The 114,714-nt window shown below is 40.1% G+C and overlaps 2 protein-coding genes and 1 long non-coding RNA gene across 6 annotated transcripts; 1 reads left to right on the top strand and 2 right to left on the bottom strand.

Moving 5' to 3' along the window:
• Positions 1-3,282: 3,282 nt before the first annotated feature.
• Positions 3,283-6,088, bottom strand: GPHB5 (glycoprotein hormone subunit beta 5). Its single transcript, XM_037393257.1, has 2 exons — positions 5,885-6,088; positions 3,283-3,471 (listed from the first exon to the last, which is right to left on the bottom strand). The coding sequence occupies exons 1-2, from the start codon at positions 6,086-6,088 to the stop codon at positions 3,283-3,285; spliced, it is 393 nt and encodes a 130-aa protein (XP_037249154.1).
• A 19,642-nt stretch (positions 6,089-25,730) lies between these two features.
• PPP2R5E (protein phosphatase 2 regulatory subunit B'epsilon) lies at positions 25,731-103,179 on the bottom strand. 4 transcript variants are annotated; one of them, XM_037394246.1, is made up of 14 exons: positions 102,540-103,179; positions 99,541-99,704; positions 58,829-59,025; positions 46,808-46,909; positions 44,629-44,721; positions 40,066-40,196; positions 39,919-39,978; positions 39,177-39,285; positions 38,151-38,204; positions 38,003-38,053; positions 36,836-36,955; positions 35,586-35,713; positions 32,922-33,008; positions 25,731-30,275 (listed from the first exon to the last, which is right to left on the bottom strand). In XM_037394246.1, the coding sequence occupies exons 2-14, from the start codon at positions 99,695-99,697 to the stop codon at positions 30,176-30,178; spliced, it is 1,389 nt and encodes a 462-aa protein (XP_037250143.1). In that variant the 5' UTR covers positions 99,698-99,704; positions 102,540-103,179; the 3' UTR covers positions 25,731-30,175. The 4 variants fall into 4 exon arrangements, with proteins under 4 accessions (XP_037250143.1, XP_037250142.1, XP_037250141.1 ...); XM_037394245.1 differs by having other exon boundaries at positions 32,907-33,008; positions 102,540-102,640; XM_037394244.1 differs by having other exon boundaries at positions 28,842-30,275; positions 32,907-33,008; positions 99,541-99,701.
• Positions 103,180-103,284: 105 nt separating this feature from the next.
• LOC119150992 lies at positions 103,285-104,884 on the top strand. Its single transcript, XR_005105266.1, has 2 exons — positions 103,285-104,326; positions 104,596-104,884. It is a non-coding gene; the product is annotated as an uncharacterized LOC119150992 (long non-coding RNA).
• The last annotated feature ends 9,830 nt before the right edge of the window (positions 104,885-114,714 follow it).

Genomic DNA, 114,714 nt, shown 5'->3' with positions numbered 1-114,714 from the left:
GTTGCATAGTGATGCTTTTTCCGTATCTGCACCTTCTCCTTCTTGAGCAGGCAGGTGCAGCCATCTCCCTTCTCCCCCAGAGTGTTTCACTGCAGCAGGTATTTCAAGCTGAGACTGCACACCTGGGAATGGTTCAGCACAGAGGCTTCGCGAAGGAGCTTCTCCCTCACTCCCTGATTTGCAAGTACAATTCTCCCAGGGAAGTCAAGTTCCCCTCATACATGTAGAGCAAAATGTCCTTGCCTTGCTTTAAGGCAATGAAAGCCATGCCAGGTTAAACGTGCAGTGGCTAATGACACTTTTAAGAGGTCCACATTGCACTCTCTGAGGATTTTTGTCTGGTGCTGGTGGTCAGTGTTCAGGTGAAGGGGACAATCAATGTGCTACAAAAACAAAAAACAAACAAACAAAACAACAACACACATGAAAAAAAAACCACAGTAGGGGTTTTCATGGGAGACATAATATCCGAGATGTGACAGCCTCTGTAACAAAATCCTTGCAAACTTACACACGAAGGACAGAAGGTTGTTTAACTGCTTTAGACAGGTGAGATGGTGAGGTTTAAATCTGTAGCTTTTAAGAACATTACAATACTCCCAAGGAGATGAAGGTGGCCTGGGAAGGAGCTTCTTATGCTCTGAAATGTGTGGGATATGTCAACTGCCTGCAAATTCTAAGCAGGATATGCCATCCCAGCTGCAGCATAAAGGATGTGAAAGCTGAAAGACCTGGTCACAGGTATTAAAACTGGTGGGAATTTAACAGAATGAAGACCTAGTAGTGTAATAACTTCTGGGAAAGAGCCCCAGCTTTGCAATTACCAATGGCAGGAATGAAGTTGGCTCCTTGAAAGTCACTGTTGTGTGCCGACTCGTGGGAACCCTGCAGAGCTGGATGAAGAGGGATGTGCACCAGTCAGATGGTGGGCTCTGGCACTGGCTCTACTTTTGTCACCCACACCAGGATCTCCATTCACTCTTGCTCTCCTTAAAAGACCATCTAGAATTTTTCACTTGGTTTCAGTCAATACATCCTTCCCCCTCTTCCTCTCCCCCCCTCCCCCCCGCTTCCCCCCCATCTGGCTGTTACTGCATCAGTCAAAACCCTCTTTCACACCCTGAGGTGTTTTCTTCCGAACACTTGCTGAGGTTTCTGCCGTGTCGGGGTACAGCCCGTATTTCCTGGGGCTGCAAAGGAAGGAAGTTTGCCGCTGTCTAACCCTGCTTCTAATCCTGAGACGATAGCACAGCCAGGCTCCGTGAGAGAAATCCAGCAAAGGAAACGACTTCACATCAGGATCAAGGAGATGTTTTGCAGGTGTTCACAGCTCTGGCAAAGAGCTTGTAGGAGCTTATACATATTCTACTTGAGAAATCTCTATGCATAAATAAAGAGTGACACATTGCTTTCCATTGCTTTCATACTACAATTTTGAGATTTATTAAGGACACAAGATAATTTGCACATTTCCCATAGTGGTTGTGATGCCAATTAGAACAGTAACAAGATCAGAAGGATTGTGAGATGCAACCTGAAACAAAACACAAGGACTTTTTAAAGGGCAGTTAAACACTCCATCAGCAGAAAACTGCTCCCGCTGCTGTTTGACACGGCAGTCTCTATTCAGAATTACAGAAGGCAGAGTGATAAAATTGCCTCCTTCCCACTCAACTACAGTGCAGCTTTTACAATTCCACAGACAAAAAAAAAAAATTATAGCAGCTAATAAATTACAGGTTAAATTAAATCTCCCTCAGTGAGGACAGGACACTTGGGGAAGTTTCTAGCATGCCTCCCTGGAAGCGAAGGCAACTGCATCCAGAAGACAAGACACTTAACTGTGGAAGGGCAGGTGCAGATATTACTCTCAGCAGCAATTCTCTCCTAATGGCTATCTGAGAAGGTGTCTTTGCTTTGTAAGCTCCTGTGAGCCTCTCCCACCTGCCAAATCTTCCTACTTTCACCTACTTTGCCATTTTATTCAGGGGAGAAATGAGGGATGAACATAGATCTGTCCTCCTGCAGGTGGGAACAGAGGACAAAGGCACTTATGTGGCTGTGGTCATGGGGGGCTATTGCAGCAGCTCCCAGGTGTCCCCTAGTTTCTAAATGGTGGGTCTGAGGAGGAGTGAACCATCCTTTGGCATCTCTGCTCTCTTTCCTGTCTTGGGGCTTGTCTCACCCACACTGGTCACGTTAGTGACCACTCCAGATCTTTCCTGCGAGTAAGCCTAGCTGCCCCCCAGCCCTCTGTGCATCCTTGGAGAAGCAGGTCTCCATGGTGCTCAGCAGCACAGGGAAGTGTGGGAACATGCTTCGTAGCCTCCTCTTTCCCACCACCTCAGCCAGGGACTCGCTGAAACCAAACCACAATCATAGTCTTTTGGCTTGGTCCCTCTAACTCTGGGAATTGTCAGGAGAGACTCCTTGGGCTCTGCAGAGTCTTGCTGATTCTACATGAAGTCAGTTCCCCTCCCATCCCTGGACAAAAGCAGGTTCTACAGATTTATGTGTTTCTCTTTTTCGAGGAACTGTCTCTGGTGAGGCAAGATTTTTTACAACAGAATAGCTCCAATTAAGCAAATCACCAAAATATGTGCTTAACTGTAGAAGTCCACTGATATTAAGCAAAACACTTAATCGTGATCTTAAGTAAAATACTTTGCTGAGTCAGGGCTGAGTATGCATTCACCCTTATTTCAAGGCAGCAATTTGGATACCCATTTCCATTTCATTGGCCTTAAGGCCTTCTCTTTGACTGTTATTCCTGACAGACCTTAGGGTAAGAAGTAGTAAGGAGGGGGGTGGGGGGGGTGGGCGGGCGTGACGAGGTGGCAGGAACATTGATAATTGCATTTATATTACCGGGAAGGAGCTGAGCCCCAACATGAGTAAAGAGGCTGTTACAGAGGCAGTAATTAGCTTTTGTAGCCTGTTTCCACCCAGCGGTGACTGTTTAGTCCTTGTGCACTTTGTGCATGAAGAAAGGTCACACAGTGTGAAAAATTTGTAAGGAAGGGAAATTGCATCTTTTTTTTTTTTACCCACAGGATTTGCTATTGTAAGGCTGTGTACTACATTTCTACAGCAATAACGCTTTGAACAATATGAGGAGAGGGGATTAAAGCCTCCTCTGTCCAGAAAAGTCGATGATTAGGAGCATTACTGGATGAGATCAAATTCTGGACTAAGTTACACCCCCAGTACCGCTGGAGGTAGCAGGGGTATGAAGCCAGGGAAGAATGTGGCCCCTCCTCACCTGGCCTGGGGAAGGGGAGCTCAGGCAGTCTCACATTCAGTCGTGGCGGTGGAGCAGATGTCGCAGTCGCAGCGGATGGCCACGGGGTAGGTGTAGAAGGGATCCACATCAGGAGCACACCTGGGCAGCTTCACCGTCATCATCTTGGTCTCGTTGTAGGTGCAGACACGGTGGTAAGACTCGATGTAAGGCGGTTCCAGCACCGGTTTCTGACAGGGAGAAATAATGGCCTCAGGCAAGAAGCAAGACAAAGATCTGGAGTCCCAGCCTCATCAAGGGGATTTAGTGTAAATAGGGGAGCCACTGGATCAGGTGGAAGGGGCCACAGAAATAAGTTTTAGGTTGCATCCTTCACCACTTGCCTTTTGGAGCCCTGCCCTGGAGGGGAGCGGGTGTATGGGTGTGTTTCTGTTTGTTTAGAGCATAAAGCTCCAATTAAAGCTGCTTGAAGGAAGAAAAAAGCCTATCCAAAATGCAGGTTTTCAGCAGAATATTAGTGTTTCAACCAAATGCATGTTTGCCAAACGCAGCTGCTTTCTTCCAAAAGGACTGATTTTCCATCAAAGAAAATGCATTCTGCTGGAAACCCTCCCATGTGCACAAGCTGCCTAAGGGCAGAGGTGCATCCAGGTGCCAGACAGCCGATTTGTTTCTCAGCCGGACCAGTCTTCTCCATCAGGCTGCATGTCCCACAAAGCCCAACAGACGTACACCACGGGGGGTGCACTCAGCACCGCAGCCAGCAGAGAAGTCTGCAGTTCTCGTGGCAAAAAGAGCTTGGCCAGAGACCCCAGCCATCAGAAGATGATGAGAGCCTGAAGGCCCTGAAACCCACACTCACACGTGGTGTTACAGCAGCATTGCTTTTGCTGAAAAGTGAGGTTTTCTTTGACAGAGGCACCCATTTTCCAAAGACTCTGAGAAGGGTCAGCACAAACAGGAATGGGAGTCCACTGTCATCCTCTCCCTTGCACAGATGGGAAACGGCATAAGGTAACACAAACAGGAGACTTTCTTCCTTTCTTTCTTTCCCTCTGTGCTGTGTCAAGAACCTGCTCTGGGAAACAAGAATGCTGCATGTGTAGTGAGTTGACCTTGACTGGACACCAGGTACCCACCAAGCCACTCTATCACTCCCCTCCTCAGCAGAACACAGGGGGAGAAAATAAGATGGAAAAAAAATATTGTGGGTCAAGATAAAGGCAGTTTAATGAGGCAATAGGAAAAGTCATGTGCACGGAAGCAAAGGAAGACAGAAGATGTTGTTCCCTACTTCCCAGCAGCAGGCGATGCTTGGCCACTTCCTGGGAAGCAGGGCTTTGGTACATGTAGTGGTTGCTCCAGAAGATAAACATCATACATAACGAATGCCCCCCTGTCCTCCTCCTCTCTCTTAGCACTTAGATCTGAGCAGATGCCATATGGTATGGAACGATGTCTCTGGTCACTTGGGGTCAGCTGTCCTGGCTGTGTCCACTCCCAAGCCCTTGCCCACCCCCAGCCTGCCAGTGAGGCGCAGGGAAGGCTGGAGGGCCAGCCTTGGTGCTGTGCCAGCACCGCTCAGCAGCGGGCAAAACACCCGTGTGTTACCACCACCTTTCCAGCTGCCAGTGTGAGCACAGCACCAGGAGGGCTGCTACGGGGCTCAGCCAGACCCAATACACATGGAAAAAACCAGATGCACAATGTTTCAGCAAGAAGATATACAGACAGCCTCCCCCTTTACCACAGCCCCCCCCCACCCCCCAAGTACATCATGGTGCTTTCTAGAAGCTCTTGAGCCTACAGCCAGATGCATTCAGCTTGACTGCTTCCCAGCGGTATTGCAGTACGCTAAGAGAGTCTGCCAGGTCTGCGCTGCCAGAGGAGCTTGGGAATAGGGGGATCCAGGTGACAAGGGGTCCCTTGAAGGAACTTTATCCCACCGGGGAAATCTGGCCACCAGTAGCCTTTCCCCTCGTGCCACCGAGCAGTGAAAGAGGGCAGTCAGAGCTGGCACACAGAGCCTGGCCCCTACTCTGGTCACTTACACAGAGTCCTGGTCTTCATGTGGACAAAACTCTCGAGCTGCCCAAGGTTTCCCTGAAGGAACTAAGCTGGGACCGGCCCTTCGAGCCTTCCAGTGACAGAATGGTGAAGGCACTCAGAAACTTGTTCTCTGAGGTGTGTGTAGATGTACTTACCCTCTTTCTTTCTCCCCCTGTATGTCCCCAGAACATAACTACTTTATATTTATACAGGCCTATGACTTAAAACAGGACCCAATTAGAAACATACATTATCTTCAGGATTTGCTTTTTGGAACAAAATATATTACCTATCAATCGGGAGCTCCGTCTTAATCTCAAAGGAATTTTTTCCAGTAAAGTAATAAAGGCCTCCTCTCCTTAACTGCAAGAAGCTTTCAAATTGCATCATAAGAACATTACATAAGCACTTCATTAGTATCATCACCTGATGCGCGTCCCCCTTTGAGGCAGTGGAAGGGGCAGGGAACACCTGACAGCAGACACTGCTGGCAGTGGGGGTGGGGGGGTTCTTTTCAGGGCTTTTCTTGGTGGGGGCAGCACCCCCAGGGCCGTCGGTGCCAGCCAGCCGCCCCTAGCCCTGGCACAGCCTCACCTCCCAGGTCTCGCAGCGTCCCCAGCACGCGTCCGTCGTCACTCGCAGCCCCCTGCAGCCAGGTTTCTTGGCCAGGAAGGTGAACTCACGCACAGCGCAGCCGATGAAGGTCCGCAGGTCAATGGCGGGGGTCTCGGCCGCACCACCAGAGCTGGCCAGCAGCAGGAGAAGCAGGGTGCCCAGGATCACCCAGTGGAGCTTCATGCTAAGGCAGAAGAGAGAGAAGCAGCGGGCTGGGAGAGCCAGCATGGTCCAGGAGGCAAGAAGAGCAAGTGCACCAGCTCAGCTCGACCTGGGACAGCCCCTCTTCCCCTCAGACATGCTGTTCCCCATCCTCATTCAGGCTGAGAGATGAGTAGATCTACGAATGAGCAGTGGCCTACTCCCAGAAGTGGAAAGTCTTAGTGAAAACATCTGTAAGAGAAAGCAGCAGCATGCAGGCCTTCCCTGCAGAGCCGTGGGGTTTGCCTGGAAGAGATAAAACCACCAGCCGGTGCCTCAGACCCAGTGAAATCTCCATACTGTGAGTTTACTTTGCAGCACACGTCTTCCATACCATCCCATGCCTTCAGCTTGCACCAAGCCAGCAGCCATGCAGGCCTGTGGTGTTCTCCCAGTGCACACACACATTGTTAGCTGAAGTCCCTGGTGGTGCTGGCTCTGGCAGGGCTCTGACTGTCTGTCATGTACATCTGTGGGAGGTTCCCTGCTTTGCTGCACGGGGGGAAGGCAGCACAGATGCAGCTCCATGCATTCAGCAGGGTTAGGTCTGCACATAACACCAGCATTTTGACCTGGGCACTTAATTCTGGATTTATCCCACTTACCTTTTAGCCTAAGTTAGGTGCCAAGCATCCCTGAATTTGTGCTATAATCTCAGCACCTCCAAAAGTGTTACTGGAGTTGTCATTTCCAATATCCTGGGCTGGTCCACTGGCAGGGCTGCAGCCAGAGAGACTAGTTATCCCTCCTGCACACACTGCCCCACCAGCCAGCTCAGAGCCAACCAAGGCTGCTAAGGTGGTGAAGAGAGCTGGTTAGACAAGGGGGACATGGCCAAGGACCAGCAGAGGCTTGAACTCCTCACACCTTCTGAGCAGCCCAGCATCAGCCAGGTCCCTCTGAACTTGCTGCCTCTCTGTCTCAGCAAAGAGAGCAACCAGCCTCCCTGGAAAACTTTCTCTTGCCAAAAAAAAAATGAGAGCTTGAAAGTAGCTCTAAGCCACAAGATACTACTTATACTTCACATACTTGCATTGCATTTTAAAATGTCCACCTAGAAACCCCAGACTTCACATTTAATTTTGAGAAAGTCAGCTACTGCGTGGGGCACACAGACCCGTGTGCATTGGCCTGTGCTCGCAGCTGGATAGATTTCAGTTAAATGAGCTTGGCCTGCCTTTTGCTTGACTGATGTTCGAGTCTCTAGGCTCCTGTTAAAGCAAATACTTTAACTTTGCTAAATCAGAGTTTTAGATCAGCACATGAAGCTTGCTTCATATACGTCACCATGCCCATACTACAGTCTTACATGTGATTTAACAAGTGTACATTTATATATAAGGTATATATGTTTATTTATAGCATGCAGCAGGGTAAAAATGTGTTAAAATTCCTTATTTTTAAAAGCAGACTTTTGAGAACAAAATTGAGAACAAAAAAGACAAACTTCAGAATAAATTGAACTCTTATTGTTCGCCAATTTAGCAAAACCTACTGGTTTATTCATGAGCCAGAGCCATGACATGGAACAAACACAGAAGCACACTCACCTAACTTCTTGGAGTCAGATCTCCTTTTGGAGTTTTAAATTGCAGGTGGTGTTTCAGGACGTCAGAGTGAGCAGCAGGAGATCTGCACAGGAATCTTTCTCAGCTTTGTGCTCAGTAGATCTCCCTAGCAGCTGCTACTGGGTTGCTTAATTGCTCAATTTATAGAAAGGCTCTTGTCAATCAAGGCAAGACAGAGGCAGATCCTTACTTGAACTACCCAAGGCATCAAAGTCATTGACTGTAAAGCAAGCTTCTCCTTTCCAACAGCGATTAGCTTAAAGGGTATTGCTTCATAACATCAGCACTGAAACAAAGAGAGTATCTCGGTGAGTGAAATAATGAGCATGCACTGGGGCAAAATGGATCTTCTCTTCCATAGCAGAATTGCAACACCTTTGTGAAGAGACTGGAGGCTGGCTTTGAAATCATTGTTACCCCTTAATTAACAAGCCCTGAATAAACACCCTGAAGGGAGACTTTTCAAATATTTGCATGAACAAACACCCAAATTTTTGTCAGCTGCATAAGACCTTTTTTTTACCAGATTACTCTCTATAAGCAAGGGCAAGGGATGGGGGGAAAGAGTGGAGAGTTTTCAAGAAGAGCAAATGTTCTCTTGACAAGTCAGGCAGCTGTCACACAGGTAAGCACCACTGCACAAAGGCAATTTGGAAATCATGTCCCTTGCCTTTGCCATGCAACACAATTTTCAGCTACCCATAGGACAGAGAGAATCCAAGGAACCTTGGCACTATGAAAAACAAGCTGGTCAGCAAGATTGTAAAAGACGAGCACGTGAGAGAAGCGCCACCATAAGCTTACACAATGACCTCAGGAAAGTCACCTCCCTTCGCTTCCACCAGCTCGTGGCTGGTCAGCAGCTTCCCAGCGCTGACTGCTCCAATACCCGGGCACATCCTGAAAACGCAGGGCAAGTGTCAGTCATCACAAACCCCTCGGGGTGATGCTGTAGAAGGTGCCACAGCAATACAACCCAGCCCTGCAAACAGGAAAACTTTGCATTTAAATGCAAAGAGGAAACTTTGATTTAAATAATCCTACAATGCTTTAGACAAAAACAAAACAAGAAAAAAACAACAACAAACAAAACACAACAACATCTGTCGATGTCCACAAAATGCATCTCATCAAATATGAAACAGTGATTACTGTGAGTTGTTAATTTACATTACAATTACCAAATATATACTTCTGGTGGGTTGTATTCAGGCCTTCTGTAGTATGAGCTATGGAAACCAGCAAAGAGATTTTAAGGAAATGTGATATTAAAGCATTCAGGACGCAATGAGGTGTATGACATAGGTGCTCTCCCTTTTCCAGGGTGAATAACCCACGACTCAAGGTCCTTGTTTCGTTTCCAAGGTCAGTAGCCTACGTTTGGTGCAGCAGCAGCAGCAGGGCTCATATCCACACTAACACCTCCCGGGAGCACACGGAGCACTGGGCTGCACTCCGCTCTGGCGTGGAGCAGCCACTGCTTGGCTGTTGTTCTCGCTGCTGCGCTGCCCGGCTATTTCCCTGGTCAGTCTGTTGCACTGGTTACGCGCACCAGCTGGCACGTAGCGGGCTGGTTATTCACCCTCAAGATTTGCCTTTTCTGTGTAAATTAGGGAACGGTGATTGGAAGAAGTGAAAGAAGGAGCCGGCTGTCCACAGTCAAGCAAACCTCACATAACGGCACAGGACATTTTGCATAACCAAGAGCCACTGCCCCCCCTGTAGAGATCACATCGCATCAGACCTTTACCTAAGCTTACAGGGTAAGCTGGTCTGTACACGAACACAGCTGAATCCAACTCTAATCGTAACTTTTCTCCTCCTTTCGCCTTTTCCCTCCCCACAGTCATTCCTCTTAACCACATATGTCTAATGCAGCAGTACAGGAGGTCCCTACCAGGGCTCGGGCTTCAGCTGCCATCCAAAGGCTCTGCCCTGGAGCCCGCAGCGTGCGCCTTCTGCAGCGAGACCAGGAGGCACCCAAGCGCAGAAATCCTCCAGCCACGAGGTGTGACCCCAGGCCTTCACAAACACCTCCTGAAGCACAGACAAGCAGCAGCCGTTAAGTGCTATCGCCATCGTGACATGGGAAACAGCCACTTCAGAAAATGAATGTACTTAGCAGAAAACTAAACCGAAAAAAACCAACCAAATAACCAAACCCACAGATTTTATATTTTTCAAGATGAAGGGAAGAACAAAGCAGAAAGGAACAAAATTTTTACTAAAATTTGAAAACTGTTCTGAAGTTGGGAGGGACGGGATGTTAAAGATCTTTCCCAGTATTCTTGCTCATTATTATTCACAGTCTTGTTAGCAGCAAAGACTCCAGCTCCCAGTAAAGACTTGTCAGGCGTGGTGCTGGAGGAGGAATACTTAACGGAGGTATTGTAATGTCTCCATAGACGCGATCACCAGACACATCCTTGACACTTTTCTCCCATTGAATCCAATAGGGAAAAGCAGGAGATTCAAAGCCAAAACAGATTACAGGGAGGTCAAGAGGAGCAGCCAAAATCTTGCTACTGATCTAAAAATATCAGCAACTTTCCACAAAAAAAAACCTAAAACATTTTTGCTAATTTCACTGACCAAAAATGAAGCTAGAAAAGATACCTTTAAAGGCTTTTAAAAAAATGTATAGTTTAAAAGTTCCTGACTTGCAAAGGAGGCAAGTAAAAGTGAAAATATTCGTCATAAGTTCCCTTCATTTGATTTTGGAAATGTGCCAGCAAAAATCAGCCCAAGATGAAAGACAGGTACAGGAGATACATGCCAGATGGCAGATCAACCAGCTTTGACAGATCCCTCTCCTATGGATTAGAAAACCAGGTGCTGGACTTTCAGCTTGTGTAATTCAGTTTGGATTCACTGACTGCAGCCAACCAAGGTTCTGTTCTCTTGTCTCCATTTGTGCTGAATAACCTCAGGAAGTAAAATGAAAGACAAATGGTAGACTCTCTCTTACTTTCTTTTTTGAAAAACCTATCTATTCTTGGGACAGATACCTATTTCTGAAGGATTTGCATCATGTCTCATGAATAACATGAATGTTGGTTTTTCCCAGGCAGTTTTGTTGGTCCTATCTCCTCTCCCATGCATGGGAAACAGAGCAATACCAGGTGCTGTTGACTTCAACACCACATAAAACTCCCAAATTAAAATTAACCAAACAGCTTAACTAACATGAACACCCAAATCCTCAGCCATGCAGGGAATTTTTAATTCCTTCCTTGTCCTTCAGTGATGAGCTTCTCAACTTCATACTTGCCCTTATGTATTTTTCCTAGTATTAACCATCTATAAGGACTACTTATATTTTGACAGGTCTCAAGATACTCCTGGGACCATGAGCAACCTGTCTGTACCCTGATTAATTTACAACTCAGAAAGAGAGAGAAACAAATAGTAGGGGGGAAAGGTGAGAGCTCATACATAAGCGAAGCAGTACTGACAGTGATCATGTTAGCATTTTGTTAGCATTTGGAGCAGGTTAACAAAAATTATCTGCACTATTTTAAAATTTAAAAAAAACACAACCAACCCACTGTGTTTTTCAATGAAAAATTATTGCTTTTAATATTAGGTGCCACACATCTGGTTTCATACTGAAAATATAGATTTAAAAAAAAATTTTTTCCAACCTAGCATTACTGGGTTTGCCCCAGATTTCTAGGTCTTTCTAGCAGAAGTAAAAGTTCCCACAAAGTGTTGTGGGGGAATGAATAAAATGTGAAAAACAATTTCATGTCAGCTCAGTTCACCCACTTCTTGTGGACATCAACAACATCGCTGAGTCTGGAGAAAGAACTGAAAAGCAATTTGTGGAGGTCTTACAAATGCTTTTCTTGAGATGCCCCTGCAAGTAAAAAATCGGCAGAGAGCATGGAGGGGGAGAGGACCCTGGATAGCTGAGGTAACGTGACTGTGCAAACACGGGTTGGAAGAGGAAGGCTCTAGAAGTAGGCAAGGAGGTAGGGTAAGGAATGGGGGGTTAATGCACTAGAAGTTTGAATTGAATAGGTCATGAGAAAGGAGCTGAGACGTGCTACCAAATGAGACAGACCAAGGGCAATAACAAAGCTGAGCAGCTGCGCATAGGCAGGTACTGCAGTGAGCCATGCAGGCAGCTGGCAGGCCAGGAGGAAACCGGTACCCACTCAGGCAAGCAAAGGCAGTGACTGGACAGGAGATACTTAATGCACTGCACACAAGACAAGCTGGGAAGGGTGGTTGTAAGTTCAAAAGAGAGAAGGAGAAATGGATGAGGTGGTATGGGTTTGTTGGCCAAGTTCACAGCAGTAGGCACCCAAGAGAGGCACCAAGTAGGATTCAGGTTAGAACACAGCGAGTTATAAAGCCATCAGGGAGGAGATGAAGCTACGTATGCTGGATGTAATTTGAACTCATAGCACCAGAATCACTTTTCTCTATAAAAGCTAACGTCAGACTTTGTCTCAATAGGCTGTTTACTCTTTGCTGGCAGTTTTGAAAGGAAGACAACCTTTGTGTCCCAAAAACAGCCTTACAAACAAGTACATTAAGATTCTTTAATCCATTCCCACAGCTGCTGTGTATTTGTCTTGGAGCATGACTTTCTGTCATTTGCTATATTTCTAAAATTTGTGAAGAACTGGTTTGCAAAGGGACAGACAAAGCAGGTTTAACCTTGAGAGGGTATGGCTGATCTGTAAATTAAAATCAAAGGAAGCGAGTAAAGCTCATAGAAACACTCTGACAGAAACACTGCCAACTCTAAGCACAGAAAGCACAATGCAGCGCTCAGGAAACGTATTCTCACACAGGGATTAGATACACGTGGACTCTCCCTACAAACAATGGGACGCCAGTCCTGGCAGAAAGTCTCAGGCACGCAAAGCCACTCCTCCCACCTTAAAAGACTTTCTGCTTATTTCTCTTCCTGAGCTTAACACAAGCTGGCACGGGCTGAATGAGCATTAGGGTGAGAAGAATGAAGTCAGGGAAGAGGTTTCAAGGCTGCTGCAGAAGTAAATCACGCCATGCTTGGTACTTAGGGGAACGACCCGTCTTACAGAAGAGATAATTACTCCTTGCTGTTTCTGGGGGGTACCTGTGTTACGAATGGCAGAATGGCCCAGTGCACAGACCTGCAAAACCTAGCACAGGAGATGTGAATTGCTGTGAAATAGCACTGCACTGACCGCAGCGACACCACAGCTGCTCCCGCACAGACACCTCCTCATTGGCATTGCTGTCACAAGGAAACTGTCAAACACTATTCATATCCTCCTCTGCCATCCAGATCTGGAAAATTAAGTCTAGGGATGAGGCTTAACAGTAAGAAAAAAGGGTAATCCACGATTTCCTCAAGGCATATCTAGCCTGGTGAGATAACGCTATACTGCTGAAAAAGCCCTGTAGCTGTGAAGAATTCAACCTAGAAGAGAAATAGTGAACATCCTGCAGCCAGAAGAAGAGCTAGAGCTTCTAAAACCTGATAGGATCTCTAACATACAGGTATTGCACCCAAAACAAGGTAATTCCAATAAAGATAAATCCATAGCAGAACTGAAGGTTCAGTTCAGACTCTTAATGATAACCTGATTTTATACAATATGGACAATCAGTCTGCGTTATAGTTCAGATACATTTACTAAAATTCCTGCTTTACATGTTTATATATGTGGTACGTCAGAAAAATTAATTTCTTACACCTTAAAATCTGAGCAAAATGTTCTGGAAGAAAAACTCAAAAGGAAAAATGTAAAGGCAAATAGGAAATTAAGAATCTCCATGGTCAAGAAAAGGACAGCTTTCAACAAAATACATCCTGGCCCAACAGGGCAAGGATAGCCACAGTTTAAAATAAAAAAAGTGATACAGCAGCTATCTGTCCCAGTTTAGGTGTGTAAATACTGATTCAGGGGTCGCACTCTACAGTGTCAGTAAATCACGTGTTGCAAAGGTGAAGAACTGCTTAAGAAACGTTTCTCAAAAACTGACTGCTGGGAAAAATTTACCTGCAACAGGGACATTCCTGGGGAGCTCCCTGAAGATTTAGGAGATTTAGGAGTTGGTATACATACAGTGATATCCAGAAAAAAAAAGAAAAACACATATCTAGAATGAATGAAGAGAGCAAAGGCACAACCCCAAGCTGAGGCTGTGGGCCTCTTTAGTGACGATCCTTAGGAAAGCAAGGAGACTCCTTTTTTAAGGCTACCATGTCTTTGCTCTGGAAAGGTGTATCTGTCAAACATAGCTCCTAGTAATAAAGAATAAAATACCGCTAATTAGGGGAAAAGTGGATTGCTTTCCTTGGTTTGACAATACCAAATACATTTTATGATCAGAATGTGGGAAAAAATATTTGGGGAAAGTGTGTCACAAAAAAAGGGGGTGGGAGGTGGGGGACCTCCGAGGGGGGCCAAAACTAGGGTCTAAAAACAACAGCCACCACATAAATTTACATTTGACTATAGTTGACTAGCATGCCCTGAAATAATATTAAAATGGGTCTAATTAACACAAAACTCATCCTCAATACAGAGATGTGCAAACTTTTCAAGGGAACACAGACTTTTGCTTGGCATGAAGTTCTTGAGTAACTCTCTGGCTCCTGCCAAGTTTTGAGCCCTTCTGACATCTACAAGGCAAGGCAATACGTGGTTGGGTGTGAAAATACACGGCACTCTCTAAATGACAGCTTCCCAGATTAGCATCCCTCTCTAACACTTCACTCTTGTCTCAGGAGAAACTCAAGCAGGAACACTGCCTGAGCAACACCTGCGGGACCAGTGCTGAGGGCAGATACCCAAACGGGCAGAGCAACCCTTGATAGAAACAATTACCAATATGTTGTTACAATGCAGTGGGAGGAAAAACGTTAACTGATCTTACATCATTTTAAACAAAAAAGGGGTTATTCTGTGATCACTGAGATGCAACCTGAGTGCTCCTGTGGTTGCCTGTCTCCAAACTGATGTATGGGTTCCCTGATGTCTCGTAGGGGTTGCAGCAGTACAGCAGCTTTTGCTCAGGAGGGTGGTAACAGGGATGTGTATCCACAATACTCATAACACCTGAAAAAAACCAAGCACTATCACTCTGTCCAATTTGCTATAAACAGTCAAGGGGGTTGACAGAAATAAGAAGAATTAAGGTGAATAGACTGGTAGACTGATATGCAATATACTTTTTTTAGACAACCCGGACAGAAATGCTGTAAGAGACAGAACATTAGACATTTACTCTGAGATGATAGCACTGTGTTTCACTTTACAAATTTTTAAGTATCTGGAATGCAAGCTTCAAACACCACAGCACTTGACTCTTGCACTTTGGTTTTGCCTTTATCAAACCTGTACAAAATATCTGACTGTGGATATTGCACACTACTGGTAACGTGCTTCTGTTTTCACAGCTGCTTGTGAAAGCGTGTGTACCCTTACACCATCCTCAGCTGTGGCCACAACTTCTTGCCTGTTAAACTGTTCATTTATGGTGATGCTGCTGATCACATTCAGCCCAGTGTAACTCAAGAACTCAAATCCGGTGGAGTTGGCTAAACACTGATGTGGGTGAGAACCAGGCTCTCTAATTGTACAGCAGGTAATTGCCTGGAGATGTGCTCTGAGTTCATTGCAACATGAAAAAGATTCTCCAATAAATATAGATGCTATGTAAACTATATGTGACTGACAATAACCAATTTAACTCAAATCACTTCTGCATTCCATAGCTTTCCTTTAATGGTCTTTTGAAAGGACACTTTAGGCTTTTATGACAGACTAGTGGGCAATGACACAGCTCCATTAATCCTCTCCTCTAGGCTCAGAATTTGAAGATGAAGCTCCCTAATCAAAGCTACATAAGTTCAAAGATACATTATCTTAATTCATTAATTTCTCTATTGCTCATGTCCAGTGCACTGGAAAAAAGACACCTCATTTTGACATGCATCACCACCAGTGCTAATGCTCTGTTTCCAACATTGCTTTGGTGATGAGTGAAGTTTACAAATTAGACAAAGCTAGAAATGAAGTCTCCTGAAACAAAGCTACTGTCTCTTCCTTTGAATCCTGTTAGAATAAACTCATTGAACTATTGAACTAACCAAAATCCAGCCAGGAAAACTAATATGACGAGAGTCCCAAACCCCAGAGAGGCACTTGGCCAAACCAAACTTCAGCACAGCATAGACCCAGACAGTAACAGGCAAGAAGTGTCAGCAGCAGACAGGACCGAATCTTTCAGCCTGAACTCTTTTTACCCTCTGGGGAAATGTGGATCTCAGTCAACACTTTGAGTCCTCAGACTATTTCCAGTTGAAGTTCATCACCCTGGTCCCAGTGATTTTAACAAGCTCTTCATGGGTGCAGTCATCCCATGTCACAGGACCAGCAGGGCTCAGGGAGACGCAAGGTCATAAAGAAAAACAGGTTCCAGCAGGCCACTGAGAAACAAACCCTACAACTGTACAGAGACAGCTTAGGTGACCACAGGGTTGCCAGTTTGCTGTTGTCTATCTTGAGTCACCAACTTGTCAGCAACTGAAGAATTACTCAGGGAGGAAGATGAGAAGAGTGAGAGATGACAAAGCTCCATCTTTCCCCTATGAGCATCGCTGCCATGGCCACGTCACTCTGTAATTGTCTCATTGCAGTCGTGCCCGTGTCCTTTCTGCAGGGGTCTCCGTTTTGACTCCACTGTAACACAGCTGGAGAGTGCTAAGCCTGTTCTTTGTGAAAGAAGAGCATCGAGGCCATGCTGAGGGTGCGTATAGCACCCCTTATTTACAACTATCATTAAACAATCCTGAATATCCTCTACCAGTCATCCTCCATCTCTAAACCACCCTTACAAACGAAGCAAACAGCAGGCACACTATGGCATAGCAAATCATTTGTGCTGTCACACACTTCATGACCTGTGAAATGCCCACTCCAGCACAGGAGGGAAAAACGCCCCGACCACAGAAATTACATCAAGACCTGCAGGGCTTTCTGAAACACAGCTCTGCCTCCAGGGGAACAGCCTTCTGCCTTTGGGAAGACATCACTCTTTATAATTTATAACTTACCAATTCTGATATCACAGTAGCAACGATTTCATACTTGAGCTGAAAGTCCAGGTCAGTCTGTAGTCTTCTGCATAAGGATTAATCAATATAGATTAATTGAAAGAACACCACAAATTCAATTTCATGGTGCTATTACTACACACCTCTGCTTTACCTCAAGCATGCTTTACCTTCAGCAGTCTCTTTAAGCTATGTCTACTTTGATTAGATTAGACAGATAAATCCTGATAAAAACAAAATGGTTTGGTCATTTGAAGACACTTTCAAATCAGACATTAATTTATAAAGTTCTGACAGTCTAACAAGACAAGTTTCATACTTCACAGGGCTTCATATGATATTTGATTCTGACAATGTCTGCTATATCCTCTTATCCTCAAAGGTCAAATATGTAAATCATGGCTCAGTATAATAATTTCTTGCTTTGCCTGCCGCTGGCATGTGGCAAACAGATGCTGAAACCCAGCTGTTTAAATCCTCCATCAGTCATTTAAGTTAAAACCCAGCAGTGAAACAACTAAAAGGTATGTTTTCAGAGCAGTGTGCCAAACTGTACCCCAGGGATTTCCACTCAACTTGAAATACTAAAAGACTCTGACCCCTTCGATATGTAAAGAATACAACATACAGATGTTGCTTTATAAGGAAAACACATTACAAATTACTCACAGATTAAGCTGGAAAGATAATACAATGTTGAGTTTGACCCTAAACATAAGGCTAGAAAATTAAAGTTAGTTTGCCTTTTTCATTAGTGTCAGTGATGACTCTATGAAGGGATCAGATGTCCTGCAGGCTCCAGCTGTGTGGAACTGAATTTCTGAACCTATGGCCCTTTAGCATCACCCAAGCGCAAGGCACCTATAGGTTAAATTTACAAGAGTTAGCAATGGCCAAACCTCCACTGACACTTTGGGAAAACTGTGCTGGTCCATACCCCTTTTAGAAAAACCCTTCCCAGGGTGCAGGAAAGGCACAGGTACTAGTGCAAACCCAAGGGCCACAGTCCAACAGTTACCAGCTTTCCTGCTTCGGGTGATACCCTGCACAGCATGGAGAACCCTGGTGGAACTACCAACGTGTCTCTAATGAGACTGGTGACAATGACAGCTTCTGTACATCACAGTTTCATAGCCTTTTTCGACGGAGAAATCACCTCATTTTTTTGAAATCCTGGGAGCCACAGTGTTGACAAATTGTTTAAAATTGGCTAACCTGTTCTTTTCCCCCATTTCAGTTGTTTGACTGCACGTACAGGGCTGTGTCCATGCAAAGGTTCCCCAAACCTCCTCCTAATACGCGGGTAACAGGCAACGACTCTGGGCTGAGGAACAAAGATTTGGTTTGCTCAGTCTCCTTGCCTGACCCAAGGGCAACTCTGGAATGAGAAGGATTCTCCATGTCAGCGGAATGAAGGAACTTCAAACCATGGTCCAAGGGACCCTGCTTTGGGGTTTGGTCTTGTTGTCATTGGCAAGGAGATTTTATCACTGAAGCCGTTGGGCACTGAATCTCCATACATGCCCTAAGGAAGGCTCATGGCATTTCATCCAGAGATGGTTTTAGTCTGAATCTCTCCTTTGCCAAACCTGCTGGACCATGGTTTGAAGTTCCTTCATTCCCGTGACATGGAAGTATGAAATGACTGGAGGCACTACATACAGCTCCCCGCTCCTTCTGTTACCCTATCTTCAGCATTGAAGAGAAGGACCCCAACTTCCCTAAACCCCACACAGAGACCAGCTTAAAAGAGCTGCATGCAAGGACAATTAACTTCTCAGGGCGCCCTTCCCTCCAGATTCCCATCACATGGCATGACACTTCATTCGGGCCACGGCTAATGCAGGGATACAGCCAGATGCCCTAACCGCACATCAGCGAAATGCTCATCCGTACCCAAGGAAGTGCCAGACGGTGAGACAAAACTCTGGTGTCCAACCAGCAGATCACCACAGGCAGCCAGAGCGAGAGATCCAGACTCAGCCTTTGACTGACGTGGCTACGACAACCCTATCCCGGTACACCGAGACAACAGGAGTAAAGCATTTTCCTGGACACAGACAGGTTTGACATGCTCAAAAATTACTTGTTTCCCTAATACCTTAAACATCTGATCATCCCTGAAGGCAGATAAATGTTGGAACAGGTTTTTGCCTGGTCTTTGTTTTCACCTCATTGTAGCACTTCCAATTACAAAGCTTCATTCCAAACAGACATTTTTCTCCCCAGTGTCCCTTCTCCTCTGCAGGGGTGGGTCAGGGCAGCGCACTTGGTGCAAGCCGCCTTCTTCCATTGCCTACAAAACGTCAGTCTGCTGCCATTACAGGACGCCAAAACAGACAGATTCTCAGCATCATGCTGATGTTCACTCCAGTCGGGACAAAATACCTCTCCTGTATGCATTTGGTATTCTCCAGACCAAGAAAGTGAAGTTACACTGCTGAATTTCCAGTTTTTTCTCACATCAGAGACTAGATAAGCAGTTTTTTTCTCAAGACAGCATTTTTAGGTAAGTAATAATAAGGGAGATTCTCAGAGGAGAAAAGACAGAATTAGTAACACTGCCATAAAATGGCAACTGCACCAGGAAAGGGTAGTTCCCTGCTCTTGAAAGTAAAAAAAAAAAAATCTTTTCAATTTCCCCAGTAGCAGAATATAATCTTTTAACAATGCCGCCCTGTTCATAACCAAATCCTTTTGTGCACAGACATTGTGTCTAGACAGCCTTAGAAAAATGGTCTCTACTTCACATGAAGGGGTTGGGTTCTATTGTATGTGCTTAAGTGTTTAACTGTATGCTCACGTACCGTTCACAAATAACGCAGCATAAATTCATTCCACTTTTCTCTGGAGCTGATGGGTGCTTCGCTGTAAGACAGGCAGGAAGCAAACCAGGATCACATATTCTCTCTGAAGCTTATAACCCTAAAAGCTTTCTAGAGGTCACCCAGCTAATACACACACAATAGCAGATGATATTAATAGGATAAATTTACTGCAGGAAGAGGAAATGAGTCCACATCGCTCCTGTTAGTACCGACCAGTTTCCCATATAGACACAGCAGATTTGTCCAATCTCCTCACAGATCTTTATTTTGCTTTTGGTGACAGCAGCAGGACTTCCATCACTGACTCTGGCAGGAAAAGTCCTGCAGTTTACAGAAGAGCTGTACTTAATCTGTCTCACCATGTTTCTTTTCTTAGAAGAGGGAAGATCTCCATCATTCAAGCAAGTAGGTATGAGTGCACCCAAGGTAAAAATAATAAAATATTCTTTTTTAAAAAACAACCTTAACCATGGATAGAAACACATGGAGTTTATTTCTGAGATTAAAACATAATCCCCTTCTGCAGAGGGACAAACTCTGTTCTAGACTAACACACACACGGTTTCTACATATCCTCCCCTCTAAGCATCTGACTGATTTTGCTTATTGACTTGCTATGTTCAGGTCTTTCACATCCTCATGTTAGCAGAGGAGAGAATGTCTTTCTTCTAGAAGAGCCAGGTGAGAGGCACGACTTGCCCCACCAGGGGATCCCACAGGAGGACAGGCAATGAGGGTATAAGCCTGGAGGGCAGGAGGAGAAGGCTCAAAAAAACCAGCTGGAGTCTACATGAGCTCCAGGTCAGAGGCATGCAGTTTGGGGTGGCAGTGGATTTGGCAACAAGAAGTGTTGCCTCTTGAGGGACAGGGAAGAGTTTAAGAGAGGTTGAGAGATGGTGTCTGGTAAGAGGAAGAAAAGGAAAACTGAATGACAGGGCACGTGCCAGGCTGGGGCAAGGAGGGACTGGGAGGTGTCCAGCCACCGAGGCGCTCAGGGAGGTGTGTTGCAGGAATGGAAAATCTAAGGACTGGGGAGCCCAGAGGGAGTGGGTGAAGGTTACCCCACGGCCCTCTCTCCCCAGGACTTGGCGCAGGGACAGACCATACCTGTACAGAGCATCCTCCCTGCATCGTTCACAGCCCCATCCACTGCCACGGGGATGCCAGAAACCCTTCTCCTCCTCTCACCTGCTCACTCCTCTTTTTGCAGGCAAAAAAATAACCACTCCACCTCTGCAAAGAGATGTTTCCAGACAGTAAGATGCTACTTGGAAAAATGTATTAGCATGAACAAACTGATCAGGATAATGGGTAGGAATGACAGAATTCAAACACATGGAAAACAATTCAAGGTTACAGTAAAGGAAAATACATTTCAAAGCTGTGTTTTAGGGACTTCGACTGCTGCCAAGTCAGGCAGCACAGGTGGAGACAAGCCAGTAAGGAAGTAAGGTCACACAATTTTAACTGCTAGTATTTCCACAGCAAGCTTGAAATCACTGCCTCTAAGCCTTACCTGCATTTTGCATATCCTGGCTACTGAAAAAGATTGTTGTAAGGTAAATGCTCCCCTTCCATCTGATTTTTCTGTTTCTGTTCTGTTCAATAAAGCACTGAGATATAATACTTATCCCAGTTCTGCCTTGCAACTATCCTACCATAATGAATGAGGGTTGTCAGTCAGTCATCCCACGAAATCAACCTTATGCAGAAGCAACAGCTTAAAAGCATTGGAAATTTAGTTTTTATTTATTACTGCAGGATCTGGATTTCATGCTCACTCTCCCTGCTGCAATAACAATGCAACCAAAACAGGACATTCGACGTCAGTGACTAATTGAAACCTGATCAAAAAAAAAGAAAAAAAAAAAAAGCCAGAAAACACAAAAACCCCAGCATGACAGGTTCTGTTTTCCTAGACAATGAATCCAAGCATTTACATTTAATTATTAGCTTTCAAATCCCAATAATAGGTTGGATACTGTTTCATTAAGTTATATATTGCATACATTTCATTGCCAACGATTTGAAACTGGTTTGCTAATTTAGAATAGGAAAAAAGCAAGCAGTTTAATGATGGTGGATTTAACAGGGATATAAATTATTCTTGATTAAAAGGGGAGAAAAAAAAGGGGGAGGGCGTTGTCTTAACAGTCTAACTAATTTAGTTAATCTCTTCCTCATCACTGAATTCATAAACTAAAGGGTAGACTCTGTATAAACCTGATACCTGCTGCAAGATAGTGGGTTCCTGCATCTGAATGGTAGGGTTCCTTCTTGGTTTGGTCAGGTCTGAAGCACTTGGTACAAACCAGGGGGTGGCTGTTGGAGTAGCGCTTCTTATAATCCAGGCAAGGAGCCTAATATCCCTTTATGGTAAAGTTTACTAAGAAAATAAATTCTGTGTTCTCACGCCACGTGCACCTGACTGCTGGCAGTTCTCTCCTCTGCAGCTTCTGTCCCAGTTAAGTTCACCCACGTGTCAGAGCAGCCGGTGCCTCAGGCTTGGCTCCTGCAAGCCAGACCCAGGGAGCCGGGTAGGAGAGACAGGGAAGCCAAGAGTCGGTATCTGCACCGCTCCTGAACTCCTTGATCTTTGTTACTAAAGGGAATTTGGGCTGGACAGAAAGTTACGCACACAGACTCACTGCAACAAAAACAGATGAAAATTCAGAGAAAAAAGAAATTGAAGAAGTTGAAAGTTGCTGGGCTAAAATGCCACGGGATAAGCAGCCACCTCTGTTCTCCTAAATTCTGACAAAAACCTACAATCCTTGCATATGCTTGGCCTGTCTAGACTGTAATTAGCAGAAGAATCAAAAAGGCTTATGCAGCCTCTGAGGATCTCATTTTTCTAGATATTGGTCAGAGATACCCCTAAATTAAGGCATTACATCTCTAGGAGCCTTGAGGCACAACTGGACATTGATTTCCATGCATGGAGGAAGGCTCGAGGGAGGAGGAACGAAGGTTGCGCTGGAAGGGGGACTCACACAGACTGGAAGCACAGCTCTTGAAAGCAGCTCCTTTTTTCTTTCATTTGGCTTCTGTGTTGCATATATTCAAATTGACCAGCAGCAGAATTAGCTCTGCAGCAGGAAAAAACAGAAATAGGTCCAGTGGGAAAAGAAAAAGGGAAGGAAAAAAATTATTCCCTGGGTGATCTTACATTAGCATGTCATATCAAAGTCCTTATCTCCTATATCTTTAGCTGTTCTGTTACATTTACAGCAGAAGCATTTATAAATATTGGAGTAATTCTCTAAATTTCAAAATTTTCAAAGCACTTTACCAACAAACTCTGAATAATCAAATAGATAGCAATGGGATCTGAAGCAGGGCGGGGATTTCTTAATGAATCAGACTGGAAATTTTAGGGTGATTCAATAGATTGGAGGTCATTATAGAAATAGAATTGCAACTGAAAAAAAGCATTGAGACAGTTTCCGCTAAAGCAGAGTTATGTTGCGATGTCTGGAGAACAAGGCTCCATGGAACCTCTCCAAAAAAGTCCCAGTTCTTTAGTTAACGGCATGGAAAGGCATTTGCTTAGATAAGGCTAAAATACCCACTGGCCCATTGTCACCGATCCTGTCCCCCTTTATGGCGATTTTGAAGAGAATGACAAATTTTGCTCAGATTCAGCCCATTGCAAGCCTTGAGGCTGGCCTCACCCAGCTCCGGCAGAAGGGAGCGCGTACAGCGGGAAACCTTCCCTTTTATCCTTGAGAGGAATCTTTGTCCGGCCAGAATCCACGTTTGAAATCTAGTGCATAATCACTACCCGTGACAATTACTGTCTGATGAGCGTCATCAACAGCAAATAGCAATAATATCTCTTTGTGCCTGTGAAACAGTCTGTGGGCTAATAAACTAATTACCGCTGTCTGAATGCCACGTTTCCTTGCTCCAGAAACCAGGAGTGCGTTTTGCCAAGTTTCAGTTTACTCCGAGATCTGTCAGCTGCGCACTCCAGCCTGCTGCCTCCAGGACAGCTGAAGTGGAAGGCTGCATAATGCAGATGCCGTCTAGGTTTGAGGCAGCTACTTACACAGCCATTTTCCACTTACACACACTATTACGTAGCCGAAGGGATAGTAGGAAAGCATGGCAGTCATCGCATTGTCTTAGGGACGACAGATCAGCGTGAACTGTAGCGCTACTCGGCGCACTTTGCGGAATTAATATTACAAGATGCTCAAAATCGAGCTGCTGTTTGACACCGCTGAACCATGTCCACTTCACCAGAAGGTGAAGGTTCAAAACGGACCTGAGCCTGCTTCAGTCAAACCCTGCTTCCAGGTAACCTCTGCCTTGTGCTGCTGGAGGTCTGCGCAGCCTTTCACAAATGCGGGGTCTGGCTTTCCTTGCTGTCGGGGGAATCGCCCTTCCTCCGGCTCTCTGTTTGCCCCGCGCCGCTAGCCAGGGGCTCTGTCAATATTGCTTCTTGGGTTGCTGCTTTCTCGGTCGAAGTGCAGAGGCTTTGTACACAAGCAAAAACTTACCCCAGGTGGTGACAAAGAATTTTGAAAACAAGATGCAGAACCTATACAGAATATCCCTTTCTTAGTGCCTTTTTGGAAGACTTTCCCAGATTCAAGGATAATGCCGGTTCCCAGACGTTTTCCAGTGCGTATCAAAGGCATGAGCCACTGCCCAGCAATACAAAACATGTACTTCTTTAAACGTATCGCAAGCTTTCCATCCTTCCTGAGTGATCCCTAACCTGTCACACCTTCAGTGTCCTCGGGGGTGGGGGGGTGAAGCACTGAATAGACAAAATGAAGAGGAGGGCAGGGAACAAAACCAGAAAAACAGTAAAAGATAAAAGTTTCAGTATGACAGTTTTTATGTGCTGGAGACCCCCAGGAAAAGCTGCAGTCACCACTCAGCAGGGGGTTAGTGTGCTTTCTTTCAAGGTATTTACTAACAAATTCAGGATATTCACTTTGGTTTTAGCACTTAATCTTTAAAACCACAGATAGTTGTGAACTTACAATGCAAGACTTTGTCTCAATTTCTAAGACCCAAGCTACTGCTTCACCATACAGGGAAGCAATAATTGAACACAGACTTGGGAACAGCCTTTACCTGCACATGAAACTGCTTTTGTAGGCCACCGACTTGTGACACAGGGTCCAAACCTAATGTAAGATAAACTAGGCACTCTGCTGTTATAGGAGAAAACAAAATATTCCTGAGAAGTGAAGACAAAACCAAAAAATTAGCAAAGCAATTATCAATACCAAAAGTAGGAAACCAAGTTTTCAATGCCAATCCTTTAAAGCTTGTTTTCTAACTTGCAAGTACTGAAAACAAATCCTTCCCTGAAGGCCAACTTACTTACTGCATGTTCTCATCTTTTTTTAAAAAAAATTGTTTTAGAAAATACTTGCCTAAAGAGACACAAAGTTGTAAAGTGATGTGAATATTGTATAACAAGTATTTAAAGAGATCTGTGATAATGAGCTCTTCTAACAAAGGCACATGAGATCCAACTGTTGGAAGATTAATTTGGAAAAAAATCAAAAACGGAAGGAATTCTTAAGAATTAGGTTCCTGGAATAATTCATGTAGGAAACTGTATTTTAAAACCAGTAGCAGATTAAGTCAACCCAACCTTACTGCAGCATCCATATCTACTGCGCTTCTACTAAACCCGCTGAGCAGCACTGCCCCTTACCAGGCTCTATCCGTGGTCTCTCCAGGTCTCCCCCACGTACTTAACAGCCTCGAGCCTTTCTCTTCGCTTCCAAACTGCAGGGCAGGGCAGCACAAGGACCGAAACAGCAGAATGATGCTGTAAAAGAGCAAGTTCCTTCACCAGCTGCAAAGTTTAAGGCTCAAAGGGTTTATGAAGAACCCCGTGTGGCTCTAATGCCTCTTTTCTGTATCCACCGCTCTTTGCCTCCCTCACAGGCTGGGCTGTGTGCAGTACAAGGATGCTCATCAGCATAGAGGACCTTTAAAAAAAATAAATTTAAATGAAAACTGAGCATTTCTACAGTAATTCTGGCAGCAACTTGTATTACCACCTCATTGTTTGGGTTTGTTTTTCCTCAGATACCTGCTCTTATATTCAATACATGCGAGGGGGTAACTTATCGCTGAAGTTCACCGCAGTTTAGATGGGGGGAGGTGGAATAAAAAGCCAAGCACCTGGAAAACACTTCATTGCTTCTTTATTTAGATGCGCCCGCAGTACAGAGCCTCTTGAGCATGTGCAAAAGAGGAAGATTACACATTTATAGCTGGGAGCACCATTGAGTTCGAGTTTCTTTGATACCATTTTTAAGAAAGTAAACTATTTCCAAAGAATGACATCTGAATCCAAGAGCTTAAGACCTGCTTGTACTTTATCCAGAGGTGGAAGGTATTCTTCTTTTATTATTACTTCGGTGTAGAGTAGAAGACATTTTCACAGTCTGGTTGGACCAGTCTATATATTTTCATATGCACCTTTTAATATATATAAAAAATGTTTCATCTTCCCCCCTACCCACAGATAGTTAAATGCATCTAAATTTAAAAACAGTAATGGACCAGAGCATTCCTATGGGGAAAAATGAACTTTTGCTGCCCTCTCCTGCTTAAACAATGAAATGCTAAAATATTAAGATCTATGAACCTAATGCTAGCCTTGAAACAAAAAGCATGACAGGTCATTCGCTATACTACAATCAAAAATAGGACAACAACAAGAAATGTATCAGTACTATTTATATTTGAAAACTCCTCATTGTTACATGAGGTTATGAATACAACATATTTACAGTAAGTGATCCAAATAACAAAAATTTGTATTCAGAGAGGTCATGATAAAATGCGTATGCTTCTGTGGATGCGAAGCAACACTTGGATAAAAGTTTTCAATCAAAATTAATTCCATTTTGTTTCAAGATACGGCTTCATAGACTTCAAAACAGAATACTGGGCTATACAAAATCTGCTGCACATACCAACTAGAAAAACTAATTTGTGGCTCACTCCAGAGCTGCTAAGGGAAGCAGGTGAGCCAAAAATGAAAAAAGCCACATGTAAACAAAAACATTCCTCAACCTTGAGCATTGTCACCTTCGTCTTGTTTTAGGGCAACTGCTTTGGGATGGTATTGTTACACAATTAAGAGAAAAGGCCATCTTTGTTTTCCAAGACAGAAATAAAAGCAGATTATTTCAGTTTTACTTGGGAAGAGAAGAATCTAGTCTTTCCCCTTCCTCACAAAACAATAAAGAGGTTTTTTAAGCTCCTAATGCATTTTCCTTTCCATAAGGAGCATGAGAGCCTGAGGCTGTACTTACGCACATTTAAGTACAGCTGCTGCATTTCTTACTCAAGCAATTCTTGGCTCTAACACCCTTGATTTTTCCATATATAGGAGGAGATAAAAAAATAAATCAAATCCTTTTATTTATGCTAACAAAACCAAGATTAAATTTACTGTAACCCCGCTAGCGAACACTCCAATGGCATTAGAATACTTTTATTTAAAGCATTCCAACCTTTGGAAGAGAGACAAAAAACACTCAAAAAGCAATGAAAGGAAAACAATAAGGGAGACTTGCAAGATGAAGAAAGCAATGTGTGCCCAATTTAAAGTATATGAGAGGAACTTCTACAGTCGTTCTATCCCCACAACCTGATGCAATGCCCTAGTATTGAAAATGCAGCTCTTTCCTTTTACCAGAGAGCAACCCTTTCTCCTGAAACCAATATGGCACAGGATACGAGCGACCACCCAACAACTGCTGTACGAGCACTTAACAAAAACATTTACACAAATAAGGTAGTTTCTGGAACTCAAAAAGCAAATGAAAGCATAATTAAATAGACGCACTGATCACACTTGGGCCCATATGCTGCCGCCGCCTTTGCCTACAACTCCAGTGGGTACCAGTGGGAGCTCTGCAGAGCGCCAGGGCATCGCATTTGGATCGCGGCAAACAGTGGATCCCGGGGGTACGGTCGTATCACTGTGGCAAGTGCTTCTTCATGTACATTGCACCGTGCAACCTAGTGTCGTATCAGCCTTTTAGAGTCAAGTGACTAATATCACATCGTCTCGTTCACTTAAAAAGAAACATTCCTTCTCGGAAGTGATAAATCATCTATAAACTTTAGATACTCCCCACTATCCCCACATCAGAGGTAACATCAGAGGTTAACAAAATATTGCAACCCATCAGGTTCTCATCAGTTTTGTATGATCAACACCAGAATATCATGTCAAAACCAAAAATAGTTATGAACAAACAACACTCACCTAAACTCTAAGTACAGGACAAGGTGCTTTTTCTAATTTCATATTGTTGTGTTTTACTCCACCAGGTGGAAAATATTAATCTTTTCTTCCTGCATTGCATTCTATCTCAGTTTTTCACAATTGAACATAGTCTTTGAGCATGAATTTAAGTCCACCCTCTCGTAAAGCAAGATCATTTCACACAGAAATCACACTAGCAAGTATTTTTTGGTAACAGAAATGAAAGACTGTCAAAATCAATGGGCTAAGGGATATGATTTGTTATAAATTTATTTAATCTTCAGTATTTCAGCTTGCACCTTTGCTTCAGCACTTTAAAATAAAATGTTTCAACTATGACAGTAACTGCCTAATTTACATTGCGTCCCAGTCAATGTTCTTAAAAGAAGCTCATATTAATCCCACTAAACCATGTTGTGTTTGGTGTTGCATAAGACTAGTTCCACGTTTGTTTTTTTCAGAATTAACAGTGCCAAGTTTTTACAAAATCGTTGTTCACAACATTTGTGTGCGCAGACCCAGGAATACAAACTGTGACCTGATAATCCTGAAACAGTCAGTAGTCTAGGAGGGAATTCTTTTTTACCTCTTTTCCACACCTGAAAACAAGAAAACTTCAAGTCCTACTGTATATTTAAATGGTAGGAATAAAAATATACAAGCTTGTATTTATACTGTATTTCTATCAATGGCAACAGGTCATAAATTCATGTTTGCAACTATCACAAAGACTCATGAACACCAATTCAGTTTTATACTGTAAATACTGCTGGATTGATGGTTTAGGATTATCAATTCACTGTTGTCATACGTCTATAACAGTTCAAAAGCATCCTGGAGAAAAATCCTGAAACACATACCTTTCGGTATATAATAATGCAACTGCATTAGCTAAATATATACTGTACATAAGTCTTATCAGCATTTTACCTACCAAAGATGTAAGATTCCACTTTCAAATACAAAGCAGATAGCCAATAATGTATACTTATAATACAGCCCTCTTTCGTTGTTTTTGTGTTTGTTTTTTTTTCTTTTGTTTTAAACAATTTGGTCACAATGCACCTTTGATATAAAAGCATTTTAAACTTTATTATTAATACTCAGAACATTAGGATTTCCAGAATTTTTTTCAGTAGCATTTGTAGAACCTCTTTTGGTAACAAATACAGTAGTTAGGAATGAGCATCCAGATGAGAATGCAGAAGTATATTATCCAGAATCCTTTCCAGCTAAGACCATAGGGCTGGTACTGTGATGAGTAATAGTACTAGAACCACAAAAACACTACAGTATGTTTCTTAGAGGCTACATCCTCTTTTGCTGGAACACTTTATAAATACATATTAAAAAGTAAGGCAACAACTCCAAACAGTCCAAACTGCTATCTCAACTCGATTTCCAATTAGATCCATAACCACTGGAGATCAGTTTCATCCTTGCACTGTTTAGCACTTGTCTATTCTTTCGAAATGGTCGAATAAAAACATACTGTAATAATTTAGCAATTAGTATTTCTAAAACAAGTTCCGTATGTGTGTCCAATGCCGCATCACTAATACTGGTTAGGTACTGAAGTCCAGGGTGTTACCACTGCCCATTTTTAAAGGATTGTGGACACAAATTTGGATTTGCAATAAATAGGTGCATGAATCCAAAGCTCCCTTTACTACTATGTTTATCACCTACTTGTTTTTTTTTAACTCCTAATGTTCAAATTAAGGAAGCACCAGAGACAGCCTGGTACTAAAAAAAAAATGCTCACACCAGTAAACAAAACTTTTATTCAGGACCTGTGTTTTTCAGGGCCCTGATCTGAATGGACATTCAACTTATGAAGATGTGCAAAAGGAAGAAAAGTCAAATTACAGTAAAGTTATCCAGAGAAGGAGGATGTTACACAAACTCATAAGGAAATGACAGTCTTTTTTCTCTTTTACTATAAATACACTTAACAGTTTAGCAGAAAGACAAGCTAAATTTTAAGATTGTTCACATTTGAAAGTTGTATTATACTCTCTGCTAACGATAAATAAGGAACAGGTCCTCACAATGGAATTCCACATCGCAATTTTCATCAACAGATCTTTGAAGACTGGTTTTAAAGAAGGGTCAAAACAATGACTATGTTTGCAAAGTTCTGAGAAGTCCATCTGCTGTCCAAACTTTGGATTAAAGTCCTTATTTTTTTTCCTTTACTTAGAGACAGGTATATACAGTGCTGTTGTAATAATGAAACAAATGTGAAATCTACTGTAAAGTTGCACAATACAGAAAACTGTTGCTCCATCTTCTACTACATAAATGTGTGACTCCACAGGTTAATAATGCTGTTTTGTTTTTGTGTTAAGTTGGAATTATTCCATCACGTCTAAGACCTCTCTTTAATTCCAAATCCTCCAGTTTTTTCCACAGTTCTTCACGCTCTTTCTCTTTCTTCTTCTCACTGATAGATGAAATAAGACAAAAAGTTAGCAGGACAGAAGACTATAGAATATTTATGTTAAAAAATATAAAGTTGACATTAATTAGCAGCACTAATTTTGTTGAACACAACTTCAATTTTCCTAATTTTTCTTTCTTTCTTTTTTTTTCATTTTTGATACCTACCATCAGTATCACTAAACGAAACAGTACGGAAACAATATAAACCAAACTGAACAAAGTGACAGTGTTCATAGACACTCATTTGTAATGCAGAGGAAAAAAATGGCAGTGGACATCTACTATGGAACAAATATATCATGATTATAAAAAATTACATTTCAGGACCAACTTACATTTAATTATTTTCAGATTTATTTATTTAAGGAAGGTATTTTTTTAATCATACATATAACAGGCACTTTCTAGAACAACCATTCCCTTATTCTTTTAGAACCACTGTTCTGACTTACATTGGCTGGTCACTTTCATACAGCTTAGGTACCAGCCAAGGGGAAGTTCAAGCTACAAGACGTGCCTTTTGTTCAGTGACTTACTCATTTTCCTTAGCAAATTCCTACAAGATCTACATAGCATCTCCTTTAATAACAGACTTTAATGGCTGATTTGATAAAATTGAACAGCTAACCTAACATTTACTTTATCTGCGTTATTTGCTTTCTGAACTTCCTGTCTCTGTCATAGCTTGCTTTGAATAAACTTCCTTGACCACTGCAAGGTACAAAATGGTTTCAATTCCTATTACCTTACCTTTTAGTTTCAGATGAAATGGAAATCTAACAGTTATAGAAATACAGATTCTCTGCCAGTCACAGAAAAGAATTCTTGAAAAATATTTCAGCAGCTTAGAAACATCCCTACACATCTTGATTCAGTCCAAATGCCAACATCCGGTTCATTTATTTGAAACTTTGATTTCCCAAGAGTATTTTAAATGTATAAAAATACAAAAAGCTTTCAGATAAATCCCTGACAAACAGTAAAGAAGAAGGAGGAAAAAAGGGCCCACCGTCACTAGATTCTAAAGTATTTAAAATTAAATACAAGAACGTGAAATAGCCTGACATTTTCAGGCTACTTACCGTATTTGTCTTCTAATCATTAAGAAATATATGCCTGCTTACCTAAAAGACTATTAGAGGATGATCACCTCAGCCAACTTACCTATTTGACCTATCAGTCATTAACATTTAACATATTTCTCCTCAAGCTTTAAGTGGTCTCAAAGCTGCCCTTTTGAAATATGATTTCATTAAGATGCCAAAGATTTTCTGTAATCGTTAAGGTAAAAATCCCAGTTTATACATTAAGGTATTTACATGTTTTAAAACATGTAAATAAAAATGGTGAAATGGTTAGCACCAGCCTTGATGTGAGATACAACATCAGTAGATTCAAGAAAAATTCTTTGTGCATTTCGGTCAATAAACCCTACCCCTTATCCAGACACGGGACATACCACTACGGTGCCTGGTCCTGTTAAGAGCAGAGTTCCTCGCCTTAAGAGGCAAAGCGCAGTCACAAATTGGTTCAAGTCACTGAGCTCCTCAGCAAATGGCTGGGTTAGATGACCATCCCTAAGATTCTCTGCCTTTTCTGCTAGAAAACCACACAGTGTTGCCTCAACTGCACTAGCAGATTAAGCCTTATTTATCAACACCTGTTCAGAACTGATCTGGCAAGGTGCATCCAAGCCTCTAAAAGTAAAATACTGTATTAATGAACTAACTTATTAAATGTAGATTATTTATTGTGTGTATTAAACTTTGTTTCTTACAACAGCGAAGCTGAACACAAGGACAGTGTGACTCTGGCCACACAATTTAAAAAACGTGGCCTCCAGGAGACTTCACAGGCCATAGAACCTAACAAAGTCTGAGCACATACAGTGCCCTTTGCTCTGCCTGAGGGAACCCTGAGTCACAGAAAAGGTATGACTTAAATGAAATTGCAAACTGTTCCTCAGACTTCCTCAAGTTTCCTCACTGTTTTCACCTAACACTTTGGATAAGCTGTAACTTTTGAGAAAAGATGCTGCACTATAATTGGGAAATGAAAATTAAGGAAAATACAAGAAAAGACAAAAAGCATTTTACTAGGGTGGAACTAATGTTCGTATGAGCGGTGTATCTAATGGAGCCGGCATGCTAGAAGACAGACACAGCAAGACCTCTGAATAAGATATGAAAGAGTTGAGAGATGTCTCTTTGCTTTGAGGTTACATCTAGCCTACGAACAGTAGTTTGGAAAATCAAATCTTAGGGTTTTCCCTCATGTCTCTTTCCAAACCTCAGTGTAACTTTTTTGAAGCCTTTAAGTAAAGTGTTAATCTTTAAAACCTTGGTTTTCTTTTACTATTGAAGATCTCGATACATTTAAGTCTTTTGGAATGCAGAGTCAAAAGAAATTCCATGAGGAATACAGATTCCCAGCAATGCAATGGATACTGTATTTCATAAGGGGTAAAAGAACAACCTGTGCATGATATTATCTTATATCTTGCAAAGGAAAGCTAAAGAGCATGCAAGGGGAAAAATGAGGCATTGCATCTATGCAACCGCATCTGAGTGTAAGGGAAAAACTAAACAGCAGGCCTTATGCACAGCTGACAAAAAAAGCTTTAAAAAGTTACCGCTGACGATCTGACTTGTAAGTGGCTGTCAGCTCGTCAAACATGGTGCTGTTCATTTCCATAAATGCCTTCAACACATTGTAGACTAAAGCCACAATAGCCCTGTGAAACATTAAAAAAAGAAAAAAGAAAGGAGTTTATTAGTTTCAGGTAAAACAAACATGAAATAAACGTGTCTTCTCTTACCAGCATTTCTGCAACCGATTCTGCTCTTGCAAGTATGATAATGTAAATTCTTTGATTTCAGTGAAACTACTTTTGATTAACATATTTAAAGGTGAGAATCAGCCTTCATGTCTCTACTGACTACTTAAATGGAGCAAACCAAAACTCCAGGGTAAAAGGTAACAACAGAAAGCTATTACATATAACTATAGACGACTCTTCCCTCATGCTGTGGAGCAATTCTGAATGCAACTCCAGGGATTCAAATCATCTATGCTGGCAGGAAGAATAGAATTTAAACACAAAATAGGAGTGATTCATATTTCCTTATAATTTTTCTATGAAGCTGAATATTCAGTGCATCTATGCAAAATACAAAGCTGTATGTCAAGAGTGATTTCCTTGTACTCATATATATTTCATATTCATTTTTACTTTGGTACAGTAAAAAAATTCTTAAAAACCCGTAAATCCTTCAGATGAGTGGTGCAGTATCTGTGTAAAACGGTGTGTGTGTGTACATACATATTAAAGAATGAAAACTTATGCATTTTATATATATAAATTTATATATTTATATACATACACATAATATAATATATATATAATGCCTATATATATATAATGCCTGCCTACTCTGCTTATCGCTGTTCCTGACCTTTCCCGAGAGCCAGTACACACCACTGTTTATTTGAATTTAAGTTGCTTAATTGCATAAAACAGGACAGGCGTGATCTGTTCATTACAGGAAGAAATTATGTAGAATAATAATACTAATAATAATAATAATTTCAAAAAGGCTTCAAATGCATTCTGTCCCACAAAGGTTCAAAAAAGGTAGCATCAGCTTACTCTTTTACACTATCTGACTGGACAACTAACGTAAAATATACTAGAATTTCCAAAGTAAGATGGGCCTGCCAATAGCCTGATTATCTAAGGGTCAAAATTCCTTCCTGGCAGAGTTGAAGATAAAGAAACTACAAAGCAACTGAAAAGGGAGAAGGCAAAGAAATCAATCTAAACAACTTCCAAAGAATTTGGAACAGATTATCAATCGAGAGATCCCAGTTCTTGATCCACTATGATGGTCATCATGCTCACACACGGGGCTGCTAAGAAACAGCTCTTTAGCCGCAAGGCAGTGAATCAGCATTTCAGGTGTCAGAAACCTTTGGAGCTAACGTATGTATCAGACAAACCATGTGCCATTTCCCACACACCTCTGTCTGTCATTCACCTCTTCCAACAAACTTCCTTCTTTGTTGCCTACATTTAAAAATGTGCTTATAAATTTGGGCAGGAACATGGGCAGGTTGGAGAACGGTAATGCGGTACCCTGGCGAGGGGGCTTTCTACAAGGGCCTGTAAGGATAGGACAAGGGGGAATGGCTTTAAACTGGAAGAGGGCAGATTTAGATTAGATATTAGGAAGAAATTCACTACGAGGGTGGTAAGACACTGGAACAGGTTGCCCAGAGAATTTGTGGATGCCCCATCCCTGAAAGTGTTCAAAGCCAGGCTGGATCTGATCTAGGGGCAGGGGTGCTGGAAATAGATAATCTTCAAGGTCTGTTCCAACCCAACCCATTCATTCTGTGATTCTACTACGCCACGGAAAGTGTCTTTTTGTCACCCGCATTGGTTACAGCTTTCCAATCGCATTAGCTTCGTCATGTAAGCATACAAACTTGAGGGTTTAGTAGGTACAGAACAAAAAGACTAACGTCTAAAAAGACAAAATATTTTACGAATACTTTACAGTAAGGTCTTAAAGCAACTGGGACCTGAATGTAATGCAGCTCATTAAAAATACTGGGTTTACTAAACGGTAATCATCTTGACTTAGAAAACCTTTTCAACTAAACTATAGATTACATGGCATCTAACTGCAATAATATTTTTCATTAAAACACTTTCTACTAGATCATTCAGTTTAAAAATAAAAATGTCAAATTAACAAGATATCAATATGAAGCAACTGGTCAATTACTGTGCATAATAGAGAACAGCTGTATTTAAATAAATTTAGAAAAAGCAACCTAGTGTAAGAATATGATATCTATGATTCATAAACATTTAGAAAAATGCCAGTACCAGAAGCATCGGTCTCATCCATGATACAGCCACAAAGCTTTATTAATGCCAAGCAATATTCTTCTAGACAATTTACAATCTGGCTTAAGACATTAACCAGTTTATAAAAACCATGTAGGCAAAACACTTGATGAGCAACACTTTTTCTTCAATAACAATGTAACATCTAATTTCCCTTTTTTCCAACTTGTGAGAAGGTCTATTTTTACCCCATAAGGTAGTGATTTTTGTAAACATACCAGATAATTAAAAACATTTTGAGACAAGCTCAAATACAGACTAATTTACATTGGCATTAACAGAGTTGCACCTGCTCATACCAGCTTTGGGTCTGGATCTCTTCCATTCAGCTGACATTCCCTAAGTTTATCAGTGGTATGTCAAATGGTAAGATAAAGTGTAATGGCAAAAACTTACGGATTCCAGTGTTCTTTAGAAATCCTATAAAGACTGGAAAACATGATGGGAAGTATAACATTTGAATTCTCTTCTATCAAACTCATGATGTATTCGTTATTCCAATAATACAGTGCTCTTTCGGCCACCTTTGAGTCAAAAGAATAAAATATTAACAGGAATTCAGATACCTATAATTCTGTAATTTTCTGAAGGAAAAACAAATCACAGAAATTTCACAAAGATCAATTAACAGGTATCATTTACTTTAGAATTAAAACTCTAATCAGTAGTATAAGAAGCATTAATGGAATTAAGTTTTTATTCCATAATTCAGATCCCACAGCATCCACTCTCTCTTTCCCTGAGCAATATGTTGTTACTCAGTGATGACCAGGTGCAGACACTGCATTAACGCTGCAGCTGTGGAGAAGAAGAGAGAGCAGCCAGACTTCTCATCACCCCCTTCCCTCACTGCTGTGACTGCAATCGGAAGGAAAAGAGCTGTGCTGGGATACCAGAGGAAGGAGACAGGGAAAGGCCCAGTAGCTGGGTTGAATAAGTGAGGAGAGATCTTAAGTGTGGGGAAGGTATCAGTGATAATAATCACCTTGGGGAGGAGCTGGGGGAGGGGTGGGGGGTGGTCAGAAGGGAAAACACTGATCTAAATTATGCTGAAAACAAATGTAGTCCAAGGAAGAGCGAAAAACAGTCACATCTGCCTTTGTGCTAAGATGCATCACCTAGCTTAACATAAAAGACGCTACAGGCCACGAATCCTATCTCCTCTTGACATACGATTCAATTTAAATCCTGTTTGTTCCCCTTCTTCCCATACACAATGTGAAGAAAACAGGCTATGGGTTCTATCACCTCTAATACAGAGGGAAGTAAGCAGGAAAACAAGAATGCTGCACAATACTGCCCTAAAAAAAAGGGAACAAATACATCATACGTGGTCTATCGGTCCAAAGGCCATATGATGAGTACCTGTAACCTACAGTCAGAAGGGCTCAAGTCTGTTTGGATACAGTTTAAGGCCTTACGTGGCTCAGAACAGTAAGTGCTGTGCTGTCACCCCTGGCACATCTAACAAGTTATTCATGGACCTCAAAACTAAAACTTCCACTGCAACATACCCTCTTCCATAGAAATCCAGAAGACAAGTAATTTAAACCACATAACATAAAATACTATTTACATCTGGGGCAGCATTATGTCTGAAATTGAGATTACACATTCCTATACAAGCAATAACCTTTACCACTGACCTGAAAATGAGGGCTAGAGACACACTTGGCAATTTGTTTAAACAAGGGTTCCTGGATTTTGACAAATTGTGATGGTTCAATTACATCCAAGATTTCCTCCAGCTCTCCTAGGAACATGACCTAAAGACAAGGAAGGAAGCATTAAATATAAAACCTCTGAATAATCTTAATCAGCACAATGCTGCTAACCCTCCAATACCACTTCAGGGAAAAAATGGAAGCCTTATTAGCTCAGCAAGACCACCTCTCAAAAAATGCTATCAGTTCTACCTTTAGCAGCTTCCGGATTCAGTCTCTCAAAAGAAGGAAGATGAGCATGTGCAAGTGCTGTATTTAAAGTACTCCTTTACAACAAAACTCAGAATTGCACCAGTATATCCATGCTGAAAACCTAGCCTCATACAAAGAATTGTCTGGAAGAAATGCTTTACTGTGAGGGTGGGTGGTGGGGCACTGGCACAGGCTGCCCAGAGCAGCTGTGGATGCCCCATCCCTGGGACTGTTCAGGGCCAGGTTGGACAGGGCTTGGAGCAACCTGGGCTGGTGGAAGGGGTCCCTGCCCATGGCAGGGGGGTGGAACTAGGAGACTTTTAAGGTCCCTTCCAACCCAAACTATTCTGTGATTCTATGCATTTGGCCAAGGCTTAATACTTTATTAACTACGGAGAGTCTCTTAATTTTACTTCATTTTTGGAAGCAATATTCAAAATACTGGGTTTGCTGTGCCACAAAATCTCATTAGGGAAACTCAGATTTGCATCAAGTTTGAAATTAAAATGCAAAGGTCTAACTGCATCTTTTACATGTTTAGCAGGTAAATGCCAGACAATAAAATATCTTTCATCCTCCCTGGAAAAATACTGGCCTTACGTATAAACTATTCCAAATCTAACAGTTTTCCCATTTATCCTCAACTATCCTCCTTTCTGAAACAAAAAAATTCTCTGCAGATTTTGTGAATAGAAACCACAGTTATCAAGCTTTTCTCTTCATAGTCAAAAACATCCAAAGAAACAGAACTGAAGTATGGAGAATCACTTAGAAGAATTAATACCAAGATCCACCACAGCATGTGCTATGTACCTGGGAATAGCTAAAGATTCCCTGCCTATTTTATCATAGAACGAAATAACTCTTATGTTTTGTTAACAGTAGCGTATCACTCACCTCTTTCTGACTGCAGGTTTTTGGCCAGAATTTCATTAAACCTCTAATAACCTAAATTAGAAGGCAAAAAAATTTAGATTTTTTACTTTTCTCTCAAAAGGGCAAGCCATTTATGATACACAAAAAAAAGTATTAAAGAAATATTTACTGGTTCTGTGAGTGAGGGGTCTTTCTCCAGAAACTGTACTATGCAATACGCCAGCTGTGAAGCAGTAAAGATTTAAGAAAATAAAGTTAGAATGTTTCTATGAAGAAATCACAAAGAAACATTATTTTTTTTTAAAGAGAGACTCAAGGTAAGATGCTATACAGCTTTCTCAAATGGCATCCAATTTTAAACTGAGATGCATAGTTTGCACTGTGCAAATCCACTCAAAGTTCAGTTAAAAAACCCAACAGAACACATTCTTAAAAAAATTAGGGTACAAAGTAGCATATACAACAAAAATCAGAGCAACTTGCAATTCTAGATTGAGTCATACAACCAATGTTTTGAAGCTTCTGTTACTCTCTGAAACTGCGTCTTTTTACACATTTTACAGATCAACAAAATAATGAAAACTCTTGCAAGATGAGCTGACACAGCTAAAACCTGGAATAACATATTCAGAAAGCACAGTTTTATCAGCATAAAAAAGCCTGCACTATCTGAAAATCAGAGAAAAAGGCAACAGGTATCACTTATCAGAGGAAAAATTATGTCATGAAAGCTGAATGTATAGAAAGATGTATGAGAGCGTAAATGCAGTATTAAGGAATCTGCAAGGGAGAATGTTAAGGATTATGCAAAAATGTGGGCATTAGTATTTGGAAAGTTGCCAGGGTGAAGAAGAGCCTTGACAGCACAAGACTAAGGAAACCCAAACATCCTCCTGGGAGAGGGAATGGGAAAGGCAGACTTGTGAGAATGAAAAAATAGCAGAGAGGAAAACCAAAAGAGAGAATTTAACTACTGAACAAAAACCCCAAAATATTACAGATGTATGTCACACTTCTAATTATCTAATCAGAACAGAAGCAAGACATATATCATAGAAATCATATTTTAAAAAATCTATTGCATGTTTTCTACATTTTGAAAATTTCCCCCCACCTTTTATGTGCTACACAATTAAATTTCTAAAGGAACCTTATATCATTCTAACTCAGCAGAAAATATTTTCACAATTTCTACCTGTGCATGGAAGAGGGATAAACTCCTGACAGTATGTAAAGGGATCAGCACCTTCACCAGAAACTGTTTATGCTCTGCCTTAAGAGGTAAAGCAAAACCATTGATAATACTAGAAATTAGAAGAGAAATATTTGTTAGTGTTATCATCACAGAAAACATTCTTGAGGTCTGAACAAGCACTTTCTACATTAAAATAATTTGACAGTCAGTACCTGTTTACAAAGAGCAGGCTCGTACCATTTGTAAACAGGTGCTGACTTTTCTCCTGCTTTATATTAGCAGTGTAGTATATATCTAGGTAGTAATTCAGCTCTGACTTAGGAATAATCATAAGAACAGCTGCACAAACCTGTTGCCAGATAAGACTGTCTATGTGGTCTGTACATTCATGTAAGCAAGGTGTTCTTGAGTAATTAACTTACCAGAATTTAACTTACTCAAAATATTCACACTGTTAGTGTGCTAACAAACATAAAATTCTGCAGCATGTAAAGATGAAGTGCACAAAATCTAACACACACACACACACACAAAATCAGTCCAAAACTTTTGGCTGTAATTTGCATCCAGTTATATACTCTTGGCAAAGATGTGACAGACTTGCATGTGAACTTAAAATGAGCATGTGTACACATCTGCTTTCAGAATCAGGGCTTATAGTAATACTTTTTCCGAATCCAACACTATTCTGACATGTCCAGAAAGGAAGTTTGAGATAGGTAATAAATAAAGACTCATTTACCTTCCTAAAATTTCCAACAGTTCAGCTACGCCATTGAAGTGTTCAGTTTCATAAACAAATCTAAAAAAATAAGAGAAGTTAAATATAAGTAATAGATCAGTTTCCTAAAATGTTCATAAGCAAAAAGTACCTTCTTCCACAACTTACCGTAGAAAAATATTATTAATCTGTTTTCGGATAAATGCTCTAAGACCCAGAAACTTGCCATAAATTCTGTGCAAGACTGTTTTTAGGTAGTCTCGTTCTCGAGGGTCCTCACTGTCAAACAGCTCCAACAGCTGTGTTTAAAGGAAAAACAGAACTGAAATAGTAGATATTTAACAGGTATAACACACAGACTTCCATATAAAAGTTAAAATTCACGAAAGCACATGCATGTAAGAACATATCTGCGTTACCCAAGGTGTAGAAATACAGTATTAAAAAAATCTGCTGTAACCCCAGCACATCATCACGAAAATCAGTTTATTAATTTCCACTTCTGACATAACAAAACTTTGGAAATCTTCAAACAACTAATAAAAATCCTTCTCCCCAAAATGAAATCAATAAACTCCTAGATGCTGTCATATCTACAAAATAAGTTTGCCTCTTACCATCCAGCATTCCTTCACTCTGCAGAACGAAAATATCATCATTTGCTCTAATATTTTGTTCCAACAACATTGTGTGAAGGTCACATCTTTCACTTGTAATTTATATTAATGAGCTCTTAAGCCTTCCTAGGGATTGCATGGCCTTCACGCTGTGGAAAGACTCAATGGTGAAGTCTACGCACTGGCTTTGCTGTTACAGGATCTCCACCAACCACCACAAATGAAAGTATCAGGGGGAATTAATCCTCCAGGTCGAACAAAATGGTAACTTCAATATCCAGTTCAGAAAAAACAAACAAACAAACAACCACAAAACAAAGCAAAAACCCCAACAAAACAACAGGAGAAACCTCACCTTTACTAAGTAACTGTTTAAGATTTTAAAACAGCAAAATGATTACGTGGTATTCAGTCAAAAGAGAACACCAGCTGGTGCCTTGTACAAAATCCATCCTGAAACACTTGACACCTGAAGTTGCCTCTAAGAATTAAGGCATGAAATGAGCACCAGAAGTATCACCTGCAGACCTGTGTTCTATTCCCCTTGAATCCTCTACACAAAAATAAGAGCTTCCCCTGACCCCTCCTTCTTCATCTTTTTTGACACCACAACACTGCCTGTTCTGGCAGACATTTGGAGTAAGAAGGTTAACTTCATTTAAAAACCAAGCATACCAAACAAACAAGAAAACCCAAACCCCAAAATCTCCACCCCCTCAAATACACAGAAAATGGGGAAGTTCAACATAGTAATCATAAGTGACCAGTATCTCTCTTGTATGAAAAAGAAATTAACTGTAAACCAGTACCAGTCTTGCAAAAGAAACGAAGACAGTTTGCCAAACAGGTCTTACAAACGTCTAAGATACTGTCAGAAAATTATTGCATGAATGGTAGAAAACAAAATTATCTCGGATTCACAAATAGATAAATTAAAAATACCTATTATAAGTAGCTACGTCAGTGTATGTATACCACCTGATCCCTGCTACACAACTTTGAGGAGGCGAAAAAGAAAAAGACAGAAAAATATGATTAAAGTTGTTAAACTGTCTGGGATTTTGCTTTCTAACATGCAGGTTTAGGACTGATGCACACATTCTTCATTATTTTGGATGTTTCTGTGGCTTGTAATGAGCTCCCACTATCTTTTCCTTGCAGTAAGAATCTGGTGGGAATTTCATGAGGCACCGATGAGGTTTGTCAGCTGCCCTCCAGAGGTTATAAACACATTGCTTTGTTCAATTAGGTCTACAGTTAAATAAATAAATAGTCACCTCATCCTTCCCCAAATAGCAAATTTCACCCAAAGACAGCAAACAGCTGGAAACACTTATGTTTTTAATTTTCTTACTGGATTGCTTTTAGGAGCAAAGTATTTATATTTCCAGTTCTCTTATACAGATCCTCTGTGGAAACGTTGCTGAACTAAGACTCAGTCTCCCATTTAAGAGACCGAGAGAATTATTTTGATATGTCCAATTTGTTGTCAGGTTTCAACAATGAAGTCTTATTTTTATGGATAAGCTGCAAGAGTTCCACAATTTATGTGACTATTCTGACACTAAACTCACATAGAAAAGGGAAATAAATTTTCCAAAATAGCAGCCTCCATAACATAGACACTTGTGGATGTATTTGAATGGTATGTCTCTTAGCAACCACTGCCTACCATTTCAGGCTGCACAAGCAGGCTTTAGAAATGAACAGTTACACTGTTAAGTACAGAAATTTTATCAAAACATACAGCTTAAAGCCAGAAACACATCTGTATCAAAAAAAAAAAAAAAAAAAAAGGCAAAAAGCAAGCAAACAAGAAAAAGCTTGAAAAATGTCCATTAAAATAACTGTAACATTTTTTCATATAGGCATCCTTACTGCCAAGCAACACTTCATTAGTTCCTCAATCTTTTTATAAAAATTAATTTAGACAGAAAGATGATTTCAAAGACTGTCACGCCTGTGTTATCAGTGTCGTGAAACACCAAACATCCTTAATGCTAAGTCACAAATCAGTTCCCCATGTAAGCAATCTGTAGTTGCAGATTCTTACAAGTTACTCTAGCCACACAACAAACACAGTAAGCAGCAGAACACCTCAGTTCCTATAGGCTAAAGAACTTTTTATAGAAAAACGTGAATTTAAAATTGACCCACTGTGTATAGCAAAATATATTAAAATGCATCACCTAACCATGTGGCCAGAACTTACGAATTCTTAGAATTCTTTTGAACCCTAATTGTTGTATCATACATTTTCAGATACGTAAGTTTTAAAAACTCTGATTTTCCTCCTTCAGCAGATACCGTTCTTTTATTTAGTAGACTTAATAAAGACTAACAGGATTTTAAAAAAAAAAATAAATAAACCTTGGTTTAGACCCATTCTCCTGGGCCAAACTGTAAAGGTTTGAATGCCTTGGAAGGGCATGGGTGGGATGCCACCAGTCATGACCAAGTTCAGTTCAGCTGCACGTAACAGGAGCATCTAGGAATTATTTTCTCTCAATTTTGAAGTAGAACAAAAGCATTCCTTTAATGCAATCTGCTATATCTGAAGAAAATAAAACCAGTCCGGAAAAACCTGTCAAGAGCAATTACCCCCCCATGCATATTCTTACATTTCTACCAGGTGCTGGACAATCAGATTGGCGCACCTACTTGTTCAAATCAGTATTTAGACGAACAAAAAGGAAACTGCACCATACAGGTTTGGCCCAGATGAAAACGCTCTTGTATTTAGAAGGTGGGAGAAGTAAAGACATAAATATATCCTATTGCTTTTGTAGGGTGAAGAAAGTCCTGTGATATTAAGAAAGAAACTGAAGTCCCTTCTTTGAATCCTTTAATTTAAGGACAGAAATTGCTCTCTTCACTACATTTTTCAGGTATTCTTCATACAAATAATACACATGGGCAGCAAAAGCGCTGCTTCTATGGCCTGAGCACTACAGGGGAAAATAAAAGCTCTATGACAAAGGGGTGAGAAACATCTTCAGAAACGCTGAGTTTCTTCTGCCACTTTTTGGCTTTCATTGAAGTCTCAGCCCGCAAGGAAATTCCCTTTTCTAACTAAGTAGGATTCTTTCTAAATTTCCCCGATTTCAAAAGCAAGCTATGGACAGCATTAAACAGGAAGCTCTTTCTGATGCTGTGGCTAGACAAAAATTCACGGTGGAAACAGAAAACACAAGATAGGTCTATTCCCAAAAGCTGAAGACAAAAGTTGTAGCTGTGGAGTTTCCTGGCTTATCCCAGAAAACATTTTCCTTCAGCCATCTCTGTTCTGGTGTCTGTCAAGGCCTGGATGAAACTTCCTCAGTAAAGAAGACCAGCTACTGGAGTTTCAAGTGAAATAACAAAGCACACCAGAAGCCTAGCTTGTACACAAGGAGGAGGAAGATTACATAGGTGTCAAATACCTGGCCACCAGCTGACCAACTGACAGCGGCCATCTATTCCATTTACCCATAAAGATGGCCAGGAAAATGAAAGCTACACATTCTTTGCCAATGTCGTTTATTTTTGATGCTACTTCTTCTTCCCTGCTTTTAACAGAGGCTGAACTTTACATGGCCTTTTGATGTACTTCCTCCCTGACCACTGCTAGCATCACTGCTTTCAGTACTGTACTGGGAACAGGTTTGTCAATGAACTTCTGCCCCTGTTGCCAGCTCTCCAGCAGAGTCAGAAGGGAGAAATATTCTCCTATTCCAACAGAAATATTTTAACGATGTTAAGACACATTAAAACTGGTGCTTAAGTAGCCTATCTAGATAGCAGCATTTTTAAACTACTCAATAGTAAACCTTTCATTTTTCCACAGTTACTGTTTCGGCTCCCTCTCATAACCAGTAAGTCAAATGTTTTGATTCAGGTATCAAAACAGGAGACAAACCAACTATTTTATACATATCTATAGCAACAGAGACTGACATACAAACGCACAGACACATTTCCCCTACCTCCACAGACTGAAAACTTTCATTGTATATGCTTATTTGCAACACAAAAAGGCTAAACAAAGTTACACTTTCAAATTCTAAACAAAACCTTTTTAAAGACACTTTTTTCAAAAGCAAAATGAAACCTTAAAGAAAATGGATCAGCTTACCTGCAATACAAATTTCTGATCTATGTACTTTTTGGCAATGCTGGGCTGAAATTCTTGGCTTTCCAAAAATCGTATGAAAAACTCATATACAAGCTGCAAAAGAATAAGAAATATCCATGGCTTAGTTTATGACTTAATTACTCTTTATATTTTTAAGTATTTCCTTAAATTCTTTCGCTAGAAAATAATATACTTATTTTCCTACAGAGCAAAAGGTTAAAAAAATGAAGAATATTTTCTCCTTTATCAAATTGCTATCTTAGTCAGAATTAATTACATGACCTTTTAAAGTTAGCTTTGCTTATTTAACTCCAATGAAAGACATTTCATCACCAAGAACAAGCACTGCCACCTTGTAATGCTTGTTATCATCTTGTAAAGCTTCCTAGAGTAATTGGAAAGCACATTTAAACTGCCCTCTGAACTGCTGAAGTCACATCAAATACAGACATTACTATTCTGAAAGGGTTGGTGAAGAAATACTTAAATTAAATTAGGAAGTGCTTAGAGTAGCGTTGTACTACAACATGAAACACAGAACAAGAATACAAACTGGAATTTATTCAGAAGTTCCTGACTTACTATGAAGACTAGCTCAGAGCTAGAGAAAACCTGCTTACTTTCAAGAAATTCCATCTCTGCCTGAAATACTCAGCAGGACAGCAACAGACTTTTCATTTAGCAGAGAAAAAGAAGAGAATAAAAACCAGGCAAAAAGGAAGCAAAGTGAAACAGGGACTGTTGTGGCCTCGTAAGACAGCAACTCTGATCAGATGAGCAATTCTCTTTGCTGAACCTTTTCAAGAACAGCAGCCATTGAAAACTGTTTCCTTTCTGACTTCAGTGAGCATGATTATTGATACCGAAAAGGAGAAAGGAAGCTAAACTACATTTTAAAATAATTTTAAACCTTTCCATGCAAACGCCAACATGCTCCAATACTGCTACTGCTGCTTTAAGTCAGTGCTCTCTGACTTCTAAGAAGCAGCAACAGGAAATCAAAAAGAGCGAGAGAAGTTTAGAAATATGACATGGAAAAAGTGACAGCTTACATAACTAACTTATCAGGAAATCAATTCCATCACCTTCTGACAAATACTTTGGTGCATTTCTTCCTGACAATGGTAAATTATCCACTGCCTAAGAAATTCCATCATTTCCATGTAAGTAATAACTTCTAAAACTACAGCACTAGCGTCAACGAACATAGGATAACTGACATGTATGCCTGTGCTGTTTCCAGGCAGGCAGAGCTGTTCAGAGCTGGCTTGAAGCTTTTAAGATTCTTATTTTTTGTGAAATTTAAATATAAATGAGGGATGAAACCTACATTTCAACAGATTCTGAATTTGAGAGCACAAAAGAGTGAAGCAAACTGCTCACATGCAAGGATTGTGCACGCAACTGTCCACTAAAATCTTCATTTCAAGCTGAGGTCAGTCGTGCTCCTCTGCTTACAGAAAATCCGAGACCCACAAACTGTTACTCAGGCAAACTTCTAAATTTACTAGTGCTGTAAGCCATTGCCCTGACTAACACAGACAGGACCTGCATCTGTATTTTCTATAAGGGAATTTATTGCATTAGTATCAACAATGCTTCCTCCAAAATTAGTCGATGTTCTTTGTTCCAAACACCTTGTGTTGACACTTGAGGTACAGAGGAACGGATGATAGCACAGCAGTGAGCATGCATCCCTCTACAAACACCTGAAAGCAAACCCTGACCCAGGAAGCGGAAGGAAGACTTGGGGATGTACCCTGTCATTCATTTTTCTGATCAGCTGCCAACACCTGTGTACTTTTCTATGCAAATTAACTACCCACGGTAAAGCAAAAGCGCTAGCCGTTATCATCCCCGCAATGCTCTTGTTGAAGTTGCTGAAGAACACTTCTGCATCAGAGCAATTTGAAAGCAAAATAATTTTTAAATCAATGAAGGAAAACAAGAATATGAGGGACACCATCAATGCGACTTTGAAAGAAAGCTTCAACATTTTGCAAATTCCACGAAGTATGCTCCTGTGTTTGTAGGTCTATTATAGTCATGAACACTATTAGTAAGCGTCAGTGTCTCACAGGCTAGTTCTGATTCACAGGTTTTTAAAAAAAGCTGAGAAAATTATTAGATAAAGTATGCAATGATAAGCATTTTTTTTCTGAAATAAATTATCAAAAACCTGTAAATGTGGCCATGATGCCTCCAAGGTGGGCTCATCTTCTTCAGGATCAAATTCATTGCTGTCACTAGGTGGGAGAGTTCTGAAGATATTGCAAGATACCTGAAAAGCGAAAGAAAGAATGATGAGATCTATTTTTCAGATAGTTGCTAGTTTTCAGGGCTCTCTATGTCTATCCCTACCCTACCATCCATCGCATAAGCAGTATTTCTTTTGCCTGCTGTCTGACAAAGTCCTTCAGCAACAGTACAGGTCTAAGGAACCTGTCACTTTACAGACCAGCCACCAGCCTCAGCTTTCCCTTCTCCAGGTTTTGTTTTTGTTTTTTTCTTCTTTCCACTGATATCTCAGCATTAGCCAGTCTGCCACTACTTCTGTCCACCATGTTCCAGAGAAGCCCACCAACATCTAATTCCCAGTCCTACTAGGCATCAATGGGCTGAGAGCCACGACTGTTCAGGAGTTACGGGAAACACCATCAACATGCATTTAGAAGTGTTTTCATAAAACACTTGGTTATTTTCCTTTGCACATAAAAACATTAATGATATCTGCTTAAGGTCTCATCTGTCAGCACTTGTGAAGAATTTGCCAGTGCTATTCACACATTTATATGCCTGGTCACCTCATGCCAAGTACAGAACCTGGTACTAAATGAAAGCAACAAATAGCATTTGCACAACACTTAGCCTACATTTTATTTCATGGTTGGTTTACTTTGCTTAATCTTATTTAGAGGTACTTTGGTGACACTGCTTGGTTTTGTGAAGTTCATGCTGTCAGCAAAGACTGAATTGGAATGCTTTCCTGGGTTAATTACAGTGCTGAATGGAACACACAGCTTATTATGCAGCAAATCTGACAAACTACAAACATGTTGTAGGGCCTTTCCTGCACTTTGAAGGTGATGTTGTGCCTTCTTTCCACTCTGCTACTGCGTTTGATCCATCCTTAAGCCAGTTAATCAAACAGCTGGGGAAAGCAGCATGTTATCTCCTAATCCCGTCTATACAGGATCTCCTCATTGCAGTTCAGACAAACTAAGCTATTAATAAACAAAACTAGCATGTTCTTCAACATCCTTATTTATTTTTCCAGCCTTTTACTCCTGTAAATGATGTAAAGCTAGTTTGTAAGGCCTGTTTTCACTATGTTGGCAACTTAGTAAGAAAGGGCACTTTAAAGCCAAGAGTTTAAATAAAATCCAAACTGATAAAACAGGTGGGAAAAGGCAAAGTGAAGGTTTAGAATTTGCAAGACAAACAGAACAGATTCAGGTACTCCATAAACAGAAAGATGAAACAGAAGACTGTAGGAAAGCACGTGGCACTCCCAGTGAGGAATATTCACTGATCATGAGGGAAAGACCAAATAAGAATAAGTATGGTTAAACAAGCAAATATAGGAAAAAAAGAGGTCACACAGGTTTCTGCTCGGACTTTTTCCTTCTTGCCACAAGAGGGTGTATTTCACTGCAGTTACAGTACAACACTTCACAGAAGCCACCTCTGTACTTGCAAAACTCACGTTCTCAGGTCGCACGACTTTCAGCCTTAACAGATGCAGCACTTATTACAGCCTGTGCTGATAAGATCCTGAACCCTGCTTGCCCTGTATGCATACCTGCCAAGTGATTACCAGCAGTTATTAGAATATATTTTTTCTCCCTCCTCCATCCTCTTCCCCTGACTCATTCATTTCTCTCAAGAGCCCCTCCGTGGAAGACTTTTCTAGTCTCATGAGAAAAACTCAAATAGCTACTCCAGGAATACACACGTTATAGTTTGTCTTTCCCCAACGATTCTTGAGCTCCTCCGTCTTCTATCCCTGATACGAAAAAGCAGGGACAGGAGGAAAGTGATGAGAATCAGCAGGACAGAGTTGTTTCTATGTTAAGAGCACAGGGCAAATGAGGGTAGACAGCCCAAAGGATTCCCACATAAAAAGGTGGAAATGTACCTGTTGGTGCCTTGGAGCTGAACATCTGGGATTCTGCAATCCCTACTGAAGCATGTTTGGTTAATGCTTCACATTTAAAAATCCAAGTTTTCTCATGATTTGGACCAAAACAGGGAACTAGCAAAACCAAAGGCACTTAGCAGCTATTTTTTTTTTCTGCTTTAAACTTAATTTGAAACCACAAAGAACTTTTGCTGCAAATTTAGCCATACATAAATTAATGAAATTTGTACCAACAGATTGGAGAAAATGTAAGTATTCATTAGCTGTTGTGTTTAGAAAATTAAACAAATATTCAATTATGGTACAAACAAAACCTGCAAGGAAAAGTACATACTTTCCGAGTGAAAAGTTAAACCAAGACAAATTCCTGTAAGGTTTAAATGCAGTCAAACCAAGCCTCGAGCAGTTAGTGGCAAAGCCTTAACAGCATGACAGAAGTATGAAGGGTTCAGCAACAATTAGTTAAGCGCCAGCACTGACACCTGAGTCTTGAGCTTGTAATAAAACCAGTATGATTTCTGGTGAGTGCCTATTAAGAAAAGGCCAGTCTCAAGGCAACTCAGAAGCAAGTTTTTTGCAAAAGAAAATTGACACGCAGGAGTAAAATGCAATGTAAGTTACAATATGGTCCTAGTATACAGTTTGCTCTCTTTAATTTTCTTTTTTACATTAGGAGTAAAGATAAGCTATATGGAGCCAAAACAGATACTCTCCTGAAAAGCACAAGCAAAACAGGTTATCTTTAAGTGTTTTCCCCAGGTTATCATAATTTTAAAAGATGTGTGCCATTACAGTTACATTAATCACCACAACACAGCATGATAGCTCATTTACATGCAGTGTCAATTTATAGCATGCTTATCTAAATCAGTAGCCTCTGGGTGGCTAATGTTTATAAGCCTCTAAGGGAGAACCGAAGGCAACAAGTTCTTCCATGCATGAACTGCCCAGCTGTACATCAGAGACTTCGACAGCCACCACACAAAGGCAGGAATTGGCTACAAATCTGGAAGGAATAATTTCTCTTGGATAGGCATAAGGTAGCTACTTAATATTTATCCCTGGGCTCCAGCAGCATGCCAAAATTCCTTCAGCTGGATAGCTGCATCATTTCTCTTCTGACCTCTGTTGGATCATCAAGCCAAAGGCCAGCCCTGCCAGCCTGTGCATACAGCCCCTGATGATTCTTCTCCCACAGCCACCACAAACGACTGCTGGTCAATACGGATTTCCATCTCCCACTGATTAGGAACGCCTTCAAACCCAGATGATATTTTTGCAAAGCAAATTTGAACTCTAATATTCTAGAAAGTTGTGTCTTGACAGATCTCTCCTATTATGTCCTCAGAGACATCTGCATGCTGTCCTCCGTGACTGTCCCTTCCAGAAGCACACGCCAAACCAAGCGTAGAAAAGGACATCACTGCTCCCCCTCTGTGCAGAATCTGAACATTCAAGCAACCAGAAGTCAGTTTAACAAAACCAGTAAAATCTACCCATTGGCACCGAATCTAAAATTTCCAAGATCAAGTTGGGAATGCCAAAATGATAGATTTTTAAATTGGAGATGCCCAGAAACCTCTAAGCTCCATGTCAGTGTGTCAGTCAGGCACAACTTCGACCAGAAGCAAGCAAAAACTTTTCCAGGCAATTACAAGTCAATGTCAATTTGTTAAAAACAAACAAGAAGATCGGGAAGGCTGCTCTGATACCCCCGCAAAGAATGAGCTGCAAGTTCTGAACAGAGCTGATGACCAGTACCTGGCAATGCAGAACCCAAAACCATGAATATGCTGTTAAAAGTAACAAGCTTCAAGAAAACCTTGATTTTATCATCACATTTATATCTGAAGTAATTTTTAGAGAAGAAAGTACTAAAACCTTAAGTCTGAAGTCAGCAATAAATGTTCTGAGAAGCCCTCCCTTTGTCCCTCACTGGACTGCTATAAAAATGACAACGCAGTAACAGAAACACTTCACAAATTCAATTTCAGCTCAGTGCTCCTACTCTGTGCTGTTTGAAACAAGAGATTGTTATCAGTAATAGTTTTCCTGAATGGAGCCTGAAGTGAAAACAAACATGCACACAGGGAAGCTTAACACATTAGCTATACAAAACCAGGGGAAGTGAATACCCAATTAGCCCACAGGGAATACCTGTTGTATTACCAGTAGCTGGAACCACCCAAATAAACCCCAGGTACATATGGAATTGAAACCAAGTATCTCTGCACACACCGTGTTTAAACTACTGTGCATATTAACAACATCCAGTAACAATAAAATGTAATTAAGCCATAACGTGAAGCCATGCCAACTGGGAGACAATGGCCCTTAATGGACTCTAATCTTGTCCTTCTGAAATACATCTGCATACGTTTATCTTTTTGATATTGTTTATGCATTTATATATTTTAGAGCCTGATGTACTACTGCGGTCACTCAGCTATATTCTCTCTCTATAAACCATTGAATCATTCTCAGAAGTTTGACTGAAGTACATCTTGCAAAAAGTAGTATCTAATTTTATGTAAAAATCATAAATGATTCCACCAGCATTCTTTTCCTGAAGTTTTACTACTATTAAACTACACCACACTGCTGCTGATTTCAAAGTTGAATCTGCCTGATTCCCTGTTGATTCTCGATAAACCACCAGATCTCTTTACTTCTGTATATATGTTTGCATATGCAGTATGTATGTATTTATATATAGACATGACACTTCCCCAACTTCTGTGCTGGGAAATGGCAAGAAAGAGCTTTTGAACCCAGGCAGTTGTTGGTTTCTTTCTTTGTTTTTAATCCTGTGATTATTTTTGCTTCCTTCCCTTGAGCTCCCACCTGTACACAGCAGGTGCACTGGGGTACGTATAAAAAGTCAGACCATCTCCCTCTTGTTTCCTGCATGTTCCTGTTTTATTTTTTCAACATTCACTTCTTTGAACGGTGCATTGTACCAGAAACTCATATTAAGATACTCACAACAGTAATCCACAATGCTTAGGTCCTTTTCTGCACCACTGCTTGCCTGAATACAGCCTTTCAGAGCTTAATATTAGATGCCTTCTTTTTGCCCAGCAGCATTAATTTTGACTTGGCTACATTCAAATGGACTCTGTTGCACTGCGAACACAGTCAACAATCCAGATCACACGGTGGGGGGAAAAAACGTTCCTCTCATCTTTTCTTGACCTTTAAGTCTAAAAATTCAATCTGCAAGAATTTAGCTCTGGATCAGGGCTCCTAAACTTGTTAGCTTACAATTTCCCACTTCAGCAGCAGTAGCAGCTTCCATCCATACAGATGAGCAAGCAGCAACACCAAGATCCTTTGGCTATGCTCATAGGAGCAAGTCTGTAGAACAGAAGAGCTGGTGCTCTGGTGCAATGACCACACCATGTACGTTTGGAGGGAAGAGTTTCTTTCTAGTGATCTCTTGCATTGAAGCCCATTAGCAAGTTGGAAAGCTTAGGTACACTCCTGGAGTAGACATTTATCCAAAAGGAAGAAAATTTACAAACCCCGAGACTCCTCCATCACAAGCATCGAAGTGGAGTGAGGAAAAAATGGGAGATCCACTTCAAGAGCACATTCACCATCTCAGAAGTGCTAGCACAGCCCCATCCCCAGGCAGCCCCGGGTAGACTTCTCGCTGCTGGAAACTGGAGCTCTGAAATTCCACTCTAGGTCACCTAGACCTCAAGCATAACCGTGCACCCTACTACTAATGACCCTACTCACTGCTACCTCCATATGTAACTATGATTTGAGATGATCCAATGGAACAGTTATTAATTTAATGTGTGCCCGGTTGATACTATACAATACAATCTAAAAGCATCATAGCAGTAAGTCAAGTATCTTGGACAAATTCAAAGCACAGTACCAGCAGAAAAAACCCCTCGTCTGTAGAGCAGGCATCAGATCAAGTGAAAGCCTGCCAATACATAAACTTGAACTCTAGACAGCATTACAAAACTCATACTGTCTCAGACTCCAAAGTGAAGAACACAACAAAAATTCAAAACCCAAGAAAACTATCCCCCAGAAGATTCACATTGTGCTTAACTACAGATACAATGCCTGAAAAGTATTAAGGATGACACAGCCAAAATGAGGGGTTGGGGTGCACATTCCTTTGAGATAAAGTAAATAAAGAAAGAAATAAAGAAATAAAATAGCTGCAGTTCGAAACAAGTACTTCTTGGAACAAAACTATTCTTCCAGTTTATTTCTTTGCTCTAGACCTAGTCACTGTACCATTATGCAGATAAGAGTCTGACGAATGAGAGGCCTATGTAACCAACAGGAGGAATAATGGATACGGGTAAATGTAATTACATACTGTCGGGAAAAATTATTAGGAGCAACTACTGCAAGAGGAGCTGCCTCCAACTGATATTTTGAGAGGAGTACAGAACATCAGAGCCTCTTCTTTTAATAAGCATTGTGGGTTTTGTGCAAACTAGGTGTATAAAGAACATGAATAATAAAAAGCATCTAACAGCAATTTGGAAATAATGCGTAAAAGAAACTGAAGTCAGATTCTTTTCTTGCTTCTACAGAATTGATAACCCTCACAGTAAAGAAACAAGAACAGAATTTAAAATCTGATGTGATTTTTACCTTTTTTTTTTTTAACTCTGATAGCATGCTTGCTCCATCATGGCTACATCTACATGGCAATTTTTAATCAAAGTCCATTTTGGGGGCATCAGAGGACATTGCATCTTCCTTTCAGCACTTGGGATGGTTTCAAACAATCTGTTCAACTTCTACTGATTCAAGTTGAGTTTAAGATTAATTCCCAATATTTTACAGAAATCCTGAAGTTATCGAAGAGGCATTATTTATCAATTCTTATAAGAGTATATTATTTATTTCCCTTAAACTCAGAATGACATTCAGTATTATATTTTTAAATATAATGCAAGAACCAACAGGAACATATGCACAGGGTTTTAGTTACATCAAAAAGGTAAGACTGAATGTAAGTAGACTTGCATTAAAATCTCTATCCAAGAACATTTAAACAGAGAAAACCCTAAACAAGATGAACATTTAGCGAGCAGGGTGTCATACTTAGTCATATGTTATAGCTAAAGCTATAGAAAATAAAGAAACTCATAATGCCTATGAAGTCTAACAGCTAGAACACTTCCTAAAAATAGGTTCCTTAACATACTAAAAAAATCATGGCTTAACAAGATATTCTTTATGTTTAAGGTCTGTCACAAACTCCTGATCAGACTCTGCCCTCACATCTGTTGAGACAAACCTCCAGTAAAAGGAATGTAATCCCTCTAGATTTATATCAGTAGAGAAATTAATTAAAAAAAAAACCCCAACTTTAAAATGCAATTCTTGGTATTTATTTGGTTATTAATTTAACCAAGTTTCTTTCATTGTGTTGCTCAACATAGCTTCTGAGCTGCAAGACATCTAATATGGTTTCACTTTGGCTATAGAGATTACAGTCTTATTTTACTTGATACATCACTACAGAAAAGACAAAGTTGGTAACATGAAGCACAAGGCATTTCTGCACTTAAGAGGAGAACAAACACTATTCCATTCTAAAAGGTGTATCTCAAAAAAGTTTCATTAGCAATCTCTTAGGGGCTGGCAACCATTCACACATGCTGCATAGACATCACAGTAAAGTTTAGGGGGTGGGTTTACAATTCTTGAAGCAGCAAGCAGGAGAGCTGAAGTGTTGCTCACCAACAGAGAGATTCATTCAGATTTCTCAGTTTAACAGCTTGTCAATTTTTCCCCATCCAATTTTTTTAAATGAAAGAAATCAGTTTCCTCAATCTGTGTCTTAATACCCAGAAACTACATACACCCTTTAGGATACCACAGATAATAACAAACATTCATTTCATTCAACTACCATCGTTTAAGCTACCAACAAAATCAGCATCATTAGTTTAAGCCTCCACATTTTGCTCAGACAGGAACAAATTTTAGATTAAGTGTCCAATTATTGGCTCATAAAGTCGTATTACTGGCATTTCCTTCTTAGCAGAGTGTGGACTAATTGGCAAGGGCCTTTTTTCCTAAGACCAGCCTAATTTTAAAAAATGTCATATGCCCTTCTGAACAACACATCAAACTGCAGGGGAAGCACGCTGAGCAATACCTTCCTGAATAAATCTGTCCAGCTTATGGCCATTAACACAAATCCCAACCGTTCTTCCCATCAACCGATATTGATGACAGTGACAATGCCACTGCAACTTGCTTTGGTGGCCATTAGTAAATTTAATTATTTTTTTCTTTTTAAATAACCAGTAACATGCCAACCGCTTCTGCATATACCAAGCTAAAGACGGTGGCTTAAAAAAGTGGACATGCACACAGGCTGACGAAGAGCCAAGTGATCCCACATTTAGCTATATACATAAACATTACATCATAAATTCAAGAGAGCAAGATGGAAATACGTGATACTACAAATTGGGGATGAAGGTTTTAATGGCATGAATTTAGGATTACTGGAAGTAAAAATCTCCAGGAGCTGTTATGCTGGCTATCACAAACGACTGTTTTTGAAACCCTTAAGTCATAACACCTCCACATTCTAGAAGTAATTAAAAATCTCAGAGTTTCTGAAGAATTTTACAGGCAACCTTTTCTATCTTAGTATCTGTAAAGCCAATGAACAGAGAATGCTAATATAAACGTATGTTCTAAAACTTTAAAACAATAAAAGGCTCTTCCACAGATACTACTTTTTTGGACGTTTTAGAAACTTTGATTTAAGGCAAGAAAAGACTTTGGCCATTAATTCTTCTTTGTAAATATTAGTAATTTTTTAAGTATCAGCTTCATACTGGTGCGCCTTTTTTTCTGCTCCGAAATGATGCCAAAACTCACAAAACACTTCTTTCTTTTTCCTCTATTTACAATACTTCCCTTCACCTCCAAATAGCCCAAAGGGCTAAACAGGAAATATTAATTCCTGGATTCATAAACATTAAATATAACAGGGAGGAGGCCTTTCAAAGGGACAAAGAACACATGTGCTCCATTTTGATCAGCTTTAAGATACTGGTCTTTCAATCAAAACACTCCCGTGACAATTGTGGCAGGCACGTCAACAGGGACATTGATTTGTTCAGGACATAGATCTGTCTTCTTCACTATCATGACAGGTGTGAGATTGCCAATGTGACAGTTCCTTTGTGAACACAGTTGGAGACCTAGATGAAGACCCTCAAAAGCAGATAAAGGCGGCAGTTGCACTCATGAAGTCAACTGTGTGCAGTTATGTCTGTCTCAGTATACGATTACAAGCACAATTCTGCTGGAAACAAACACATGCACTTTTTGCAAAGGGCAAGTTACACCAATCAGTGCTTCAGCACAAAGTGACTAATGCTGTCTCTTTACCAGGCAGTATGTGCTGAAAACTTTGTTTTATATAATATTGGAAGTCCTGCCTTTCCCTCTAGGACCCGTATAACTGTACCAAAGTGATGGGAGAAGTCTTACTTTTATAGGCAAAGAACTGGAGGGAAAATGGTATTTGCACCAGATAGCCTATCTGTAAAATACAAAATACACGCAACCCACAAAAGCCTTGATGATGTGCTTTAGTAGAAACGCTGCATTAGCATTCGTTGGGATGATCGACAGAAATCACTCATGCATTTGCCATAGATTCATTCACATAAATTCAATACCAGAGTACAGCATCCTGCTCACATGGAATAAAACCACCAAAGTGTTTTTCCAAAAGCACATGCACCAAGAACGCTGCTGGCTGGGACAAGCACAGTTGGGGCGCTCCAGCTGCCCAACAGCTTACTCTTTCATATAGCCACAAGTGTCTGTTGCAGGCTAGAGTTTCTTACAGAATTTAAATATTACAACTGTCCAGGAAATTCTTTAGGAAAAAAACATGTCCACCTCCCTAATCACTTAGGCACCTTTTTATTTGTAAAAAATCCAAGTCTGGGCAGTCAAGGGCCACTGGGTAGCCGTAAACAGGACTTGAGAATATTCTCAGTCCTCCCCTGCTTAAATACCCTGGGGCACTGAAGAGAAAACATAGCTTGAGGTCAGCACTGGAGCCCAAATGCAAGACATGATGAAGAAGGGCATGCATGATGCAATGAAAGGATCAGGGGAACACTGGAGGAAAGAAGATAGAACAGCTTTCCATATCCAAAAATGAGCTAAGCTGAAACTGGAATTCCTGAAGCTCCATTAGCAAGCATCTGTGAAGTCCACTGGAAAAATTTACACTGTATCTTTACTTCCAGTGACTCCTCCATATCAGTGTTACAGACCATATTTAAAAACATTATTTAAAGCCATGCCTTTCAAGCTATGTAGGCAACGCATCATTTCCTTAAGATAAAAACTGTTTTGTGAATCAATGTGACTGCAGGGGCAGTAGGACATGCTAGCAAACAGGTTTTGCATCTCTTCTACAGTGCAAGTTCAGCCTGAGTCATAGTTATCATTTATGATTCAAACTGAACTTCATGAGCAGTTACACATGAAATTCTGGTTTCTTGGGGCCCAACCTAAGACAACACTAACTTGCAGAGTCTTTATTTTACAAATGTTGCTGCAGTAAACAACTATAATCGAAGTCAAAGCGAGAACACAACCTCAATAACAGAAACGCATTAAAAAAAAAACCAAATACCAAATTCTCCCAGGAGGTAAGTTTGGAAGCATCTCCTACACACAGGAGAAGTACCTAATTTTATTGAAGTTACCTGCGCATCAGTGTCCTGTCTATACAAAGGGTATGATATAATTTGTTCATCAAAAGGGGTACAAGTAAGATTAAACTAACATTTGCAAACCATTTAAATACTACAGTGCGGCACCAGCAGAAGAACTGAGCAAACAACCAGTAATTCTGTCTTCAGACTGGTATTTGAATGGCAACCACATGCTGAACAAATAACATAACAGACTGAAAAACACACAGTTCATTCAGTAGATTGGTCCAGTAGAAAAGAGAGAAGGGGAGGGTAAGGAAGAAGGGGAAGAATCTGATCACATAATTATCGGCTTTTTAACAATGCAAACACACAAAGAAGCCATATTAACATTTTTCTATACACCCTTAATTCTGTTTTTCCACTATTAACTGCTTGATGATTCTGTCACAATTTACAGCTATTTTTAAGTATTACAGACAAGCAACACAGCATGCATCTGTGTGCCAGCAAAGAAATGAGGAGCACATATAATGTAATGTAAAATCTATTCATGTTTTCCTTCTTACAGCACATAGCCAGTGGATTCCATGCTCACACAGTACCATTAGAAAACCAACATCACCAAATCTATATTTAACTAATTGCCTTCTCATCCAGGTAACAGGTTAAAGGGTCCTGTATGGTAGTACAGAATAAACATTTTAAAGCAGTGATTGATTTTGCCAATCACAATGATCATTCTTCACCACATAGCTAGCATCTGGTACTGTTTCCATTTTTATATTGAAAACACTATTTGACAATTTGTATATACAAGGTATGGCTTTGTTGTTGAGTAATCTTGCTCACTCTAACAGCAGCTGCTATGAATCCACATAATAAACCCAGGACGTTTTCACACTGATCCTATACAACATTTTTAGCATTTATTATTTAAAAATCATTACCTGTGCATACCTTAGGCTATCTCCACCTAAAGTATACACTCAAGAGCTTGGATGAATTTCAAAGAAAGGTAAGGAACTTGCAAAAATTATTCCATTATTTATACGGGGCGTGGGGGTGAGGGAGGGGAAATGTGAGGGACACTGATTTTATGGCTGCTGGCTTTCTACATCAGGAAACAATCCAGGTTTCCTTTCATAAACTTGTTACACTGTAATAACCATCATCTACCTGACTTTAATTAAGAATATAAAAGAATTAATATTTTTGTCTTTGGAGAATTATCCTCTAGTGATGTCTAGTACAAAATATAAACCAAAGGCCTTATTTAATCCACCTACTCCAGGGTTCAATTTCGCCCACAACACACATCTGGAATTGCAAGTGGATTTAAAGAGACCACGAGAAAGAAGAAACTCACCATTCTAACTACTTCAGGGTAAGTCTGCTCTGTCAAACAGCCTCTGCTTATTGTAATGTAGTCCACCAGTTCATTAAGAGTGGAGCGCTTGTATTCTTTCATTTTAAGGTCTGAAAGCGTGTCCATGAAGTCAAAAATGACACAGCACTGTTGAAGTTTCTTTAGGAACAGTTCAGGCTGCTCTGAAGATGGAACGTCTATGAAACAAGAAAGGAAATCTTGGTGAGTCTGGCATCTTATTATACAAAACAGGATTTCTTTTTGAACATAAATTTCAAAGGAAAGCAGCATTCATAGAATTTTGTAAAACAGAGCTCAGATTAACAAACGAACCATTTATAGGAACTGTATTACTATTGTATGTTTGAGACCTTGAACAACATAGTGCGAAAGTGATTTAATCACCTGCTATTAAGAAAATTAAGTTCACCAGAAAAGTCCAGGCTGAAGTGGAGAAGGCGAACACAACATTCAAGACTTAATTCTACGATATACCACTACATACACTGGCGGCTGACATTCACCATCGTTAACTTACACTCCAAAGAAGGATGAAAGAACTGTCAAACACATCAAGCTTGAGTAATTTGTATTTCTAAAAACACTGCGTCATTTATAACCCTATATGAATGTACATGAATATGTATATGAGTACACAGTAAGACTATAATTCTGCAAACAAGTTTTCAGATTCAATCATTACCCCCATGTGGACCCTTTCCAAAGCAAAATCAATTTTACTGAAACACAGTGAGGATTTTTTGCTGTACTATGAACACATAACATGCGTTAATAGGAACATTTTCACACAAAATAATAGTATGTGCTTGACCAACACAGTGAGCAGAATGTACTACTTACTGCTTTTGCACTGTTTTCTTAATTCTCAGCAGATAAAAGACAATAAAACACTAAAATTAACGTCAACTTCTTAGTGGTTTGTTGGTTTACCAAGTGCGTCAAAAGAGTACACAGAAAGCTTAGTTCATCTGATGTTCACATACACAAGAGGCTAACAAGAGCAGAAAGCTGCAGAAATGTAATATGCATTTTTACTCTGAAAGTACCCTGTCAGACTAGCGGGTACTTCAGTTCCTTTGATCTACCTTCTGGTTTTTCTTTCTTTAAAGGCACAAATGGTCCGTCAGCACTGGAATCCAGCAGACGACCTTCCAAACCACAATACAACACATAAATACATTTCAACTAGAAAATGTTAATACTAAAGGATTGATGTTTATTTCTTAAAACTTGGACATACTAGTAAAAAAACAACCTTAGACGGAACTTTCTGTTGTTGAGCTAAGGAATACTTGGTAAACCCTGGAAGCTGTCAGAAATTGTATAGTAGTTTTAAGGACAAAGTACCATGAATTTGTTTAAATTAAAACCATGTACACAACAGTTACTAGGTTCAAGTTCAAAAGACCTATGAAATAGTACAAGGTCATAGCACACAACCGCATATTTAAAAAGTACTGATAGAAATGCAAGGACCCCAAGGCACTTCACATCAATTCAGTGCATTGCTTCAACACTGAAAAGAATAAATACGGATTGCAGATGCTACATGCTTTCTGACCTGGCATGATAAAGCACAACAGTTTATTCAACCTTTTTTTCTGCTCACATCACTGCAGTAGTGGCAGGATTCAATAGGTTAGCAAACTGCATCATGCAAAGTACAACCAAGATCTTGGTAAAAGTCTAATTGATGATACTAGGCAGCACACACCGATCTCATATTTATTAGGCTTGGGTAAGCTCTACAACAGCGGTGTCCAAAGGAAATTAAGCAGGGGGAAGCAGTTAGTTATGATACCATGTTTCTTATCACTGGAATCGTTCACCCCACGTTCCCAAAGGCTACACTTATCTGTGGTACTGAAGATGCAACAAACATGGTCCTGCAGAACCCTATCAAGAAGAGCTACACAGGAGAAGAATCTCCCCCAAACACCTCTGGAAAACCAAAGGTCCCCAAACCAGGTCACCCTAAAGCCATTCCACTGGCCTCGAACACGTTTCAAATGCCTCACAGCAGGCACTGCTGAAACCTATGATAAGCCAAGGGGTCAAAGAAACTCATTAGCCTGCACCCATTACAAAAAAGACCACTTTTATTAGCAACCCTTCTAAGGTTACAGCCTTACAGGAGATAAAGAGCCTGGGGAAGCAAAGTACTTGTGGATGCTTTCTTGACTACCTGCTTTCAAATAATACAAAAAAGGAGAACGGACTTCAGAGTTTACTGTTATTAGCAAGCAGGCAACAATTAATCAATTAACAATTTATTCCAAAAGACAGATTTAAATACAAGCTGGGTGTGCGGGGGGGTGGGGGTGGGGGGGTGACAAAAGTGCAACCAGTTACTTTTCAAGAGTATTATTTTTAACTCTAACTTCCATTCTTTCTTATGCCATCACTCACCACAGAACATGAAAATATGTAAATGGTATCAATAAAATCTGCAACGTTATATGAACATAATGGGGTTTGGGTTGCATTGTTCTACATGGCTCACACACGTTTACTTTGACAAACAAGGGCATCATAGTCAAAGAAAAATACAGGCTGCACACAGATGGGAATCCATTCAGATACAATTCAGCACAAGTTATAACCAGACTCACATGACTCCAGATCACACTTCATGTTAAGGTAGGGTCAGTATTAAATAAAAATTAACAAACAACTAAAGCATTAAAATAACTGACAGAAGTTTGGTTTTCTCCAGTTAAGTATCTGGAGGTGTGGGAACAAAACAAAAAAATGTAATTAAGTTTTTCTCAAGAAAAAACACTCTAAAACACTACAAAAAATTCATGCCAGCCTTACTATGTCAATAAGCCACACAAACTACAGGGGCAAACTAAAAACAAACAAACAAACCAACCAACAAAACCCACCACCACCCAATCAAAAAAACCCACAAACAAACAGCAAAATCCCCCAAAGCCCCACAAAATAAAACTCCACAAACCAACTGTTCTGGTCATATCTGGTTTTCTTTATTAAGGAAGTTGCCACTCATACTACAAAATAAAATTGTAAGAAGTTTCACTTAATATTTCTCACCGTCCTTGGGAATTCCAGGTGACTTGGAATCAGGGAAACACTTAATGCCTAAGTTTTTTCTACTTGGTAATGTGGGAAAAGTATGTAAGAGTAAATTTTAGGGGATCTTAATAAGTATAGCACAAGAAAAGGGCAGCAGAGATCAGTAAAATCAGTATTTCATGTTCCCAACCTTGCCACAGAGGCCATGCCATTAGCTAGTCTGGGTCGTGGTTTTTTTGATTGGTTTTGGTTTGGGGTTTGGTTTTTTTTGGAGTTTTCCTTTATCCTCTAATGCCTCTTTCACAGCTGTACAAACCTTACTGAAAGGTCACTAAGAATGGACTTCCCCAGCCATCTTCATGCCACTATTCAAGAGCAAGGAGCACACTAGTACTTGGGGTATGGACGTATTGAGCTCCACAGCAGAGCTGAACTCCTTAATGCAATGACTTGAAATGAAACACACTGTTCCTTACAGATGTTCGCAGTTAGTTGATGAAAAACAGCAAATCATTTTCTTCTCAGCAGACGGATACTCAGAGCTTTCAATGAATTCTGCAACAGTTTACTCTTGTTCTGACGCACAGCCAAACATTCAGGCTGCAAAACTTAATAACCTGCGATATTACCATCGTGTCTACTTTCAGTTGGAAGAACTGATAATTGAGCAACTGCTCTAATACATCTGTGTAAAAACCTATAGTACTTCAATATTAATCTATAACAAAATCAAAATGACACTACTAGGTGGTGTGTGTGATTTATGACCAATGCACAGGAGAGCATACATTTATTAAAATAAAAATTTAAAGAAAGATAAACTTCTGTCTGGATGACTGTGAGAATTCTCATTTTCAGAAGGTCTCTGCTACAAGCTAACCTTCAGGCTTGTCAGTTTTCTCTTTAGCCATTTAAAACTGTACAAAGCTTCTGAAATACACCTGGTATTCAAAAATGCAAAAAAGAAATTGGTTTAGTGAAAGCAAGTACTAATATATCTGAACAATGATAATGAAGATAGAATCTGAGCCTTTAACAAAATCAAGTGTTTTATAAAGTTATCAGAAAAACTGACAAAAAATACTGTAATTTATTTTAGACATGGACCAACAAATGTTACTACAAGGACTGACATACCAATTCTAAAATGGCCAAAGTAATTCAGTTTCTCTCTTAACAGCCTTATTCAAAAATAATCTTAATCCAACCAGCCCATCCTTTCTCACCAGTCCTGTCTGCAGCCTCTGCCTTTTGCGTCCTTTTATCAAACAGACATAAAAATCTGACAGCAAACTTTTACTGCAAGTCTCTAACATATATAAAAATATTCATGTTTACACTGCATTCATATTTTAATTAATTTACAAGTATATGATTTTGGATTATAGAAAACTGAAACTATGCATCAGAGCTGCAAAATAGCATCCAGAAAACTGAGCTAGGGTTCTCCCCCAAGTGCTTAGTGAAAAGCCAAGAAGGGGGAGATGCTGAGCACCTGGCTCAGTTCCTGATCCACTTCAGCCTGTAGTTTTGCAATGAAGGGTATGATGCCGGGAAGTGAAGAAGTGAAAATGGGGGAGGGACTGAACTCCTTAAACCAGCATGGCAGCTGTAAGGAAAAGTCAGCGGATTGCAGACACAAGACAGCATAGGGCCTAGAATTACAATAAAACAAGACAAATGACACAGATTACACATAAAATATTAAGCAAAACCAAGATATGCTCACACATGCAACCCTGCACCCACATGTGTACTACCAGAACATTTATTAATAGCTAAAATCAAAATGGCCTTGGAATAACTATTGCTTCCAGTGTATATAGATTACTGTTATTAATTAGCTTGAAGATTACTTTTGCATAAAGAACTAGCATCATCTTCTTGTATGACAGTAAAAGCAAAGAACACATTAAACATAAAAAACAAAAAACATACTAAAAATGAAGTATGTCCAGAATGGGGGATAGACAGATTAATAGTAAGTTTTTTACTACCACAAATTTTTAGAACTTCCTTACAATTTCCCAAAATCTGAGAATGTATTCACTCACCTCCAACCACTGAGATTGTTTCCCATATTCTTTCCCAATCAACTGAATGGCAAAACAAATCCCCTTTTTCTTCAGTTTCTATATCTTCCAGTTATTTAATAAACCTAGGACTATTATTTTCATAGTTAAGTATCATGGTTTGACCCCAGCCAGCAACTAAGCACCAGAGAGCCACTCACTCACTGCCCCCACCCCCAGGAGGATGGGGAAGAGAACTGGGAAAAATCTAAAACTCACAGGCTGAGATAAGAACAATTTAACAACTGAAATAAAATTAAATATAATAACAACAATGAAAAAGAGAGAGAGGGAGAGAGGAATAAAATACAAAAGGGGGGAAAAAACCACCAGACACGTGGTCACAATACAACTGCTCGCCACTCAGCCAGTCCCTGAGCAGTGACCCCAAGGTCACAGCCAACTCCTCCAGTTTGAATACTTAAATACTCAGCGTGATGGTCCATGGTATGGAATATCCCTTTGGTTGGTTCGGGTCAGCTGTCCTGGCTCTGCTCCCTCCCAGCTTCTCGTGCCCCTGCTCACTGGCAGAGCATGGGAAACTGAAAAGTCCTAGACTTAAGGTAAGCATGACTTAGCAACAACTAAAACATCAGTGTGTGATCAACATTATTCTCATACTAAACCCAAACCACAGCACTGTACCAGCTACTGAAAAATAAATTAACTCTATCCCAGCCAAACCCAGGACATTAAGTAAAACGACTTTGTGACATAATAGCTCTAAAAAACCCAAACAAACCACTTCTGCTTTGCTGCCACTCACCAAGCCACCAAGTTAAGCATAACCAACTACTGAACCAAGGACCTACCTGCAGAAAGTAGGCAGCAGTGCATAAACATCTTTATGTCTACATCTTTCCCCCCCGTAAGTCACTATGAAGATTCTGTTTTGTAAGAAGCTAACATTCAAGTTTTTAGTCAAATAAAACTTGCAAATTTGATTTTGAAAGCCTTCTGGTCTTCTTTGAGAAGTTCACTTCAGCAGAAGGTCCAGTAACACCCAGCCCAAAGCTTTCAGCAACACAAGGTCCTATCATACATATACCCCAGCACATAACGAGCCACATTTCTATAAGCCACTTTTCACAGCAGATAATTGTTCTTAACATGCCAAAAAGTACAACTGTTTGCCCTCTCTTTCTTACACACACTTCTGGAGAAAAGTAATCACTATCCTGATTGCATTAATTCAATTTTCCTGACTGGCTGTCAATATTTTGAATGCTTTGTTAAGTCAGTGATCGTTCATTTATAATAGGTGCTTTTTTCAAAGCTGCTTTCCCAACCCATTCTCTATACTTAATAATTACAGAGGCAGGGCAGCAGTTAGGCACCAAACATATAAAGTCTAACCAGTACCAACATTATCCACACAGCAATAAACACAGTGGGACAAACTCAAACCGACTTTTATGAGCGAACATGCACAAAAAGCAAAGCACAACATTAACATACTGTTTCCAGCACATTCAAAAATGCATGATTAGAAGTGCAACACCGGACACACTCCACCACTTTTCCTGGTAATCAGGGGCTTTTCAGATAATCAGTCACAAAATTGAAACTATTCCCCTGACCATAAATTTCTCCCTGATCAAACTGAACGAGTTCTCACCAAGTGGAAGTCTCCTGGGTAGCTTCACAGGGGTCATGGATACTGCAAATCCCTCTGCTGCTTGCTGATACTCCCCGATCACTTCACAGAGGTCTTCAACAAACACCATTTACTGGGATGAGTAGTTTGAAAGCAGTGTAGATCTACCACTTGATTTGAGTGCTTTGAGGCATATGGAGTAGCATTACAAGCAACAGGGGATACTGCTTAATAGATATACTCTTAAGACACAACAAAATTGTATAGTGTGGACAGACTTTTAAATGTATTAATCAAAATTCTGCCTTTACACATGTATGTAAAAATCTTACGAGCTTCAGTCCCTTAATAGAGAACCCATAGAGGAAGGGTTGCCCTTTCCTTCATCGCAAGACCAAGAATTAAAACCAAATTGACAATAAAAAGAACTTCAATAAAGCATATTTTTAAGAAACAGACTTCTGAAGTTCATGAAACTTCAATAAACTTTTTTGCCTACTGCCACAGCAGACATGGCGCAGGCAACAGTGCAAGCCCCCTCACTTTCACCCATACGGCTCAACCCAGAGCCACGGCAGTCAAGGTTTCAGTGAGAAGATTCCTTTAGGCTACGCTTTGGCAATCTGTGACCAACACTTGTTCACCCCACCACTGCCCAGTGGTGTCTGCGCTGTGAACATCTTTCAACTTGGGAGCAGACCATGACCACAAGCTTGGTTGTCAAAGCTGCTGATGAGCCACCGCAAAATACTATTACATCCACACCTGTTGCAAAAGGACTGTATTAGTGCAAATCAGCACCAATGATGTGTCACTCTCAACCGAGCAAAGAGCTTCTAGAGTGCCCTAGGTTTTACAAGTCTGGGTACTCTCACTCATCGCTAACCTAACATGATGAATCCATTATGAAACAGAGTTATATCAAACATCTCAGATAATAATAAGCAGCCAAAGAAATACATAATGGATAGTGAAAATACATGAGCAACTAATGGAAGACAAGACCACCAGGGTATTTGGGTATACCAATGGCTGTTCCAGGTCTCTCAAAAATAGAGGCTTGCAAGATACTTGGTTGTTGTCATGGTTTAACCCCAGCCGGCAACCAAGCCCCACGCAGCCGCTTGCTCACTCCCCCTCACCCAGAGGGGCGGGAAGGAGGATCAGAAAGGGATGTAAAACTCCAGCGTTGAGATAAGAACAATTTAATATGTAAAGCAAAAGCTGCACAGGCAAGCAAAGCAAAGCAAGGAATTCATTCACCACTTCCCTCGGGCAGGCAGGTGTTTGGCAACCCCCAGGAGCGCAGGGCTCCATCACACGTAACGGTTACTCGGGAAGACAAACGCCATAATGCCAGATATCCGCCCCTTCCTTCTTCTTCCCCCAGTTTATATACTCAGCATGACTCCATATGGTATGGAATACCTCTCTGACTAGCTTGGGTCACCTGTCCTGGCTGTGTCCCCTCCAATTCCCTGCCCCCCCCCAGCCCTCTGGCTGGCAGCACCGAGGAAACTGAAAAGTCCTTGATTTAGCATAAACACCACCCAGCAACAACTAACAACATCAGTATGCTACCAACATTGTTCTCACATCAGAGCCAAAACACAGCACTGTACTAACTGCTAAGAAGAAAATTAACTCTATCCCAGCTGCAACCAGGACAGCTGTATACAGTGTCCCTCACGATAGCACTAATAATCACCACTTAATAGTAACCATGTCTTTTCATAATCAGGTAGCAATGCCTTCTGCCTTAGGTAAGTCGACAACACTTTTCAACCCCTCATTCTTCAATGAACAGGAAGAATTTAGACTAAAGGAGTAACCCAAGACAGTCAGCTTACCCATTCTGCCTACAAATACATTCAAGCCAAAAGTTACCCTTATCAAAGATGATAGCAGACAAAGTATGGAAAAGGATTCGAATGACACAAATTTTAGAGAAAAACTGATGGGAGAAAAGCAAGTGGACGAACATACCAGAAGATTTCAGAAGACATGGAAGAACAGCAAAGCAGCTGTGAATATTATAACAAGGGGACAGAGTAGGAAGCCAAAGGTGGCAGAGCTACAACATAAAAAAGTATTAAAAGACCAAGAGAGGAAAGCGAATGAGGTAGACCATGAGCAAGAGACTTGGAAAAGACAGAGAGGAAAAAATTATTTGGTGAATAGGTAACACAATAAAAGTAGCAGAATACTTGGAAAAAATAGGGGCTCAAAGCTCCAAACATCAAAAAAGGGGCTAGATTTGATTAAGCACCTACATATCTGGAGGTTCCTGACACTCTGTGACACCTTTATTTATGGTGAGTTTGCCCAGACATCAAATTAACACTTTTTTTCACTCCCAAGCTGATCACAGGTTTTGTATGTTGCTTTCTCCCCCTCCCCCCAAAATTTTTATTGATATTTCAGGAACAATGTTTAGCAGTATTTTTTTTAATGGAAGCAAAAAGGCTCGCAAAAATACACATAAATACGTGGCATAAAATCCCTAAATAAGACAAAAATACTTTGCTGAAACACTAAGAATTATTGTGGCAAATTTTCCTGGACTGACTCAAGTTTCTTTTCTACTGGCTCAGAAGTTCATGCTAGTTGTTTTAAAGTAGGTTATTACTGGATTGCACTTTCAAAGTACAAGCTAACCTTCACTCAGAAAAGCGAAAGTCGCCAGCTTGCTGAACAGTCACCAAAGAGCTGCTGTCCATGTTGGTCCTGCTACCTGAGAATACTGACCCGAGGTAGTGAAGGAATTATCAGGATACCTTTGCCACACACCTTCTGCCTAACCTTCTACCATTAGATATGAAAGACATAATTCTAACCTTTCGAAGTCTTCTACAAGAGGAAGAGGAAAAAAAAAAAGAAAAAAGACAGATTTTAAATGTTCTTAAAAACAAATCATCATCTTCTACTTTCTACATTTGTATAAACATAAGCATACATCCACTTACAGGACTTGTGGTTGCTTTGGGGGTTTTAATGTTTGTTTGTTGGTTGGTGTTTTCTTTTGCTTTATTTTTAGGCAGCGATCCATTAATTTAGCTAGGTGTGTAAAAAAACAACCCAATACTACGCTGAGAGAGAATACCAAACCCCAGGACAATCAGCTCATGCTTTGGTGCTCCCAGAGCTGTATTAGAACACCCTTAGTCTAAGAAACAAAATATACACAAACTTAAAAATCTCTGAATTTTAACATCATGCTCCATGACAAACACAAGACTGACTCTACATGAAAAGTGTTTGTAGAGTTTTTGAGACTCCAGGATTAGTAACTATTATTACTTACTCCTTTTCTCAATTCTAGCTGGTAATGCCTCCAGTGCTGAACCTTCCACTGGTTCCTTTCAGCTCTTACCAGAAGGAGCTGTACACCAGATTAGTCAGGTTTTCCTGTAGGCATTTGAATAGTAAAAGCTACAGGTAGAGCAAATGCAAATCCATAACAAGCCTAACTTACCTACTTACTCAGCTCCTCTACCCTGAAACACATCAAAGAACAGAGACAGAAAACACCATGTAAACAAAGCCATCTCCTTTTCCAAGTGATTTCTCAAATTACAGACATAGAGCTAAGCTACACAGGAGTAACGTAGTGCTCCACTGGGTCACCCTACTGCTGTCTTCCTTTAAAATCACGTCTTTCAAGCTGTTTTCCAGTATATTTTTAACTGCCCAGCTAGTCTCCAGACCCTGCCATCCTCCATCCATTCCTGAATTCCTAATAGAGCACTGGAATTCCAAACATCAATAGACACTCAGCTCATTATTTCAACTTCGTCATGCTCTGCTCATATCACTTTTATCTTGTACTTTGTTTCTGTTAATTTTAGAGAGAATGATGGATTACACTGTAGCTACAACTTTATCTTGTTACATCGTGTGCAATTTTTTGTGTGTGTTGTAAATTAATGGCAAATCAGAAAATGGCAAGACTAGCAATTTATAATGAGCATCTCATTGTTTCCAGGTTCCTTGGATGTCAAAAAAAAAAAATCTAAAAACCTGAAAAAATGTTTCAAGTTCCAGGCTACTAAGTAACACCTTTGCAAAAAAACCACCATGGCCTGCTGACCTAAGCCAGAAGAATCCTTAAGAGGATTATTGTCTTCCTTTTGATAAGATTCTTATCAGATCACAATTTTTTTCTGCATGACATGAGAAGCTTTTGCTCTATAATGATCATTAAATATAACAACACAAATATGTCACAGCAATCTTACAGTTACCTTCCATTCTAACCACAGTCACAATGCAATTCAGGATTTCCATTGGAATTTATTGATTTGGTGCATTAAGTACATAATGAAATCATGATAAAATTATATATCTGTAGATGCTTCCTGTAAGAGTGCAGAAATTATACCTTGTTTAGTAAGTGCTCTGAAACTGCCATCTGTCTAAATAAAAATATGCAGTATTAATTTTGCTCGAACTACAGAGTTGCTCTATGAAATTTACTCAGAAACACTTAAGACACCCACAAAAAAAAAAAAAAAAAGAACCAAGAGCATGGGAAACCCAAAACATAACTCCCATTCAAATGGGCTCAGAACAAGTGCCACGATTGCTACTCTGCTTGATACTGACCCATTAATTTATCCCAGAAGTCACAGGAGTACTTTATTCTCCAGTGAAAGAAGTAATTAAGTGAGAGCTATTCTATGTAACAAAACCCATTAAGAGCTCAGGCTTATATTTAAAAATATTTATATTTATTAACTTAAATAATATACATACATATAAAATACAGGTTTCTATAACTCTGTTTATACACTAAGAAAAGTTTAATTGAACCCTGAAAGCATAACTTCCATTCCCTTCTCATTTGGTAGGATAAATTTAGTCAAGAACATATTCTACTCTATGCTAATTCACCACAATAGTCTCCCACATTTTCCAGTAAGGCACTACGCAATCCAACTGTCCATCATGTGTTTGCTTTCTCATTCTCTCCGCAGAGGGAGCCATGTATGTAATGGAGTAAGAATTTTACGGAACCACACACGTGTAAGATGTTATGTTTGTGTAAGAAAGAGACAAATTTTAATAAACATACCCAACAGTTATGATAAAAGGCGCAGAAACAAGCTGATGGTGCATTCTAAAGTCCCCACACACACAGGTGCCCCCACCCCCCGCCCGAAAGCTCAATTTCTTACACACGTTTTCTCTTTACTGCAGAAGACCCAGTATGACAGATGAACAAAATTACTGGATTTTGGCCTTCATTATTCATTTAGTCTTCTAAATACTAGTTTCAGCCCTCAGATCAGAATCAACACCTCAAGCCGGATTCACTGTTATGCCAAAAACAAGCTGGGGTTGCAGAGGATGATGCATCTGCAGCAGCATATCCCTCAGGAACACCAGCCACAGCATCCACTACTCATCTGCATTTCCTGAGCAGAAGAACATAACCCCTACTACACTCCACCCATGAAAAAACCCAGGCAAACCTGAAGGTACAACCCTGATCTACACACTGAGATAACATCTCCTTGCCAACTTAGAAACTAGAAAGCATTATTCAAAAGACGCTACGTGAGGACTTTCCATCCACAAGCAATCCACGTGGTTTCTTTGTCAAGAAACGAGGTTACCACATCATTCCCTCCTTTAAGATATGTTCCTTGCATAAGGCCTTCTACTGCTTATGCTCAACCAGCTGCCCTGAGATATGGTCATCTGTAAGGCTCAGACTGTGTTATTCAATACCTTATGACAGTACCTCAAATTAGTCAAGCTTTAAGGGAACACCCTTTCTCATATTGCCAAGCCCAGTAGACCTGTCTAAATGACAGAAAATAAATAGTCTATTTTATTTTTATTTTGCAATTACTGTAGAGTTCTCCCTCATTCCCACAGAAATACATCCCCATTCTAGACCATTTAATCTTAATTTTCAGATTATTCAGGATCTGGAACAATTCATAAGTAAAAGGGAAAAACATGACATTTATATAATACTCCCCTGTAACCTGTCAAGTTAGTCTGTGTTATGCTGGATATTTGATTATATTTGCATTATCATTACATACGTCCATGTAAAAATACCAGCTATTCCTTTAAAAATAGGATCTCCTCCATCACAGAACAGCACAGCTCAGTTTTAAACCAAATTTCATTTACTAGTAATTATCATTCACCTTTAGAGTACACCACTCTGTTGTAACTAAAGCAGGTGTTTTTTCTAAAATATGGAAACCTGACTGATATAGAGTATTAGGCTACTTTTCTACCTTTTAAACAATGAGGTTTTTTAATGCTTGAATCCTAAATGGGGTAAACATTTTATCTCCCCAACACAAGGTTCAAGAAATAAAAGCCTAATTTCTGAATATTTGTAATTGTCTAAAGAACTACCCTGACTGTAGCCTTGCTTTACCATAATGTGCATGGACATTTAATTTTTTTTTACGTTTCTTTGACTGACCTCTTCCAAAAACACTAAATTAAAAAAAAAATGCAGTTTTATTTTGGCAGAATATATTTACCTACATGCATGCATATCAATCATAGGGGGTTTTGTCCCTCAGAAATGCCATCTGCTACTGGACAGGCAAACCTTGGTTCAAGCTCAGATCACTGAGCCTTGGCACCTGAAGTGAATTTCTCTAGAGATTACTTAGCCCCCCTCCAACATGACTATCAATGTACAACAGCATATTACCTATAAAAACAAATATTTGACCCATTACAAATGAGTTTTGCATTAAGTTCTTAAGGTTCATAAACTAGTTTGAGAAAACTGAAAACTAGACAGACACGGTTATGTCACAAAACTAACGTAACTAAAGATCGCTCTGCTGTGCATGAAGTCAGTTTTCAAAACTTTCTTAGTTTAGACTGTTACAAGTATTAGCCAGGCATAACAGTTCAGGCATTAAATACAATTAAAACATTTCCTCTGTGGTTACCAAATAATACTCTTCATGATCAACTGCTACCCTCTCTACCTCTTCCAAACTACTCATTAGTTAAGGTGCTTCTCTATTGAAGATGATAAACTGAAATTAGATTACCAACAATATTTATCCTCAGCTGTACTGTGGTTGCAAACTTAATCTTCAGTTGGCATCCTGGCCAAATTGAAGCCAATGGGAATGTTACATTGGTTCATTAAAATTGCAATTACACCTTTGCTCTAATCGGCAGAAGAAAGCTTATTGCTTACTAATCAAAAAAAGGAAAGCAAGCTCACCAGTTATATATTCCATGAAAAATTAATGGAGAAAAACTCAGCAGGAGAAGTGCATATTTTGCAGGTTTATACACACGTGGGTAAGCCTGAAAGCTCCTCATCGTAAGTGAGGTAATCCAAATACACTACTGGAGAATGAGCATAACTTTTAAAAGGCATTTTTTTAGAGTCTTTGCAGGTACAGATCACTGATCAAGAAAGCATGTATAGCACAGCAAACGTGCTTTGTATCTGACCATATGAATACACAGATCATACTTTCTAAAAAGCATGGGCAAGCTAGAAAATGTAGCAGGCTTACTAGTACACTTACACATCCTTTGTGTATTTAAAAAGAGGACTTGAGGCACATTCTTCCTGCCGCCTTTACTTTTTTCCATGAAATATCAAACTCACTAATACGTTATTAAATGACAAGCAGAGCATGCCATTTACAATAAAAATTAGTATTTTAAGTAATTACCTCCACTAGACTGAAGTTTATCAAGAGAAGGCAGACAGCATTCTACATTCTCTTTACTTCACATTCAGGCTGTATCAGCAGGCACGTATACAGATGGCCCTTTCCCAATCCAATAGCTAATATGCAGTAAAAGTAGGTCAGCAAAAAACAAAAGAGTTTTAAACTATACTAATCCAGTGGCTTCAGTATCCTAGAAATGACAGAAAAGGACCATCAAAACTCTTGTGGTCATAGGACTAAGTTATAACTGTAAAGACTAGAAAGCAAAATACAACCCCATGCCATCAAGTTCTCCAGGGTACTTGGTCTCAGAGACACAGGCAGTAATCAACTAATCACCTTCAAGCAAACAAGCTGAAGCAGCACTTCTGTGTGCCTTACTCCTTCCTCTGAGAGGCATTAAAGTATCAATCCTTAACCTAAGACCTAACAATCTAGCAAGCTTTACACCCACTCCCCCTGATTCCTGTCGTTTTCAGAGGATGTTACAGCTTGTTTCACTTCAGTATCAATGCTAGCATTATCTGTCTTGTCAGAAGGCAGCCAAGAACTCAGCTCAGGCATTCCTTCAGCAGCAGGGGCCCTTCAATTTGAGCATCCAATTTGCTTCTTGCCATTTCTCAGGGCTGCTCCTACCTTTGCCTGCTCATGGAGTTTTGTACAATCATGTCTGTAATACTCCTCTTCAGAAGCTTGCCTCTTTGTCTTGCTTTTCTCAGTCTGCAGCCAAAGACCTCCAAAACAGCCCCCAGCTTCTCCAAATGCCATCTATTTTTACCTAGGCGATGCCATCTCATTCCGGATGCTGCTAATTGGCCCCTTAGTCACAACTGGAAAAGTAACCCAGTTGAGTAACTCTTTCTGAGCTGCTGCATTGAGGAATCTGTATGTCTCATACTTGCATTAATTCAGATGAGGAAGCTTCCAGTAAATTTGTTCCCATGCAAGATGAAGACCAGAGTTTAATACAGATTAACCACATTTTAGCCTCTAAAAGTCTATAGCAACTTCACTCATGCACTTTTTTTGAAGTAATAACCTTCCCACACAAGAGTTTTCTGCATTTAAAGTTCTAAATCTTGTAAGGAAGCACCACATAAAATAGGAGATAACTGTAGCACCAGAGATCAACTGTACTTTACCTAGTCATCAGCTTGTTGGGCTGGTTTTTTTCCCCCCACATATTACCTAAACCAATCTGTAAACTCGCCAGGATCTACTCAGAAGAAATGACAGAAAACCCATGTAAAGTTACATTTTTAAAGAGTGAAAGAAGCAATGATAATACACACTCACAAGCAACCCATTCTAAAACAGGTGTTTTTCCACACAGACCTTCTTATGTACATGATGTAAAACAGCTGGCTTCACAGCTACAAAATTATGTTTCAAGCAACTCAGCGAGCCCCGCTTGCTTCTTAATCACTTTGCTAATGAAAAGTTAAGTTGACGCATCTGGGAATTTCCTCCCAACTATTCAGCTTCTGCATAGTTATCAACTAAATTGGTACAAACAGGAAAAACCAATCATGAGACAAGACAGACCAGTTAGGCAGCTTTTACTAGGAAAACACTGGGAAAAGTAAATAACTGAATTATTTAAATTCATCCTAAATTACTTCACGGTCGTTGTAATACTTTACTATTCCACTAGAAAGGCAAATTTAAATGCTGAGTATTTAAAAGCCATTACTTCAGAAACATAGAACTTAAATGAGAAGAATTACCATTTTATTAAGAGAACTTGACTCATCCTTTACTAATGAAGACTGCAATCATTTAATATTAATACAATGAAACCCTTCTAGAAAATCTGAGGTTTCCACAGACAAACACAGCAAGCATTTTTGACAACATGAATGCGACTATCAGATGTCCTGAACATCATCTGTAAAAACTAAAAGCAGAGCTTTTCAACAGATTAGTAATCCTGGATTCAGTTAAATGCTGGCAGGATTAATACTGTTTCCTAGGACGAAAGAGAGATCCTGTTCCACCCGATAAAGACAGCACAGGCTGCCAAAAGTAAAGGGAAGGGCCTTCAGCTGTGGATCATTAAGAAACAGCCATTTTAAAAAATGGCATGTTTTGGAGAACATAGCATCCGGTAAAACGGTGGAGTACTTTTTCCATGTGGACCCAAGAGAACTTGAAATGATTTATTCTGCAAATGAGAAACTGAATGCTTCTATGATGGTTTGTTTTGCTGAGAAAGGAACTTCTTTTCACTTGAAATGAAGGCAAAACAAATCTGCTTTAAATGTGATTCTGCTAAAAAGAATAAACATGTACAAAATCCTTGCCCTGCAAATCACCACCAACATCAGCCCTGCACATCCCTACTTCTTACTCTCACATTAGTTTTGTTTGAGTTGGTTGGGGTTATTTTTGTTTTTAAAGAAACAGTTCCATATAGCTGCGTACAACTTTGAGCCTGACTGAGGACTCAAGCAATACAGCAAGAACTCAAGTTCATTGTGTCACTGAAAAGGATTGCACATCTATTTGGGTTCAAATGTATGGTGCCACAAAACCAATGAAGAATCCTTGCTTCCCGTGACAGGTCAGTGAGGGACGTGCAGTGCCCGGAGGCAGCGAGGAGTGAGCAGAGGGAGCAAGCCCCCGTAGCACAAGCAGAGCCCACCACAGGAGCACCACGCAACCTGGGCCCTAGAATCCAGCTCAAGAGCATCCCTCCTCTTTCTCTAACTCCCAAACCTCATGCTTGTTGGTCCAAAATGTTGGAAAAATTTAGAGCAGTTTCTAGCTGTGGAAAAAACTGCGATGGGACAGGACATGGTTATTCCCAGTTACAGACTCAAGATTCTCCATAGGATGTTCTGTTCAGGCATAGCCAAAGCAGTTTTTGCACAGACCAAGGCCTGAGGGTTGTTGACCATTTTACAGGAGGCTCATCTCCTCCCATCTCCGAGGCAGATGTGGCAGGTCAGGCGAGTCAGCGTGAGTTACAATAATCTGCATCAAGCCTAGAGACACAAGGGATCTCTGGTGGTACTCAGCTCCCATCACCCCAAATGCCCTGGGCTGGGCTCAGCCACAGAAGAGGACAGCACTGACTTCCCATGGCATACGTCCACCCAGCACGCTTCCTTCTCGGCTTGGACTCGCAGGTCCCTACTGCCCATGGGGCTTTTCTGCCATGTCAGTGTCATCTCTTGCACTCAACCAGGCCTACCAGAGATGGATAAGCTCTCCTGCATTGTCTGTCCTCACTCAGAAAAGGTGCAAATAGCAGCCCGGTTTGTCCTCTCTCATGCACGCAGCCTTACCTGGGCACGCAGGTTTCCTTGGCCTAATGCAAGGTTTCCATCAGGATACAGGAAGGTAGGGGAAATTAAAAAAAAGGCTGCTTGTGCAATGAAGAGAAAAATGGCAGGTTCTTCTGCTTTGGGCGCTACTCTTCCCACTATGAGATAATCCTTCCTTCAGGCATTGGCACCACCTCAGGGTACTAATGGTGCAAGTATTTACCCCCTCCCTTCAATAGCTCAGATCACCTGAAGAAAAAACAAATTCAACCAGCGTGTAGATAGATGCAAGTTTATGCATCAGTATTTTTTATTAAAATAATTGTAAGGCAAAGAAAATTATATTATTGTATTATAACCTACTTCACCTGTTGAGGAATAAAATTTTATTATCATTTCTACAAATCCTCACAATCCCTAACTAAGATCATATTAAGTAATGCTTGAATTTTCCTCTTCTTTTTCCAATGTTACAAGCGCTCAGTTAAAAAAGTTGAGGGGAAAATGGTTTAGATATTAGAGCAAGCTCAGATACTGCAAACACTTTGCCCGCAGTTAACACTTCCCTCTCTCTCACTTGCAGAATAACTCAGCCCAAGCAGACCTCTCCATCCCTCCCTACTGGGCCTGGTTCCAGTATCAAGAAGCTAATTCCCCTCCACTGCACTGCACCTGATTGCAGCCCAGCTCCTCTTACACAACAGGTCTGGCCAGTTCCTCTCTGCTTCCTGACTCTGTGACTGAGCAACAACTTCCCTTGGTCTTCCCCCTTCCCTGATCATCCAGTCTCTTCTTGTCACAACTTAGCAAGTTGCCATTATCTCTTTACTTTTGGGTAGGTCTAAGGTAACAATCATAGGTCATTTTAAGTTTCTGGGCTTCCCCCACCTTAAAAACAAAAAGTAAGCTTTTTTTTTTTTCTTAATAGAAGTAATGAACTCATCGAAATCTGTAGGAAGAAAAATTTTAGAACTACATGAAAATGTTTAGGGGGAAAAGAAAAGAAAAAAAAAAACACCAAAAAAATGATGGCCAGATGAAATGTCTGAATTATAATAACTGAAACTCCTAATGTTTTCTGAGTGTCCAAGGGGTAGAATACACAGGCAAACAAGAGGTGTACAAAATTCCCACTGGACTGGTATTTTGAAATTAAGCTTCTTTTTTATTACACCTAATAAGCAACGCTGCTGTCCTTCCTTAAATCAAACAGAAACACAGTATTTTTTTCCTATAGAAATATTTAAAACATAAGACTGGTACAAAAGCTTCCAGATTTACGACTTCCACTTAAAAACTTGGAAAATTCAAATTCTAACTTGTTTTTTAAAGCAAATTTTACCTTTATTCTTCAAAACTTGTGTTAACTTTGGCAAAAATGTGCAAAAAGTAAAATATACTGCAATCTCTCTTTCAAATTAAAATACAAACTCAGTCTCTCTTGACATCCTTGCAGAGGTCACCCCTGCCTTGCTAATGTTACCATGTAACACACTAGCCAGTTAACACAGACATTAACACACATCTCCCTTTACATGCCTACCTCTCAAACAATGAGCCTGATTCAGCAACCCTTAATCAGGCAAAGTGCTAATATAATCAAATTAGACTTGTTTCTGAATAACATAAAACGCGGTGTTAATTCGGAAATGCTGGGAAAAACGGTTACACCGTGGAGACTGAACCTACACTTCCTCAGATTTTAGGGCTCTCAAGGTTAGAAGTATTCTGAAGATAGGATCAGGTTATAAGTTGATCTAATTTCCACTCTCATGTCTCATAAAGCTCTGTAAATATAAGACACATAAAAGTATCATGTAAAAAAGTAAGGGTCACCCGTCCTCCAAGTCCACTGCTTTGCTACAGTATGCATAGATAGAATATTTTTAAATTAAACCTGACAATGAAAGTTTACAGCTACTAAATAAAGCCATCTCAGGTTATAAACCAAACCAAAAAGCATCCTAACCTTAGAACTTAAAACATAAACAATTACAAAAAGCAAACAACAAAATCAACAACAAAACCCCACCAAAAAAAAACCCAACACCTTATCCTTTATGCATGAAAATTTCACAATGAGCAGTCACTCAAAATAGTATCTCAGGAAATCCATCTTTTAAGTATATAAGAAACTATAACAAAAATATTTTTTAAAATTTTTTTCAGTCCTCTCCAACTTGAAGAACCTTACCTTCATTACATCCACAAGATGAATATTGTTCTTTCCATCAATGTAGCACTCAAAAGAACATCCCTCCTTTTAACCCCAGTGCTTACTGAAGGTACGTTTAGAAGTCCAACACTAGCTTATAGCCTAATTCACTTGTCTAACAAGTGAATTATATTCATAACTGGATGGTGATTAACACTAAACAACTCAACCTCACAACACAACAGCACAGCAAATCATTCTTTTCAAACTGCCAATCGTTGAGGTCAAAACATTCATGCTTTTAAGTCAAATTACAATCAACTTCCTCCCCACCCATTCTATTATTTGTTATTCATGCATTGACAAGAGCATGGGAACCACTTCACAAAAAATCATAGGTGTCTTAGAAGAATCTACACTACCTAAAGATTAAATACCATTTAAAAACCAAGAGAGAGAAAGGACTCCTTAAGTCTTAAAAACAAACAAACAAAAAAAAAACACCCAACAAACAAAAAAACCCAACCAAACCCCCAATCAGACTTATTTTCCCCTTTCATTTTAGATACTTCCTTTTATCCTCCCATCATTTCATTCATTACAGTGCCCCCTCAACTACAACCACCGTAGTATCAAGCCAAGCAATTCCCTTCTATTCCAAAGGTTTTTTAGAAGTTACCCAGACGAAGATAGCAACGCTTTGAATCACAAGCAGTTCCCAAGGTTCAGTGCCAGCCTCCAAGAAAATGTTAGGTTTAGATTTTAAAAAGTGTAGTTGTTAACAAAAAAATTAAGGACTACAACAACAAGCTTCCTATTTTATTTGCATTCAGAGCCATGCTATAGCCCCTCTCTCTATCTTTCTAGTCTATGTTGATGTTCAGGAAACTGCTTATAAAACAACTATTTTCTAACAAAATGCTAGCAACCTCCTTTGAAATACTACTTTTGACAGCAGCAGCATACGAAAGGCAACAAACTTGTAAGAGGTGAAGTTTTTCAAGGCGGAAACTACAAGTAATACTGCTGACACGTTTCTGAACCTGCGAGCTCTTGGTTCTGCCTACCCACCCAGGATCTTCAGAGCAGCTGTGACGTAGGAGCGACAGCCATCGTCCGGCTCGGAAGGCAGCTCCCCAGCTGTTTACTGTCTCTAACTTCACTCCAGTTTTCGTGGGTAAACACACGCTGACCAGTCCTTTCATTATCTGCATAATCCCAGCCTCTTTGATTACTGGACTGTAATACCAGTGCCCGAGTGAGCTTTCATTCCTGAATTACGGCCACACAGAACATGACCGGGAGAGTGCCAAACAAGATGATTAAGCAGCAAAATATGACCAGGCATGAATTACATTATTAATATTCCTATCTATCATTAGCTGCAGAAACAAGGGGGTTGTGCAGCCAATAGCAACTATGCATAAAGAAAGCTCCTCCACTCTGACACACTTTCAAAATAAGAGCAACTATTTAGAGTAATTTTATTCTTCAGTTGCTTTGACACCGAACTGTATTTCAACAGTTTACAAATTACTTCCTTCTTCAAACTCAACCTAGAAACAACATTGGAGGGAACTCCTCTTTTAAAAAGGCAGGTTCAAATTACAACCCTTTATTTTCAGAAAAAGGGAGCATAAACATTTTTCAACAAGCGATGCTGAAAAGCTTTCATTTCAGCAATTCACTGCCTGTATTTAAGTATATATCAAAACTCCACAAATTTTGGATTCATCTGCATATTGTGTTTCATTTCCTCAAATTAATTTAAAAAAAAAAATAATCAAAAACTGAGTTTTAAGGAGTCTGTATGAAACAGCCATGATAACATCCTTCTTTTTCTTTTAAAAAATCACATCATCGGCATCTCTGAGATTTCACTCATTTCTGTAAGGGCAGCCCTTCCCTTCTACCTTCAGTGATCTACCTGACTCTTTTTTAAGACATTTGTTTGGAAATGGGAAGGTGAATGCCTAAGAAGGGCAAAAGTTAGCATAAGGACATGTAACACATCACACACAATAAATTACTGCATTTTACACCACAAATTTAGTGGAATAAACATACTGAAAGTCTACACAGATTAACTTTTTGTGCTGTAGAAGATCACTTCACAGTATTGGGAGAAATTGTTCACTATTCCCTGAGGTTTTGACCCAAAGAAGGGAACAGCAAGCAAACACAAGACATTTGCCACTGAACTGTTTTCAGTTGACAACAAAGATCACAAATGCACATGGTATCACAAACGCACACGGTATCAGCGTTCTCCCCAGCAGTAATGCAAGAGGGGATAAAGGGTATGCAAAGGGTTGCACTCAGGACAGGCAGAAGGCAGTGAAAAAATAGAAACGCTTAAGCAGTTTAAAATTATGTTATATCTACAGCCTTACTTTAATGTGGTGAGGCTTGCTAAAATGTGCTAATGAGAAGAAACAGATCTAAAGAAGCAACAAAATGAACTACAGATCTGAGTAAAAAAATAATTAGAAAAAACCCAGCACACTACTCTTCAGAAGAAAAAATTATTTTTCATAATGAAATAATGAATTATTATAATGAATTAAAAAAACAGAATAATTACTTTAAAAAACAAAAATCTGGCTAGGAAGGAAGGGATTTCATGCTCAAAATGAATGAATGAAGCAACACTGCTCCACTCTGGATCCTACCTGAATTTCACTAAGCTGCATTATTACCTTTAATCAAGACTTTTAAAAAATGTTTGTGACAGTCTATGATTTTTTTAAAAGAAAAGCAAAAATAATTCTATCAGATTTGCTTCTATTAACATAAATTAAAGCAATCCTTTAGTTACGTGGCTGTAATAAAAGCAGTGAATCTTAAAGAATTTGTATAACATTGTATTCCATTTTATCTCGTTTTTCTCAATCCAAACAAAAATAACATTTTTAAAGACAGTCACTTTTATGCTGTATTACTCACAAGGTATTAATTTAAAAGAACACTGAGAAATAAAAAGATTCAGATTAAAAACAACCATTAATTTTCTATTCCCAATTTGAGACATCCTGATTTTTCTGAATGTTTACTTAGTGCTGTGTAGTATTCAGGACTAGTTCCCACCAAGTTCACTTGCATTTCAAGTCGTCATCCATTCTGTACATCACAACCCAGTGTTTCAGGCTGAGCAGCAAAAGAGCAAGCAGCTCTGAGCAACTAGCACAGCATCGCCCAAGATATACAGAGCAGAGGAAACAACAAAGTCTTAATTCCTCCAAGGAAATATCCAACTAGTCTAATTTCTGAAAGCCGCGCTTTTTACCCAAATCCCTTACCACTTTTCCTACAAACTTTCAAAGCTTTTAAAATGGGTAAAGCGGGGGGGTCTTACAGCTGCTAATTTAGGAAACTGCAAGATGGAAAGGGCTCACAGAGCAGATAGTCCCTAAGATTTCCTAAGGAAGCACCCCCCCATTAATTAAGTCCAGTAACTCGCATTCAACTAAAATGTAACTTTTAGATGGAAACACGTAAACAGACACTCTAATATCACTTTAACCAGCTCCTGCCAGCAGATATTTTTCCTCATTATTAAAAACACATGCCTAATTTATGGCTTTAGCTGACAGCATTAGCTCTTCTTGTCTTAGACCAGTATTTTCTCACCATAAGACACTATGACCATATCTGCTCTCAAGCTTTTTGATAAACTATTCAAACAGATACTTTTTTAATTGTATGGCATAAGGCATTTTCTTTGGGTCTTTGATCATTTAATGGATCTACATCTCTCTCATTCTCCTATAGCTTCTTCAAGTATGCCAAGTCCCAGATCACATGATGCATCCTAGTATTGATCTTAGCAGTGCTACAAACAGAAGTGACACTGATGCCTCTGTCACACCTAAGAGGAAACAAATCATCCTCATTTGCTCTCTGAGGATGACACATGTACACTCCGGTTAATAACAGATGCTAAAACACCTGATCATTCTTAATTATGATAAGCCTATCTAGCTGTTACACACAAAATAATATTCCACTGTCTCAGAACTCTGCCAAATTTGGGCTGGTGTTCACGCACAAAGCAAAAGTCTAAGCCACGGCACAAAACCCACCCCTGATGAACAGCAAGTGACCACTGGAAAAATTCTAAAGCAACCATTTCACATGGGCAAAAGTGTACTGCTGAAATAAGCTTCTAGAAATTCTACCAAAAAAAATTGAAAATTTATGAAACTGTGCGTACAGAACTTTCAGCCACATTACTGTAGTAACAAAATAGTAAGCAAACGACAAGAACACATTTATGAAAATTGAAAACCCCTTTCTATCAGAAGCAGAACTAGTAATCAAGACAGATACACACAAGACTCAAAGCTCTTACTGTTTCTTTGCCTTGCTTTAAAAACAGAACCGTATTCTTTCTTTCAAATAATTTTGCAGAAATCTCAGATTTTAGTTAAACTTGCCTACAATGAAATGATCATTTCTGGAATAATTACACCATGGAAAGCCACATTTTCCATTTAGACTCAGTTGAGAGATTCTTGTTCATTTGATTATTACTTTGTGAATCACTCAATGTGAAGCATAGGTGGGACACGCTGAAAAGATACTTTTTTTCTACAGTTTCTGCAGCACCTGCTAAAAATTTGAGGCACACAAAATTAAACCTATTCCATACAAAACATTAATCATCTCTTTTGACTTTTTTCCAGGTAGTTACAAATGTGTTCTACTGGAAATGCTTATATCCACATGTGGGCAAATCTCAGCTTCTGAAACATAAATATCTCCATTGATGTTAACTATTTAATGACCCAACACAAGAGATCCTGTAATCAACTCTCCCTATGGAACAGGTCATAAAGGGAACTACACTTATAAATTAATTAGAAGTTCATACTCCCTGCTTAAATTAACTACCCCTGTCCTGAGCAATGGCTTCCTTAGGCCTCTTCTGTTTAGTCACACAGCACAACAGCTTCACACAACTTATCTCCCCTCTCCATCCGCCAAGAGGAAAAACAAAAAACGCTGGGGTGGCTCATTTCATGCATCCCACACAGCATCTCACACGTCTGAAATTACACAGCTGAAGAGTGTTTACACGCCGGCTCAGCAACGAGGCGAGAAACCAGGGCAGCACCCAGGACTATCCAACCTGCAGAGGAGGCCAGTGCAGGGATGCGGAGAGTGTAGATGAAGAAAACTTCCCCTCTTGGGTCACACATGGAGCTCTGCCTGCACCCCATAGAAACTCAGTCCCAGTCCCCACCACCTCACTTCTGGCCTCCTTAGGGTGCTCTCAAAGGCTGCAGCACAAAAGAAACCTTCAGGTAAATTTCCACAGTGTTACAGCTTAGAAAACCAGTAACAGCAACTGATACACTGAGTATTCTGAAAACTTCAGAAGACAACACTCCACAGCTTTCAGCTTAACTTACATAATCAGAAACAGTATTACTCCCTTTGAAAATGAAAGCCAAAATGTTGCATAAACAAACATAATTTACCAAAAAAAATTGTAAGATGGGGGGTGGGAAGAGAAAGAAGGGCTTGGGGTTGGATTCCCCCCACCTCACATCAACACTAGCAAAATATTTGTAGCTGAACTCTGGGGTTTTTTTATTCACCACGAACAGCAAAACATATCCAGACAATAAGTACGTTTTTAAACCAAAACTCCTCTGTTATTTTTTTCCCAGCAACTCTTCCAGTCATTAAATTGTTTTTAGGCAAACCTACTAAACAGCTGCTTAATATTTTCAAGTAGTTTTGGTCCAGGTAGCATCTGCCAGCCTCTTAGCTGCATTTAGTATCCTCCCACAGCTGAAGGCTAACAGACTTCTCTATTGAGACTTAAATCAGCAGCCTCTTTGTCTCCATGCAACTGCTCTTTTACTGAAAATGGTATGGCAGCACAGAAAGCACAGTATGAATTTAAGCAGTGAAGCTTGTAGAAAACTTCTTGTCGTCCAAAAGGAAAAAATGGAAATTCGCACTTATTTCCTCCCTGGAAAAAGTAAAATGCAGGCCTGCCCACCCTCCCTCCAGTCATATGGATGCTATCGCAATGGCATATGCAGGTGCAAAACAGACATTTCAGTGTTGAGATTCACTTGCTGCCCTTCCAGGGAATGGATTAGATGAAATCATTTTTCAGGGCAAGTAGCAGACAAGGACCATGCTGCTTTACATGCTAACTTTTTTTGGTTTTATCTATAAAGGAAATCTCTACTCATGGAGTTAATGAGCTTTCCTGTGATTTGCATCTCCTTGCAGGATTCTCAGAAGTTTTACAAATACAGAATGCTGAAATGCCACACTAGCTTTTTCCTCCTTTTTTAGTATTGTAAGAATGTGGGGGATTCAGTGCTCACATGCTCCTAACCATTTGTAAGAACAACAAACATCAGGGCCAATGTGCCAGATTTACCTAACATTGCCAATTTTCATCTTCTAAAATACAAGCCCAGGAATATTTAACACCAACTACTTAAAAACAAAATAATAAAAAAATACAGAAGCTCTGGTGATGTTTGAACCCAGGCCTGCTATGTAGTATGGCTTCACTAACAAAAAAAACTGTGCTGTGCAAATTTGCTATTTAATATAATCATTATCCTCATCCTCCAAACCCAAACACCTTGTAAAATCAGACTAATATAATCATTATCCTCATCCTCCAAACCCAAACACCTTGTAAAATCAGACTACTTGTCACTAGGTGACAAATGGTACCTAATATCTTAGTATTAGACAAACACAGAAATCTGACCTTTGACAACGTGTTTTCTTTAACGATCTTCAATTGCTGTCAGTTGCCAAAACATACAAAAAAAAAAAAAAAAAAACCAGCAACACTTGGGAAAAGACCTTCAGCTGTATTTGCATCTAACACTTCAATATTCACCTAATAAAACACTCTTACCTGAAATTTACATATGAAAGCAGTGGTTTTAAATAAAGTTTGTTTGGGGTTAATTGGGGGGGGGGGAATCTTCGGAAATTTTGACAGCTGATTATTGATGACTGGTCTTCCCTATTCTCCTATTCTACTTGAAAAATGCAATTTATCAAGTCCATCAATACAGACAGCCCCCAACAGCACCAACAGTTTTGTTAAAGGGTCACATTTTGCCTAGTAATTAATATAGGCTACAGGCAAATCTTTCAGAAGTTTTTCATCCTCCATTATTCTAAGGAAGCAACCACAACAGAAGCTTTTTGTGCAATCCTTAATAAAACCAGCACACCAAATTGTCAGAACCACTACAAATCAGTACCAGGACGCACTCTTCCTTCGAAGACCGGATTTCTAAGCACGCATGTGCAGGCACACACACATCCCTCCTTGAACCCACAGCTAGATTTGTTTCAGGTTAATGCATCCACTCAATCTCAAATGGTCAGTGCTAAGAAACACACACTCTTGGTTTCTACCTTAGTTGTGCATTCAAAGGTAAATATTTTTAAGTTCAATTCGACTTCACACAATAACCACAAAGAATCAAAATAAAATAAATCAATTCCTTTTCCTTAACACTGTAGGAGATGTTTCAGACTAGCCAGTTGGTAAATTCCATCTTTACTTTTATCATATTTCCAGATATGAAATACTGCAAAATTTCTTTGCTACTTATTATTTGTTCATTCCTTAGGAATGAAAATAAGTAGCAATTAATTGTATTAACTCGTCATTTCTTCTGTTATTTGCCAAAAATCTATCAATACTGACCTCAAATTAATTTCATCTTCCCTAACTTTACACCTTTAGATTCTATCACACTATATTCTTCCCTATCCCAAAGATGTAGTTCTGTAGGAGATAAAGTGGATTAAAGACATATTGAGGATTATAGATTATGCAGTTAGAATAAACACAGGCAAGTATTTCAAATAGCTGACCCTACAGAAAGGAATCACATTCTGTTCTCAAGATGACATACAAAAATAGAAAGCACATTCCACTAGGAAAATATTTACTTAATAATTTATCATTTAAGAACTACTACCGTACAAATCAAAGTACAAAGACAGCATACCGAAATCAATGTGAAGATATATACGCAATGAGTATAATACAGCTTCAATTTCAATTGTGATTGGATTTACAAAGTTTATTCTACATGAACCACACTTCTGTTTTACCCGAAAGTACTAAGTCTACCACTGCCTCCAATTTTTTTGGATAGGAGAGGCTGAGAAAAACAGTACTGCTGAAAAGTCTAGAAATAAAAAGATACAAATCTCAAAGTATCCAACTGGAAAGAAATGCCAGTGAGATAAGAGTCAATTTAGTCCAGACACTAATAACTTCCTTAATGATCTATATGATTAAAATAGCATATAGATAACATCTTCTGAGGATATTAAATGGGGAACTTTGAGCAGCAGCAAAGTCAGAAATAATACAAAGGAACCTAAGCAAATTTCTTACATGACCAGAAAATAAAGTGAAATTCAGCTTGGAAAAACACCAACTAATACATCTGGGATAAATAATCCCAAATATAGATATTCAATATGGACAAGAAACCTGGGAAACAACAATGCAGTAAAACTACATTAACCACAACTGCGGCATGAGCTCAAAAGAGGGGGAGGCACTGTCTATCTAGCCATGGAATCTAAGAATGGGGGGCAAGGCTGAATTATTTCCCTTTCACTCACTCGACTCCTCTCCCTAAAGGAAGCAGACGTGGGTGGGCACCCTACTCAACTATCTTTGCTGCAGCTATGGACACGAGATAGGTCCTGTTGCTCGAGATATTTAAAACTACACAGGTAAAAATACTATCAAGTACTGAATGCTTTATTTATCGAAAAAGATCAACTGTAATGAAAAAAACAGTCTGTGCTTTATTATTTTATATTATGTGTTGTTGTAGAGCTTTCCCATTATGTTTGAAATATCAAGAGTTTTTTAATCCAGAAATGTAATACTTATCCAAAAACAAATAAACGTGAAAATATGTTCATTTCCAAACCATTCGCTTTTTATTGACCATGAAGTTTTGGCACATTTCACCACAAGTGAAGTAACTTTGAAGATGCTGGCTCTCAAATGAAATTTTGCTGTAGTGCAATGCCTGTTCATGCCAGAACCAACCGTGCAAATGCAAAACAACGGGAGACCAACGATGCACTCGGGTCGAATAAGGTCACCTCAGAATCTATTCTGGAGAACATGTCAATCCTCTTCTCTGAAAAATCCTTGATTAGGAAAGTTTCTGCAACAGGAATGACTTAATGATCAAGCAGGAAATAAAATAAAAGAAACTTGCTTAGAGATACTTCAAAACCTGCTTCTAGCCGCTTGCTTCTGTTTCTAGATATTATGGCATTCTTTCATTAGGAGAACATCCTGAAAACTTAAGAAAACTACTTTTACAATGTTAATATCATTTAGAATCTCTCCAATTCCCTTATAGTCTGACAGAACCAGCTCAGAAGCACATACAGAATTTCTAGGAATGATTTAGGTTTCATGGGGATTTTTTTTTTCTTTTGTAGGATGGCTGCTTTGGGGTGGGATGTCCCCCTCATCCCTAGGGCTAGAAGATCTGTCCCACTTGAGATTTAGGGATACCTGAACCAAATCTTAAACTGGGCCCTTCTTGCCCATCAAGCAAGGTGCTCCAAATGCTGTTTATTGAATTTGACTGTGGGCATTATGGATGTGGTAGTTCAGGGACAACAGGACACTGAAAGAACAGGAAGATAAACGGAAATCCAACACCTTTCTCCTCCCTTTGTGATTTCCTACTACTGGAAAGAGGCAAAAACTGAGATACTCTGATGAGTTCACTGACTCCGTGGTTTCCTGAAAGACTGCATCTTTTGTATTTATTATTTGGGGCATTTGTTTGGTCTTCCTGAAATTAAGGAAGAGTGAGAAATTTCACTCTGTGACCTGAAATTTCACAGTTAATGGGAGGATGGGGTACACAAAACCTCAAGCGTTTTGTTCCTTTCTCCTTTCTTGCTACAATTCCTTTTGACTCATCGCAATGAAGTGTTTAGAATTTTTCCAGGAACCTTTTCACTGCCTAGCTTATGCCTAACCCACAATATAGATCCCATTTGCTCGTTTCTTTCATATTAAAGGACTCACTGCAGTTCTTTTTACTTGTGGCTATCAAGATTTAATCTGGCAGCTCAGATGATATTCTAAAGCAACTCCAGCAATGGACGTTTTGGTTTTTTTTTTTGAGATTATGGCGTCCAAAATACAGGCTAACAACCACCTTGATACACTGCCTCTTCCTCAAGGTGCATCTAAAAAGCCCTGCATCCCAGCCCTCTGCTGCATACCTAGTAGGTCTGCTCTCCTACCTTTGCTATCCAACATACCCTGAGACAATTGCACTGCTTTTCCAATAGCCAAAACTAGGTGCCCGAACTTCAGCCACAATCTCCATCACTTAAGACAGACAATTCTCAGCTCTTCTCTCCACCATCCTTACTAGTCCTAAAAAAAGAAACTAGAGCATTGTTTAATCTTGAGTAAAACACCTGTTAAGGCCTAGGTTTCACCAAAAGCAGGCACAGACTTCTAGTTAAGATCACCTATTATAGACAGTGGCGACTACTTTCTCTCTCTCTTTGCCTTGCCTTTTCACCCTTTTTGCACTTTTTAAAGATGAGTAGAAATTTCATGTTTCTTAGCATTGGTGGGGAAAGTGGTTACATTTCTTCTAATAATAAGCAGGAGGGGGTAAAAACAAAAAGAAAAAAAAAATCAGGAGACTGCATGGAGGAGAAAGGACAAGGAAAATTACTGCACGAATAACAGAAAGGAAAGACTGTCTTGCAGTAAGGTGTGATTACTGCAACAGAGCAGCATGGAGCTGGCATGCTCTTCACGGGGTGGATCTCCATCCTGACAGGTCTAGTCTTGTCTCCAGAAGCGCAAACAACCACTGTGACACACGGATGGAGCTTAAGAAGGTGAACAGACTTTTTTTTTTTCTTTATAAATACAGCTGATTTTATTACATCGAGATTTTCAAGAACCTCTGCAATCCATCCCACCTGGTGTGCTTGTTTTCACATGTATGAGTGAGTTTTATCACCCTCTTGTGGAAAAATATGTGAACTGTATCTGTCAAAGGTTATAGGAAAAAGTAGAAAGGGAGTAAGGAAGATGGTGATAAAGAACAAGCAAAGGAGAAGAAAGGAGAAGTATGGGCCGGGTGGAATAAAGGAAAAGTGAAAGAGAACCAAGATGACTAGTAACACAGTACCACCTCAACTTATTCAAAAAGCTACCCCAAAAATGTTATTTGAAAACAGCAAAGATAACGAGCTGCCAAATTTACTCTCCCTTGGTAACACTCACAATATTCAACAAATAAGTTATGTTCTCTACAGTGATTCAAGTACTGTCTCAGCTGTAACCGCCATCATTCTCACTTTTGTTTCCACACAGATGGGAAAAAGTACTCTCCATAAGCAGTTCTGAACAGTTAACCCTGTGTGAAGTCATAAACCACTTAATACATAAGACTTCCTTATTTATAAAGAGACTGCATATAACATCTATGCCCTGCTGTCGGATTGTGAAAGTGGAAAGCACATGAGCTAAACTTGCAAAGAAAACTAACGGAAGGTTATGCATTCACGTCACATTCTACTGGGTAACATAAAAGAAAAATTAGAATACTTAATTCCTCTAGAATCTGGAATCATCCTCTCCTCTGTTTCTGATTATCACCAATATCAATTTGTAATATGAGAGGTTTAACTTGCAGTAATCTTCCTTTACAACACAACCCATATGACAAGAGATTCAAAACTTGAAAGCAACAAATTTACTGCCACCTGCATTTTAAAACCAGAAAATCCAAGTTTGGTACAAGCACACACAAAAAAGACGACAAGACACTCATCATAAGAATAAATCGTAAAATTAAAACTCATGACACTGCAAAGAAGCACAGAAATCCTAAACAACAAAAGGTCAGCTCAGATCAGGTAGACAGCACAAGCAGGGTGATAAAATAGAGATCTTACACAACGTATCCCTAAAACTTCCCAAAAAATCTTCCAGGAATCCCACAGAAAACTAGACTGTAACCAACACAAACCACAGTTACTTCTTAATGACACTAAACATTGTTTCTGATGCTCCTCAAAGCCTTAGAAACCCATTAAAAATAACAGTTCTAATGAAGATCATCTAACCTTATGATAAAAGAATCCCTAAAGAAACACTTCCCTCGCATTACACAAACTCATTTATACCTAGCCATCATTCACAATGAAAAGTATAAAATGCTTTATTTCATTCTTTTAATCAAAATCTGTCAGTAAAGTACTTCTCCAGAGAACATGTAATTTCAGCTTAACCTTACTCTTCATGAAGGTTATCTGATTTTTCTGAACAAAAATCACTGTATCCAAGTGCTTAACCATTACCTCCAGGTGGGGGTTCAAGTCCTAAAATTAATACTTTTACCAGGAGGTACACACAGTTATCTGCATTTATTCATCATCCTTGAGATACCACTGATTATTTATTTTAGCTTCTGCAAAATACCCATCAAGTAAGGAAGGCTGAGTCTGCAACTGACGTTTTGCAGCAGACACATCTTTTTAACTTCATAAAAATCTTGAAAAAAAACCCCAACTAATTATGCACAAACTTTTATAACCAGAATAACAAACTGCTTGCCTCCACCTCTATTACAACTTGATCAGTTCTGAAGTCCAACATTAAGTTATTAGAACAAGCTCTTCAGACCAGGGAACGCAAGCAGATGCTGTTACAGAAGAGCTAGCAATATGTCCAATGATGTTCAACAGACTTTACAGCAATCTGCTATTCTACTTTTTCTTTTAGGAAGCTATCCAGAAATGATCCCTTTCACTTTCTTGCCTTCTGCCCATTTAACCAGGTACATCAGCTCTGTTGTATTGTGTTCCTTCTCTGTCCCAGACCCTTGCAGATGCCAGGGGAAGGCCCATGCACTTTACATGCAAGGAAAATACCACAGTTAAGAACCTGTCATACAGACTGGAAATGAAAAAATAACGATAAAAATAAATAAAGGGCATAAATGCAAAATAATAATTTTTTTTATAAAAATGTATTAATAAAAACACCATAACATGTTAAAATGTTTTAAAATAAAATTATTATTAAATATATGCATTTTCAAAGTGATACACACATCACGATCTACTAGAAAAACCTTCCATCATTGCAATTCATTATTACTCCTGATCAGAACTGATTTCCCTGTAGCCTGACTTCAAGACTTTGTTCAAAACAGTCAATTTTTTCAATCAAGTGCAACAACTGTGGGCACAAAAGTATTCTACACCAGTTCTCTGGACAGCTACCTTATCTTTTGAAAATGCTTGATAAAAATCCTCAGACTGTAGCTGCAGCAATTTTTACTTTTTTTTTTTCCTTTAAGCAGCAAACCACACACAGAAGCCATCAACCCTTCCTAAAAGTTCACCATTTCAGTTGTTCTACATTAATTGTTTGAGAGGACACAGGATCAGGAACATCACTAAAATTAGGAGGAGACAAAATGTTTTTAACAATCTGGTTTACACTGTTGTCCCCACGGACACTCATCTTGGCACAGATGAGAGGTAGTGCACTGTGGTATATGCTTGGGAACTTCTTGAAGAAGGTTTGCCACCAGAAAAAACCCTCATGTAACTGTACCTGCCAATAAAGACTGACACTTAAAACCAGCGAGGTTTCAAACTAAGAAAAGCCCTGTCATACCCTTCTGAAAGACAACTCCGGTATTTTTCTAACATATTTTCCTTAACCTTTGATGAAGTAATGGTTGCCCATTTGCTGATAATTATGAATTAGACAGTTACCAAGATAACACAGTCCCACCACTGATCCATAAATGCCTAACCCTACCAAAACTCACTGAACTCAGCAAGCCCTCTCGGCTGTTACTTCTAAGGATTTTTGCCTGATTGAGCCAAAGAAACAGTAATAACTTCACTGAAAAAACTGTAGGTGAAAGGAAGTTACCCTGAATCTAAAAATAGGTTTCTGTCTTCCTCCCACTCCCCAGAAAGCATAAATGAAAATGCTCTTTTCTCAGGGAGGCAGTAGCTTAGAACAGATGAACATGAAGGGACTATATAGTCTATTACTACTATATAGTCTACTACTATAAAGCTTTACCAATTAACAGAAGTAGCATTCCATTGTAAGTACTGAATTTTAAAAACAGAATAGAAAATTAAATAAGCTCAAAATCTAAATTTTATATGATATTAAATATAACTTATTTTACATACACAAATTATATTACACACATTTAATATAAACAAACACAGATTATAATTTATAAATACACACGAAATTCCAGAGATATGGAATATGTCCCTTTCACAGCAGTAAAGCTACATATCGTAATCAATTATAAAGGCGGCCATCATGTATACTATATAGAAATAACTGCATGGATAAACCAGAACTTGTATTTGTCAAAAGTACTTTAGGAAAGGAATATAAAGGAGGTGCTTATTACAGAAACAGGAGGTTCTGTTACAGACCCACAGGGTTACACTTGGACACAGAAAAGAAAACTGTGATATTATTAGACAAATAAATAATACTGGGAAACATATTACAGAGACACACTGTGCAAATACAGACTGAAACCAAAAGTTTCTGATGATGGTAAAGTCTAAACATCCCTGCAGAAAATCATCAAGATTTTAGACTCAACGTGTGAAGAGTACAGAAATACATTTTACACAGTGATGACAAGTTACTTCACTTTAAAAATAAATAAAAGAGAAAAGAAAAGGAAGAGGTGGGAATGATCATCACTTAACATTTCTAGGAGGTAGACTAACAAATTCCAAGAGTAAAACAATTACATTGAGGACTTCAGGTTAAAAAGCAAAACAAAAAAAAACACACACACCCCGCCCCCCACAAACAAAAAACCACCACCACCACAGCTATAGGAAAATCACCAGGCCTAAGGAGACTTAGAAATAAATAAAGACAACTGAATGGAAACATTAGAAGATCGGGGCCAAGCTGACATTCTCACCAACTGCAGTTTCACTAATACACTGTCAAGATAAGGAGGTGTTATTTTACTATGATCTTAACTACAAGTCAGCATTTCCATGTGTAGTCAGCATACACATGCCCATTCTCTCTACAAAACTACAAATCTACAAACTTCCAAATGTAGGAGACAATAACAAGTGGAGAAAAAATCACAAAGACTGTAATTAGTAGATGGCCCTTTCTAAACACCATCAAACAAATACCTTCTAGAAACAACCAGAAACATTTAAGATTATTGGAAAGGATTATTCTACAACCACCAGATGCTGAAAAAAATAGAAAGTTAAGTATATATTAAAAAAACAGTTGCCAAGAGCACAAAAGAAAGTGAAGAAATTAATTACATATGACAAGAACCTCATAAATCTTAAGAAAAAATAACAGATAGGCCATGTCCTTCTCCTTTTTGGGGCTGTGGCCCTATTCCCTAATCTTACAGAGAGATGGCCCGTTATGTCCAGATTTATTTCAACCAGAATGGGCACAAAATTCCTAAAAGTAGTTCCAGGATTGATGCTTGATTCACCATTAAGTATGTACAGCACAATATAAGTTCCAGCATTTCTTTCACAAAATGAATTGGTAGTCCTGGGATCTATTTCCAATTATGGAAATAAAGCAAAATTTTATTTTGAAAAGCCATAACCACTATGACCCTCAATTCCTGTTTATAAATTAGGATAACATATTTAGCTTAGGTATATTATTAACAGTTTATTGACACCTGTAAAGTATTTCAAATGTCACAAACTGAGAGTAGCCCAGTGAAGACAAGCAGCCAACCCCCATGGAAGTCAACAGAAAACAGAAGCTGCATCTTTCTTCTTATACAACCCAAATCCAAACTATTTCCCGTATGCACAGTTCTGAAGACAGTATCCGCAAGTCTGAAAAAGCCAGACCTTTTTATGATAAAGGAGATTTTTAAAAAATCAAAAGTAATAGTGTTTGAAAAAGAAGGTGCACATCTTGCAGTTCTCACTTAGTCAAGAGGCTTCTGGAGTTAGTAAGACTTTTTTACTGTTTAGGAACTTCAGCATTTGACCTCTAGATAGGATTCATAAAAAAAAGCTTATAATAAAATATCAACCATAGGGAAATAATACAATGATCAAAAGCAAACAGCAACTGAAAAGAGATTTTCCCTTTTTGACTATGCAATGCTCTTTTGTTGCCACTACAGCAACTCTTTAATGCCATGGAAACTATCTGATAAATGTATTAGAAGCTCAATAAATTTCATAATATTGAGGCAGCAAAGCAATTGGTACTGTTGACAGAGAACTTCTGTTCTGAGTGTCTATTTTAAGGAAGAAAAATTATCTAAAAATAAAAATCAGACTTTGAGCTGTTTTCATCAAAAATAGACAATGGTTTTAGAAAACCTGAAAGTAAACTACAGTAACTACATTAGATCATTGGAAAATGTGGGAGGATGATAGGAAAAAATAGGCACACCTTGAAATTACAAAAATGGGATACACTGATTTAAAATTTCACAGTCTTACTTTTGGATGGTTTGCTTTACCTAACATGTATGGTTAATGAAGGCAAGTGGTATGGAAAGAACACTGAGAATTACATGCAAGTTTCTGTCCAATTTCTCAAGATGCTACACACGTATTCATAAGGCGTATGATCTTTTTAGTCATCTGAATGTCTGTCGTCTTCTTCTGGACAGTCCCACACACATTACAGGTGTGGTAGAAACACAAATGAACTCCCCCTCCCCCTTTTTACAGGTAATACTGAAATTGCTCTGGTTTCATGTGTCCAGTGCTACAATATACTTTTTTCCAACCAACTCTAACGTTGCACTCCAACCAATGTACCTCCAGAGACTTCTAAGCAAAAAGAGTACCTATACGAAATGAAAGTAAAATAACCCTCCGATAAATAATACACCTATCCAATACACACATAATACTATCTTCCTCTACAAAAGAAGCATGATTTGAGGCATGCCACAAACCCAGTTAACAAACTTGGGCTGGGTTTGACTAAGGCACAGAGGCAAAGGTACTCTTTCCCAGAAAGGGCCCTTCACCAGGACTGCTCTGCCACAAACCAGTCCCCCACAGGACCTGCCAGCCTTGATGATACCAATAACCTCTTTAAAAGTAAAGCCAAAATCTAAAGCCATAATGCACTGCAAGATACACCAGGCATGCAAACATTTAAAAATGCATGCGAGATTGAAAATATGTAAGAATACACATCTTGAAAATGCAGGACAATTGTATCACAACTCCCATATGCACTTCTCATTGCATTCCTCTACACTTGAAACAAAGGAGAAAAGGCTGGTTTTAAAATGTTATATTGCACATTAGTCATATTAAAAAAGATAACTCCAAATTAGATTTAGTCACAATGCAATAAATAAAAATACAATTACATTTTCAGAAAAAGTTAAGTCTTTACTGTAGGCAAACAGAGCAGCTTTTTGGCTTGTGGCTTTTGAAAGCCCAAAGGCAGCCCAAAAGAGCCTTTGAAGGCACATCTTAGTTTCTAAATACATTGAAGGTTTGTTTCAAAAAGATAAAATACACACACTTCTGTTACTTAAATTAAAAAAAACTAGAAAAACAACAAGCAAACAAAAACCTAACAAACAAACAAACAAACAAAACAGTAACAACTTAATTTCTCTGTATTTTTTTTTCTGGAATAAGCAATACTGAAAATTCCGGTGATTCTTATTACATTTCCTAAACAGCAGCTTATCCTTCAGACTTGTACATATCATCAAAACATACTGTCTCTTCTATTATTTTTTCCTGAAACATTTTTATTACCAGATGAACAACAACGCTGACTTATCTATCTGTTTTTGCAATACAGGCGTGTATGTTCACAGAAGGCAACAGACTGCATTAAAACACTACCAAAACAAGCCATTTCACTATATATGACTCTGCCCCTAGGGAAAGGAATGAGAGCAGATAAGATGTGACAGATGTGTAGTCACGTCACTTAATACACTACTGGAAGGTGCTCAAATCATTATGGTGACAGGCATATATAAAAACTTGCAAAGAATGGACTAAGCATTTATCTAGCTTTCTGCATACATGATTCTTGCAATCAAAGAAGATACTGAAGTCCATAAAAGTGCTGCTTGAGAGAAGGCAGCCTGTAAATGACAATATACAATATATTTGGGTTTTTTTTTTAAAAAGAAGAAGGGAACATACCACGTATGTTTTTGTCAGCAAAGCTCCTCAATCATGAATATGAAAAACATCTAAGGTTGAATTTGAGGTCTGTCCTCTAAAGATTTCCTGTACTGAAATATTCCTGAAGAGGTTTAATTAAACTTGAAATTTACACAAAACAAGAAGTTTAAATAAACTTAGCAACTGTAGGTCTCCAAACTGACTGCGTTTTTCTGAGACTTTAAAATGCTATTTTGCTGAAGCCTCTTCTCTGTTTTGGTTTGAAAGACCCAAACAACAAGAATAAAATTGGAAATCATATGGTTATTGGACTGAGGTAATAGGACTAGTCACTTGTTTGAAGTGTAAACCTGAGTTTAAAAAATTAGGACTTTGAGGCAATTGGCCACGAAAAGTATGAAAAACGCAGGAGAAAATTGTTTCCTCACTTCTTTCAGGTTTAATAATCCTGAATGTTACAAACATTAATGTAGGTCAAGAATATTTCCAAACAGTAACATGATTTTTAACTGCCAGTGTCCCTTCAGCAGGGACCAATACCACTACTGTTTCAGGTAGATTATTAGGTTCAAATCCTGCAAATTAAATCTGCACAGGTAGATCCCTGTGCCTCTGAGAATCCGCATTGTCAAAGAGGGAAAACTAACTCACAGGATCAGGTTCTTCATTTGAAGCTGGACCACTGTAACTGATTATGACACTAATCATAAATGTCTCACCAACACTCTCTGCTCCCCATCTGTTTGTTTTATCTTATTATAGTGTTATATCTCAGTCCACAGGACTAACTACAGTAGTCAAATAAAGCACCTGCCCAAGCCTATGTTTCTGCAAGACCAGTTCCTCAGACAAAGACAATGTTTTTATGCTTGTGCACATACCCAGTTTATTCCCCAAATGGGACTACACAACAGAATGAAAAAATTATAACATCAATTTCTTCATTTATACAAATACAAATCTCAATGTTTTCCAGTAATCTAGCCATTTAAGACAAAGGATAAACTCCATTCACCTTCTGAAGTGCAGCAACTACTATTTTTAAAGGAAACAACCTGCATATCAAAAATGACCTGCAAAAGTACACTGAGCTTTAAACTTATTTTAAAGGAGCATTGGCTTCTTCATTATACTGTCGCAATACAACAAGAAAAAAATTGTAAAATAATACTCATTACAGACTACAAAGTCAAATCTGCTGGCACCAACAGACCATAAACCGAAAAATGCTGAAGGTGGGGAGCATTCTGGTACAGCACAGCTCCAGGCCTCCCACTCTTCTACTTTCCTCTATGCTTCTAGGTTGATCACTGTCAGGCACAATGCAGTGGGGCTAGGTGGAGCTTTCTTTTGATCCAGTATGGCCATTTGTGCATTCTTACAAGTACCTCACAGAAAGGAACCCAAAATATTTTAATGACTACTCCACTAGAACTGATCCTAGAATCCTACTTTTAATTTGAAAGACACACATTAAGGGGTGAGGGTTTTTGTGGGGGTTGGGGGGGGGGGGGTTCCAATTTCTCTCTTCTTATGAAGAAGTGGGGTTAAGAACTAAATCAAAGTTCAAATACATATTTATTAATTTTTTCAATAATCTGATTAACATATTTTCCAAACAGGTAGAGGAGGGAATATGGGAAATATACTTGCCACAAAGCAAAAATGGGACACACATAATCTTGCTATTTTGCAGAATTATCAGCAACGACCACACTTGTTTTCACTACTTATAGCAGAAAAGAATAGCAATGAAAAAAATCCACAAAACCAAATAAACCATTTGATAATTCAGTGTAAAAGAAACACTTCTGAAAGGCAATCCCCCCCTTCCTCACCAGACATAATTCTGAGAAGTGCTTTTGGCCCTGTATTTGTACTGAAATTCAGTGACAACTGGGATTTAGGGGAAGCATTCAAGATATTACAGAGATATTGGCATCCTTTCAAGAGTAGTATGCTGGATCATAATTTTCTTTCCCAAATTAGAGGTTAAAACTGCCAGAAGAAACTCAACGCGAGCTGGGATACTCAGGTTCTCAAAACAGTAGTGTCTTGCCTAAGACCTGATTGGCAGCACATCCACCCTCTTGAGATGCTGCAGCTCACTGGACCTTTCAATTTCCAAACCCAGCAGAAGCCAGGAGCTGGGAACTACCCATTCACAAATGGTAGGAGAGGGGGTCCCACCTCCCCACTAATACCTTGCTGGAGGGCAATGAAAACATGCCCGTGAGCTGCACTGGGCACCACTGTCACAGGCTGCAGACCCACACGACAAAGAAAGATACTAAAAACCAGTCTCCCTCTGCTCACAAGTCAATTTACCCATACCAAAATTACTGGTTATTTATGTCAACTGTTGAGGATTCACCAACTGAAATACACGCAGCCTGGGTGCCTTGAAAATCCAAGTCACAGTACAGGTTAACATCAGCATTTAAAACTTTCAAGAGCATTGCAAACAACTACCACACCTTCAAATCACAGATAAACTATTTTGTAGAGCTTAACTATATGCATTTCTGGCATGAAACATTTCTCATTGCTAGCAAAATTTCCCTGCAGTTCCTGGCAACAGAATACTTTGAGTTTACAAGCTGGCTGTAGAGTAAAACTGTTTTAGTAATTAAAAATCATTCCTGATCTTACCTTTTAGCAGAGGCAGGGGAGTTAACTCGATAGGCTTGCCCTGAGACCTAAACTGGGAGGAGCTTTGTGACCTCTTCTGTCTGGCTTTTCTGACGGACTTCCGAGAAAATCCGTCTACTTTATCCACTGATGGAGGAGTAGTTGGTGCTGAGGACATATCCCTACTGAAGGAAAACAAATGTCAGAAAGATATTCCAAATGGATGAAATGGGCAAAGATTAACCTAATTTTTCAAAAAATCATCATCATCTTCTTTCTGCACCACTCTCCTGCTGACAACTCACCCGGATATACGATTAAGACAGCAAACTCACCAACATATGTACAAATTGTACAGAATAAACTTATGGAACAGTGTAACAATTCTTCTCACTCCCTTTTTTATCTGTGTCTGCCATTTGCCAAAAATCCTGCAACAGGAAAAATTCAGACCTAACGCTGACATAATTACGTCAATAGAACGTCATACAACTGTGGACTTGTCACAGGATTGTAGCCTTAAACTATATGCTCTTTGGGACAAAGTAATTTCAACTCATTCTGCAAGGGACCATGCACGCTAAAGAATGGGTACGCAAAAAGGTACAACTGGTTCTTTGCCATTAGTCATCAATATGCATAGAAAGAAAAAAAAAAATAGGACAGAAGAAAAACTCAGTTTATTTGCCATACCTACATACAAGATTTTCTAGAGATTTAAGAAAGCATAACAAAAAGTACTGCTATGCTTTACAATTTCACTAAAACAGACAAATTTTACATATTACTTCTTTATTCTCCATTTTAGAAACATTCAGCTATTTTCTTGTGAGTCTTTTCACACATAGTTATTCCAGGTCCTGGCATTTCTGTAAGAATAGCAGTGTGGTAACCATAACTGTTCTAAGGGCATAAACCAGACGAGGTTTGCAGGGAGAGGCAGAGAGCCAAAAAAGGTTTCCACAAGCAAAAGTTTGTTTCCCAACTCTATCAGCTGGTCTAAGAAATAAGCATTGCTTCTTCCTATAAAATTTGCCTTAGTAACTCCTGTAGCTGATTCCATGCTACTAAGAAATACCAAAAGGAAACATTTCAACAGTGAATTAATCCATCCAGCTATTGTATTTACCAGTCTCGTCCTGTCTGTTAAAAAGGCCCATCGCATCTTGGCTGAAATACATGAGTAATACTTAAGGGAAACGAGACAGGAGAAATCTAGGCCTACATATTTCCAGCAGCTCTTTGTACAGTTAACTTCACCAGCATGTGCGCTCCTACTGAAATCAACAGAACTATCTGCATTAATAGCACGATTATTAACAAGGGCAGCTCTGTTGATTTCACTAAGGCTACACACAAGTGCAAAGTTAAGCATCGGCATAAGCATTTGCAGGATCAGGGTCTTAGAACATGTCCTTGGAAAGCATTACTCATCCTCAATGTCTGTTGACTTCAATTACCAAAGTGACTCGTATGCTAAAAGAAGTTGATTCCACAATATAGAGAACACTTTCGAGTACTTATTTTATTAAAATATTTGGTTACTCATATGCTTCATCAATGATTAAATCCCTTGAAGCAGACACTATTTGGGTTTGTCCTTTTTAAGAAAAGCTTTAGAAAGTACGATTTATTGCAACAGCGTAAACAAGTTCCGAAAGATAAGAACTATTTAATGCAAAATTACATACGTGTACTAAATCTATCAAAAATGGGAGTATAAACTCCACAGCTTCTTCGAGGAAGCATGTGCAGCACCCAGAAGCTGAACTGTGCAGCTGGCATTACAATAAGGGAAAAGCCTTGTTCTATCTTTTTGATTTCTCCTGAGGTATTCTTTCACTACTGAGTTATGCATTCTAAATATAATACGCTATCAGCAACATGAACCTGCACCTTAAACTGGTCTTGTTTATCATCTGGGGAGAAAAAAAAAATACCACCATTACCAGGGTATTCAGGCCCCAGCCAAGATTAATAAATAAAAAAGTCAGATAAACTGAAATAGAATGGCCTGTACTTCAGCAACCCACTTCTAAGATTTCAACAGTCCGCCAAAACACACATAAACACAAAGTTACCTGTTACATAAATCAAATTCTGGAAATATCAACAAAAATGTATTCTTAAAGTCTGAACTGGTTGGCCCTATTTCATCTCATCAAAAAGATTCACCTCTCCATCACGTGCATCATTGAAGTGTAACCATTTCTGCAGAAATGTTTGCATGCTCTCACAAAATTAAATTACAAATAAAATAAAATTAAAAAAATGGACAGGGACTAAAGTAGATCACTTAAACTGCAGGATCATTGTGTCAGCAAGAAGCTTTACCGACACTTCTCTGCTGTAAATTTAGTAACAGTTTCCCTAACCTGCTTTATAAATTATTAAAATCTAATTCTAATTCAACAAGACTACATCCAGCCTAACAACCTTACAGTAAACACTGATCTGGTTTTTCATCTCTCCAAATGCACGCTCGCTCCCCTGAATGCACTACCACAGTGAAATACAGTTTCAGCTGGGAGGGGGGGGGGGGGCGGGGGGGGAGCCCGAGATTATTTATTGTGTGCGAGTGGGAAAGCTGCAAACCCAGCCGCTGCTTCTTGCTCCTTTCAGCAGGGGATCGCATTTTATTCCCCAAGTATTTCGGTCAATAGGAAGCCACGCACATCAGCTCGGCTGGTCCCCGGGGGGAGGCGGGGGGGGGGGCAATGCACGGCGAGGCGAGTGGACGTGCAAATGCCGACGGAGAGCAGCGGGGAAGGGAGCCCGCGGCTCCTGCGCGCCCGGGGAAGCAGAGGTGTCATTAGCTGCCTCCCGCCCGCTGCTCTCGGCTGTCATTTCCAGACGGGAGCCGCGGAGCACCGCAGCTGGAACATGTCCTCCCCGCAGCCCCCCGCACCTCCCCGCCGCCGCCCGGCTCCCCCTCGGCCCGCCCGCGCCTCCCCCCCGCGCCGCCGCCGCCTCGCCGCTCCCCCGTGGGCCGGCGCGGGGGGACGGAGGGATGGAGTTACCTTGACCCTCCTGGTAGAGAAGCCGGAGACGGGATGGAGGCGGCGGCGGCGTGAGCCGGGCTTGGCGGAGCGCGGCCGATGCCTGGCGGCGGCGGCCCGAGTGTGGTACGCGCCGGGCTCGGTCCCTGCCGCGGCGGCGGCGGCGGCGGCGGCGGCGCAGGAGCCTGTAGGCCTCGGCGGCGTTGGCGGCCTCCCCAGCGCAGGGCGGCGTTGGCGGCGGGTTCAGGAGCGGGCGGCTGCTCGGGCTCCGCTCAGTCCCATGCACTCGGCGCGGCCCCCTGCCTGCGATGGCTGCGGCCTCACTCACATTCCCGGCGGAGCCCTGCGGAGGGGCCCTGAGGAGGCGGGGGGGCGCGAGGGGAGCCGAGTGCGGGCCGAGCCGGGGGGGAGCGGCGGGCGCGGTGCGGGCGGCCGGGGGGGGCAGGCCGGGCGGGCGGCGCGGCGGTGCTGCGCGGGGAGGGAAGGCCTCTTCCGCCGGCGGCTGGCTCAGGTGAGAGGGGGGATCCCGGTGGGCGTCGGGGTCGCGCTCCGGCTCGCTCCTATTGTCACTCTCAGCGGGCTCCGGCCATGGCACTCACACACACTCACTCACTCACTCACAACCGAGCGTGCTGCCACCGCCCCCCGGCCCGCGGCCCGCCCCCCGCGCCCGCCCACTGGAGCCTGCCGCCGGGCCGCGCCGCCTCATTGGCGCCCGCCGCCGCCGCCGGGACAGCCGGGAAAGGGGAGCGCGGCCGGGGCGGGGGCGGCGCGGTGCGCAGCGGCGGTGAGCGGCTCGTCATGGCCACCGCCATCGCCCTCGCCATCGCCCTTCTCGTCCCTCCGCGGGCCGGGGGCGAGGCGGACGAGCGCCGGCCGCCGCTAGAGCGAGGCCCGTCGGCTGAGGTAAAACATCTCGGCGATGCCGGGGTCAGACCCTGCGAACGCTGAGGTAGAGCCCTTGTCCCGCCGCAGCGGAGCGGGCAGCACGGACCCCCTTCCCGGGGCGGGCCGCGGGCGGGAGCGGCCTCCCTGCGGCCACCGCGGGACCGGGGCCGGGCTGTGCCGGGGCCCGAGCCGCTCGGCGGGGCCCGCCGCTGCCTTGGGTTGCACGGTAACGAGAGCCGGGAGGCAGTGGCCTCCATATCGCGACAGGGCTTCTGCAGCACTTACCCTTGGGTTTCTTAGCCAGTCTGTGATTGCTGTCTGAATAATTTTGCGCCTTTTTTTTTTTTTAAGTGTATTTATGTGTAGAGTGGCCCACAGAAAAAGCGCTTGTAGATAGTACTGTTAAATATTATCGAATTTGTTTAGATTTATTTACCTGATGGCTTGGTGTTTGGTGGTTTGGGCTTTCTTTTCCAAAATGCAACTGACAGTATTAATACAACTGCGATATTTAAAAATACCATTCACTGTTTCCCCTGTGTTTCTGGCAGAAAAAAAACCTGACTCACGAGCAGCAGCCCTCCTGCATCGGTATGACCAAAACTCGCTGAGGTGCTGTCATTTTTTAGGAGATGAGCTCAAGGGCAGTTTGAGAGCTGGTTGCTTTGTTGGGTCAGTCACACCCCCCCTGTTTGTGCAGGTTCTGGGTGCCTGAACCCTCTGAACATACTAATCCTACAACAGCTACCTAGTTTGTGTCCCTAGTTTGCGTCCCACTCTACTTCTCGACTCGGCTTACCCTCCAGGTGTGTGAGTACCGATGTTGGCGTAACGGAAGAGGTGCAGGACTGTGGCAGACTCAATTTAGATGGCTTTAAGCTGTTGTGAAACTACTTTCAAAATCACTAATTTTCAGGCAGGTAAGCTCCCTGGTCCGGTTCACGTTGAGGAACCTGGAACTCGCTGCTACTGAAATGTGACTGTAATTGATGTGAACAGTTTTGCCTCTCCTCTCAGTATGCCTCTTGCATATCTTAAGAAATATGTGTCCCCTAAACTTTCTTACCTATAGACTAAGCAGTTCTATTTCAATCTTTCCTTGAGTGTCACAGTATTAAACCCCTTAAGATGCTTATTTCTTCTCCCCATGTCATCTTAAAATCATGTGCGTCTTTTTTTTGAACTGTAGCATCCCAAGACTGGACGCAGTACTACAATTAAGGCCTCAACAACCCCAGCATCTGCTGTTGTGCCTGTCAGAGACTGCATTTCTGTTTACACATGCCAATACAAATACTTTTGAGTCAGTATGATCTATTCACAATTTTGCTGACCTATTTTACCCCTGCATCCATTTCTGCCAACCTACCAAGCCAGTTATATCGCCCTCAAGTAGGCAGTAATGCTATTCGAGAAATTACTTACTACAACAGCCCTAATGCTATCCTTTCATTTTTATTGCCAGACAGGTGGACAATCAAGCAGTGAAGACATCTTTTAAAATAAAATTGCACGTGATTTTAAGTCAGAAGACTGTAGAATGTGTCATCCTTTGTAAATTGATTGCATTTGTCAGAAGAATTTTATCTAAAAACCAAAACTTAACTAAGATTGTACTGTACCACAGTTACACGATAGTTGTGTAACTAAATTTAGGAGAGAGATTTGTTCGTATTCATAAACATTTCAAACTTTGATTTTACTTAAACCAAACCAGCTAAGCTAATTGAAATGCAAGCAAGGGTTGGTAACAAAGAATGTAGGTCAGGGAGGTTTTATACCAATAGAAGGTAAAATTTGGCAAAAGCAGCGTAACTTCCTGCTGTCCCCAGCAATAAGCGGCAGAACCTGCAGATGCACATGTTTTGCTTTGTTATGTGTATTTTATTCTGTTTGTTGTGTTTGTCAGTGACATACTTTAATTCCCAGATTTATTCACTGTCCTGTGTGCTGCTTTTGGTCTGGACTGAACAGTGCAAGGAGTAGCTCATAAAGTTATTGATAGCATACTCTGCGAAAGCGAAGTTCTAGCACAGTCTGACGGCTAGACTGGCTTTTTAGGTGAAGTTGAGCGTGTCATTTTACATGGTTGTACTTTGGTGTTCCCAGTATGAAATGAAATCCATCTTTGTAAAACACTAAAGATCTAAAACTGGAGCATGTGATGGGGTCATTTGCTAAAATAATGGCCACAGAAGGGGTAAAAAACAAAACTGCTGTCCAAGTCCACTATCCTAGCTATAGAATTAGTTCTTCAGTATAGCTGAACAAGCTGGTAAATAATGCATTCAGCTAGTTTATTTTGTATATGAAAAATGCATCATGTGGTATGTTTTGTCCATTTTGATTGTGTAAAGCATTTTTATGATGTGTTTTATATCAGGTGATGTTTTTATGGTAACAATTCAAGAAAAATACAGGCTTTATCAGTGAATAAACAGAAATCTTACCTTTTCTTGATCAGTTGGTTGGCAGAGTTTACAAAACTGCCTTCCCTTTTATTTCCAGGTTGCTTTTTTTTTTCTGCTTTGGTCTGTAAAGTCTCCATCTGTGAGGAGATTTAAGACCACAACATTAGACGTGAATGTAAAACTGCTAATATTTCAAAGGGGCACTGTTATTTGACATTCTCCTGTTCTCTGTTTAGTCTGGTTTTTGTACCAATTGCTACTTTTAAAAATGATTACATGAATCCCAAGCAGAGATGAAGAAGAAATAAGTACTACAGGTGTTTTCCATATATGTGTATCTGTATATATTTATATGTTTATATAAATAAATGTATCAATTTGTAAGAATAAAAATTAACTGTCTTCTGATAAAGATCACATGACCAACATCTCACATACAAGTCTGTGTAGGCATATATATAAAAATATGCACGCATTCAATACCTGCAGCCCTTCCTGAAGGTCTACAAGCAATAAGTTCTTTTGATCAGTGTTTCACCATTGCTCTCAAAGGCACAAGACAAGCCTGTCCTTTTTGAAAGTTATACTGCCTTACTGTCCTACAAAAGGCATTTTTAAAAATAGCTTAGAAAGGAATTTTCAGGGGCAGCTTATCACCAGTTACAGGCACTGTGCTTTTTAGCACCCAAACAGTCAGAACAGCAGTCGAGAGTCCTCCATAAGAGAGATTTTTTGTACCAGTGACTCAGATTTTTGCCACTTCACTCAGATTTTTGTGTGACTGAAGTTCCACGATAGACCATCTGTTATGGCCACCCAGGCATGAATACGGAGCTCGCATCCACATTGGCATTCTGCTCTTTACATAGCAGCTTATCAGACAGGATTGCTACATAGATACCACTGTGGAAGTCCTGCTCCATTGAGTGATAAACATAAATGGATCTAGCAGGAGCTTGTAAATGTTTCACATAGCACATCTGACATGTATTTGCCTACAGTAAGGGTCACATAAAGGATCTTCTGAATGTCAAAGGCAGCATTATCAGGGGTGCCGTGGGATTAGTTCAGATATTCCCTGTTCCAATACTAGTAAGCAAGAAAAGACTTGATCTCCCCAGAGAACTAATTATTCAGACCAGCAGGAAAAAGACCAGAAAGAGAAAGCATTATGGAGGAAACAGTAGTGCTGTTTGAAGAGGTAAATCAGCATGCGAACAAGGCTTTTCTGATACGTCTTTTAACAAAAATGAACACAGTGGAATACTGCATCAAAGAAACTGTCCTGTTCCATCAATTTGATTGAAGCAGCACAATCTGTGATTTTTTTGTTTACTTTTGAATGGAATTCACATGTAACAAGAAAACATTCTATTTAGTCTGTTTACCCAGCAGTTGGCTTCTGATTTGTATGTGTTACATTTTGGGGAGGAATGGTATGTCCAACTTTTGAGCAACATTTGTAATCGATGTACCGAGTTTCTGTTATAATAAGCAAGTGCTGATTACTTTTTGCTTACTGCTCCTCCTTGTACCAGCTGTGCAATAACGCTGTCGGTGCCCTCAGGAGCTGAATTCCTGATGCATGTGTGGGGTAAGGATTTTAGGGTCATAGACACAACTACCAGAATGGGAACTAATTCTTCCTCTCTGTTTATAGACACTGCGTCATTTGAAGTCTGTTTCTGTAGTCAACAAGGCAAGATAAGTAGGAGCTTGCTCGCCTCGGCAGCTGGCTAGCTGCCTCTTCCTAGCACAACACTGCTTTCACTTATTACCCAGTTCACGATTTTGTTCTTATTTTGTTCCCTCCCCCAGCATCTTAACTTGCCTTCAGGCCCCAGGTGCTCCTTTAAGCCTAGTTTTCTGAATATTTTCTTAACTTCCCTTCTCTGCCTGTTTACCCCTGCCTTCTTCGGGCTTTGCGGTATGTTCCTTAGCCAACCTGTTCTCTCCAACTGTCACTCTCCAACTGCCTCTGAAGGTTCCAGTGCTCCCCCGATTCTCTCCCCACAGGGAACTGCTTCTGGTGCCTGAAATTACACCTGGAAACAGCACCTGCCCATGCGTGATGTGGTCCCCTGTGCCTCTGGGGTTTGTCTGAATCCCAAGTGAAATGAGGTCTGCTTCCATATCTTCACTTTGTGATCGAGGCTCCTCCTTTCAGGTATCTCTGCATTTAATGTGTTTATAAGCCAACATATACACTATTATGATCTCCCCGTATAAACCCATCCTCTTCAGGTGAGCACCCTCTACTGTGGCCCAGCTTCCTGCATCACCACACCCCGAAACAAATAAAATTACTAAAATACCAGCGTGTAGTTAAGGTGTCCAGCAGTGCTTTAAGCATATGAACTGCTGCTCATAGTACTTCCCGTATCTGGTGAAGTACCTACCAGATCACTCCCAAGCTTGGTGCATCTCTCATGGTTACAGCAGCAGCTGATAAAACACTTGAGATTTTCCGCAAGTACAGAGACCCTGAGGACAGAGTAGGCTGAGAGAGAGATACCTTGTTCTCTTATAAAAGAGAACAAGCAAGTATTCATGTTGTATTTTTTTCAGCTTGCTACATCTTTTAACTCATGGTACAGCTTTAACCTATTAGATACTCAAAGTTTTCGAATTATGGCAAATGAAAGTGTTTTATCTGTAGCTCAGTTCAGCCTAGTAAGGAATGCTTAACATCAGAGGGAGTCTTGCAGCACCTAAATAAGTTTAAAATACCAGCCCTAATGGGTTCCAGAGCTTGCAGTACGAAGCTGGGTAGAGGAAGAGCCATACAGGTGCCAAGGGCACTTCCACTGAGTTTTTAAACAACTTAGAGAGACATCGGGAGCAAAGCTACTTGGAAAGAAGTGGCTGAGTGTTAGTCCCAGGTCTAAACACAAGTCCTCCTGGGAGCCTGCTGCATGGGCAGGTGTGCCCTCACGCTGAGCAGAACAAAGTAGCCCCCCTGCATCCGTGGTAGGCGAGGGTTAGCCGTAAGCCAGTCAGTCCTGCTGCCCCTCCCCTGGCTGGCAGGTACACCGGTAGAGGCTTTACTGTTGGGAAGCACTGGGAAGGAATCTGTATGAATGCTGCTAAAATAGGAATGACAGGAAAAGAAAGGTTATAAGAGCATTTTGTAAAATCTTCCGAGATCCACTGTCAAGGTTAAACAAATAGGAAAATTTCCCCACTGAGAAAATTATGCGAATAAGGAAGCTTGTCATTCTTTCGTGACCCTGTACAGGAATTATGGATACCCTATAAATTACAGTAAGGACAGACTTCACATGAGACAGGAACTGGAGTTGAAATCCAAAAGCTATGAATCCTACAAAAAGACAGCAATTGATTAGATTTAGATGGAAAATAGCAAAGAACCACCTAAACAACCTCCTGACTAAGCAGTCCACACAAAAATAGATAATTGGAACAAGAACAAAAACGGTGTTGTTCTGTGCAAGTGCTGGAAGTTTAAAAACTTCGTGGAAGAGTTGAGACTATCTCAGTTTAGAGGAGCACATCAATAGAACTGGTTTTTAGGAAACACTTAGAAGGAACGGCACTAAAGCCTCTGCAGTACTTGATAACAAAATGAGATGAGAATGCTAAGGTTAGGAAAGGAGTAGCAAATAAAACAGAGACATCGTTATTCCACTGTTTGGTATAGACTATGTTTGGAAAAGAGAATATAGAGAAAGCAAAGTAGTAAGATGACTTGGTACAATTTCTGCCCAAGGAGAGGATTAATACGCTGGGGATTTTAAGCTCAGAAGAAAAAAAATTTCATGCTGGATTTGATAGCAGTCTGTTATGATCTTCAATGGAATGGAGATGAGTGAATAAGTGACTTATTTTTCAAAACTGCTTTGTATTATTTGTTCTTCTGTTATCTGGCAAGATGGAATATTACAAGCTTTCATATCCTGTTAGAGAGGCAAAAGGTATGAACAGGTTCAAGTAAAATAAAATTTTAAAAAACTAGATGCCCAAGGGCACCAAGGAGATTAAATTGTCCTTGTACTTCAACAGGCTACCATAGTTGCAACATGCATTACATATACAACACATTAATGAATTTTATTTGCCAGCAAATAAAAATGCACCACTATCAACTTCAAAGATCTGTCCTATAGCGAAGCCTACACACCAGATTTAGGGTAAGATAATTCAGTAAATGTAGAATTTGAGCCAATATAAAACCTGTGATATGTTTTGATAAGATTTGGCATATTATCATTATTGAGTATCATATCTTTGACATGCTGTCCAGCCCCCACACTTAGAGAATTTTCAACATTATCCAGTGTCAGATGGGTCCCAGGAGAATTTATAGCAAGAATCAATAGCCAAGACTTGAATGAGAGAAGATCAAAAATAGTTTAGATTTTCCTTTTTAAGAAGATGCAAGGAGGAGCTAAAACCATGATTTGCTAAGGCACCAAGCAGCACCAGCAGACACCTCTGGAAAATTCATCTTAAGCTATATTTAGTGCATTCAAAGAAATTGTGGCTCCCACTTGAGCCATTTCAGCTCATACACAGATAAAAAATAATCGGATCACATAGACTGTTCGCTCATCTTGAATAAATATTTAACGGAATTGTGCATTTCTGAGTCATGTTTAGTTCTAATATATGTCTTTCTAGGTGAGCTCCTACCTCTGAGCAGATTCATCTGTAACTGCAATTCTATAGGTGTACATCTGTATTCAAAAATACACTAGACAATTAAATTCTGACATTGAGAGCTTTTAGTACACAAATAGCTAATTAGAGCCCTTCAAACAAGAGCAATTCCAGCGTCTTGCAGTTACTGGGCTTTAATGATGGGCTGTTGATATAATTTCTTGAGTCCTTGAAATTTAGTTTTTGGATTTTTGTCACTCCAGTAGGTGGAGTGTGAAATACTCCTGGGCAATGCCGTCCAATGCCTGCTTGAGTACAATTTTTAAATGTCTGGGTTTTTCTTGTCACTGATTTGTACCTAGTCAAATTCATATTATGATCTTTCTTAGGTTTCTTTCTTGAAAACTCACTGCAGCTTCATTTAGGGTCATCAAATACTACATAAGCCGCATCCTGGAAAATATGAAAACATCCAGAGTTACCAAACTTTCTTCCAAACTACACTATTTTTGACCCAGAATGTCATTCCTCAACATTCGGACTATTCTGATCGCATCAAATGTAATTCCACACCCAGTGAAATCCACCTCAGGCCTTTTCCCAGTGTGATGCAGCTATTTTTCTTTGGGAAGTTATAGGAAGTTACACACTGCCATTCCAATACACAACAGCGAATATGCTTTGGATATTTTTTTCATAATTCCTGGTAACATTGCACTTAGCAAACTGTTTTGATACATATATGTAAGCAATTTAACTTGCCTCCTGTTCCCCACTACAACTCACTGTTTTGCTTTTAACAAATTGACAGAATTATAACAAATATGCGTGCCAAAGCTTTCATACGGTGCTGTTGCCTATCATCCCATTCAAATTGTTTCTTCAAGAAAATTACCATCTAGCTTTGGTCCTGCTGGTGATAGTCTACGGGATATTTCAACCAGAATACCATGTATGCAGAATTCTTTATTTTAGTTGCAAAAATATTTGCCATCTGAAATGTTACCCATTTATTCAAGCCATTACACAGAAATGTAGGTAAGGTAGCCTGCTTTCAACTGAGCTTTACAAAAATACTCATTACCTCTTGGAAGAAAAAAAAAATGGTAAAAGACATTTGCAGGAAAAAGTAGAGCATCTATTGGTGCTACATGTTTAATTTTATTTGATTTACTATACTTAACTTTTTCCTTTGTTGGCAAAAACAACCTTAGCTGTTGCTAATGCTGTTTGCCAGCATCTCCATCTGCATCTTTGGTTACTCCTTGGATTCATTCTCTTAGCACTTGCAGAATTCCACTTGCATCCTCTGAACTCTCACGGGAATTTTTCCCTTTTGGTGGTTAACATTCACAGCAGCATGAAGTTATTCACATTGCGGGTGACATTTTCCTGTAGTCAAAGACACCTGAGCCCAGCTCCTTCTCATGTATCTTACCGGCTCTTGGTGATCCCTGCCAACGATAAGGGAATGCCTCCATCTCATCTTTAGAGCTCTTGGATTCACACTGTACGCACCCACATTTCAGTCTTGTCAGTAACGTCAAATCCCCTTTCGGAGAGTTTATCTAAATTAACCTCAGCTTGTAATTTTGCCATGTAGGTTTATTTTGAAAGTGGACCTTTCCTTATCTTACCTTTTGTAGATGATTTGTTTTGGGAGTGGTTTCCATAAAGCACCTCAGAGAACAGTCAAATTAGTCTTGAAGTTTGTGCCGTGTTTGTTCTAAATTTCCGTCTGGCCTGTTTTCTGCTGACCTTTACTTAAATGATTAGTATAAGTGTGCATGCATGTACATTGCCAATACGATCTTGCTCAAGTTCAGTTTTACTACATAAAACAAGCTTTTCTCTTGAGCTTAATGTCCCAGTTGTTTTATTAGCATTGTAACCAGGCTGCTCATACAAGGCACATCCACTGCACATCTGAATAAAAGTAAACATCCTGTGTTTCTCAGCCTGCTATAAACCCCAACAGATGGCTGCTACTTTTACAAACTGCGCTGAATAGGATGGTTCACATTTCCCATGCAACAGACTTATTTCTGGAATCCCAAACGCTGTATACTTCTTGCAGGAACACTGATCCAGCCACAACGCAGTTTAGCCCAAATCAGTCCTGCTTGGTGACTCTTCATAGGTCAGACCCTCTTGCTTTTTGGAATGTCCAGCTGGACATACCTTACATTACTGATCCATCCAAAGTTGCAGGAGGACTGATAACAGCTTCCATGTGTAGGTCCTTGATCATCAAGCCTAAAAGGTCCTTTGGGCAATACTGATGTTTATTAGAACCTTTGTGTGTTTATTTTTTTCCCCAAGAATAAGTATTTTTTGGAGATAGAAGGTATCTCTTAGAATGACTGGATTTCACCTTGATGCTCAGAACCAGTCCCTGGTCAGGGCACGGGCAGAATCTGCAGGAGGCGGTGTGCATCTCCTCTACCACAGCCAACGGTCGGGAGACATATGCCGCAGGCGTATGTCCAGTAGTACACTGATGTCTGTGCTTAACCCTGTCACTGGCATCAACTCCCAGCTGAATTAGCAGCAACGCCACCTCGAGACTTCACCCTGTGTGTGTGCAAGCATGTGTTTGCAGGAACCTGTTCCCATCTGGATTTTTTTTTTTTCCTACAAAGAAGCCACAAGGGAACTACTTTGGCTGCAGGTCCAAGGAAATAGTCTCTGTTGAGGCTTAAAAACAATGTTGAGGATGTTTTGTCCTGAGGGAAAGGCAGTTTGGGAGTGAGCTTTGTCTTACTTAAAACTTTTCTCCACTGAATAACAGGCTTGGTCTCAGCTACTTGTGCCCACTTTCCATTGCATGATAGAGTATCAAAGGAAAAAGTTCTTGAAAGACCACTCTAGAAAGACATCTAGAACTTGTGTACTAACTTTTTTGCATGGATGATCTTCAATCAGATGCATTCAGAGGCTCTACAAATCGTACCGTTTGCTTAGAAAGTAATTCTGAAGAATGAAGACAGTTTCTGATGTTTCTCCTCCAAATATACTATTTACAAAAATGGCCGAGTGCAACGTACTCTACGTTAGCTATCCCTGTTTACCTTCATCACCCAGAACCTCTCTGATTCATGAAAAGCTAATACATAATACACATATATCATAGGATGTTTTCCTCCATCATACCAATGCAGAAAGCTCCCAGTAGCTCTCAAACACATATTTTCATTAAGGATCCAGTAAACTGGTCACACTCCAAAACCCATCTAGCCTAATAATTATTATTATTTCCTAAATCAAAGTTATTTACATTTCCAATTTCCTTGACAATTCATTGGGGGATTTTTAACAAACTACTGTTAAGCCCAATTTCAATGTATTTAAGATATTTTGTAATATGTCGATTGTATCTATCACTTTATCTGTAGTGAATTGAAGGGCAAGATGGCTACTTGGTCATTTCAGAGCAACCTATGAGGGAAGAACTGTGAAACCAGAGATTTTACAGGTCTTTCACCAGCGTTCTCGTCACAACAATGACATTTTTCATATAACTCTACATGATGGGAACATCCTTGTGGAGTAGTTTTTCAACAGAATACTCTGTGGGTCAAAATCTCTGTAACTAGTTTGAGTAACAGATGAGGCTCTGTTCAGCCTGTCTTCCAACAGCTTCTTCTTGAAGAGAGACTCCCAGGCGGTTATGTCTGTTTTCCCACTAATGGGACTAAGTATCATTGACTAGTGTATGCAGCCAAAGAGTTTCTTGGCGATGATGGCTTTTTTTTACAAAAGCTTGTGCTCATAAAAATCAGTATTACAGAAAAAAACAACAACCTATCAACATTTTCTGTTGTAGAGAGAGGAGTTTCCATTTGCTTCATCTTGTCATGTATCCTGGCCTCTTCTGAAGCACTGAATTCGGGTGGACTACCTGCATTCATTGAACTCTGCCAATAATTTAGTGTATTTTGCTATTAGTAATATTCCAGTTCTTGTTTTGGTTCTTTAATCCAGGAGAAAGGTTTTAGGATTGCTTATACTGACCTCCTTGCAGGTGTTTTTAAACAAGCTATGAACCACAAGGTCATAATTACTTTTTTTTCCCCCCCCAAGTTTTTACCACAGCCATGCCTCTTCAGCTTTTCCAGCAAGTTTTTCAAACTCAGCAAAAGCATCCATGAACCATTTTGCCTACTACAGTAAGACATGTTTGTGCATGTAGACTTACCTTCTCATCTGGGAAGCTGGACAATAGTATAAACCGATGGACTACAAAACCAGAGTAACATTTCCACCTGTACAAAAAA

Source organism: Falco rusticolus, chromosome 7, assembly GCF_015220075.1.
Source record: "Falco rusticolus isolate bFalRus1 chromosome 7, bFalRus1.pri, whole genome shotgun sequence".
Lineage (NCBI taxonomy): Eukaryota > Metazoa > Chordata > Aves > Falconiformes > Falconidae > Falco > Falco rusticolus.
Note: the sequence above shows the minus strand (reverse complement) of the source record. Positions and strands in the feature narration are given on the sequence as shown.

What these genes read in the sequence shown, in the direction of transcription:
- GPHB5 (XM_037393257.1), bottom strand. Translation starts at nt 6,088, where the DNA reads ATGAAGCTCCACTGGGTGATCCTGGGCACCCTGCTTCTCCTGCTGCTG. An exon ending in GACGCTGCGAGACCTGGGAG is followed by an intron (nt 3,472 to 5,884) that starts GTGAGGCTGTGC and finishes TCTCCCTGTCAG; the next exon opens with AAACCGGTGCTGGAACCGCC.
- PPP2R5E (XM_037394244.1), bottom strand. Translation starts at nt 99,697, where the DNA reads ATGTCCTCAGCACCAACTACTCCTCCATCAGTGGATAAAGTAGACGGA. An exon ending in TCCCCTGCCTCTGCTAAAAG is followed by an intron (nt 59,026 to 99,540) that starts GTAAGATCAGGA and finishes CTTGTTTCATAG; the next exon opens with ACGTTCCATCTTCAGAGCAG. An exon ending in CATCATGGCCACATTTACAG is followed by an intron (nt 44,722 to 46,807) that starts GTTTTTGATAAT and finishes ATTCTTTTGCAG; the next exon opens with CTTGTATATGAGTTTTTCAT.